The sequence below is a fragment of the Sinohyriopsis cumingii genome, chromosome 6 (assembly GCF_028554795.1).
Source record: "Sinohyriopsis cumingii isolate HCF-2022 chromosome 6, ASM2855479v2, whole genome shotgun sequence".
NCBI lineage: Eukaryota > Metazoa > Mollusca > Bivalvia > Unionida > Unionidae > Sinohyriopsis > Sinohyriopsis cumingii.
Genome location: NC_142966.1, coordinates 104055822 through 104196242, shown reverse-complemented (window position 1 = coordinate 104196242; position 140421 = coordinate 104055822). Strand labels below are relative to the sequence as shown.

General features: G+C 35.8%; 3 protein-coding genes across 5 annotated transcripts; all 3 read left to right on the top strand.

Annotated features, from left to right (window-relative positions):
- Positions 1 to 36898: 36898 nt before the first annotated feature.
- Positions 36899 to 51594, top strand: LOC149797614 (uncharacterized). 2 transcript variants are annotated; one of them, XM_089962494.1, is made up of 6 exons: positions 36899 to 37350; positions 41311 to 41523; positions 42681 to 42905; positions 46810 to 47031; positions 49956 to 50001; positions 50769 to 51594. In XM_089962494.1, exons 2-6 carry the CDS (start codon positions 41428 to 41430, stop codon positions 50906 to 50908), a joined length of 729 nt encoding a protein of 242 aa, XP_089818620.1. In that variant the 5' UTR covers positions 36899 to 37350; positions 41311 to 41427; the 3' UTR covers positions 50909 to 51594. The 2 variants fall into 2 exon arrangements, with proteins under 2 accessions (XP_089818620.1, XP_089818619.1); XM_089962493.1 differs by having other exon boundaries at positions 36899 to 37511.
- LOC149797613 (uncharacterized) lies at positions 51593 to 106921 on the top strand. 2 transcript variants are annotated; one of them, XM_089962491.1, is made up of 13 exons: positions 51593 to 52305; positions 53825 to 53870; positions 54622 to 54698; positions 56168 to 56209; positions 57723 to 57768; positions 62555 to 62667; positions 65976 to 66203; positions 71520 to 71750; positions 75682 to 75733; positions 81639 to 81725; positions 87658 to 87821; positions 90932 to 91409; positions 96242 to 106921. In XM_089962491.1, exons 1-13 carry the CDS (start codon positions 52294 to 52296, stop codon positions 96499 to 96501), a joined length of 1836 nt encoding a protein of 611 aa, XP_089818617.1. In that variant the 5' UTR covers positions 51593 to 52293; the 3' UTR covers positions 96502 to 106921. The 2 variants fall into 2 exon arrangements, with proteins under 2 accessions (XP_089818617.1, XP_089818618.1); XM_089962492.1 differs by lacking the exon at positions 81639 to 81725 and having other exon boundaries at positions 51596 to 52305.
- A 24654-nt stretch (positions 106922 to 131575) lies between these two features.
- LOC149797612 (uncharacterized) lies at positions 131576 to 133686 on the top strand. Its single transcript, XM_089960445.1, has 3 exons — positions 131576 to 131675; positions 132501 to 132731; positions 133267 to 133686. Exons 2-3 carry the CDS (start codon positions 132510 to 132512, stop codon positions 133387 to 133389), a joined length of 345 nt encoding a protein of 114 aa, XP_089816571.1. The 5' UTR covers positions 131576 to 131675; positions 132501 to 132509; the 3' UTR covers positions 133390 to 133686.
- Positions 133687 to 140421: the final 6735 nt, after the last annotated feature.

Genomic DNA, 140421 nt, shown 5'->3' with positions numbered 1-140421 from the left:
ATATATTTAAAATGAATTAGGTACTTTAAGCTGCATTTAATGATACTAACCTGAAAATTTACAGAATTACAGATAGGATAAAATTCATGATTCTTTGTAGAACAAACTATAGTGTAATCCTATTCCAGTATCATCACGATCAGTCACCAACTCAATCATTACACAATTAACAACTTTGGTGAAAGTAAATATATAAAATTATTGTTAATATAAAATGTATTATTAAAACTATTAAAACTTCTTCAGGAATCATCCTAATACTTGAACCATTCACAAATCTGATACCTTTCTGTCTTGTAATATGCATGTGTGTTTCTAAAAAGTGTTTAGCTGTGCCCTTTTTGAAGGAAACACCATGGCTCAGTGGTTAGCATGCTAGACTCAGAATCAAGAGCATGCAGGTTCAAATCCTACCTTTGGACCAGCTTGTGTCAGCTACTGTGGCATGTCCTTGGTCCAGACACTTTACTCCAATTGCCTTGTACCATGGCAAGGCCTTGGTCCAGACACTTTACTCCAATTGCCTTGTACTGTGGCATGTCCTTGGTCCAGACACTTTACTCAAATTGCCTTGTACTGTGGCATGTCCTTGGTCCAGACACTTTACTCCATTTGCCTTGTACTGTGGCATGTCCTTGGTCCAGACACTTTACTCCAATTGCCTTGTACCATAGCATGTCCTTGGTCCAGACACTTTACTCCAATTGCCTTGTACTGTGGCATGTCCTTGGTCCAGACACTTTACTCCAATTGCCTTGTACCATGGCATGCCCTTGGTCCAGACACTTTACTCCAATTGCCATGTACCATGGCATGTCCTTGGTCCAGACACTTTACTCCAGTTGCCTTGTACTGTGGCATGTCCTTGGTCCAGACACTTTACTCCAATTGCCTTGTACCATGGCATGTCATTGGTCCAGACACTTTACTCCAGTTGCCTTGTACCATGGCATGTCCTTGGTCCAGACACTTTACTCCAATTGCATTGTACCATGGCATGTCCTTGATCCAGACACTTTACTCCAATTGCCTTGTACTGTGGCATGTCCTTGGTCCAGACACTTTACTCCAGTTGCCTTGTACCATGGCATGTCCTTGGTCCAGACACTTTATTCCAATTGCCTTGTACTGTGGCATGTCCTTGGTCCAGACACTTTACTCCAATTGCCTCGTACTGTGGCATGTCCTTGGTCCAGACACTTTACTCCAATTGCCTTGGCACTAAATAACCTACTTGTGTTGCTGTGCCACAAAGCATCAAACCAAACCATAATTGGAATGATCTAGTTTGTTCTGAATGTGCTTTAAAGAACCTGTATCCAGAAATAAATTAGATCCTTTTGATATGCTGAGAAATTCTCCTCTGAAATCAAAAGATATTATCAGTATTTGATAATGAAAAATGTATTTGATTTCCATTTAGGCAACATTCCTGTAAGCCATATGTTTCAAAACATCTACAAAATTTAATATATTAATAAAATGTAATCCTTCCTTATGGTAATCATTCTCAGCAATATTTATTTGGATTTTGTCCTTTGATCCATACCATGCCATACAAACTGGTAAAAGCATGTATTTAGTTCATGAAAAACCTGCTTAGATAGATTTGGTGATGACAGTAGAAGATAATTAACTAGGGATAGCTAAACTTGTTATCACTGTTATCTTTCGAAATGGCACAAAAAATGCCTTGTATACTGAATTAACACATTCTTTAATTTACCCATTGTTTAGAATGGCAATCAAGAGGTGTAGCATTTTTAGGTTATTGGAAAACTTTACACCTAAGACAACAAACTCAGTACCACCCCAATTAATTTTTAAAAAAAAATACATTCTTGTTACAACCTGTTTTTACTTCCAATCCAAACTACCTTTCTTTTTTATACTAATCCTAAGATCGGAAAATGTAGAATATTGACATAAAATATGTGATGCAAGCATCAGATATTTCTTAGAACCATCAAGAGCAAGCAATGTAATGCAGACATCAGATATTTCTCAGAACCATTGAGAGCAAGCGATGTATCATCAACATGCTGAGAAACAACAAAGGTCATATTACCAATGTTTATTCCCCAAATTCTTTTATTTCTTAATATCGTATGGCATATTAAATCTGCTAAAATATTTAGGGAGAATGCTTTCCAGTGTGTACAACCTCTTTCAATGCCATCCATATTAGAGAGTTGACCATTTAAAATTACACAAGATTTGACTTTTTTACCCAATTTATTATTGGATCTTCAGAATAATAATGTCTTAATTAGGGACCATGCAACTAAGTCAAGAGTTATTTTGGAAATCAGCAAAAAAAAAGGAGTTGAAGACTATTGTGCTCTTTGGTCTAAAATAATAAATCATATATTGAGTTTCTTATGTTACCCCCCCCCCCCCTTGTATTATCCTTTCAAAAACTTATATTTGATCCTACTGTATAATGTTATTGGGAGTATGGTTTTAGTCTGATCTGGAATACATGCAGAAGCAATTTTGCATGATACATTAAGGAAAGAAATGGATCTCCTATTTTAAATATATACTGATATGGTTTATCACCTTTTGTTGTACATATAATAACTCAGAATCTGAGTGTAAGATAATTAACCATGTTCATCTCCCAAATTAACAAAACCTTCACTAGAAATTGTTCAGAGGTATCTTTCCTTGAAAATGGGTACCCATTGGATACTCATCTCTTTTCCATTTTGTAGGACATTGGAGCTTCCATATCATTTTCAGTAAAACATTTGATCTAGGAATGTCTCAATAATTAAGTAGCATTTCAAGATTGACTGGACCAACTTCATGCTTTTTATATAAATTCATATAAAATAATTTCACTTCATCCAAATTTCTAACTGGTTCTTTTTGGCATCATTTTACTTATTTAATTTCAATTTTCTAATTTCCCTCCTTGTTCAGTCAATACAGCTCTAGTGCAAACCCTCACTCCATCCATTGTTTTCTTCTTTGTATCTTCTGTTTCTTTTTTCCCCCCAGTTTTGGTAATTGTGTCACAAGTTCTCTCTTCTAAATTGCTTATATCTGAAATTGTTGAGTTTTAAAAGATGCATATGAAATTGTGGATTCTTTATTTTCTAAAAGAATTATGACAGAGAAATTTTACCATTTATTATAATTTAAAATCAGATGAAATTATATTCTCAAAAGTTTCCACTTCTTTAGGATATACATATTGATGTTTAACTTTTATGATAGATTTGTTTTCTCTTCTCAAATAGTCCACTTCCTTAAATAATGAATTACAAAATTTCCAGAAGTTTTCTTTTTAAATTTTCTTTTAGAAAACTGTCTTCATTTTAAGAAGAGATAGATAAGTCCTATAATCTGGATTAATCTTTACATTATCAAAAATTGTTAATAAATATTTCAAACTGAGAAAAAAGTCCATTCTTGTTTGTTTTGCTGGATTACTTTTCTCCATGTATACAAATAGACACCTATATTATGTTCCCTCTATCGATCATTTTCTCCTTGTATATCAATGGGCACCTATAGTATGTTCCCTCTGTTGATCATATTCTCCATGTATACCAATGGACACCTATATTAGGTTCCATCTATTGATCATTGTCTCCATGTATACCAATGTATGTTCCCTCTATCGATCATTTTCTCCATGCATACTAATGGACACCTATGTTATGTTCCCTCTATCGATCATTTTCTCCATGTATACCAAGGACACCTATATTATGTTCCCTCTATCGATCAGCTAAATTATGTTCATACATATATGTAAGAGCATTCTTGCTTATCAGGATTATTGACAGCATTATGCAAGTACCTTTATCTGGATGAATCACAAGATTGACATCTGTCCGGATTATAGCCCAGTTATTTCAGAATGCAATATGCATATAATTTTTTATCTCATGGTACAATGTTGGTTTGGTCCTTAAATATTAATCATGGTGAATGTTAGTTTAATTTTATTCACTACCTGCTACTGTTGCATTCATACCCTTTTCCAAGACACAAACGTCTAGTCCAAGGGGATGTCCATTAATTATGTCAACAATTTTTAGGCAATTTTTTACCCCCCCCCCCTTGTCAACAACTGTCAAACTTTCAGTGACCCCCCCCCCCCCAATAAAATTTTACCCCCCTACAAACTAACATTATTTTATATGGCTGGCTTTTATGCTAAAAATAGAATTATGGAAATTAAAAAGTCTACAAATAAATTTTAATACAATTTTTTTACTTGTTTAACAAATTTCAAATTAACTATAACACTTTGAATTCATGAAAAAATCGAGAGTTTATATTCTAGCTTCTATCATCTTCCCTATGGGGAAGCCAAATGTATCTCAATTGTTATAATGGGCATAGTGGCTGATTCATTAATTTCTTGTGGAACCGATACATGCGACAAGTCAACATCATCTTCAGCTAACCATTCTGTGCTTAACATCTCTCCATGAGCAATAATTGCCATCAGCTCTCTCTGTCTTTTGGCAGCTACTCATATTGGCTGAATTCTTTGTGGTTGAGGAACATGTGTTGCCTAGGCCCAAGAAAGCATTGTCGGTGCTGTTGAACATGCTTCTTCAACATGACTTGTGAAGCAACATAGAGGTGACAGATTTTGCAGATCTGTTCAAGCAATGACAACTGACTGGAAGGAAAATATAGATCATATGGAAGAATTTTGAATGCCTTTGCTGATCGACGTCAATTTATCTTGAACTCCCCTCTCCCCCATGTCAACAATTGTCAAACTTCTTCAAACCCCCGTCCCCCATTTTGTTGACATAATTAATGGACGACCCCCAAGCTAGATATTTTCTACTCCAATTAGAAATGGAAGGAACAGAAGAAAATAACTGGATCCCAGTCTGATTCATTTGTCATATCCAGCATAAGGAATATGTTCCTCTTTTTCAGTGGACTCTTGTGCTCATACATATTTGTCAGGCAATGAGCTACATGCACCAGTCACTGTGCATCAGAAAATGCCCCTTCAAGCTGCCTGATTTTGATTGATGACCTGGTGACTGGGATTGGGTCAATATCACCCTCTGTGTTACCATTCAGTCCCAAGAGGATAGATAGTCAGAATTTGCACCCACTTCTTAGATTATGAAATAGGCATCTCCCTCCTCACTGCCCTTTGTTTCCTTTTAATCTCTATGGGGTTAGGGGACTATCACTACCCGGTAATGTGTCTTCCTTTTTCCAATTACCGGTATATCATTAGATTTCTCTTCTATCGTTTCAAGTTATGATGGATGGGGCAGGCTGCGGACCTTCTCTGTGCTCTCTGACTGTTTACCGAGTAAAAGCAGACACCTCTCTATATAACGACTTGTTTGAAGTATTCAGGGATCCTCATCCTCCAGTATTTCAACAACTGGTTGATTCTCAACGTTTGCTTAGATATTCTTATGAACGACCTGTCCTTCTGCTGATGAACATTGACTCATCTGGGTTTAATCCACAACCTAGATAAATAGGATCTTACCCATCCATACTGCAGATATTATGGTTTGGACTTCGTTGTAGGCTCACATTTTTCACCCCCTGTCTGTTTGTCTGTCTGTCTCTGTCTCTGTCTCTCTGTCTCTGTCTCTCTTTCTTTTTCTCTCTCCCTGAATGCAGAATTAGTTTCCCGTGGCAGACTTTACTTGAATTCTTCCAAGCTACTGTCTCTAGCATACTGGAGATCGGATTCCCCTGGATAGATCGGGATCGGTTTCTGGAATGAAATGAACTTGTTCTTTAGTGACTGTGATCCCAGAACAAAGCAACTGTTTACATCAACAACCTAGAAGTGCATGCACAATGTCTAGGCTTGCAGGATGTATTAACCTCATAAGGTATCGTTATGATGTGATCATCTTGGACAACATGTTGGTTGAAGCGTACTATCGGCATTAACAAGGTACACATGCTTCTTCTACTCCTCAGAAGAAGGGCTGGGTACATGGGAAAGCCTGCCAGTAGCTTCTCGTGGGTCGGTTGTTCTTCCCTGGGTTTTCCAGGGTTCTTCCTCCACCAGTTATACTGGCCACCATGTATCTTGTTCTGAAAAATAGCGTTAAACCCTAGAACAACAACAACAAAGAAGAAGGGCAGCTTCACGTGAGATCACTGTCACCATATTGTGAACAAAATGAATATCATGGCAGACAGTCAGTCAGGATGGGCCATGTCGTCTGCACGGAATGGTCTCTTAAGCAGTCGGCAGCAGACAAACCTTTTTACATGGGGAGGGAGAAAGGGGTAGACTAATGATCGGTTCTGCTGGTGGTGTGGTATTATGAGGTTGTATCTTCTCGGTATTGTTGCCCGGATCAAGTAAATTTTAAAATAAAGTGTGAAATTATGGATGGAATAAATAGATCTGAGCAGATATATAGAACAGGGTGATGCTAGCGCCCGCACATGGATTTGTTTAAAAACTCGTTTACATCAAAAACTGGGATAACACATTACATTAGGAAGAGACGCTTATTTTTAGATAGGCAGTCTGTTTTAAATGATAGAATTAGTTCATCATATAACTGAGTGAACAATCAAAGTCATTGCCTTGTACAACTTCATAACCTGCTTATTCCGGTCCACTTGACTTCACTATGGTGGTTCTTTCAGGTCCTTTCGCTTTTCCTTTGCCGACCTCCCTACTGTTACGCCTTTTTTCAGCCCTCAAACTCTGTATGGGTATGTAGATATGTAAGTAGATACTTCAGTGGATACATCTGTAGAGCTATTTCCCCTTACATACATGCAATCATTTAAGATCGGTGAATTCAAACGGATTCTCATAACTTATATCAATTAAAGTAATGCATGAAATTCTTAGAATACCCAATTCCTATACAAACAAGATGAAACATTCTAACAATTCGTCAAACTTATGTAAAGAAGATCATTGTACAGATTCAGATAGATTAACTCAAACACAGTTACACTCATTTCAAGAGAATTGATCTACAGATTTAACCAAATGAATTAATGCAAATATAAACAATTAAATTCAAGCAAATCATTATATTGGTATCAAAGAATTACATGAAATTGATGCAAATACCTTGTGATTTCAAGCTTTGTTCACTTGAACCGCCAATAATTGTGTCCGTTGACTTTCCAGACATCCGGTCCCTTTGGCCAATGTTTTACTAGAGAATTTCTTCCAAATTCAGTCTTGGAGTCCCTTATATTTTCACTCTTGCAGGAAAATTGCAGACTGATTAGATTTTTCGATGTGGGGCAATTTAAAACCCAGAAATTCGTGTGGGAAACACGCCCTTTATTTAACGTAACCGATCAGGATTAAATATATTACCGCTTTTTATAACTAGGCGCCAAAATTGAGGTCAGCATGACTTATATAATTCCAAACAACAGATCTGGAAAAACTCAGCTTCTGACAGTTCCGATATAAAATCGAAATTAATCGTCCATTTCCTACTCGTCTAACGGCTAAGTAAACAAAGGCTTAATTAACAATCACTTCCTCTCCCGACACAGACATCATAAATCACTGCAGTATAGCGATTTAACAAACACCTGTCCTCATAAATCTAATTAATTGTTCTCGGGCCAAATTAATGTGCTCGTTATAGATCGACAGAAATTTGCATCCTTACACCAGTAGTGGACTTGTTTGCTCTCCCCAGTTCCTGGTCAGATGACCTTGCATGGTGGACGCTTTAAATCTGAAATTTGATAGCGAAATGATTTCGTTGGAGGTATTAAAACGGTGTAAGAGGTTTCGAATAGAATATATTGATTATTAACTCATTAACCCCTGGCGCAGCGTTTACGGGTCAGGCGGTAGTAGCCTACTGTTGAACTCTGTAGCATCAGGTTCATGTATGATACACTAAAGTGGATGGTATTATAGAAAGATAGACAGATGTAGCTCTACAGTGATACCAAATAATCTGGACGTTCTAGTTGCACTACAAAATACAAAGGGAAAAACCTAATTTTTTGGACCCGATGGTCGGAATCTATTTTTGTGTCCGGATATTAGACTTTTTGTGTCGGATCTAAGGCAGACCTGTAAGTAGTAATGTGGGACGATATAGCGACAATGGGACTTATCATCAAAAACACCCCTGGGACGATATAGCGACAATGGGAAATTTAACATTACGAAAACCCCTGGGACGATATAGCGACAAGGGAAATTAGCATGGGGAATATATTTTGGGACTGTATAGTGACAAGGGGAAATTAGCATGGGGAATATATTTTGGGACAGTATAGTGACAAGGGGAATTTAACATGGGAATAGAGTGTGGGTCTGTCTAGGGACAAGGGGAATTGAACATAGGAATAGAGTGTGGGTCTGTCTAGGGACAAGGGGAAATGAACAAGGGAAATATAAAACACACACACACACACACACACACACACACACAAATAAAATTTATAATGATGGGTAGGCAATTGAAACTAGATCTCTTTTCGAGAAATGGGAGTGGCCCTGAAAAGGGCCTTTGGTTTTCTTCTTCTTCTTCTAATTTCTTCTATTTCTCCACCAACTTCTTATTTTCTGTCCTACACTTTTTCTATTCTTCGCTTTCCTGTCTTCATCCTTTTTCTTCTTTATCTCCTCTTTCTGCTTCTCCTCCTCTTCTTTCTTCCTCTTCTCATTCTCTTCTTCCTTTTCAATTTTTTCGTTCCATACTCTCATCCTTATCCTTTCCTCTTCATCCTCCTTCTCCTCCTTTATTTCTTTCAGCAGAGCACTGATGATTTCCTTTAGTTTGCGTAAGTTGTTAATCTCCATCTTCACTCGATGGGGACTATAAGAATAGTGATCTTCGTTTAGCCTAACTAGCATTTGCTCCATCATGCCCAAATTGTCCAGGACGTCTTGCAACTTTTTCATTTTATCGAGGTGGTTCGAAGCCATCTTCTTTTTATATTCTTTGCAGAATGGTGTGAATGACGAACTTTGTGGGCTCTTATAGTTAAAGTGCGGACGTGAAGGAAAACATCCCCCTAAGACACAAAATTGATATAACCTAGATCATCACTTAAAATGCGCGGACGTGAAGGAAAACATCCCCCACTTTTCTCATTTCATATAATATACTATCCACATAAGTTGAATCAGCAATAAACAAACCCCAAATCTACTATTCACACATACGCAAAGCATTAAAATTAAACCCAAATCTACTATCCACACAAACGTACGCTAGCGCTTACAAACACACACACACACACACACACACATACACACACACACACACACACACACACACACCAACAAAAAAGAGTCAGTGTTTATATTCACACTACTCTACATACACACACTGGCAAATCGATTGCTATTTCTTTTCTAGAGTATTGGGTAGCCCTGAAAAGGGCTGTTGTTTTTTTTTTTAACTCCATGGCACCTGGTTAATGATGGCACCTTCCAGGCCTGGCACCACACACACATCTTCTTCCCCAGTTTCTTTTCACTCTTTTTGGAGAGAGAGCAGAGGCGGGATAAGTGGCTTCAGAACCCCAGTCTTCTGTCTCTGGGATTCTGAAATTTTCTCTCTCCTTTTCTTCCTCTTCTTTGTTTCTTCTCTCCTCCTCTTCTTTGTTTCTTCTCTCCTCCTCTTCTTTGTTTCTTCTCTCCTCCTCTTTCATTCTTCCCTCTTCGACAATGGCTTCCGCGGCCAGTTCATTTAGTATGTGCCTGGCATATTCCAGTTGCACATGAAGTTCCAACAGTCTCGCTAGTCTGGTGTTCATTCTGGTGTTGATCAATCAACAAGGGTAGCTAGACTGATGAGTGACTTTTAATTTATACTAAAAGCGCGGACGTGATAGAAAACATCCCCCTAAAACAAAATTGATATTACCTAGATCATGGCCCAACAACGTGCGGACCTAAAAGAAACACTCACTCACTTTTTTATACTACCCAACACTATTCTAAAAGAAACTTCATGAAACCAATAATATACTATCCACATACGTAAGCAGTCAATCAAACCCCAAATCTACTATTTACGCACTTCAAACAGCAAAAAAAACCAAAAAAACAAACATCATCATAATCTACTATCCACACTAACGTACTTGAGCACTAATAATCACTCACACATATTAACCTATACAATCACACCACAAAAGAGTGAGTGTTTATATTCACACTACTCTACATACACACATTGGCAAATCGATTGTTATTTCTTTTCTAGAAATTGGGGTAGTCCTGAAAAGGGCTGTTTTTTTTTTTTGCTTGCGTCAAGTTGAAGCTAGGGGCTATCTTTTAGTTTCTAAGAATGCGACGTCCTCTGAGGATAGACTTTCTGACGATAGGTCTGCTTCTTCGGAAAGAGAAGAAGAACTCTTTGGTGTCGATACGACAATCGACAAAGCCTCTGTCAGGTTCAGGTTGCTGCTGTTGCTGCTGCTACTGTTGCTGTTGTTGTTGCTGTTGCTGCTGTCTCTGAAGTCTGTACTTCTCTGTCCATTCTTCTTTCTCCCTGTTCACTTCTTCTCTGAAGAGCTCTTCTATCAGGTCTTCAGTAACTTTTAACATTCTCACATTCTCTATCTCTTCAGCTTTAGGTATCAGACTGTGTCTGACCCTATGCAAATTCACGTAGGCTTCGTTTAGCTTAGCTAGTTTGGAGCACATCTTCGTAGGAGGATGAGTCGACAATGGATGGTTAGACTGTAGGCTACCCCGGTTCTTAAAGTCAAAGCGCGGACGTGAAGGAAAACATCCCTCCACGGTTTTCGAGCCGGAACGTTTAATGAGTGTCATGAGAGAGATAGGGAGAAGTCAAAGCGCATGAATCAAAATTCTTATAGCCAAACAAAAGACAAAGGCATTTTTTTTCAAAACACAACATTTTTTATTCAAAGTCACTTAACACTAACAAATAACTCTAACATTTTTAACAATGATTCAACAATATAACATCAAACATTTTTTTCTTCAAATACCTAACATTATTTCTCAACTCACATATTATTTTGGACAAGGCTGACAACGTTGTGAATGAAATTGTGATTTCCACTGTTGGAAGTCATTAGGCCATTGATGGACACTACGTTTCCTAGCTTGAGACAAAAGATAAGCATACTGGTCACAAAACCATTGATCTACTTTCACATCGTTTCTAGAAGAAGAACGAGGATCAAAATGAGTCACTAAATGTTCTAAGGAATAGCCCAGGCTGCGATGATGCAGAAAATACACACAATATTGTCCACACACCAAGGAATCTGTGCCTTGTAATTTCACATTATTGAATCGGGTGGTCTGAGCATTTCTTCTCATAAAGTCAATGATATCGTCTTCCAAAGGGGGCAATCCGTACGAATCGAAATATTCCACACATCCTTCTTGAGGAAAGTAGACGGCTACCCAGTGAGTTCCTGGGAGATGACTGTCGTCCGTGTTGATCACATAAGCTTGATGATCTTGAGGTTTGCGATGAGGGAGTTCATCTTTAGCACAGACGACAGTATTCCAAGAAGCAGAGTACGAACTGTGGTTCAAAAGGTAATAAAGTTCCCAGGTATCCATGTTTTGTATGGTTTTTTCTTCTTCTTTTCTTCACAGGTAATAATAAGTCATCAATTCGATCCTGACTTTTTACTTGAAAATGTCTGACAAATAACCGTTTCTTCGCTTCGTCTCCCCACTCTGATTCAGGAGAGCTTCGATACGATGGATCTCTTGATTGGTTAATGGTGGACAAGAATGTTCACGCAAGTCTTTATACCACTGGTGCAACACGACTTCGTCCGAGATGAGACTCCAAGCTTCGTCCAGATACTCATCCAATTTTTCTTCTTGACTCAGCATCAGACATTTGTCGTGTTGAATTTGACTGGGATGATCGTTTTGACATTCATAGCAATTTTTCTTGATCAATTCCGTAATTTTTTCGACCAAGTGTTTGGCAAAACAGGAGACTAAATGAGCTTCTTGTTCTGGCCATCTCGACTTCATCATGACAACGTCTTCTTCTTTGTCTTGGGATTCTTCTTCCAGGGTCTCCTCACATTTCATCTCCAAAGTTTCTTCACTAGGTAAAAAGGGATAACAGTCTTCCATGGCTTCTAATAATCTAGAATGACTTCTCTCAAACTGTTGATTTCTATGGTATTATCAAATTCTGCATACAGGAGGACGTTCACTGTGTCAGGTAGAGGATTAGTAAACTGAAGTTCCACACGAATCTGGCCGGATTTTATAGGGTGGAAATGTCCCTCGTCGCTACCTTGGTCTGGAGTGAAATCAAACGCCCACAAACCGTAGCCTCCTGTATAATCCTCGTACTATATGCCGTGACTGGTGTTGGTTCCTAACTGTCCGGTGGCTTCGTACAGGGACAAGTACGACCTCAAGTAATTCCTGTCACCAAATTAGGCTCAAAAAGGGTCGGGTACACAGTGTCTTGCCATCGCGACTGACTTCGATCTCGGCTACATTGTAATGATGAAACAGGAAAGGATTTTCGTAGTGAACTCCGTTGAAGGCTGAATTCTTGACGATACCAAGGATCAAACGCTTGGGTAACTGGCCTTGGAACAGATGATCTTCGATCATGGTTCGCTGTCCAGCAGGAATGGTGAACGTTTTCACTTCCACGCGTCGTATGGGATACTTGGCGGTTGTTCTGCTCAACGTTTGACTGATATCGTTTCCCACTTTGGGTAACACTTCCACGCGTCGCACGTAGAGTCTGGCTTCTTGGATGATGGTTTTGTACTCGTTAGCATGAGCCAACAAATGGAACGCGGTACTGCTACGATTCAGTCTCAGGCGAATATCCACTCCGTTCAGTAAATACTTTTCTTGTAACCACATATCCAAATACAAACGATCCATCAGTTCTAAACTACGTCCTTGCAGAATTTTATTTCTACGTGTGTTAAACCCCACATTGTGAGGATCATCATCTGCTGTGAGGGCTGTATCGTTAAACGTGTTATCACCCGCGGTGTCAGGTTTCCATACCACGCAAGCATCCAGATGAGTATTCTTGGCTTCTTTTCCGTACGTCAAGAGATTTTCCAGGTAGGCACGATACGGATAAGTATCCATGCTGCTGCTGACCAGTTTGTTATTCAAGTACAAGTCCACTTCGCTGAACAAGGAATGCATGAAATTGTTGACGGGCGCTACCCTATCATTGGCTCCAGGATTGGTGTTGTCCGTTTTGATCACTTTGGCTTTCAAATACAGGCAACTGCTATTCAGATCGATGTAATCTTCGGGCTGACCTTTGATGTCAAACTCGATGGGAGCGGAATCCGTCAAAGAGGAGACGGGATGAAATTCCACCCACTGGGATTCTTGCATCGTCATCATGGTGGGTGGCATGGCAAACAGATCCAGTTCCGACTTGGAACAAGCGCAAGACTCTCGGTGCATCATTTTTGCTCTGTGTCTCAATATTTTAATAATCGAAAACGTCTAAGTCTCGAACGGTTCTTCTTTTCTTTGTCTTTCTAGCTTTAGACGTGTGAAGTCTGGTGAAAGGGTATTTTCTTCGTCGTCTCTTTCTGCCTTGTCCTTGCTGAATGCCTGACTCGGTAGCGTGCAGGGCATTTATAGGTGTTTCTCGTCGACCCAAAAGGTCTTTACCCGTTTGCAGCAAGACATTTTTGCCTGCCCTCAAGAAAGCTTCTTTGGGGTTTTGTTTGTCGATGATGACATTTTGGAGAAATTCTTTGCCTTGTGTCAGTGCCGCATCTTTCAAGGCGTGCAATCCGCGTGTCACCATCGGTTTCAACACCGGAGCCACCGAACGAAAAGCCGATTTTAACATATCTCCTAAACCGTGTCCTCGCTGTCGAGCAACGCCTCGGTACACTGGATACATGACTTACGAGTCGTGAGAGAACCGTTTTCGAAAATGGAGTTTCACCGTGACTTTCCCTTTGGTGAATGGAATATTTTGTCCCAGATCTCCTTTTATAGCAATGTTGACCGTGTCCAAATAAGACTTGCTGACAGGCAAATAGTGAGGATGTACAAATTCGCGGTGAACGTGATAAGTGTTTCCACCTTTCTCGTCAGTGGCCGTGGCAGAATCCACTTTGAAAGGAATGACACGCAGTAACGGTACGGAGGTGTGTCCCACCACGTTATACTCCACCACATCGGAGTACACAAACATCAAATTCAGTCCTTGGTTCAGTTCTACCGGGGAACGAAATAGCTTGGTAAAAGAATCGTTGTCGGAAATGACTGGTAATTCGTTTTTCTTGATCATGGCCATTCTCATGTCCATGTCCCCGCCCAACATGTCAAACAATTCAGGACAAAATAAAATGGACACGATTTTACCTCCGTCAAATTTCATCAGGAAGCGACGAGCTGCTTTGTGGTACTCCAGGGTGACACTTTTTTTGACACTTTCCAAAGCTTTCAGAAACACGACATTAAATCTGGAGGTAATGGTGCTGACCAAATGTTGACCACTAAAATAATAGCCTGGGGGAATGAACAAGTGGTAGGACCACTTTTGAGTTTTTGTCTTCATAGGTTTTGTGATCATATTTGACATGGGTATTCAAGTACTTTTGCATTGGCTCGTCATGAACTTCCACCGTAAAAAAATTTTGATTAGGAAGGACATTGAGGACTTGGGTCGGGTGAATGATTTCCACTAAAGCCACTTCCCAATGGGCTTCGTGATCTAATGGGATGGCCTGAGGTAATTTAGCCGTGTAACAGCACAACGTGTTCTTGGGAAACACCTCCATGGAACAGTCACTGGGTAAGGTTAAGTAAAATTGGTTGTTATTGCTCATAATTCCAGAGTTCTGTGGCTGTCCGAAGGGTTACTGGACGTCAGAGGCGTGTCTCCGCCCAAAATGGGGTTATTGTTGTTGTTAGAGTGGTGACTGGCACTGGCACTGGACACAACGTTCCCGTTCGAGGAGAATTTCAGGGAGGGATTAGGAAGCAGGTAACCGATGCAACTGCTCAATAAAATGGTCCACAATTGTTTGTCTCCTTGTTGCAAACTCAAATTGGCAATGGCTGCCCCGATGACACAATACACCACGAAGATTTGACAGAAAAAGACGATTTGTGTTTTAGGCACACGTTCTCCACACCACACCCACAAGGGTTGTTTTTGTAAATCTTGCAGAGAAGAACTGGGTGAAAGAGTGGTCGACGTAGCTGCGTCTGTGTGAAAGGGCATGATGGTCACTTCTTTTTATAGTCGATGACTTGCGAAGCGTCGATCGAAGAATCGAAACTGGGTGGATATCCTTTCCAACGTACTTTGACTTCTTTGACACGTCGTTTGCCCACTTTACGGGTTCTGCGTTCGAGAATGCTTTCGATGTCGTACACGTCGTCTTCTTTTTTAGTGACACGTTGTAACTCGGACAAATAAAACGTTCCTTTGAGTACTTCTCCGTTCATGTCTTCCAATTTATAGACGACAGGATGACGGCCATGCACTCGTCCAGTGACACGAAACAATTCGGTGGTCCAGTTAGGTAAGTAACCTTTGTCGAAAGTGCGTTTGGTTTTGCCAATGCGCACCCAATCTCCAATGGCCAACACTCCACTTTTCCTGGGGACAGCCCTCGTCGGGGACGTACCAAACAGGTGCTCGAACACCAGCCCTTCGTTCTCGGGAGTCACTTCTTGCGGGGCACGTCCGATGCTTCGATGGTAAGATTGGTTGTACGTTTATACCAGGTGCGGTAAGATGTCGATGTACTTCAGAGTGTGGTGATGCGTAAAATAATTCCACATGCGTTCTTTCAAAGTGCGTTGAAAACGTTCCACGATGCTAGCTTTGGTTTCGGGATTCTCGGTGGTAAAAAAATGAATGTCACGTTTCTTTAATTCTTTTTGGAAAGCTTGGTTCAGAAATTCGGTGCCTTTGTCCGTTTGCCATCGAAGAGGGTGACGACCGCTTTGTTTCAACACCCGTTGCAGGGCTCGCACTAACTCGCTGCTGGATTTGGAAGTCAAGGGCACGACCCAGGCAAACTTGGAAAAGACGTCGATGACACAAAACAAATATTTGTAGCCGCGATTGTAGCTGGCCAAATGAGAGACATCGGCTAAGTCGGCTTGCCATTGATGATCGATGCCTTCCACTCGGGTGCGACTTCTGGAAAACTTGCGTCGATGGGCTTGTGTAAAGTGTAAGTAGCTTGTTCTTGTAACCATCGTTGCACTTGAGGTAAACGGAGACTTTTTAGTCGAGTTTTGGCAGCACGATGCAATTTTTGAACTCCTGCGTAACCTGCAGGATGGGAGGGATCATAGTAAATGCTGGCTAAGACTTTTTCCATGTTTTTTTGGTTGTTAATAAGGCACCCACTCTTCGAGGATGCTACTTTGGGTGGGACGAAAGGTTGGTTTGGAAACGGATTTACGTGTCCGATGCGCTACGGGAGTAGAAGTCGAAGGTAGTGGTGTTGGTGGAGGTGGCAATGGAATGGCTTTGGTCTTCTTTTCTTTTTTCACTTCTGGTTTCCCTTCTTTCTTTTTCACTTCTTTTGAAGGAGGAGTGGACATCATCTTTTTAACCCAAGCTTTCATTTCTTCTAGTTGGGGTGTGGAGGACGGGGTCAACAAGGATGCTGCAATCTTACTTGAAAGGGGAGCTGCTGACGGTGTTTGAAACACTTCTCGTATCTCTTCTTCCTCAGGTCTTCGTGGGGTAGCATCTCTGGCGACCCCTGGGGATGATAGTAGTGGTGGTGGTGGCGGTAGTGATGATGGTGCTGGACTTTTCATCAAGGTCTTAAAATCTTTCAGAGTAGGTAGAGATGTTTCGTCTAAAGCTTTCTGGTGAAAGAGTTGCAGTCGTTGCAAGAGTTGACCATACTTTTGCGATTTTTCTGTTTCGGACAAATCTTGGCGATCCATCAAGGACTGCAATTCGTGTTCTAACTGGGACATTTCGCTCAAATTAGGATTGGGAGGTAAATGTGGAGTGCGTTGTTCTTGCCAACGATGGTATTCCATCCATCGTTTATAAGGCACTAAAGCTAGTTTTCGTCCTTCCATGGGATGTCAAGGGTCGATTCTGAGATCTTGGGACTCCAGAGGGCCTTTTTATCTTGCTCCCATCAGTCCTCCCAACATAGTTCCCAAGACTCCTTTCAGTAAGGGACCTAGCAAGAGGGGTAAAATTCCTCCACGTTGGATCAACATCTTCTTCTTTTGACGAAGGGGGATTTTCTTTTGAACCATTTGACGCAGAACGTGACGATGTTTTCCTAAGCATTGTTTCTGGTGTTTTGACAAAGGGATCGTGCCTTTCAACACGTTCAAACAACATTCGCACACGGTATCGATGACGTCTTTGGAGGCCGTTTGAATGAGTTTTTTTTGCAGGGGTGGAGAAGCTTTGGACAGGACAGATAGCATGTCCCCATGTTTGACTAAACGAGGAGGCAGTCCTTTCGTTTTCTTTCCTTGGGTTTTAGAAGAGGGATGTTTTCTGGAGGGTGACATCTTTGAGTCTTCAGCACCAAAAACGCTGATACCCCTACTTAGTCACAGGCCTTTTTTATACTGGAACGCGTCGCCACTGATTGTCTTGACGTCGTATCAACTTGAGGACAGGCATGACACGTCGTGTAGGGGTACGCAACGGACTAAATCGAGCCAGTTCTTGCTTGGACAAATCCAGTAAACTTTGTAACATGCCCGATCTTTCTTGGACTTTGATTTTGGGAGCAGGTACTTTGTGAGTCGCAGCCACTGCCGCTAAACTAGAGGGTCCTGCCACTGGGGAAGTTCTTGGGGTCATCAACGGAGAAGTTCTTGGTGTGATCAACGTCTCCAAGTACTGTTCGGTTCTTGGTGACATCAACGGAGAAGTGATGGAACCTGAGGCTACCGGAGACGCAGTCACCGCCGTGGCAGGTCGTGGTTTGCGAGTGTAAGGTTGCGTCTTGGCCAAAGTGCCTCTCTTGCGACTAGTTTTCTTCTGGGGGCTTTTCTTTTTCGGGGGACGGAGGGCCTGTCCTGTACACGTCCTCGACTCTGTTTCTTTTTCTGAGGACTTTTCTTTTTCCGGGGTGGTGTCTGGTAAGAGGAGGGTCCCGCCACTGGAGAAGTTCTGGGAGACACGGGACTCTTTGGGGACCTGGTCTTTTTCTTTTTCTTCTTGGAGCTTCGTTTGACTGCTTTTTTTGTCTTGGGGAGAACTTTGGGCGCATTAGGATCCCATCTTAAGAGAGAGAGCTAATGATGACCCCTCCTAGAGTACCGCTCCCTCCAGGTTTCAAAGTGATTTGTTTTTTGGTTTGAGTGTCGATGCGGGGATCGGCCAGTTGGGTCAAAGCGACTTTGTTTCGATCGAAAAAGCGTTTGGTTTGATGAGGAATCTGAATGATCCCTTGGAGTAACTGACGTGCCGTCACCGTGAACCATCGTAAGACTTCTTTGAGACTAGCTTCTAAGACACGAGCTCGTATTTGTGGATTTTTTTCTCGACTGATGCCATACAAGGCACGAATCAATTTGACGGGAAGATGGGATTGAAGGGACGTCATGTTCACACTGTGTGAGACCGACGAAAAGTGACTGACGTTTTAATAGATTTTTTTGGAGTGAAATTAAGTCGAGGACGTGTACAGGACAGGCCCTCCGTCTTAGCACCAGTGGTGAAACAAGTGGGTACGAAATCGCAAATCATCGGGGGTCGTAGGTTTCAAATCGACGAGTAAATAGGCGTGTGGAGTGTGAGTGGCATCGTCGTACGCCTGAGTCAGCCAAGGTGTTCCTAACTGTTTGGCTAAGACTTGCACTTGCGATTTATCTCGAGGGCTTTTAAACAAGACCACGTAATGCGCATTGAGACTGATGGTGCGATGAGCTTTACTTTGTTGAAACAAATTTTGAGTGATGTAAACGACACTGGCATTACGGTGATGCCCTTTGCGCGTGAACCACAGTTTAATTTCTTCTTCGTCTTCTCCTAACATGTCGTCAAAAATGACCAAATGGGTTTGAGGGGAGTCAGAGACGATGCCATCGTCTTCTTTAGGAATGCCTTCCACAAACACGATGGAATCGCCTTGACTTTCTCGCAAGAGACTGTACGCCGATTGCCACTCTTTGTAACACCACACGATCCGTTGAGGTGGTCGATCGATCAAATGATGTTTATGTTCGATCAAACGTTTGACAAATTCGGTTTTGCCTGAACCGCTAGGTCCAGCAATGAGCATGTTAAAGGGATGGCGAAGATACAAAGCCTCCCAACTGGCACGATCTAAGTGTTCGTCGATGACTTTGACAGTAGAGGAAGAGGGAGCAGAGACAGTAGAGGTAGTCATGGTGTGAGAAATGTCACTTGTGACACGAAAACAAACAAGACAAGAGTTTATATACTTTTTTCAGGACACGTTTATTGAATGTTTTAAACAGAAATACGAAAGACAAAAATACATAAAAGCCAAAGACTTAAGTACAACGATAAAAGGCACATCAAAATGATCAACGTGGAATAGAAACAAGTGTCTGTACAACATGTTGTGGGTAAGGTTCTGACCAGTTCTATAGGGGGTAAGGTCACACAAGTGTCCTCCCGAAATTGTCTTTCAGGCACGTTCCTGTCCTGGTTGACGGATTCTTCTTCTGGTACCGTCACTAACACAGGTTGAAAAGTGACTTTTTTCCTGGAACAACTCTCGTGCATACTGGGCCACTTCTTGGGTCCAAGCCTCAAAATCCCATTCTTTCCAGGCACGGACATCTGTCCAATGGGGGTGTAAGTCACAAGCTACACACACATCGTCATACACGTCTTGGGTAGCTAAAAGTTGACGAATCTTTTTTTTTCCCGTAGAGGTCGAGAAGTATCCAGATGAAACCGCAAGGCTTTGAGCAAAAGGAGTCTTTCGTGACCATTTAAGGCCATTGGGTGGTAAATACTGATCGTAAAGAGTCCACAAGGAATCGGATGGTAAACGAAATCCTAGAAAACAAGTCACTAAGACACACACCACTTGTCGACCCAAATTGAATGGATACAATTCTTGTAATAATCGATGGTAATGATCCATGGTTTGAATATGGTCATCGAGTTCCTTCCACGGAATCTGTTGGATTACATGTGATAAAAACATCGGCATGACAGCCTGTTTTTATAGTCTCTTTTTTTTGTATGCAATACTGGTACTTTCTACCTAGACATCTTCGTTCTCCCGTGGGTAATATAAATCTTCCATACTGTAACCTAAACTTCAAACTTCGTTTAGGAGTTTCCTCTTCCTCTAAGTAGATTCCACGTAAAATATGTTGGTAATCCTTTAACTTGTCTTCCTTAATGCATTGCTGTAGGTGAATCTCGAAGTAACCAAAATTATGAACATGTCGATCATTGGCAACCTCAAAGTGTTGAACAAGGTCTGACCACTGAAACAATTTGTGACGAATCAGTTCTTTTATACCATTCAGGTACCAGTGATTAAAGATCTGGTGACGTAACAGATGCAATTGTTCTTTACGTTTCACTTGTATTTTGACCAGCTCTCGGTAAATCCTTTCTCTCAACTCCACAGGCAGACCCAAAATGTTCTCTTGTAAAGTATCCATAAGTATATACGCTGTTTTTGGAATCGCTGGGTGGTGGCCAATAGCCTCGTTTACCTATGTGACTGATGTAATATCCACTCATAATCAGTCTTCTTATACTTTGGAACAGAGCATAATTTAAAAACGGAGAAATGACTTTGCGTTTGCGTTTCACTTGTATTTTGATCAGTTCTCGGTAAATGCGTTCTCTCAACTCCACAGGTAAAGCACGAATGTTCTCTAGCAAAGTATCCATGAATAGGTTAGTCCGTACAATTCACAATCTTCTCCTAGAGCAAAAGTAATCCACATAGTGAGTAATTTCTGACCACTGCCATTCGGGGTAACGTCCAAGAATGTCACCGAACTCTTTTGATGTAAACGGTCTAGAGTGATATAATAGGACGAATGCACACTTGACCCAGAGAAATCTAACACATTGATTAATTTTTTTCACTTTCCTCTTGTGAATTTCTCGACACAAAAGTTCTACAGTGACCCATTGAGATTTCACTCTGGCAAGTCCCTGCCACACTTCCTTGTAAATCTTCTCTTGCAGTTCTTTAGGTAATGATTCAATATCGTTTTTGAAATGAAGTTTAAATACTGGTCTCGGTGATGTCCAACATTTGACTCCTAGCCAATCTGGTGTCTTCTTCAACGCCATGGTAAGTTTACTTCAATGTCTCGGTCCCACTAAGGGTAAGTAATGACAATTCGGTGACCATCGAGCATGTTCTACATAGGCCGAATCTTGTGGTTCCCAGTGGTGAAGTGACACACCGCAACTGAAGCACTTGACTTTATCTCCTTCGCCCAAGTAGAACAATCCGGCTCTGGCTAATTCTTCGGGGGTCGGTCCTCCCAGATACTTAGGCCATTTTCCTTTGAACGATTGAAGACGATTTTCGAAGTCGCAGTATTCCGACAAAGGCACAGGAAACGAATATTCGTCTTTCACAGGTTCGTTTCGATGAGGGTTGGGTGCCATGGACAGGAGTTTGCTCAGGGCTGGATGACATCCGTAGGGAGGTAAACGTGAAGGTGAACATCCACCTTTAAAACGAAACCCAGTAAAGTGTCCAAGAGGACGAGTGGCATCGCTTTCGCATCCCTCATGTTTGGCACGCACAGCATCACTTTCCATGACAGGGGTAGTGAAAACAAAGTTCCCATGATGCTTGACGGCATCGCTCAGGTCAAAGCGTACAGCATCGTTCCCATCGCAAGGCTCACAATCGCACTCGTCTGCAAACTCCGTTACGCAATTACAATGGTAACCGCATGGACAATCGCAGTTTCCTTCCGGACATTTTCCGTCGCAATGCCTGGGTCTTATCCATCCAATATTAGTCACACTAGGGGAAGGTAAAACTTTTGTACAATCCCCAAACTGAAATGTTGTCTCTTTCAAAAGATTCATCTTGTTCGCTTGGTCTTGTTAGTCACAATGAACTATCGATCTTGCGTAGGGTTCCTTTTTATATACAGACCAATACCGACGTGTCCATACGGTAAGGTGAAATGATTGGGAAGTCTCACTCGCTTCTGATACACGATTTGATAGATTTTTTCCAGGGGTCGACTGACGATGTGGTGAGTGGGTAAACGTACAATCTTGTTCGTTTGGTGAGTGGTCACTTTAAAGTTTCCATCCTCTCCCGATTGCAAGGCTTCTTTCAATACCCCAAAGTTCACCAATCGACTGGTACGATAATTCAGAGTCAATCCTTTCACTTTGCACGTCGTGTGCACTTCTCCTTGTTTGTCCCGGTATTCGTAGCTGTAATTTTTAGGACCACCACTGGCGAAACTTAGAATCTTGTCGTCGGGGTGCTCGTCTGTCCAGGCTCCTAAACGGTCTCCTTCGATGTCAGGGTGGTGTTGACTCGGGTGATGAATGTAAATGCAACTGTCCGTGTCAAAGTACAGGACGCGTTCCCCTAACAGTTCTAAAGCTTCGTACAATTTTAAGCGAGCATGAGCTGTCACGTAAGCCGCAATGATGACATTTCCAAAGGGGTCGTCTTGTACAAAGTCCAGATCTTCTTCGTAATTGACTAAGATCAAATCTTCGCGAACGACGTCCACGTGTTTCATGTATTTGGTTCTGTCGTGAATCATCTGGAAGTAGCGAGAAGGTTCGGTCAAATACTCCGTCTTGGGTAAACACGGGCGTTGTGCCATTTTACACCACAAGCAATTTAACATCACTTTGGCAAACGATCGCCTGCCTTCGTTTTTCTCGATGTGATCTAAAGAAATGTCTTCTTGTTCATTGTATTTCTCGTTGAATGTCTTTTCGTTTTCGGGAGTGTGACACCAGGAAGGATAGCCGCTGGCTTCTTGCTTTAGTTTCAAAAATGCATCCACGTAGTCCGCGAAAATGCCTTTCTGCGTGGGGTCACCCTTGTGGTATTGTTGTGTCTTGGGAAAGTGACAAATTTCGTACACTTCTAACAGTTGGTATCCCATGTCCAGAGCTTTGAACAATTCTACGCTGACCCAGGTTCCCGTCAAGGCCCGTTCTTCCTGGGTGTGCTGACAAGGTTGGTCTTGGTTGCACGTTTCGGCACAAGTACGGCACAAAGGAAACATCAGCTAGGAAACGTAGTGTCCATCAATGGCCTAAAGACTTCCAACAGTGGAAATCACAATTTCATTCACAACGTTGTCAGCCCTGTCCAAAATAATATGTGAGTTGAGAAATAATGTTAGGTATTTGAAGAAAAAAATGTTTGATGTTATATTGTTGAATTATTGTTAAAAATGTTAGAGTTATTTGTTAGTGTTAAGTGATTTTGAATAAAAAATGTTGTGTTTTGAAAAAAAATGCCTTTGTCTTTTGTTTGGCTATAAGAATTTTGATTCATGCGCTTTGACTTCTCCCTATCTCTCTCATGACACTCATTAAACGTTCCGGCTCGAAAACCGTGGAGGGATGTTTTCCTTCACGTCCGCGCTTTGACTTTAAGAACCGGGGTAGCCTACAGTCTAACCATCCATTGTCGACTCATCCTCCTACGGAGATGTGCTCCAAACTAGCTAAGCTAAACGAAGCCTACGTGAATTTGCATAGGGTCAGACACAGTCTGATACCTAAAGCTGAAGAGATAGAGAATGTGAGAATGTTAAAAGTTACTGAAGACCTGATAGAAGAGCTCTTCAGAGAAGAAGTGAACAGGGAGAAAGAAGAATGGACAGAGAAGTACAGACTTCAGAGACAGCAGCAACAGCAACAACAACAGCAACAGTAGCAGCAGCAACAGCAGCAACCTGAACCTGACAGAGGCTTTGTCGATTGTCGTATCGACACCAAAGAGTTCTTCTTCTCTTTCCGAAGAAGCAGACCTATCGTCAGAAAGTCTATCCTCAGAGGACGTCGCATTCTTAGAAACTAAAAGATAGCCCCTAGCTTCAACTTGACGCAAGCAAAAAAAAAAAAACAGCCCTTTTCAGGGCTACCCCAATTTCTAGAAAAGAAATAACAATCGATTTGCCAATGTGTGTATGTAGAGTAGTGTGAATATAAACACTCACTCTTTTGTGGTGTGATTGTATAGGTTAATATGTGTGAGTGATTATTAGTGCTCAAGTACGTTAGTGTGGATAGTAGATTATGATGATGTTTTTTTTGGGTTTTTTTTGCTGTTTGAAGTGCGTAAATAGTAGATTTGGGGTTTGATTGACTGCTTACGTATGTGGATAGTATATTATTGGTTTCATGAAGTTTCTTTTAGAATAGTGGTGGGTAGTATAAAAAGTGAGTGAGTGTTTCTTTTAGGTCCGCACGTTGTTGGGCCATGATCTAGGTAATATCAATTTTGTTTTAGGGGGATGTTTTCCATCACGTCCGCGCTTTTAGTATAAATTAAAAGTCACTCATCAGTCTAGCTACCCTTGTTGATTGATCAACACCAGAATGAACACCAGACTAGCGAGACTGTTGGAACTTCATGTGCACCTGGAATATGCCAGGCACATACTAAATGAACTGGCCGCGGGAGCCATTGTCGAAGAGGGAAGGATGAAAGAGGAGGAGAGAAGAAACAAAGAAGAGGAGGAGAGAAGAAACAAAGAAGAGGAGGAGAGAAGAAACAAAAAAGAGGAAGAAAAGGAGAGAGAAAATTTCAGAATCCCAGAGACAGAAGACTGGGGTTCTGAAGCCACTTATCCCGCCTCTGCTCTCTCTCCAAAAAGAGTGAAAAGAAACTGGGGAAGAAGATGTGTGTGTGATGCCAGGCCTGGAAGGTGCCATCATTAACCAGGTGCCATGGAGTTAAAAAAAAAAACAACAGCCCTTTTCAGGGCTACCCAATACTCTAGAAAAGAAATAGCAATCGATTTGCCAGTGTGTGTATGTAGAGTAGTGTGAATATAAACACTGACTCTTTTTTATTGGTGTGTGTGTGTGTGTGTGTGTGTGTGTATGTGTGTGTGTGTGTGTGTGTGTGTTTGTAAGCGCTAGCGTACGTTTGTGTGGATAGTAGATTTGGGTTTAATTTTAATGCTTTGCGTATGTGTGAATAGTAGATTTGGGGTTTGTTTATTGCTGATTCAACTTATGTGGATAGTATATTATATGAAATGAGAAAAGTGGGGGATGTTTTCCTTCACGTCCGCGCATTTTAAGTGATGATCTAGGTTATATCAATTTTGTGTCTTAGGGGGATGTTTTCCTTCACGTCCGCACTTTAACTATAAGAGCCCACAAAGTTCGTCATTCACACCATTCTGCAAAGAATATAAAAAGATGTCTTCGAACCACCTCGATAAAATGAAAAAGTTGCAAGACGTCCTGGACAATTTGGGCATGATGGAGCAAATGCTAGTTAGGCTAAACGAAGATCACTATTCTTATAGTCCCCATCGAGTGAAGATGGAGATTAACAACTTACGCAAACTAAAGGAAATCATCAGTGCTCTGCTGAAAGAAATAAAGGAGGAGAAGGAGGATGAAGAGGAAAGGATAAGGATGAGAGCATGGAACGAAAAAATTGAAAAGGAAGAAGAGAATGAGAAGAGGAAGAAAGAAGAGGAGGAGAAGCAGAAAGAGGAGATAAAGAAGAAAAAGGAGGAAGAAAGGAAAGCGAAGAATAGAAAAAGTGTAGGACAGAAAATAAGAAGTTGGTGGAGAAATAGAAGAAATTAGAAGAAGAAGAAAACCAAAGGCCCTTTTCAGGGCCACTCCCATTTCTCGAAAAGAGATCTAGTTTCAATTGCCTACCCATCATTATAAATTTTATTTGTGTGTGTGTGTGTGTGTATGTGTGTGTTTTATATTTCCCTTGTTCATTTCCCCTTGTCCCTAGACAGACCCACACTCTATTCCATGTTCAATTCCCCTTGTCCCTAGACAGACCCACACTCTATTCCCATGTTAAATTCCCCTTGTCACTATACAGTCCCAAAATATATTCCCCATGCTAATTTCCCCTTGTCACTATACAGTCCCAAAATATATTCCCCATGCTAATTTCCCTTGTCGCTATATCGTCCCAGGGGTTTTCGTAATGTTAAATTTCCCATTGTCGCTATATCGTCCCAGGGGTGTTTTTAATGATAAGTCCCATTGTCGCTATATCGTCCCACATTACTATTCCTGTATGAACTGCACACGAACAGGTGAACCTTTGCAAAAAGTAGAATAAGGTGGGTATTTGGAATAAATAGTGGTCTCGATACGAAAATAATGTGTCCGTTAAGCAAACCTTTTACACTTCTGTAGTCTGGTTCCCTGCTTAGTATGCTCACTGCGTTGCACTCCGCTATACTAATATAGTTTTGTTTTTGCTATAATAAATAATATAATTACAAGTAAATATAAGTTCTTCAAACAATTAAACTTCCCAATACATTATATTAAAGAATAGTAAAGAAATATAACAATAATCCAGTGTTGAAACGTACTGATGTTAGATTATCATCTTAACACTAAAAATCCGTATACTATATACAGACTTGTACATAGATGATACTCTTACCTGTAACCACACAAGACTCTTTGAATTTCTGACGAATGAACTGGCTTGTCCGCAGAATGACGCTTTTTATACTTGCTTCTTAGGACATGGCCAAATAGTTCTTGAGTTGCGCCAGAATCTGAAAGTGAGGCTTCACAGTTTCTTATAGACTATCGTCTGGGTCTATGTACGTCATTAGACAGACAATTTTACCACGTTAGCGCGTGCAGCTTATAGCTTATTCAGGAATTTTAGGTATCCGCTAATTCAACAACTTACACAGCTTAGCGAGTGTAGGGTTTGCTGCCTTATGATACAAGGGAAATGTATAGAGTTTTGCCTTTTGCTCACAAGGGCGTAATCTTTATTAAATAGTATATAATTGTAATACCGAAATAAATGGATTTAAACTTAATATCTTTTGACAGAAAATTATTTTCTATAAAATTTAGTCAAAAATTACTTTTAATATAATTTAGAGAAAATTTTAATCTGATTACTTTTACTAAAATCTTCTGTCCTAATAACTGGAAAACAACATGCACTGGCTTGTGATTACTGTAAAACATAGCAACTAAGAGTTTGTAATGCATGTCTTTTACCATCATTTTCTGTACCTAAATTTAGTTCAATGTCATAGACTTTTACAGGTACCTAATTAGATCAAGTAACGAGGACGTCGAATATTTACTGCTGATAATTAGTTGATATGAACAAACTATTTAAGTTCGGTTAGTAATCAAAGAAAGAAAACAGGGCAAAGACGGGCAAATATACATTTTAAAGTATAAGAGAAATACATAAGAATATTAGAAATGCTTGTTTTGTCTTCGTGCTTATCTTTTCTTTTTAAAAATAATATATAATTAGCTCATTTACCACAGTGGCCGTACTTGACAGACGTTTCAAACTTATAATACTTCGAAAATATTTACTGTTGATTAAAAAAAAAAAATTGCGGTATGCAGAAGGGCTTTGCGACTGTAATCAGATTTCATGTGTCAACGCGTGTTTAAAATCAAAAGTAATAGCGGCAGGACAATGATAGTTTAAAAAAATATTGATTACACAGTATGCATTTTAATTATTCTGGGATTATGTTTTTCCCCACTATATTTATCTTGCAAATAAATAAGCTTTAAAAGAAACGTAAATCGAATTTTTTTAATGAAAGGATCATTGAACATAAAACATCACGTTCACAAATTATTATACAAATCGTGGACCGAAATTGGCGAGAACTAAATGGACTGAAAGGTTATGTAGACCGAGTACGTTATGGTCCAGTTTGGGTAGATTGATATCGTTATGGGCCGAGAATGTTAAATGGGCCTACTCCGTTTTGGGCCGTGTAGTACCAGAACCCACACAAAATGTTTTTAATAGAAATGTGTGCTTGTAATAATCTATACTAGATTAGAATAATTGACAACCTAGACGTGCATGAGTTGAAGTGGGACCAAATTATAGTCAAACACTTTTGTAGGATCATATTTGATTCAGGTGGTCACCAACATTACTAAAACAGTCTTTCGGATGTGATATTGTTTAATAGCTAATCTATCAATCAATATATATATATATATAGATATATATATATGTCACAGAATTGTAACAGAGTGGGTTTTAGGACTAAATGAACAAGACAAACACAATGTGGGAAAGATGGAAATTTATGAATTAATAATGATAAATATATGATGTAAAAGTACAATCGAAAATAAACAAAACAAATATTAAATAAAATGAAGTGCAGATCCAAGAACCCTCATGGACTGCACATACCCCTCTAACAGTATTTTGTTCAACAAGATATTCACAAAATTATATTAAGATTCAAAAATAATCTTAACACAAGATTCAAAATACTCTTTGACACCACTAAGGTTCAAAATAATCTTGACACACCTAAAGATTCACAATAATCTTTGAAACAACTTAAGATTCACAATAATCTTTGAAACAACTTAAGATTCACAATAATCTTTGAAACAACTTAAGATTCACAATAATCTTTGAAACAACTTAAGATTCACAATAATCTTTGAAACAACTTAAGATTCACAATAATCTTTGAAACAACTTAAGATTCACAATAATCTTTGAAACAACTTAAGATTCACAATAATCTTTGAAACAACTTAAGATTCACAATAATCTTTGAAACAACTTAAGATTCACAATAATCTTTGAAACAACTTAAGATTCACAATAATCTTTGAAACAACTTAAGATTCACAATAATCTCATCACGACTAAGATTCACAATAATCTCATCACGACTAAGATTCACAATAATCTCATCACGACTAAGATTCACAATAATCTTATCACGACTAAGATTCACAATAATCTTAACACGACTAAGATTCACAATAATCTTAACACGACTAAGATTCACAATAATCTTAACACGACTAAGATTCACAATAATCTTAACACGACTAAGATTCACAATAATCTTAACACGACTAAGATTCACAATAATCTTAACACGACTAAGATTCACAATAATCTTAACACGACTAAGATTCACAATAATCTTAACACGACTAAGATTCACAATAATCTTAACACGACTAAGATTCACAATAATCTTAACACGACTAAGATTCACAATAATCTTAACACGACTAAGATTCACAATAATCTTAACACGACTAAGATTCACAATAATCTTAACACGACTAAGATTCACAATAATCTTAACACGACTAAGATTCACAATAATCTTAACACGACTAAGATTCACAATAATCTTAACACGACTAAGATTCACAATAATCTTAACACGACTAAGATTCACAATAATCTTAACACGACTAAGATTCACAATAATCTTAACACGACTAAGATTCACAATAATCTTAACACGACTAAGATTCACAATAATCTTAACACGACTAAGATTCACAATAATCTTAACACGACTAAGATTCACAATAATCTTAACACGACTAAGATTCACAATAATCTTAACACGACTAAGATTCACAATAATCTTAACACGACTAAGATTCACAATAATCTTAACACGACTAAGATTCACAATAATCTTAACACGACTAAGATTCACAATAATCTTAACGACTAAGATTCACAATAATCTTAACGACTAAGATTCACAATAATCTTAACGACTAAGATTCACAATAATCTTAACGACTAAGATTCACAATAATCTTAACGACTAAGATTCACAATAATCTTAACGACTAAGATTCACAATAATCTTAACGACTAAGATTCACAATAATCTTAACACGACTAAGATTCACAATAATCTTAACACGACTAAGATTCACAATAATCTTATCACGACTAAGATTCACAATAATCTTAACACGACTAAGATTCACAATAATCTTATCACGACTAAGATTCACAATAATCTTATCACGACTAAGATTCACAATAATCTTATCACGACTAAGATTCACAATAATCTTAACACGACTAAGATTCACAATAATCTTAACACGACTAAGATTCACAATAATCTTAACACGACTAAGATTCACAATAATCTTATCACGACTAAGATTCACAATAATCTTATCACGACTAAGATTCACAATAATCTTATCACGACTAAGATTCACAATAATCTTATCACGACTAAGATTCACAATAATCTTATCAAGACTAAGATTCACAATAATCTTATCAAGACTAAGATTAGTAATAATCTTATCACGACTAAGATTCACAATAATCTTAACACGACTAAGATTCACAATAATCTTATCACGACTAAGATTCACAATAATCTTAACACGACTAAGATTCACAATAATCTTAACACGACTAAGATTCACAATAATCTTATCACGACTAAGATTCACAATAATCTTATCACGACTAAGATTCACAATAATCTTATCACGACTAAGATTCACAATAATCTTATCACGACTAAGATTCACAATAATCTTATCACGACTAAGATTCACAATAATCTTATCACGACTAAGATTCACAATAATCTTAACACGACTAAGATTCACAATAATCTTAACACGACTAAGATTCACAATAATCTTATCACGACTAAGATTCACAATAATCTTAACACGACTAAGATTCACAATAATCTTAACACGACTAAGATTCACAATAATCTTAACACGACTAAGATTCACAATAATCTTATCACGACTAAGATTCACAATAATCTTATCACGACTAAGATTCACAATAATGTTATCACGACTAAGATTCACAATAATCTTATCACGACTAAGATTCACAATAATCTTATCACGACTAAGATTCACAATAATCTTATCAAGACTAAGATTAGTAATAATCTTATCACGACTAAGATTCACAATAATCTTATCACAACAGACAGCGTTGTTCTGGAAGCTCCAGATGACTCCAAGAAACTTTAGACGGCTTCGTACAGCTTCGGACCGCTCTAGTCATATTCACAATATCATTTCACAGACATTCACGGCTACAAACACGGTCAGCAGCCATAACAGTCAGCTACTATAACAGTCAGCTACAAACAGTCAGCTACGAACACAGTCAGAATCATCTTCAAACACAGTCAGAAACAGCTACAATAAAACCAAATTGGACATAATAGTTTCTGTATAATCTCTAGATATATAATAATACCTTAAATCTGTGCTGTAATAAACACATTATTACGCGATAACACAGTACAAACCGAATAAGCTTCGCCTATCAAATAAAAAGAATATAAATTTAACACTTACCCCTATGGCTGGAGAATAAAGGAGAGTGTATACTCCTTGACGTGATCCAAAAACGACCAGTGTGGTTTTTCGAGATTCCTCTTACTTAAATCCATAGGAGAGTGAGTACAAGTCGGGGTAGAATACCCGTGCATATCATGTTAGTCATGATACCTGACACAAGTAATCTGTGGCTAGGTACATGTTAATACAGTCGCTTACCTGGAAAAACACATTCACCCTATATAACGTTGTACGCATGTACAACGAGAAATAGTCTAATTGTTTTTAAGACAAAAACCAAGTTATTTCTTTGCCTAATTCTGTGACAATCCTCTCCCCTCAGAAGAAAAAAAAATGCACACATTTTTTTATATAAAAAAAACTTCACAGATAAAAGAAATATAACTTCTATCGATATGTTACACTATTTACACCGGTAATACCGCAATCTGGATTTTCTATATAAAAAAAAATTTTATCCAAATTTTCAATCATGCCCTACTCAAGTAGTCTGCCCCTATATTTTCAACCCCTCTTATTGCCTCTACACGGAAGCGATATGGTTGTAGTGTCAGCGCCCAACGCATCAATCGAGCGTTAGCGACCTTGGCCTTGTTTAAATACAATAGGGGTTGGTGATCAGTTTCGAGAACGAAATCTCTCCCAGAAAGATATGCATGATACTTCCCAATTCCCCACACTACGGCCAAACACTCTTTCTCAATAACTGAATAATTTTTCTCCCTGGGTAGCAATTTTCTACTCGAGTAAGCTACGGGTAACTATATATACATTGATTTGAAATAAAGTACTGAAATCATATTGAAACATGTTTAAGACGAAGAACGACAATATGATTATTTTAATGTGGTGAAGAATAAACAATACAAACATAGTTTTTTATATAAATAATTTGATTAAATTAGGTGTAACAGAATACATCAAAAGTTGAGATTATAAATGCATACTTGGGTTTGATAAAAGTTTATGTAAACTTTATGAACTCAACATTCCATTCCAGATTTGCGGCCTGACTAGAAAAAACAAAACAAAATCTTTGTACTTCAAATTTATATGACCGGAGCACCAATAATCATCTGGTTAGACTGGAAACATTTATTCGAGACGCATTTATCAAGAAAGAACATTTAGTTGAAGTTTTCTTTGATTTAGAAAAGGCCTATGACACGACATGGAAGTACGGGATACTAAATGACCTGCACGCTCTAGGTCTAAAAGGCCGTCTGCCCTCTTTCATATCAAACTTTCAGACAGACAGAGAATTCAAAGTACGAGTGGGTTCTACCCCCTCAGATCTGCACGAGCAAGAGATGGATGTGCCCAAGGGCAGTATTTTATCTGTGACACTTTTCAACATCAAAATTAATAGCATCACCAAGTGTTTGGCTCCTGGTGTGGATTGCTCTCTATACGTTGATGATTATCTAATATGTTATCGATCAAATCACATGCATACAAATGAAAGACAACTACAGCAAAATATAAACAAGATTCGAAATTGGGCCAGTACCAACGGTTTCAAATTATCGAAATCCAAAACGGTATGTATGCATTTCTGTCAGTTACGAAGACATCACGATGAACCTAAACTCACGCTGGACGGAACACCTATTTCAGTTGTTGAGGAAACAAAGTCTTTAGGTATTATCTTCGACAGAAAACTGAAACTTGAAAGCTAAATGCTTAAACTCTCTAGATCTACTTAAAGTAGTAGTGCACACTGACTGGGGTGCTGATAGAAACGTCATAATCAATTTATATATAACGTTTATTCACTCCAAACTGGACTATGATTGCGTTGTGTATGGTTCAGCCAGAAAGTCATATTTGAAAATGCTTGATCCAATTCATCATCAGGAAATAAGACTCGCTCTAGGAGCATTTAAGACATCTCAGTGTGAAAGCCTTCTAGCTGAAGCGAACGAACCACCTTTATTACATTGTAGAGAAATGCTTTCCGCACAGTATGCTCTCAAATTAAATCAAACCCTCTGAACCCTGCTTTTTCGGCTGTTTTTCAACCCAAATATAAAACCTTGTACGAAAATAAATCTAAACGCCATACCTTCCTATGGTATTAGAATATCATCCAGTCTTGACTACAAAATATGATTTTTCTAAAATTCAGAAAACGTCCATCTCCGAAACACCACCCTGGCTACTTAAACAACCAAAAGTACTTTTTACACCACACGATGGGGAAAAATCCTAGACAAACCCTTCCATCTTCCACAACTCTTATCATGAACTCCTCACCGAATTTAAAAACTACACAAGAATTTATACCGACGGATCAAAGGATGAGGAAAAGGCCGCTGCAGCCTTCGTTAGTGGAAATCACAAAACGCAAGTTCGCTTACCAAATGGCACATCTAAAAAATTTTCCAGCCGAAATCAGAGCAATAGATCTTGCTCTGCAATATACCGAAAACAAACGTCAAGTTGACATGTATAGCAGACGATAAAACTTCGTGTGGGACAACTTCTTTCAAAACTGGAAACTTGGATTAAAACGCTGTATTGTTTTAAGGTATTAATTTCAATCTTTTATATAATGTATATATTTTTTGATTCTAAAAGATACATAGTAAATAATCTGGGTTACAAGTTCAAGACGGTCATGGAGTGGGCCTTCATGTTGACATTTAAAAATCACATTTTCATATGCAGTTAGGGTAGAAATGTGGGATATTTTTGTACACTTCATGAATATCACTTCCTTAATAAAAGGATGATCGTTCTTTCTTGATACAAATTGGATATTTGATCAGAAACAGCACGTGATCCAATGTTTACAGGAATATCGTATCGTTGTGCAGAATTACCCGACGTACAGAATTGGCCGACATGGTGGGTATGTGTCAAAAAACGATAGCAGCACAAGCAATAAAGGCACTTTATAGTTTGAAGACTAGATCTACTCGTTTTGGTAAAATGTCTTCAAAACGCTATTCCAAATTTGATACTAAAATAGCACAAAATTTTGAATCAGACGTTTTGGCGTTTTACAAAGATAATGACGTTGAAACTGTACATACCTAATTTTGTAAATACAGTATTGACATTCCAAATCTCGCTCCAAATACTCTTATCTTGAATGAGTTATGTAAAATACCAGTGTAAGAAGTAAGATCTATTAGAATTTGTGATTACTTTTTCATAATATTAAAGACTGATCCCAATACAAGGCTATAACTTACAATTCATATGGGGGGGGGGTAGACCACGTGATTATTGGGTAAATAAAAATAAGAATCGAAAACGTTTGTGAGAGGTTTGTGTCAGTCAAAGGGTCGGTGATGAGGACCTCTTTCTGACCATACTAAAACAAGGCTGTAACACTGTTTATCTACAAAAACTAAATGAAGAATATACTTAGTGGAGAAATTACAAGTCTGAATAAAATCAGACACGATCTGAGTTGCCAATAGTATATGAGGTTCCCAAACCACGGCCTGCGGTCAACTTGTGGCCCGTCAGCTCTTAGAAAGTGGCCCACGAGGCCTCTATATTTACTATAAGGTATTTTAATAATTTAAAAAATAAATACTGACGTTCAAAAATAAATAAATAATAACTAGACGAAAGTTGCAATAATGCGCGATCTACATTATTCTAGAGTCTAGAATGTTATTTCTAAGTCTAAAAAGTCTGTCATTTTGGTCGAGCACTAGGAGCTCCGTCGGCGTTTGGTTGTGGTGCTCGGATATAATTATTGAATGCGCCCGTTGAGTTAGAGAAACTTTGGGCACGACAGCTTTGTGCCCAGACATTGATAAATTGGCATCTGAACTTCAGTAACTGGTTGTGAATAACAGTTACAATTATAAAGTAATTATATATTAATATCGGTTTTAAGAAACTTATTTAAAATTGTTAAATGAACATTTGATTTAAAACCGAAAATGACTGTAGTGTAGGACTGACACTGACTGCTTTTAAAGTTTTAGAATTTGTTTGCTGAAAGTTAATAAATTTAAGAATGATATTACACGACTTTTATAATTTAATAAACATTGATAAACATTTATAATTTTATAACGTTGCGGCCCGCTTAATTACCGAAAATAGTAGATATGGCCCTCTACTTGAAAAACTTGGGAACCACTGGTTTAAACTATTCACACAGTGTTGGCTTACTACGTATATTCAGAAATGGAACCTTTCCTATAATGGTAAATATATTTACATTTAAAAATAACCCATATGTTGAAGGAATGTACACTTTGTGCATTATACAAGATGAATTTCACTTTGCTCTTAAATACCCGATGTATTGTAACTGAGAAATGTATATTTTTATCTTTGTATATTCGTTGTAATGAAAAAACGCATACTATTGTATAATTTCATACAAAGAATCAATACTAATATTAACGTTCTACATTACTCTTTATCTAGCAAAATCTATACAAATTAGAGAGTCAGGATGTCAATGCCAGAATATTATGCTTCGCGTTTGGACCATATTTTTTCATACACTTATGTTATCTGGGCTGGTGGCCAAAGTAACAAGACGGATGATGATGATGATGATGATGCTGATTTCATTTTTAATGAAATAAATAAAATTTATTAGATTAATCTGCTCCGCATTCTCTCCGGGCCATATTTGTCAATTATATAGCTAGTTCATCCTGTTCATTATTCATTTGGGTACTTTTTTTTAAAATTTTCGTTATTATTATTTTGGTTATTGTTTGTAAGGAGACAATCAATTATAAGATATATAATATACTGCTACATCACTTTATATTAAGAAATAGATGGCGCTCTTGGTCTTTCTTTTGTAGGTCAGAACCAATTGTTGTTGCTCAGGCTAATTTTGTTTTGGGGTCGGTCCTGGGGAATAAAAGAAGTTAGTTTTCCACAGTTTGTTGTCAGTATGCCCCACTAAATCCACTGACAACTAACGTATTAAAGGATATTATATGATCGCGATATAAATACAAGTAATTAAAATGCACGTAACACGATATTTTAAAAGATTAACAACAAATAATAAACAAGTAAAAGTAAAACAACATTTGTTATCTGTAAGTGTTATTCGTCATGGCTAGGGCCAAGTTACAGGCATTAAAGCATACTTATTATACTTCATGAAAGTACTAGGTCCAACGGGAAATATGATTCGCGGATACTTTTGAAAGTAGTATTACACCGCTCCGGGACCGCTCCGGTGGCCTAAGTGGTTAGAGCGACCGCCTCGGATGAGGGAGGACGCGGGTTCCATCCCAGCCGAGTCATACCAAAGACTTGAAATACATTTTTAAAAAATGGTAATACAGCAGCTGTTTCGCATGGCGCTCAGCATCAAGAAGTTAGTGCTAGGACTGGTCGGTCTGGTGTCGGGATTATGCGACTGGGTGAGACATGGTGTTACATGTCTGTGGCATGATGCCTCATAGGCCGATAAATCAGCCCTTCACCCGTTATAAAGTTGATTTTCTGGTGAGGACAGATCTGAGGGGTTGATTTATCGGACTTAAGATGCGTCATTGCTAGATAGCGCCATAAACTGCCACTGCAGACATTGTAGCGCTGTGACATAACAATTTTTAAAGCTGCGTTAAAGGTTAAAATCACACACACACACACACATATATATATATATATATATATATATATATATATATATATATATATATATATATACACACACACACACACATCCGGGGCCCCGAGTGGCCGAGTGGTCTAAAGCGCTCTTCGTTACGGATCACTGCCATCTCACCTATGTCTGCGGCGGTTCGAGTCTAAGATTCAGCCAATGTGGGCATGTGAGAAAGCTTGCCAGTAGCTTCTCGTGGGTCGGTGGTTCTTTCCGGGGTTTTCCGGGTTCTTCCTCCACCATTAATACTGGCCGCCATATATAGCCCTATCGTGCTGAAAAATGGCGTTAAACCCCACAACAACAACAACACACACACATCCGGAACGGGCATAGTCCTGGTTTTCAGTTTTAGCTGTTTTATGAAATCGAAAGTAAACCGAAAGTGGGAAACACTGTACTAACATAATTACCCATTGTGACAATTCCAAACAAAAGTTAAGTTGGTCACGAATATCGCTAAGACTCTACAATCAAATCGACGTTAAGTCTGTTGTCTGCTCACTGCGTGACTTAGAGAGGGTGTGTTGTCAGTAATTGGTCTTCTTGATAGGGAAGAGACTTAAAATCTCTATTTCTTTGAACTACTGCGTTACTTTAACATAGTCGGAGGCTTTCATTGAAACAGTATCACTAGACGAGTAATTTCAATCATTTGATAGTTGGGCGTCTTATTTGTACAGGTAAGTAACATTCATTAACTATTGACCTAAATATTGTTTTGCTGAAAAAAGGCACCCAGTAAGTTAGACAGTAATATTAAAAGTTTTGCTTTAACTGGAGGAGGGCAGAAGTTTTATGAAGAAATATGTCAGCGGTAAATGAAGAACAAAACATTTTGTAATTTTTGCTTTTAACCCTAACAGTAACATAAAGGTGGTACAGGTCCAATGATGGTCCACCTCACAGTGTTGTAATGCTACTGTGTGCATTTTTATTCTTGTTTTGTTGATTTCTGTCCTAAAATTGTGAATTTATCTTTGACGTTGTCTCGTTGTTATTGTGGCCCTTACTGAATAGAAAATCCAGTGGTGTCACGCATATGACCAGAGGCTTGTTTTTATTTTATATCACTTCGGAAACCGAGGTTCTACAGGACTAAGTTGCCAATAAATTTGAAATAACTCAACAGTTTTCCATTATAAAACATAACACAAGTCATATTGAAAGAGAATATAATGAGCCAGATTAAAACTTGAAAATTGCAATTATATGGTGACAGTAGCTGCTTTACATAAGATGAATTCCATTTTGCGTTAAATTGAGAAGAAAAAAAAATCATTAAAGAAAAAGTCGAATTGATGCTTCCTACCTTGCACTGTCATCTGTAATTTTACTTATTAAAAAGTGTGAGCAAGTTTTTCCTTATATCATAAAAGTTTATCCTGGCCCTGATCCTCACCCACCACCCTGAGACCTCACCACTGGTACCTATCTCTACCATTTGATTTTTGTTTTGTTTTTAAAATCTAACGTTGGCATATTTGGGAATGCAAGCTGTACTGAATGATAATTTATACACCTTCTGCATGTTTGAGATGCATTACACTATGGTCAGCTCAGCACTGTATTTAGCATGCTCTCCCAATGTACTTTCATTTTTTTTTTTCCAGGAAAATAAGACCATAATAAAGGACTTGAAAAGGATTTGGCTGACTTAGAATATGTATACTTGCTGAAAACAAATGGAAATGAATGAAAATGAACAAGGATTCACAAGAAATAAATTAAAATGAAATACAAATTAAATGAATTTCAACCAGAAATGTATGTGAACCAAAAATAAAATTAGAAGGACATAAATCAAAATATTATTACTTAAAATAAAACTCTAGGTGTAACCAAGCAGTATTATGACAATGCTTATTATTATTATATCCTATTAAGATGTGACCTTTTGAAAAACTGGCAGTAGTTTCCTGAACTAACTAAATAAAATAGGTCATTGCAATTATGTGCAAACAGTCATATTTGGACAGAATAATATTTAGGGCCAAAGGTGTATTGATTATTGACTAAATCTGATGACTGCAAACTTATTAGAAGGAGAAAGAAAGATCATGCAAAGAGCTGTAGAAAGGACTCAATTCCACCACTTATTAGTGTGTAGAAATTAATTCTTAGTAATTTCATCAATGAACGTATTTCTTTTAGTAGTGATACAATTTATTTTCCATATCTAATGAAGCTTATAATCATTTCATTTTGCTCCAATTTGCAGACATTTGTTCAATTTGGGAACTTAGGTACGGCATCAAAAGTATTAAGACTGTAACAAAGCAAACTAGTTTTTATTACAAGAAAATAATGCTTTGTCATTCTTTTGAAATACGGCATATGCGCTCTAGAATATAGGGTTCATTTGCAGATCTCCACACCAAAAAAACAGATTTTTCGTGATAAAACAGCTTGGGACTGATCACAAAATATTACTTGATTCCACTGATCATCAACATTTCACTTCCAGTTTTCTGTGCATTAATTAGCAAGCATCATTTGCCAGCTGATGCTTTCATTCACAAAACAGTTTCTTTGATATAACTGGTAGAAAGATTTTATGCCATGCAAAACTGACTGTACAGTCGCAGGATGAACTTTACTAAATCTAGTTTATCGTAATTCAGAAGTAACCTTTCCATGATCTTTCCTGATATTTCTAAGTATAGTTGGACTTCATTGCTACTGTTTTGCTTGGTCAACCTAGGAGTGAATAATTGCACGAATACTGCATGCAAAATATACCCTGACATGCTTTCATATATTGTGCCATTATGATCAGGCTGTATGTTTTTTTTTTTTGTTTGTTCTTCTGATTATTCCTAAAAAACTGTTGGGTGATGGCATGTCTGTCTGTGTTCAGTTTGCAGCTAGATCTGTTATTATACTTGGGTATATATGGTACTGTACCTTTCAGCTAAATTGTTTTCAAAATGCTTTGAATGAAACACTCTACAATACATTGCACATGTTCCACTGACATTTAATTCCATAGGAATACCCATCAGCACCTTTGTATGCTCTTATTGGTACTCATAAGTAATTAGGTGTTATTATTATTAATTTTTGCTGGGCATTATTTATTGTCATTCTCGATAGAATAATCATCAAAGACTCTGAACTGTATCTTCAGCAATTTCACAGTTTTTATAACCCTCATCATTTCAAATATACATTTTGTAAGCCATGGTCTTTCCATCATGCTAAAATGGGCACTGATGCTACTCAACACAATTACTGTATTTGTCTCAATGTGGGATTGAAAACTTCGTTCAACTTCTTGGATTTGAGACTATAATATAATTACAAAATATTCCCATTAATTGTTTTAAATTTTACAAAATGAAATGCTAACAAGTCATTTAAGAGAGAAAACAAAATGCTTGAGCTGATCTCTCCAGTAACAGATGTTTCCAACTCAACACTTCAACTGCATTTTTCTTTCCATTAACAGTTCCAACCAAAAGTCTCATAGTGTGACTTGTTTGTGTTCAAAAAACCGTGCTTTATTTTAATATTTCACTGGCCTTGCAGTAACTTATGTAATTCAAACATCACCTTAGTAATATTATTTTTGTCCTTTAGTGCACCTTTTTATAATTCATATTACCTGTTTTCTACATGCATTACAAAAGCTCAAAACAATTTAGTAAACTCTGATTGTTTGCACCAAAATATTTAAAATCCTTCAATATAATTATAGAGTCACTTATGGTAATAAACACTGCTTGAAAAGATTTCATTAATTACAAGTAATTTTATAACTAAAAAATTATGACCTATGAGTACATATTAATCCGTGACTGACAATAAACCTCTGAATGTCATTGTTCACCTACCCACTGATAAACCTAAACGTTTTCTTCCAGGAATCACTTACACTCATCTTCCCAATGATACTTGATTGTGAGGCTACGATCAGATGAAAATGTCACATGTTCTACTAAAAACTGTAAATAATGTAGCATGAGAACATGCTCCTTGCTCTGCGTTGACACATCTTAAGCTTGTGTTGCATCCGTCAATAGATACGATATAATGAACACTCTTTAGTCTGGAAACAATTACTAAAATATCAAGAGACCAATAAATCAGGCCAAGACATTTGTTTTTGGACAAAACACTGTTCTGAGAAGTGCTGATGAGGTCAGCCTAACAATTCAGTCTAGACGTAATTCTCCTTGTCGATTCTGTCTGTCATCTGTAAAGTGTAATGTCAAAATTGCTGGGCTTTTTTTTGTTGAGATGGCAACTTAGTGCCATACTAAAACTATTATAAGTGAAAAAAGATGGATGATCCATAGGGTATAAAACCTATATGAGTGTTCCATTTTTTTAAAACTCAGAATAACTTTAATTGGTTAGAGCTTTTTCCTAATCTGTGTTATAAATAGGTCTACATAGAGTGTATTTTGACATGGGCTAATGATGATGTACCTTTAAGTTTCACTTTATAAATCACAGTATGTAATTGATTATTTGTAGAATCCAGAGATAATCCACACTGCCAAGAACAAACTTATTTAGAATCCAGGGAATCCACCCTGCCAAAAGCAGCATCAGTGCCAGCATGAACATAATTTCTTTGGATTCAGCTTCAGAATGTCGCTGCGTACGTTTGGATTACCTGGAAGGAAATTTGTGAAGTTTGGGAACATGCAAATTTATGTTGTGAAAAATAACCTTGAAAATGAGCAGGTTTGGACTAAAATATTAATTAGACAAAAGAATTGAAGTACTTTCTTGTTTAAATGAAATAGTAATGCTTTGTTTCACTTAATATCTCAAATTTGATTCAAACTATTTTGATTTTAAATTGATATCATTATTAATTTTAAATCTAAAGTGATAAAACCTGAATGGTACATTATAAAGCAAGCTGGATTGTTACAAAACTATATACACTGAATATTTGTCAAAAAGTTTATGTCTGCATAAGAAAAGATTTATACACTCTCTCCTGGAGGATGACTTAAATGATTTCATTGTAGATAAAAATAGATGGTTACTTGTTATTTTTACTCATTCTTTTTATCATGGCTTGAAACAGCCAGTATTGTCAGGTGTATGTTTTGCATTGTAACATTCACTCATACACTTTTGAAGAAGTTAAAACCCATATCCATCATGACATAATGTGCTTGAAGATTATGGTCTGTCCTGTTTGCATCATCTTCGCTAGTCAAGATTTTGATATAATAACCCTATCTACACCTTGGTGTATCGAGGATGTGCAAGACCAAATGTCATATATAGTCACGTTTTTACATTTAAGGATCAGGTTGAAAATATGATATGATAACCTCTGTTTTCAGTACTGGACATGAATATGCTCCAATATGACACAAATTATTACATTATAACTCAAAGAAAACTTGTGCTGTGTAATTGGCTGAGGACTTGACATCGACCAATCAGATTTGAGTATAAAAGTGAGGATTATTGTAATATGGGATATTGTCTAATTCGGAAATATTTTGACCTGGTCAAATATATTGGGGATAATCTTATTTTTAAATTCGTAGCTGCAATACATGACAAAAAGGAACAATAGTGAAAAGATCAATTTATTTGAATGCATAATTGTGTGAATGAAATACTACAGTGATTTATGTAACTGAGTGCTATCAGTTACGGCATGTGATGAATTAGCACCGAAGTATTGTAAGTATTGCAAATGAAAAGGTTACAGTTTTAAAGATCCAGTTGTTGCATTAAAAGTCAATTTTACGATAGATATTATGGTATTCAGTCTTGGTAGGATTTCTGATATAAATCTGTAAATATTCAAAATGTTAAATGTTGCAATTTTCAGTATTTAATATACTAGCGGTTTGTTTTTATATTCTTTACAGGCTGATGTAATTGTGTGCAGTGTGCACAGATCCCTAAATCTAAGAAATGGTCGTGTTTCAAGATCTCTTGATGAAGCATCAGACAACATGCTTCAGACAGAATGTATGATGAACTATCCTAATGGAATTAAAAATGGGGAAATTGCGGTCATCAGTGCAGGCAATCTCAGCTGCCAAAATGTGTTTTTTATCTCGCTTCCCAAATGGACCTCAGGAAATGATCAGGTAATGGTCTCACTGAATGTTCAAATTGTTTGAAGTGTTTGCTATAAATGAGATAAATGTAATTATTTAATTCATTTATTGATCAGTAAATACACCAAGTGTCAATATTATTTTGGTTTTACATCCTGTCTCAATCAGGAAATGTGCAAAGTGTCTATTTTATTTGGTTTTACATCCTGTCTCAATCAGGAAATGTGCAAAGTGTCTATTTTCTTTTGGTTTACATCCTGTCTCAATCAGGAAATGTGCAAAGTGTCCATTTTCTTTTGGTTTTACATCCTGTCTCAGTCAGGAAATGTGCAAAGTGTTTATTTTCTTTTGGTTTTACATCCAGTCTCAATCAGGAAATGTGCAAAGTGTCTATTTTTGTTTGGTTTTGCATCCTGTCTCAATCAGGAAATGTGCAAAGTGTCTATTTTTGTTTGGTTTTGCATCCTGTCTCAATCAGGAAATGTGCAAAGTGTCTATTTTCTTTTCTTTTTCTTTTAAAGCAAATCTTGATCAGTAAATATGCAAGATATTTGTATATTTTTATTTTACGTCACGTCTAAGGATGTCTGCAAAATGTTAAATTATTTTTGTTTGACATTGTGCCTTGATCAGTAGGTGTGCAACATTTTTGTGTATGTTCATTTATGTCACATCTTAGGTGGAAGACTTAAAACATAAGAACATGGTTTTGCACTTTTGACTCAAATGTTTTCTTTTAATTATCACATTCATCATGGATATAGACCACTCCCAGCTAAAGATCCAGAGTAGGAGTCCTATGTACTATGGCAACAAGTCAGTAACCATGGCAGTTTGGCAAACAAGCAATAAAATAACACACACACGCAGTATCATTCGTTATAATGTAAATATAATCAGACAGTCATGGTACCACCATTGACACCAACATGAAAAATAATAGAACAACAATGAAACAATAAATATAGCATTTTAGTAGCTTACATAATGACTATCAAACCGATTTTCATCATATAATTTATCTAGTTTATATGTTTATGTTTTGTCTCAGATCATTGGTAAAATATGTTCTTATCTGTGATGGTACCATGTATGCAGTAGCTAATAATGACATTGGTATCATTTATATTCAATTAATCTTTAACGGAATGTTTCTGAAATTTTGCCATCAGTTCATAAAGATGAACATGTATTAATATCTCATTTCCATAATTGTCACATGGATGTGATGACTTTGATGATGATGATCATTGTTATTGGTGTTATTATTATAAATATTATTATTATAAATGTTATTATTATAAATTTTAATACCATACATGTTATTATTGTAAATTGTATTTATTATAAATGTTATTATTATAAATTGTATTATTATAAATTTTATTATTATAATATTTATTATTATAAGTTTTATTATTATAAATATTATTTTAAATTTTATTATTATAAATGTTGTATTATAAATGTTATTATTATAAATGTTATTATAAATTTTATTATTATAAATTTTATTATTACAAATTTTATTATTTTAAATTTTATTATAAATTTTATTATTAGGTAACTCGTTATGGTAACACCATCAATAAACAACCATTATCAAATGATTCATGATTGACAATATTAATTCACTACTCACCATTCTGTTGGTAATCAAGATGCTATTTTCAAGGTGTGTGTGTGGTGCATGAATTATTTGCTTCACCATGATAAGAATCAAAAATAAGTAGTGTGTTAGAAAATCAGACTAGTTGTTCTTGGAGTTACTGCTCAATGATAAATGCCTTATTGAACTCATATTTTTTGACTACAAAAACCTACTTAAATTCTATAATGTTTGCTTCCTTTCGTTAGCCGAATACAGTTCTGTTCCTTATCTTGATGTGCTGTACCTCATCATCAAATATAGCAACAATTCATTGAATTCATAGCTCCTCCTTCTTTGACGATAAAATGTGCTGAATATTTTAAGTCTTTATGGACATAACAATACACATCATGGTTTCGTTCTTGGAAGAGCTCAAGTTGCAACCACTAAGATCCAGTTGTTACTTTATGTGCCTTGCTTAGCCTCACTATCGATCTAAAGATCTGGGGTCATATAAATATATGAATGCATTCTAAGAAGGGTCTATTGGGATATTTTTCGCCTGTGTGTCCATCCATTTGTGGGGGCCCTGAGTGGCCGAGTGGTCTAACATGCTCTCCATTATGAATCACTGCCATCTCACCTCTGTCTGCATGGGTTCAAGTCTTGGATTCAGCCACTGTGGGTATGTGAGAAAGCTTGCCATTAGCTTCTTGTGAGTCGGTGATTCTTTCCAGGGTTTTCCCGGGTTCTTCCTCCACCATTAATACTGGCCACCATGTATGGCCTATCATGTGCTGAAAAATGGTGTTAAACCCTACTACAACCATCCATTTGTGAACTCCATCTCCTGTTAAATCACTTCCTGGAAATTCACCTCACTAATAATAGGTTGCCCATGTAACAAACATTTGCGGGTGGGCTGTTGTTAGGGACCCTTTCCTCCAATGGACCCAATGATGATGTGCACAGCAGTTGTTGTTACCATGGCATTTGTCACTAAATGTAAAACAGGAAATCATAACATGAAAACAAGTAACATATTTATATTTAGTACTCTGTCTCCACCATATATATATACAGGACAATACTTGATAATATTAACATAACTTTTTAATATATTATCATACAGGTTAGCAAATTGTAATTTGGACTCCACAGAGGTTTAAACCTGTGCAAGTTGGTTTTGTCATCCATTGCCTTGCCAATAAGCACCAACCTTTGTGCCATTTTATCTATAATAACCTCTTTATACTGTGATTTCTGTAGCAGGAATCCAGACTGACTTCTGTTTTTTAGATGAGAATGAATTATTAGGTTGCCATGTGACTGCTTCACACAAATGCCTAAAATAATGCCTTTCTAGCATAATTTTTGGTGATCTGTGCATGGTTAAAATGGTATACATGTTGGAGCTTACAAGAAAGGTGATTTGGTGCCTTAACACACAGATTTCAGTTTGAATCTCTATAGAATACAAGTTAAAATCTCTGGAAAGCCCAACTTTAGACATAGAAATGTGAGGAAACAGATTTTTTTGCAACTGTCCCTCAAACATCATACAAGAAAGAAATGATCATAAGGCATTATTGAAACCATCGTTACTATCATAGTTTTGCAGTACTCATGTACAGCTCATGTAGTCATTTTGTCTTTTGGTTACTATGCATAATGACAATGTTCAACACTATTTATTGCAGGAAAATTTAAATCTTTGATATCCTTTTAGATTCCAGATTTATTTCTTTTTGGATGTGATGCCATATCTATTGAAAATTTAGCTAAGTGCTTGAGATGATTATTATGAACTATAAACAAAACATTTAGCAGATCTGAAATGTGCTTTCTTGTCTAATCCATGTTATGTTGTTTTCCACTGTAAGGCTTAATGTGTATTACAATTACAGTAATGCCTATTAAAAAATAGGCCAATTTTTACAAGTAAAAATACATTTGAAATTCATAGTTCATTATTACTGCATATAAAATCTAAACCATCTTGTCATAGGATATATTTTTCCATTGTATTCAAAAGTCCATAGAGGTATTTTATAACAATCCTGCATGTCATTTCTTCATAACACTAAAATGTATTAGATGTGAGGTTGGCACTGATTTCTGTTGAGCTATAAAATGCAAATGGTTGTATATTACATCCACCTTTTACATTTTTGTTAATTTGACCTACACTACATCCTTGAATAATCTAATAGGTTTTATGTGGATCAATCCTCATATGCAGATGCATTGTAAGTGTATAGATAAATAAATTTCATGTCTGTTATATATCAAGCAAAAATGTTTAGTGAATGCTCAACAATGAGATTCAAGATTTGTTTATAGGAAATTAGAATGGTAATGCATCAATGCCTAGAACTGGCTAATGGGCATATGCACCAGTCCATGGCAATACCAGCACTTGGGACGGGTTACCTTGGATACCCAGCAGAGACTGTTGCCAAGACAATGTTTGACTGTGCTGAAGATTTCAGCACTAACACAGCACCTTTACACCTACAAACAGTCATCATCGTAGTTCATCCATCAGACAAAGAAACTTGGAAGGTAATTTTTGCTTTTTACTTGTAAGAAAGGAATTTGAAAGATATTAAGAGAAACTGTCTTGAACAATGAAAGGCTGTATTCAGGGTGGAAAAGTAATCTAGATGAGATTATTGGTCAAATCTTAAAATTGAATTCACTATGTTGGGACACACATACACTGTGACAGGATATGTCAGTGATCACACTGGAATTGTTTTATAACCTACATTACATAAATAAGAAAGGGGTAGAATATGTTAGAACATAAATATTTCCTATATAAAAGACAACAAATTTATTAGCCTTTTGATTTTTTTTAAAGAAAACAAAACTTTTAAAACAAATCATTGCTACTAGTAGACATGAATTATGAAAATGATTTAGACCACATTTTAAGACCAAAAGTTGGATATTCATGATTTAATATTTTGTGTGCATGTGTTATTTGGATTTTTAACATAGCATTAACAATTTTTCAGACATATCACTGTGATGCTTGCATTGTGGCAGTAGCCTGCCGCAGACATGTAGCATCATGTTGCACCCAGTTACATTATCCTGACATCAAAAGCTGACCAGTCCTAACACTAACCTCTTAATGCTGAGCTGCCTAGCAAGGCAGCTGCTATTATTTTTTATAAAGTCTTTGATAAAACTTGTCTGGGGTTAGAACCTTCGACCTCCCACATCTGAGGTGGATGCTCTAACCACTTAGGCCAATGGATTGGTAATGTTATTTTTAGAAATGTAGCTTCTCATAATGGGAGCAAATTCTCTTTAGTATAGAACACATGAGACAAGAGTATCAAATACTCTTTAGTATGGAGTATGAGACAAGAATATCAAATACTCTTTAGTATGGAGTACATGAGACAAGAGTATTTAAATACTCTTTACTATGGAGCACATGAGATAAGAGTATTGAATACTCTTTACTTTGGAGCATGAGACAAAAATATCAAATACTCTTTAGTATGGAGCACATGAGACAAGAGTACCAAATAGTCTTTAATATGGAGCACATGAGACAAGAGTATTGAATACTCTTTAGTATGGAGCATGAGACAAAAATATCAAATACTCTTTAGTATGGAGCACATGAGACAAGAGTATCAAATACTCTTTATTATGGAGCACATGAGACATGAGTATTGAATACTCTTTAATATGGAGCATGAGACAAGAATATCAAATACTCTTTAGTATGGAGCACATGAGACAAGAGTATTAAATACTCTTTACTATGGAGCACACAAGAATATCAAATACTCTTTAATATGGAGCCCATGATACAAGATTATCAGTTACTCTTTTGGATGGAGCACATGAAAAATTTAGAATATCAAATACTCTTTTTTATGGAGCACAGAAGACAAGACTATATCAGATCAACAAGAAGATAGATTTTAAAGAGGAAAATAACTGATAACTAAATTAAGTTAATAAAATTATAAGTAATATTAATGGCAACAAAATAAGGCAGATGGAAATACAAAAGGCAGAGTTACATAATGGACACGATAGTAGCACTTGCGAGATTGCTGTCTGCAATTACTGCCGTTTAAAAAGACAATCTATTCATGAGTTCTTCTTAAGCAGCTCATCTCCAATCCACCTATAACTACAATATACTATATTTTCCATGTGATTTTCATCATTATTGTCTGTCTGCCTTTAGGGCTGTTATCAATTAAATTTTGACAAAAGCATCTTGTCTAGCAACTGTGTAAAAGGCCTGTGACAAATATGATTATTGTCTGATGGTCTAATGTTGCAATGCTAATAAACCCTGAATTTTTATTTCGTTATGTTGACATGTACCAAGTATAGAAAATGGCTTTAGTTTCTAAATTATTATGCAGAAACACATGCATGAATTAAATACAACTTTACTGAAAAGTGTGTTATACCCATGCTGTAACTATAAACAGAGCATATAGTGTTACAATTGTGTCTGATGGTCTAATGTTGCAATGCTAATAAACCCTGAATTTATTTTCTTCGTTATGTTGACATGTACCAAGTATAGAAAATGGCTTTAGTTTTTAAATTATTGTGCAGAAACACATGCACGAATTACATACAACTTTATAAAAAAGTGTTATACCCATGCTGTAACTGGAAACGGAGCATATAGTGTTACCATTGTATGTACATCCTGTCCGATCCTGTCGTATCACACACTTTCCATCCTGATTGTCTTTTCTACTCAATAATAGTTGAAAAACTTGGGTTTTATTTTCCTTGAAGACCTAAGTGAATATCTACTTCATCATTTTTTCCAAAAGAAAAGAAATGACAGCCACAGTTTGGCTTACAATGGTACCCTTTGATGTTTCAGTCCTTAATTGTTCATATTAGCAGAGGTATCAATGTCGAATCAACATACTCTTGTGCTTTCTTTCTTTGATTTAGCTTAGAATCTTTGGCTTATAAATAATATATTCTTTTCTGTTCTATTTTTCTTTCTATCCTTGGCTTGCAAAAAATAATTGTTTGTAATTGCTCGTCTTAATGATGAGTGCTTGAGATAATTTTCCAGTATTTAATGTTTAACATGTAGATCAATTAAACTGCATATCAATAAAACTATGGGGAAAAACATAATATAGAAAAGACTATTTGGCTTACAGTTAATTTTTGGTCTGTTAGAGGTGCGTAGTTGTATGAAGCTATATATCAACACAAGCCTATATGGTTTTACTGCCATAAGAAACAGAATGTAAAGGATTATGAAATGATTTCTTTTGCATAAAGCAAGTTAGTGTTTCAAGGGAACCGTTCTGTAATCTATGTATTTGCTTCTTAGTAAAAAATGTTGGGAAAAATATTTGTCTAACCGGGTTGATATAAACACATATTACTATATCTGCTGAATATGCCACACATTATTTCCTGAAGAAATTTTGGGCTTCATTTGCCTGCCTTTTTTCTCCCCATTTAAGAAGTTCGAGTCAGAAGCCAGCAGGAGAAGCAGTGCTTTGGGTTCAGGTAAACGTGACAAATTATTACAGGAATTATTAAAATTTGAACATTAAGATGTAATTTTGTTTTGAATTTAAACCTGAAAAGAAAATGAATGAAAACTGTTAGAAATAAAAGCATCTGACTGAAGGTTATGATGCACAGTTTACCATCAATTGATGTCACCATATATTTTGGCAAAACGTACATTAGATTTTGTAGAAGCTAAGACATAATGAATTTAAAATAAGTTAAATAATTTTTATAACTTTTATTAGCAAGCAAAGAGCTTAACGGTTTTACAAGTTTTATAAATTGCTTATAAATAAAATATATTCAAATAAAAAATTAGATTTGTTTTTTTCAGTATATGACATTGTTGTGTAGTGATCTAAATTTTCTGCTTAATCTGATTTTGATGCTTTATACAGCAGCCTTTAGCATCAGTCATAATAGATGATGCTTGGTTTGATAGAACACAATATAAAACTTACATGTTTTAAATATTTGTTTGTGATGTCTTATGTTATAATATGTTAGAATATGCTGTTAGTATAAATGAATTTAAATTATTTCTTCCATCATAAGTCCAGGGGCCAGCCTAATAAATTGTCAGAAGGAGTAAGCTGGCTTTATGATAATTATATAAAGTATTTATTTCTTAATATTTGCACACATTTGTAGAAATGGAGTGATTTAGGATAATCATTTTCATAAATAAAAAGAAATATGTAAAATATAATAAACTTGTATTCATGAATTCACATTTCATTGTATGTTTAACAAATTTTCAGGGACTCGTTTAGAGGTCCAACAGTTAATAGCATGCAATTCAAATTCAGCTGTCTCAAGTTACTATTATGATGAAAGCAGTGACTCAGAGGTAAAACACAGTCATTTGAAGGTCTGGGAGGCATGTTTTCATTTCTATTAGACAGTAATTACACAGTGTCATGTGATTTGATAACTTGTATTAGCCTGTACTTCATGCTCCAGACAAATGTTCAAAATATTGCTTATCATCTCAGAATATTAGTTCTCAATTCATACTCTAAATAAACAGTTGTTGAGAAGATGGACAAAAGAAAAATGTGATATAATTCATGTAATTGATAATCTGAGGTGAGAAAATATTTCACTTAGTTTTGTAATCAAGTTCTGTCATTGAAGGCATATAATGAATTAGCATTTCGTCCTGAAGTACTATCAAACAAATAACTGCAAGCACTGAATTTGCCAACAAAATTATTAGTACTTTAAATAAACATTTTATGTATGCTGTTTTTATTCAGACTTTGACCAAAAAATATCAGCATCATATCATAATTGGATATGAAAGGGATAGATTTTCTAATCCGTTGTTTGCATCAATTGGCGAAAATCGTTCATGATCCATGGTATGAAATAAGTGAGAATTTCATATTTCCTCTTGACAATAATATGGCTAACAGATCACATTGAGTCTTAAACTTACAAGGCATTGATTAAATATTTAGAGGACAAAGTATTATGTCTTCCTGCATCTCTGACATGCGCCTCAGAAAAGTTGCAATGCGTACCTGTGTTCATTCATGTGTGTTTCCTTCCATGTGCATGTGTACATGTGGCTGCTGTTAGTGAAATGCATTGAGTAAACTAACATGCCTCACTGAAATAGAAAGTTTTTCAAGCAAACAATTTGATTTTTGTCGAGGCACTTGGAGCTGGAAAGTGCAAACATATAGATCAGATAAAGAGCAGTTACCGACTTAAGGAAAATCATCATTTCCTGTTGAAACATGCACACGCACACACACAGATACCATTGGTATAAACAACAGAATTGCTTTTTAGAGAATAAAAAATGTATCATATGTACAACAAGACACAACATAATACTGATTTGTAGCAAGAAGTTTGAGTGCATAAGATAGCTAAAATTTAAGTCAGGTTTAATACATTTGACCTCTGAGACGTCTTTAATACATTTGACCTTGAGACAGCTTAAATACATTTAACCTTTGAGACATTTATAACATTTTACCTATGAGACGTCTTTAATACATTTGACCTTTGAGACATCTTTAATACATTTGACCTTTGAGACATATTTAATACATTTGACCTTTGAGACATATTTAATACATTTGACCTTTGAGACATCTATAATACATTTGACCTTTAAGACAGGTTTGTGTGTACATTTTTAGGTGGACAACCAGTAGGATTCCTGACAAAAAAGTCATGATTCCATATGCCAAATATTGTAATTTGTAGTACTCATTATAGTTTTTTTCCTGCTCTTTGTAGGCAGACAAAGTTCTGGTCAAATGGAATCCAATGAATCCTCAGGTAATGCTGTTCTTAAAGTAGCTCAGTTTTGTTTGTTCTCGCTTTACTCCTCAGGTTGCAGTGATTTTTCAAAATGGTGATGTTTTAGTTTTACACCAGGTCTGTGTAACTGTACGAATATGTTTATACTGTTTACATCATGTGGTGATCAGTAAATGTGCAAAATGGTGATGGTATATTTGTTTTACCTCAGGTTTTAGGAAATGCAACAAAAAACATTTGTGGTTTTTTATTTGTATGTCAACATTGCATCTCATTATGTATGCACCAAGTTTCTATTCTTGATGTTTTATATAAGTTTCATGACCTCCATAGGCTTATAACTTCAGACCTCTGGTACAGTGTAAAACAATTGAGCCTGAGTTTGTACAGACACATTTCCTGTACTATGGTACTTAGGTTGTCCATGTAACAATCTTTTGTGGAAAGGCTATGGATTTTGAGCCCTGGGGGTGGGTGGAGTCAATTTTAAAGAACCTTACATATATAAAAGGCATGTGAAAAATTTGACTAAATGTCGATGAGGGATCTTCATAATAAATCCTGTAATTTCTGTTCAGTACACTGACATGTACCAATTATACAAAAAATGGAATTTCAGAATTAATATGCAGAATCACTTGCAATCATTATGTTAAAGAAATGTTAATTGTTATGTCCATGCTGTAACTTTAATGGGTGCATATAGTGTTACCAATGTATGTGCATTCTGTCCCATCTCTATTATCACATACTGTCCATTGTGACTGTTGTTTCCATTCAAGAAGAGTTAAAGAACTTCAAGAATTCATCCCAAATTTTGGGTTTTATTTCCATTTTAGACATAAGTGAATATCTATATGCATCTTTTTTCCAAAAGAATTCAAGGAATGTTAGCTACTGTTTGGCTTACAATAATACCCATCGATACTTCAGTCTTTAATTGTTCATCTTGGCTGAGGTAACCATGTTCAGTCAACACATTCTGTTTCTTTCATCAAGCTAACTTAGAATGTTTGGCTTATAAATAATGTATATTTTTCTCTTCTAATTTCTTTTTATCTTTCATTGGACAGTGACGAAAAATAATACTTGTCCCAATGACAAGTGACTGAAATACTGTGTCAGTGTTTAATGTTTCACATGTGTAGATCATATTCTCGTTGTCAATAAACCTTTGGGAAAACAACAATATAAAGAATGCTGTTTGGCTGATTGAAATAATGTTGCTCTGTGGAATGTGGGTGGTTGTATGAGGCTATAGATAACTAATCTAATCACAGACCTATGATTGTATTACATTTAGGAATGAAATGAAAATGAAATATGGTGATTTCTGTTGCATAAATCAAGGTGGTCTTTCAAGTGAAAATGATTATGAAATCTATGGATGTTTTTTTAAGTACACAAAGCTGGGAGAATTATTTGTCTTGTTGAATTTGATATAAATACATATCACTATATGTTTTGAATATTCCATGCTTTATTTCCTGAAGCATTATGTGTTTCATTTGCCTGCGATTTTTTCTCCCCATTTCAGAAGTTCGAGCCAGAAGCCAGAAGGAGAAGCAGTGCTTTGGGTTCAGGTAAATGTGACAAATTATTACAGGTATTATTAAAATCTGAACATTAAGTTGTAATTTTGTTTTGAATTTAAACCTGAAAAGAAAATTAAAAAAAAAACTGTTACAAATAAAAGTATCTGACTGAAGGTTATGATGCACATTTTACCATCAATTGATACCATATATTTTGGCAAAACGTACATTAGATTTTAATGAAGCTAAGACATAATGAATTTAAAATAAATAATTTTTATAACTTTCCTTAGCAAGCAAAGAGCTTAATGATTTTACAAGTTTTATAAATTGCATATAAATAAAATATATTAAAAAAAAAATAGATTTGTTTTTTAGTACATGGTGGTGTAGTGATTTAAATTGTCTGCTTAATCTGATTTTGATGCTTTATACAGCAGCCTTTAGCATCAGTCATAATAGATGATGCTTGATTTGATAGAACACAATATAAAATGTACATGTTTTAAATATTTGTTTTGTGATGTTTTATGATAAAATGTGTTAGAATATACTGTTAGTTTAAATGAACTTAAATTATTTCTTCCATCCTAAGTCCAGGGGCCAGCCTAATAAATTGTCAGAAGGAGTAAGTTGGCTTTATGATAATTATATAAAGTATTTATTTCTTAATATTTGCACACATTTATAGAAATGGAGTGATTTAGAATAATCATTTTCATAAATACAAAGAAATATATAAAATATAATAAACTTGTGTTCATGAATTCACATTTCATTATGTTTCACAAATTTTCAGGGAATCTACCCTTAATAGAATGCAATTCAGATTCAGCTGTCTCAGGTTACTATTATGATGAAAGCAGTGACTCAGAGGTAAAACACAGTCATTTGACAGTCTGGGAGGCATGTTTTAATTTTTATTAGACAATAATTACACAGTGTCATGTGATTTGATAACTTGTATTAGTCTGTACTTCATGCTGCAGACAAATGTTCAAAATATTTCTTATCATCTCAGAATATTAGTTCTCAATTCATACTCTAAATAAACAGTTGTTGAGAAGATGGACAAAAGAAAAATGTGATATAATTCATGTAATTGATAATCTGAGGTGAGAAAATATTTCACTTAGTTCTGTAATCAAGTTCTATCGTTGAAGGCATATAATGAATTAGCACTTAGTCCTGAAGTACTATCAAACAAATAACTGCAAGCACTGAATTTGCCAACAAAATTATTAGTACTTTAAATAAACATTTTATGTATGCTGTTTTTATTTAGATTTTGACCAAAAAATATCAGCATCATATCATAATTGGAAATGAAAGGGATAGATTTTCTAATCCATTGTTTGCATCAATTGGCAAAAATTGTTCATGATCCATGGTATGAAATAAGTGAGAATTTCATATTTCCTCTTGACAATAATATGGCTAACAGATCACATTGAGTCTTAAACTTACAAGGCATTGATTAAATATTTAGAGGACACAGTATTATGTCTTCCTGCATCTCTGACATGCGCCTCAGAAAAGTTGCAATGCGTACCTGTGTTCATTCATGTGTGTTTCCTGCCATGTGCATGTGTACATGTGGCTGCTGTTAGTGAAATGCATTGAGCAAGCTAACATGCCTCACTGAAATAGAAAGTTTTTCAAGCGAACAATTTGATTTTTGTCGAGGCACTTGGAGCTGGAAAGTGCAAACATATAGATCAGATAAAGAGCAGTTACCGACTTAAGGAAAATCATCATTTCCTGTTGAAACACATGCATGCACATGCACACACACAAATACCATTGGTATAAACAACAGAATTGCTTTTAAGAGAATAAAAAATTTATCATATATACAACAAGACATAACATAATACTAATTTGTAGCAAGAAGTTTGAGTGCATAAGATAGCTAAAATTTAAGTCAGGTTTAATACATTTGACCTTTGAGACGTCTTTAATACATTTGACCTTTGAGACATCTTTAATACATTTAACCTTTGAGACATATTTAATACATTTTACCTTCGAGACATATTTATAACATTTTACCTATGAGACATCTTTAATACATTTGACCTTTGAGACATCTTTAATACATTTGACCTTTGAGACATATTTAATACATTTAACCTTTGAGATGTCTTTAATACATTTAACCTTTGAGACATATTTAATACATTTGACCTTTGAGACATATTTAATACATTTGACCTTTGAGACAGGTTTGTGTGTACATTTTTAGGTGGACAACCAGTAGGATTCCTGACAAAAAAGTCATGATTCCATATGCCAAATATTGTAATTTGTAGTACTCATTATAGTTTTTTTCCTGCTCTTTGTAGGCAGACAAAGTTCTGGTCAAATGGAATCCAATGAATCCTCAGGTAATGCTGTTCTTAAAGTAGCACAGTTTTGTTTGTTCTCGCTTTACTCCTCAGGTTGCAGTGATTTTTCAAAATGGTGATTTTTTAGTTTTACACCAGGTCTATGTAACTGTATGAATATGTTTATATTGTTTACATCATGTGGTGATCAGTAAATGTGCAAAATGGTGATGGTATATTTGTTTTACCTCAGGTTTTAGGAAATGCAACAAAAAACATTTGTGGTTTTTTATTTGTATATCAACATTGCATCTCATTATGTATGCACCAAGTTTCAGTTCTTGATGTTTTATATAAGTTTCATGACCTCCATTAGGCTTATAACTTCAGACCTCTGGTGTAAAACAATTGAGCCTGAGTTTGTACAGACACATTTCCTGTACTATGGTACTTAGGTTGTCCATGTAACAATCTTTTGTGGAAAGGCTATGGATTTTGAGCCCTGGGGGTGGGTGGAGTCAATTTTAAAGAACCTTACATATATTAAAGGCTTGTGAAAAATTTGACTAAATGTCGATGAGGGATCTTCATAATAAATCCTGTAATTTCTGTTCAATACGCTGACATGTACCAATTATACAAAAAAATGGTAAATTTCAAAATTAATATGCAGAATCACTTACAATGATTACATTAAAGAAATGTTAATTGTTATATCCATGCTGTAACTTTAATGGGTGCATATAGTGTTACCAATGTATGTGCATTCTGTCCCATCTCTGTTATGATATACTGTCCATTGTGACTGTTGTTTCCATTCAAGAAGAGTTAAAGAACTTCAAGAATTCATCCCAAATTTTGGGTTTTATTTCCATTTTAGACATAAGTGAATATCTATATGCATCTTTTTTCCAAAAGAATTCAAGGAATGTTAGCTACTGTTTGGCTTACAATAATACCCATCGATACTTCAGTCTTTAATGGTTCATTTTGGCTGAGGTAACCATGTTCTATCAACACATTCTGTTTCTTTCATCAAGCTAACTTAGAATGTTTGACTTATAAATAATGTATTTGTTTCTCCTAATTTCTTTTCATCTTTCATTGGACAGTGACGAAAAATAATACCTGTCCCAATGACAAGTGACTGAAATACTGTCAGTATTTAATGTTTCACATGTATAGATCATATTCTTCTTGTTGATAAACCTTTGGGAAAACAACAATATAAAGAATGCTGTTTGGCTGATTGAAATAATGTTGCTCTGTGGAATGTGGGTGGTTGTATGAGGCTATAGATAACTAATCTAATCACAGGCCTATGATTGTATTACATTTAGCAATGAAATGAAAATGAAATGTGGTGATTTCTGTTGCATAAATCAAGGTGGTCTTTCAAGTGAAAATGATTATGAAATCTATGGATGTTTTTCTAAGTACACAAAGCTGGGAGAATTATTTCTCTCGTCGAATTTGATATAAATACATATCACTATATCTTTTGAATATTCCATGTTTTATTTCCTGAAGCATTATGTGTTTCATTTGCCTGCCTTTCTTCTCCCCATTTCAGAAGTTCAAGTCAAAAGCCAGAAGGAGAAGCGGTGCTTTGGATGCAGGTAAATGTGACAAATTATTACAGGAATTATTAAAATCTGAACATTAAGTGTAATTTTGTTTTGAATTCCAACTTGAAAGGAAAATGAATGAAAACTGTTAGAAATAAAAGCATCTGACTGAATGGTCATGATGCAGTTTACCATCAATTGATGTCACCATATATTATGGCAAAACTTACATTAGATTTTAATGAAGCTAAGACATAATGAATTTTAAGTAAGTTAAATTATTTAAATAACATTCCTTTGCAAGCAAAGAACTTAATGGTTTTACAAGATTTATAAGTTGCAAATGTGGGTATGTGAGAAAGCTTGCCAGTAGTTTCTTGTGGGTTGGTGGTTCTTTCCGGGGTTTTCCCAGGTTCTTCATCCACCATTAATACTGGCTGCCATGTATAGCCTATCATGTGCTGAAAAATGGTGTTAAATCCTACAACAACAACAACTCCATGTTCAGCAGGGGCACCGTGTGGCCGAGTGGTCTAAAGTGCTCTCCGTTACAGATCACTGCCATCTCACCTCTGTCTGCATGGGTTCGAGTTTAGGATTCGGCTAATGTGGGTATGTGAGAAAGCTTGCCAGTAGTTTCTTGTGGGTCGGTGGTTCTTTCTGGGGTTTTCCTGGGTTCTTCCTCCACCATTAATACTGGCCACCATGTATAGCCTTTCGTGTGCTGAAAAATGGCATTAAACCCTACAACAACACCATGTTCAGCATGAAACAGCATGGTTATGTATTCTACCCATCTCTCGAATATTTGAACTTTCTCTATTATAATGTGCCATCTTGTGGCTTACATGTCCACTTGTACTGCAGGTTTGAGGTCCTCCAATGCTTTGAATCCTTTTGTGTATTGGCCTAGTGTCTGAATATTTAGTTCTTTCAATTTATGTGCATTCTTCATTTGACAGCATATTTTTGGAGTGTATTTTGTCCAGACATGACAAAATACTGGATACCAGAGGCATTTGTAACAAAAGACATGCATGATCTGATCTCTCCAGAGAATGTAGTTATCTTTTTAGCATATGTGATACACCAACATCATCAAATGTTAAACCCATTCTTAATAAGGTATTGAAATATATTTACAATGTGTTAATTTCTATGCTGCAAATTAAATTTACAGCATAAAGAGAGAGAGAGTGGCACAAGTCCTTAGCGTGGGCTTCTTAAAGACTGACAGCTACATATCACGTGTTATTTTCACAAAATGTTCTGGATAAAACTATATCCTAAGTATTCGATGGCATAACTGTTCTGGCAGGGTCAGGAAAAGTAATTTTGGTTTACAAACATGAGCACATTAAAAATTTTCATCTTTGGGAATGAACCATCATTTATCTTGGATAATAGTGCATGTCTCTTTCAAGCAAATAAACTAAATCAACCTCAGATTCAGCATCACTGCAGATAGAGCTTGGATGGTTGCTTTTTAAATGTACTTTTAACAGATTATTCAAAATGAGTGCCAAGTGTCTTTTCCAAAGACAACCAAGTCATAGAACCAGGGCTTTGCTATTTGGATTGGTGGGTACAGGCTGATTTAGACCAGGTTTAATGGGACGAAATTCTTGACTGATTTGGACCAAAAGACAGGCTTATTCAAACCAGACTGTTACTCTGTTTTGTCTTTGATCTATATATAACATTTACAACTGTTTAAAATATGTTGAGCAGTTGAAAACAGCACTAAAGGAAACAAAATTCTTAGTTCTACATACCAATCAAATTAAATAATGCAAAACAGTTTATCTTGCATTGTCAGTTTAACAGTAAAATATTTTCAAACTAGTTCACACTATTTCACTGAAAACGTAGTTGCCAGTACTTTAAAAAATTGTGATTTATATAGAATGTATCTTTATCCCGTGTATTGTACTTTATACTAATAGTGCTAAATAAAATTTCTATACAAATAAATGAATCTAGTTTACTATCAAAGGTATAGTTTAATTCAATACAACATCACATATCAATTCATGCATCCAATCTTTTGAACTTCATATTAATTAATATTAAGAAAATGATAACTAAAATGGTATTGTTATCTCTTTAGAAAGATGAATTATATTTTACTTATCTTTGTTTAAAGTACAATGTATTAATTGCTTTTCAGAATTCATTAGTCACACTTACAAATCATGATACAATCACATGCTGTAAATGTTTATTCATCTATCTCTCTCTCTCTTTCTCTCTCTCTCCATATATATATATATATATATATATATATATATATATATATATAATAATAATAATAATGAGGACTTTGTATAGTACCTAATCTTTAGAAGCTCTAAGTGCTTTACAACATTAGACAACACCTATAACATAAAAACATATATAATGATATTATTACAGAAAACAAAACACCATTAAATTTGAAAACATAAAAACATGCTGTAAATATTTAAGGTAGGGAACATTATTAGGTCTTTAAGTAAGTTGTTCTTGCAGTCGAAATAAGTGAGTTTTGGAGCACTCTTGAATGGGATCACTGTGTCTTTGTGTCTAAGTTCAGTGGGCAATTCATTCCACGTTGCTGGGCCCAGGTATGCAAAAGAACATTGTCCATATGACTTCATTTTTGTAGTGGGAATAATGAGTATATGATTGTCAGAAGAGGAGCGTAAGTATCTTGCTGGTGTGTACACACGGGTGAGGTCAGAGAGGTATGTTGGACTGGAGTCCATCAGTGAAACATAGCACAGAGAACAAATTTTGTGTTTGATTCTGGATCGAAAGGATAGCCAGTATAGGTTACAGAGCAGCGGGGAAGTGTGCTCTGATCGTGGTACTCTAAGTATGATCCGAGCAGCTGTGTTTTGAACTTTTTGAAGTTTCTGAAGTAGATATTGAGATGAACCAGACATAATTGAGTTACAATAGTCTAGTCTTGAAAGTACTAATGAACATACAAGTGTTTTAGTGGCATCAACTGAAAGATATTTGCGATTGGAGCTGATGTGTCTCAGCTCAAGATATGCAACCTTGCATATGTTCATGACATGTTGGTGCAGCGTGAGAGTACTGTACAGAGTGACCTAGGTTTTGTACTGACTGTGTAAATTTAATGTTGGTGTTACTGATATTTAGTGTTTGAGGTAAAGGATGCAACTGAAAAAGTCTTTGTATTGTGATCAGAATGGCCTCAGTTTTATCATCATTCATCTGTAGCTTGTTACATGTCATCCATGATCTCACATTTCTATAATTGTTATTAGCAATTCTAATGTCACCTGTACAATATGTGTGTATGTATCACTGGAGTAATGTTTCCTTCATAGAGAACCTGAGAGCTGTGGCTTATGTGAACTCGTTACTTAAGTTAGTCCAGATTTCTCAAAAATAAAGTAAAAATTAAAAAATTCATAGAAGTAAAATCCCATGAAAACGTAAAAGTGGTAGATTACATTGCTTAAATTGCATTGACAATGCACATATCTTTTACTTCAGTAATAATACAAATCATTTTTTTAAAGACATGCATATTTAATACAGTGGTTATTGTTTGCTAAATATATTAGGAACATTGAACATATAATTAGCATAAAGATAATATTTATTTTGGATTTCCATTCTGAGTCACTTGAATGGATAAATATTTCCTTGCATAGACTCTCTGCATTGACTTTAACTGTCAATTACTGTGACATTTCTCAACTCTGTTGCCATGGAGGTGCACAGTGCATGGTCTGTTGCCATGGAGGTGCACAGTGCATTGTTGCAGAGTCTCAGTAATGAGATATTAGGTAATGATTATGCCTTGGCATTTTTTTTAAAAAAAACAACAAATTAATTTGGTTTTAGTCAATAAGGCATTTTCCAAACAGCATGCTTATTCAAAATATATAGAGTCTGTCTGTTTACATACAAGATAGGTTATCCAGATACAATAACATTTCAAACACTTGAAATGTTTTGGGCCAAAGTTGCTGGTTCAAGTTTATGGTTGTGTTGAGATTTTGATGGTTGTAGACAAGAATATATGGGAATGGAGTATATTATGTAAGTGATCCCGGTGCTCAAGTCATCATTTTACTCTACTTCACAAAATACTTTATAATTTTGAGGTAAAAGTGTCTGCATTTTCTGGAACAGTTGGGAACGTTTGCCACTGATATTATGCCCATAATCTTCAAGCAGATATTTTAACTTTGCATAACCAAATACAGTCAAATAATATGAAAGGAAAATGCTCCTAGACTAAGTTACTTGCAAATAATTGAAGTAGATCAGTCAAGTATAATGCATATTCTACTTAATCCAGTTGTAAAGTATTATATAGCATTGCTCAGATGAAAAAAGACATGGTCAAAGTTTCTCAAATATTTTCTTATGTTCTTGGGTTTTAGTGACATGAACTTTTCACTGAAAAGTCATCAGGAATCAAAAATCAGTATGGAGTTACAATATCTTGAATCTTTCAGGGAAGTTTAATTTTTTTTCTAAGAACACTTTCTTATGAAGAATCATTTCTAAGCCTCAAGCCTTATGCCATCCTTCTAAATTACCATCATTTTTATTTATGTTCCATTGATGGTATTCAGCTACTTCAAGCAGGAGTGATCAGATTTATTTAGCTTTGATAATCATGCTCTTTAGTGAGTAGGACTGTGATTCTGTTTCAAAGGTATTTTTTTTGATGAGGTTTTGATATACAAGAGTTTCACTGTATAAAATGAGTGCTAAGTCCTAATTGATATGTGTCAGGTGATAAAATGTATCAGAGTATTGTTGTATATCATTTTAGAAAGCATTATCTATTTTCATTGATTTTCAGAGAATCCATTTAGAATCTCCTCCTCACAAAGCTCAAAGTCAAGGTTCACAAAAGTATACAGTGAGGGAACCATTTCCATTAGGATATATCCGGGCAACTTGGCAACTTGGAGGGTACATTTTTATTTATTGCATGCATTCATTTCTCAGTGCCATTGATTTCTGTAGATTAGAGGCAAAAGTTGTAAATGTTGTTACAAAAGGTCCTTTACTCTTGAATCACACAGAAGTGTATAAATATGCAAGTGCATGTGAACTCTTAATGAGTCGCCCCCTCCCAACAAGCAAAGTTATTGCACAGGTTCCACAGCCAGGCCAATTCACTGCAATAGACACCTACCCAAGTAATTATTCAAAGGACTGAACATTTTTAGGACAACCAAACCTTCAATAACCAGACAAATAACCACCAACCAAAGAACACAGTTGTAACCCTCTCATTATTCTTCCCTTGACACCGTTCAGTATGGCTTGCATCCCCAGCACAAGTTTTCACCATGGCGAATTGAATTTTGTTGATGTACTCATTGACCTGAAACACACAACCTCATGATCATAAACAGTGAAAATGCAAGAAACAATTGAACCAAAAGACACTGTTTGTTCTGTGCATAAAACAACATCTAGTCTATCAAAAGAAATTCCAACAACAAGCACGGAAGTAAACATTTTTGGTGAACAACAATAACGCAGATAGTTTAGCCATATTTGCCGGTATGGGTATTCGGGCAGAAAAAAAATTAAAAAAAGCATTTTAGCATTAATGATGCAATTTCCTTATTGCTGGTAATATGAAATAGGATAAAGAGATACTTTTAATATTTATGAAACTGGAAGTTATTATAGCTTAATTCCTCACAGCATCATGAATTTGATGCTATCTGTAATTCACCAAATGTTATGGTCAGCATCATTATATGTAGCTAAAAGTAAATAATTCATTTTAAATACTTTGTGTGAAATAAATCAGGTACTTTTAGTTACATTTAATGATACTGACCAGAAAGGTTACTGCATTACAGAGATGATAAAATTCGCGATGCTGTGTGCAACGAAGTGAAAAAGACAGTCCAAGGTATTGATGTGGCCTCATCTTATACTCAGCATCAACTTATATATGGATGAAGGATGGAAAGTTTGCCAAATTTGCTGACTTGACTTATATTCTGCATCAGCATATGGGCTGGCAAATATGGTAGTTGGTTGTCTGGTTGTTGAAGTTTTGGTTTTTCTAATGATTTTTCTGCTCCTATCATAATTACAGGGGCAGGTACCTGCATAAGTGTATTGGCCTGGCTGTGGCACCTAGTGTAGTAACTTTGCACGTGGGCACCTGTGTGTGGACTCACCATGGGATTGCGTGCACTTGAGTAAATTATGCACTTACATTTAATTCAAGGGAAAAGTCATGGATGATAGAAGACTTTGACCTATAGAACCGGAACAAAAATAGAAAATCCCCATAATGATACTACTTACAGTCATCCTGACATGTTTCAAGTATGTTTATTTTTCTTCTCCTTGCATGACAATTTCAATCTCAGAGATGCAGTCATTTAAATCATGTAGGTCTGGGAAACTTTCCTTGAATCTGAGCCTTGTGCTTTAAACGTATTGCTAAACCAATTGATGTGATGAGCTTTTCTTGTATCCTATTGTATCAAGAAGATCAATAATATTTTTTAATCTGATGTTTCTAAAAAGTTAGATATGCAGTTAAGAACATTACTTGCATAATGCAGTTTTGATTGGAGTAATTTTCTTTCACTTGTGAATGAAAATTACTCCAGTCATACCTGTTTTAAAGGTCATACAATCAGCCATTTTAGAAAAGCCCATTTCCTAATTTGCTAAAACAAAATCTGTTAAAAAAACTATTAGATTCCCTTTTCCAAAACTATTTTCCAACAAAGCCCTATTAAACAACTGTCTATATTTATAGACCTTTTTTCTCACTTCCCAATAGCAGATAGTTGGTTAATACAGCTTTTACAGTATCAATAATTTACTACATTGTCAACAGAGACAGTTGACCAATTAGAAACTGCTATTTGGCCCTTTTATAAATAATTTTGCTATGATATCAATAGAGGCAGTTGACCAATCAAAAACTGCTTTTTGGCCCTTTCATAAATAATTTTGCTATGATGTCGAGAAAAGAAGTTGATCAATCAGAAACTGCTATTTGGCCCTTTCATAAATATGAGTGACTTGGCTTTTGCTGAGTGTGCAAATTTTGCAAACATATTCCTCTGACATTAATATTAAATAAAATGGTTCCATATGGTGATATTTTTAGAACTCTACTAAATTTTTGTAAGTCATAGGTTATCATTTATCACAAAATGTGCCAAGATGAATTTTAAGAAGATATATGATAACAAAATTTGGGAATATTTAGGAAAGTTAAAGCAGAAGAATATGTTTGCCTATCTCAGAAACATGCATTAATAATACCAGGATCTAGCCTTACTTTTAAAAGCATGAATATTCTTTAAAATAACAATACTATTATTTTATAAATTCTGATGATGGATTGAATATATATTTACTTGTTATTCCAGGAAAGGGTTGATCCAATATAGTTGTTACATTCACAGGGTGGTAGCATTTAAGATCATTGTATTAAAGGGAAACTTTATTTTGACCATTATTGTTGCATATATGTATTTCATTATATTAAACCTAAATTTGTGACATTGAAGTTTACTTCCATTTGAGTCAACTACTTGCCATGTTGGATGATACAAAAATTGTGTATTGTGGTTCATAGAATTTCATATGTAATGCAAGTTGCTTACCTAGTTTGCAGCTTTGAGGGTCTAGCCACATGCAATGATAATATAAACCGTGCATATGAAATATGTTGGACACTGAGTGTATATGATGCTGGGGAGTCATGTAAAGTTTTGTCTCAAGTTATATGATAATGAAACAAACTGATGTTAATGGCTCCTGCATAATTAATTAGTACAGTGTAGGGGTCAATAGGACAGTGATGCAAAGAATTAAACTTTGATGCAAAGTACATTCATGCAATAGATAGCTTTTACCATTTCCCTTTTTACTGGTAAATATCCACATTTGATCATTTTCATGATCTGTTGAGAAAGAAATGATAGATCATTTAGCTTCATGATAGCTTTTTCTAAAGGCCTTGCATTGTTAAAATGTCTTTTAATTTATACACTAAATAGCTAAATAGGTCAGCTCTTATGAAATGACAATATGGTACTCTTTATTTTTGTTGAATGTTTAACTGTAAAGCAGAGCAATATGCAAATTGCTGCAACAAAGTTTAAGTCCTACATTTTTATGCCTGTGCAAAGTAAAATTGTCTTTCAAAATTGAAGAGTATCAGTTTGTAAAGAACTGCATTCATATGGATTTTCAGACTCTTCTTGTTTTCCATTGATTTTTAGGCAGATGTGTTGGTAAGCATTGGACCATTAGATCTGAAGCTGAAGAAAGGCAGTCTGTCCAGTTCTCTCCTGACAAATGCAGGGTTCATGCTTCAAAAACAATGTGATAAGAAGTACCCTAATGGCATCCAGCATGGAGAGGTGGCTGTAACTAATGGATACAAACTGCAATGTAAGAAAGTCTACCATGGAGCTCTGCCACAATGGGATGAAACGTCAGATAAAAAGGTTTTTGACTGTCTTGATATATCTTCCACATCTAATGTTAGATACTATAGTCTGATAATACAAACCGGTTTTTTTGTACCCCCCTACCGATTTAAATAATGGAAACCTTTAATGTGATAAAAAGTGCAAGGAACTTAGTCAGTTTCATTCATTGATTTATAGTTTCTAACCTGACTCTGAGTAGAGTGGCCCTCACACCGTCATCTTATGTGTGTTTCATGTTTTTTAACAGAAGTTTTCAGTGTAATAGACAGATATTCTTGGATCCATTTCCAGTTTCTGGATAAGTCTATTTTTAGCAAAGGGGTGTATCATGACTACAGATGTACATACATAAGTCATCTGCTTCCGATATCTACAATGTCGAATCAAGCAAAGGAAAATAATGACAACTGCAAATTTGCTTTTCATGTGGATTTAACAAGCGGTTTAATTTCTATGTTCATATATGCAGAGGGATATAATTCCAAATTCTCAACGTTATGTAATTTATGCAATTATTCAGCAGTTACCAACAGGATGAACTACGTCATTATGTTGTCTGATGGAAATAAACTAGCCTATAGTGTACGCAATATGGCGTCGTGTTAGTATGGAAAGTCTGTTAAGCATGAAATGGTGCAGGGGATACCATCATTACTGCCATTCTGGTCACAGTCAGATTAGAAATTAAAAATCAATGATTTAATTGACTTAGTTCTGTGCACTTTTTATCACATTAAACGTTCTCGTTTTTGAAATCGGTAGGGGGGTACAAACAAACGGGGATGTAGAGTCAGACCATAGTATATTTTTATTACTAAATAAAGGTGACCCAATTAACAAGTAGCAATGAAACTGTATAACACCTTTCCACATGTGAAGTTATGGTGGTGTCACTGGCACTGATTCATTCTTAGAAAGTTTTTTTGTTCAGCCATTACTACAAATCATACAGGCAAGACGTTATTTGTTTCTTTCTGTAACATGATAATCCTGCTATAACATACCTTTGTTAAGGAACAAATTTGGATATAATAGGGATATGAGGGCTGATAAAAACATCTTGAACAAACACTGTAAAGATAAAGTTACTTAACTATTTTCATCAGTTTTAGTAATCCTTCTAAAAGTAATTTGTTTCTGACTTCGTGTATTTTTTCTATCTTGTGACTGTTACAAATCTGTGGTCATAAACTATGTAACAGAAAGAAGCAAAACAAACAAGTGTTGTAAAACTTAACAAATAATTTAATTATATTGTTATAAATGAAAATGTGAGAGGAACTTAAAGAATTATGAAATGAATCCAAAATAATCCTGATAAAGTTCTAGGAAAGACACAAAGAATGAAAAGTTTTGAATAAATTTCAAAGCCAGAATTGTACTGGTCTAAGAACTTTGACATCAAGATTGCATTTTTCAGAACTCAGAATAGTCTAAATCAAGGGTCGGCAACCTTTTTTACATAGTGTGCCACTTTTTTTCTGGATTAATTACAAAATGAACGAGCACGTGCCACCAGTAAAAGAGTAACACTGTTAAAATTGAGATTTTTGGCTGCCCTTTGCATGCCACAAAAAACCTCTTGACGTGCCACCTATGGCACGCATGCCTTAGGTTGCCGACCCCTGGTCTAAACAAATGTTTCTACCTTCATATAATATCTAATTACAACATAAAACATAGCTGCAGACTTTGCAGTAGGAGCTCAGAAATAAGAATGACTCCAAAATAGGAATGAATCTGATTGCTCAGTTCTCTTCTTATATACACCTTCTATTACAACTGTATTTCAACAACATACCCCACATGACAGATCTGACTACTCAATTTATATCAAACTTGCCTATTCATAATGACCAAGCCCAACCAATGGGAAGTTATTGAATTCTTCTAGAACCATCCAAACCCCATTAGCCAATGAGAAATTTCCCTAAAGTTGTCATTAAGTCTTATTATTAAGATTATTATTAATAATTGTCAACACATACATAAGCACCTATTTATAGATCCTATGTAATTTTACACTCATAACAGACCCAAGTCACATGGGCAAAATCAAACTAAAGATATTCTGTACAGTCTACAGCCATGAATAAAATTTACAAAAATTAGGTAAAGATTTTGTACCAGAAGTTACAAGAAATATAGATATACATAACAGTGACCCAGTGATTGAATCCTTTATTTCATATCAGCTTTTGTATTGGTTCCTTATAACCCTGTAAAATGCTAGAAGTTGTAAGAAGCTAAATCTTGGCTGTAAGGTGGGTGATTTAGGGTTTCAATGCCAATTGTTGGGGTAGGCTTTTTATTACAAACTTGCATGTGTGTGTGCATGGTGGGGGAGGTATTATTCTGGTGCAAACAAAGTTACCCCTCAGTAGATCTTGACACTTTATTCAGATACTTCATGTAAATTATACATGATTACTGTGGCAAAATGATGTCCATTTACTGGTTTTCCTGGGTATTATGTGCTTCAAACTTATTCCGTGTGTCAATGAACATATTTCAGATAACCTTTCCACCAAATTTGGAAAGACTTGCTTTTGTATGCAACTGTTAGCTTCAGTCCATTGCATTGTTTATTACTCTCAGGTTCAGAGTGTTTTATCTATGTTTAATCACATGATATTTAAGAAATTGCAGCCTTCTACTTTGCATCTGTGTAATAATTCCTTGCAGATCCTTAACCTTAACCCATTTTTTCTTTACCCATAAATCTGGCTTGCCATTGGGAAGTTAAACCTTATGCATTACTGGTTCCTGGTCAGAGTTTCCTTTACACTTCAGCACGAAGTAACATAATTATCTGCTATCTCTTGGACAGTAATATATATATGCCTTTCTTCGCATATACATGTACTTTCATGGAATCAAGTATGATTTCATTCTAAACAGATGACCTACAGTTTCATTGATCATCTTTAACAGTCTCCCAAAAATCACTAAAAATGTTCATCCATATACTGATTACAGATTTAGCAAGTGCTGTATGTTCACAAACAGCATAAAATTCAGCTTCCTCTATATAAAGGATTTTCCTACTTTGCTTATAATTTTATATTCCCTTACTGTTTGAGTGTGGGTGTGATTTGGATTTATACTTTTATGTTAACAATTTTTCAGTCATATCGCTACGATGTCTGCAGTGTGGCAGTTTATAGTAATATCTAGCACTGGGGCATCATGCCGCAGACAAGTAGCATAATGACCCACCCAGTCACTTTATCCTGATACCTGGCTGACCAGTCCTAACACTAACCTCTTAATGCTGAGTGCCAAGTGATGCAGCTGCAAGTATCATTTTTATAAGTCATTAGTATGACTTGGCTGGACTTGTGAACCTGTGACCTCCTGCATCCCAGGTGGATTCTCTAACCAATTAGGCTACCAGAACAGTCACAGTTCAAGAATGGATTCATCTGCCATTTGCCACCGCATCTACATAGATGACTTAGAAGACAACAATGTCGCTAAGACAGTAATGTCATCAACTTAATAATGATAACACATTTGTTATGTATATCTGTATTATGTGTTTAACTTTTGTCCATGATTGTAGATTGTAAGGGTCATTTGTAAATAACATATTACATGGGCAACTTTTGTCCATGATTGTACAGTAGAATGTACTTTAAGATATGTAAACATGTTGAAATGGTCTTTTCACCATAAAAGTTTCTAGAAGGTGTATATACGTTTGGTAAGCTATCAGGAGGTTTATTGATGATTGGTTCAAGGTCTTGATTTTTAAGAAATTTAGACTGTTTTAGAAGTGAACATTTTTTAGAATTTGACTTTTACTTATGTTTGCATTAGGAATATTTTTTGTCATCATTATTATCCCCATATTGTTTTGGGTAGTATTGGAATACCTTGGATCAGTCCATCCATCAGTCTGCTCATTACCACCTCGTAAACTGCAAATGGAAGTTAACCAAGCCTGGTACATTGGTTCCCCATCTTGTGGTCATCTGCACAGATGGTATGACTTTTGAACCTTTCCCTTCTGATTCCTGGAGGAGGTGCAATCACAGATATATAAATATAGCAATTACATCACACTTTGAAATACACTTTGACAATGTTTCGTGGTAAAGAAGGACTGCTATATCTACAATAATAGGTTTGAAACAATGTTGTTGTTTTTGTGCTAAGAATTCTAACTACCATGTGTCAGAAACAATTAGGTACATTTGCCAACATTTTTTTAATGCCAGACCAGTGCTCAAAGAAATTTGTTCTAGGCACAGGCCCAGGGCTGGTGACTTAAATAAACTCACAAGCACAGCCTCCAATTTCTGCATGCCCCAAATTTCCCCTATTTTAATATTGTCACACAATGTTACAATAGCTACAGTTCAAATATAAATTCAATAGGGTTCAAAAGGGGTTTGAAGGTTATGGAAGTGTCATTAGTGTTCATCACTACACTCACTAGGGACTTAATTCTGGTGTTCAAACTTCTCTGCTGGATTCTTTGAATCCGAGTTGGCATATGTCAGTCTGTTATTTGCCGTATGTGCAAAGAATTAATAACCACACATTTCCCCAATGTTTTATTTTTTTTGGTGGTGGGGGGGAGTTGCTGGCATGCTTCACAAAGTAAATCTCTGTCAACCAGCAGTTCTGAAATTTTGTTGATGGTTAATTGCTTCCCGAATTGGCTTAAAATATGAATTACACTTTTCCCACAAATGAAATGATCATGCTTTGCATTCTATATATACAGTAAAATCCGACTTCAAAGAAACTTTGAAGAATTTTTAATTTGTACACTACAGAGATTTTCTAACCTGTATGATAGTATTATTTATATTAAATGTTGATTCTGCCTTCTTATTGTTGTTGTGGGGTTTAACGCCGTTTTTCAGCACACAATAGTCTATGTATGGCGGCCAGTATTAATGGTGGAGGAAGAACCTGGGAAAACCCCTGGAAGAACCACCAACCCACGAGAAGCTACTGGCAAGCTTTCTCACATACCCACATTGGTCAAATCCTAGACTCGAACCCATGCAGACAGAGGTGAGATGGCAGTGATCCGTAACGGAGAGCGCTTTAGACCACTCGGCCACTCGGGCCCCGATTCTGCCTTGTATTATCAAGCATTCTCCTGTCAAAGCCAGGGATAGCACTCTCCATTCTGTTTCTGTTTGGTGTACATTTGTAACTCAAGCTCTTTCTCTCTCTCTCTCTGTCTCTCTCTCTCTCTGTCTCTCTCTCTCTCTCTGTCTCTCTCTGTCTCTCTCTCTCTCTCTCTCTATATATATATATATATAATAAGTTATCTATTATAAATAATCTTTTGTTTAATGAATATTTCAGGAGTTGGGTACATTTATTGATTCATGTCTGAGACTCGCTCACAAGTATGGGATGCAATCCATTGCCTTCCCAGCCCTGGGGACAGGAGACCATAAATACCCATCCAAGCACTCAGCAAATGCAATTCACATGTGTGTTAAAAACTTTGTTAAAGATAACCCTACCTCCAGTCTTAGAAAGCTTGACATTGTCATCTTTAATGAAGGAAGCCACTGGAGAAGAATAATTCATGTAAGTTTACACCTAAGAGAAAATAATATTAAATATAAAAGGTATGTATGTTAATAAAATGGGTTTATTTTGTATATCTGAAAAACTGTACGTCAATATTTATGAATGATGTAGATTATTTTTATTTTCCATTGATGACAGGATGAATGGACATATTAGTTTCTTACAATCCAACTGTACACATATTAGTTTGTTACAATCCAACTGTACATCTGCATGTTCGTACTAGCTTTAATCTGTACTGAATACATTGTGGCATGGTTACACATAAACAACTTAAAGTAGACAAAATAAATTTGGTTGACATCATCAAACTTGTATTTATATGATCTCCTTGATTGTCTACACTTTTGCATATATATTGGAATAGGACATATTTATTCATCCATGTGCCCATACACTGGACCCGTCATCCAGATATTTGTCTGTTACTAGTGACATGCAGTCAATCTACACACAAATAGGGAAGGTAATTATGTTTCAAATTATGTCATGATGAATGCATGCAAAAGAAGGTATCTGATCCTAGATGCAGACCGAGTGGAGGTGACACAAGGATCAAAGGTAACATTTTCATGGGTAATACCCTCCTAGTAACCTCATGCTTCATCTGTACCAAATAAGAGAGTGTAATCAAAACTCACTTGATGTGAGTGAGTGTGATCACAACTGGCATGATGTGCAGGAGTGTGATCATCACAACTGGCATGATGTGAGGGAGTGTGATCACAACTGGCATGATGTGAGGGAGTATGATCTCAACTGAAATGATGTGAAGGAGTGTGATCACAGCTGGCATGATGTGAGGGAGTGTGATCACAACAAGCATGATGTGAGGGAGTGTGATCACAACAAGCATGATGTGAGGGAGTGTGATCACAACAAGCATGATGTGAGGGAGTGTGATAACAACAAGCATGATGTGAAGGAGTGTGATCACAACTGGCATGATGTGAGGGAGTGTGATCACAACAAGCATGATGTGAGGGAGTGTGATCACAACAAGCATGATGCGAGGGAGTGTGATCACAACAAGCATGATGTGAGGGAGTGTGATAACAACAAGCATGATGTGAAGGAGTGTGATCACAACTGGCATGATGTGAGGGAGTGTGATCACAGCAAACATGATGTGAGGGAGTGTGATCACAACTGGCATGATGTGAGGGAGTGTGATCACAACAAGCATGATGTGAGGGAGTGTGATCACAACAAGCATGATGTGAGGGAGTGTGATCACAACTGGCATGATGCTTTAGTAACATGATTAGATGTCAGACGAAGCTTGGAATCCTGAATGGAACCTGAAGGGAGGGGGGAGTGGGATGGGTCATAAAATGTGACAATATTTGTTATGTCATCTCATGACTAGTTTTGATTTTTATTTATTATTTTTTGCATTATTTAAACACAGACTGTTTGAGTGAAAACCTTGTTAATACAGTTATGCAAAAACTGCTTGACTTAGAGATATACAGTTTTAGTTATCCTGTTTTTATACATTCTGCAGATGAATGGGACAGAATTTTGGGACATGCAGGCAATTGTTTCATGTTTTCCGGCCTTTTACATTGTGAACATGAACTTTAATTGTAAATCTTCTCAGGATAATTGCACCAGAAGTGCTCAATATATTGGTTTGGTTTAGTGGACCGAATGAATTGTAGATGATATTATTAAATTTTAGATGCATAATGATAGCTGTCTCCAGCTGACCAAAATCTAGGCTATGTAGCACATGAACAACTATAACCATGTGCTGCTGGCATCAACTATAGTGACAATCAGATATGGATCAAACAAGGACTTCCAAATTTTTTATGTGTTATTTGTGTTTTCTGACGGGATGTGAGTCATACATGAAGTTTATACCATGTGATCTATACTCAAATTCATGAATTAATTATATACATGTACAGTACTTATCAGATTATGGATTGTACTACACAAATGTAAGTTGTCAATATACAACTTTTTTTCAGACTAGCGTGTCCTCATTTAAACAAAAGCACATATTTGTATGCCTGCTTTTATTACCCCACCACCATATTTTAGGTAAATGCATCATGATCATTTTCTTCAGCTAACTGATCTGGTTATAACATAGCTTGGTCTATAACATGGTTCAGTCTATAACATGGTTAGGTTCTATGGGCCCCGACCATCATGTTATAGTGAGGTCATGCTGTATCGGAATAGTTAAAAGGGAAAATTGCAAAGCAGCATTTGTGTGACAGTCATTTAGCCAGTGGAAATAAGACTTGTTCAATGTCTCGTCTTATTAACTCTGATGCTTTTAGTGTCCTACCTAAACTATCAGTTCTTTTTTTTCTTTTCAAATTTAATGTTTTGACTGACAAAATGGTACATCCCTGATAGATATGTGATCACCCTTTGCCTCAATATGCCTTTCTTTTTCTATTTTTATAGACCATAGAGAGCACTGGTCATAGTCTGAACCATTCTATTTGCACTGGTCATCATCTTAACCATTCTGTTGGTCATAGTCTGAAACATTCTATTAGCAGTGGTCATAGTCTGAACCATTATATTGGTCATAGTCTTTACCATTCTATTTGCACTGGTCATTGTCTGAACCATTCTATTGGTCATAGTCTGAACCATTCTATTAGCACTGGTCATAGTCTGAACCATTATATTAGCACTGGTCATAGTCTGAACCATTATATTGGTCATAGTCTTTACCTTTTTATTTGCACTGGTCATTGTCTGAACCATTCTATTGGTCATAGTCTGAACCATTCTATTAGCACTGGTCATAGTCTGAACCATTATATTGGTCATAGTCTTTACCATTCTATTTGCACTGGTCATTGTCTGAACCATTCTATTGGTCATAGTCTGAACCATTCTATTAGCACTGGTCATAGTCTGAACCATTATATTAGCACTGGTCATAGTCTGAACCATTATATTGGTCATAGTCTTTACCGTTCTATTTGCACTGGTCATTGTCTGAACCATTCTATTGGTCATTGTCTGAACCATTCTGTTAGTCATAGTCTGAACCATTCTATTTGCAAAAAGTTGTGAATATTTCTCCAAAATAACTGTTTAAATGATCAGAATGGTATTTTCAATTACTGCATCTCTCACATTTGTTGTTGACATTGCAAATATCAAGTTCATTCCTTTGCTTGTTGGGAAGTTTAATTTGTGACTCAATGAACTTGTCCACATCGTTAACTTTATTATCTCTACTTTGAAATGGACAAAACAGCTTGTTTAATTCATCCACAAACAAAATAAACCAAAAGCTAAAGCATGTAAATACTGCATGATTCTGAGAATGTAAAATTAACGGAGAAAAAATTTAGCTTATAATAAAATTCAGTTCGTCATGACTTGTTAAGACGTTCACTGTTTATAGGATTGCCTTGGAGTTTTATGTGTTCCATGATTCATAATAATATTGCTGTATATAATGTGTACACATTGGAAAATGAAAGACACTTCAAAACAATTTTGAAATGTTAGAAATAAATTTTTCTTGTAGGATGAAAATAATCAGTTAGATGATGGCTGGAGTGTCTTTTATAATGTGCTACAAAATTATGCCATTGATGACAGTTAAACATTAAAAAATATTTGCTTCATGTTGGTGAAATAATAATGAACTAATGGGTTATAAAGAATTCTTAGGTTTGGGATCAAGTTGATTTTTTTGGTGAAAAAAAATCATGTAATTATTGGATCATGTTTGGGTGATCATACATAAAACCATATAAAATCCAAGATTGTAGAGATGCCAAATAAAGATATCATTGTATTGTCTTTATCCATTGAACTGGTATGGTCAAATCGTCTGTGTTTGTGAAATGCAGGTTTAGTTAAAGCTCAGTGAGGGTTTTATTGTCATTTCTGCATGTCTGAAGAACATTTGATGTCACACGTTTTTTTTCTCTTTCAGGATTTTGAAGATGAGTTTGCTACAAGTGATTCTTCATATCAAACAGTGAGAGGTAAGGAGATGGAACATTTGTGACTGAATGGATTCATGTATGATTCAGACTTTCCATTGCATTATGTTTCAGCATAAATTACCTCATCACATGTGTCTATTGTGTTATCTAGGTTAAGAAAGCCATATTATAGTTTTCCATATTAAATTATGTAATTTTGTCATTGCAAAAGTTCATCAGGATCTGGCTGGGGAATTGACAAATGCAAAGAAAATCGCCCCCCCCGCCCCCGCAAAAATTTTTTTAGGTCAGTTATCTGAAGTTTGTACCTGTAAATCCCACTGATAATCTGTTTTGCTCAAGTTATCTCTGAACTCATGTATAGGCACTGTGTGATTTAAAAGCTTACAATATCTGTGTAACCTGTACGAAAACTTCTGCCCTGACTTTAACCAGATTCCAGGTGGAATTTTAAAGCGGATTTCACTTAAAGCCTAGATTCCACTTATTATAAATTTTAGGTGGGTTCAGGGTGGAATACAGCCCGAAATATGTAAATTAGTCCGTCTATTACTAGGCGGAATTTGTTTATTTCGCCTACTAGGCGGAATTTGTTTATTCTGCCTACTAGGTGGAATTTGTTTATTCCTTCTACTAGGTGGATCTGTTTATTCTGCTTATTTAGCATAGATTCCCCTTATTAACACTTTTAGGCAGATTCAGGGTGGAATATAGCTCAAAATATGCAAATTACTGTTACTAGGCGGAATCTTTACTTCTGCCTAATTACATGGAAATACCTGCAGAAACCCTATCCAATAATGAAAATGTCAAGGTGGATTTCAGACAGGTTTTTTTAAAAGCAATTTCTGCCTAAACCATAAAAAATATACTTCAGATTTCTATTAAACTGCCTGATGATTTTTAGACATTATTGGGAATCAATGATAAATATTCACAGTAATATTTAAAATGGATCATACATTTTATTTTGACAGACATTATCAAATAAGATTTAGGTTTTTCTTGTCCTAAGGGGCAATGCCATTTTCTTTCTTGCATACAAAATCTAATCCAACATGGCATCACTTAAGTATTTTTCATTTCACATTAAAGCTTGGGGAGATTTCACACATATTTTGACCAAACTTTCACTGAAATTATGTTGAGGTCTCACTCAAATTTCTTTGAAATATTTGTGAAGTTTCACAAAAAAAATTACTAAAACTTTTGTAAGATTATCACTACAATTTTGATCATTATACAGTATATTACTTAAGTTTTTTTTAAAGTGTTTCAAACATTTCAGCAGGTTTCAAAGAAATAATGGATATGAATTAAACAGGACTTTATTAACCAAGGTGATATTTAAGTGTGCATGAAAACAGTTATACTGATGATGTAATTATATGACATCCAAGGCAAGAGAAATGGGAGTTAATAATAATAAAAATAATAATAGTAATAATGACTTTATTTAGAGAAGGTAATTAAATTAGTTACAGAAGTAATCTACCTTGAGGCCTTCTATCTGTGCTGTACAACATATACAGCATATACAACATGATATGAAGTATCTGACACTAAATAATTAAGTGGTTTTAAAAATCAAAGTATCAAGCCTGGAGCATATGCACAGGCATCTGTGAACACCTAAACATATATAAAATATAAAATATTAATCTGCATTGAAAAATTCAGCCGTGAAAATAATGCAAAATTACAGAAAAGCATCCATTTGAGACAATTTGATTAAGAGAAGAAGAAAAGCTAGGAGCCTGCCTTATGTCACTTGTACTGTAGACTGGATTTTTGATTGCACAAACTATGATGCTGTTGTGGTCTCTCGAATTAGTCCTTGTTCCATAAGCAGCCATGACAAATGTTTATCATGATATAATTACTCTTATTTTACACTGAATTCAAACACACCAAGAATATTTTGATAATATACACAATAATGTCTCACGAGATTGAAAGTAGATTCTACTTTTCAGCCAAGAATATTCCGCAAAGATATGACTATCTTTGATAGACATGGATATCTGGCAACAATTCCCACCAGTGATATACACGTTGTCCCTCCTTAAATCCTGAAGTTAATCAGTTTGGAGTTGTATAACTTCAAAATTGTCCTGATTCCTGATTCAATTCCTTGTCCTATTTAGCACGTTAGCCGTTACTGTAAAGCTCTTTATGGCACAAAAGCAAAATGCTTGTCCTGGCATTCAGTTTTCATACAGATTGACCAATTATGTTCCCATCAAATTTGCGTTCAGGGTATTCTCATTGCTTCACGTTTTTCAAATAGTTATTCAGTCTCTCGCCCCACTCGAAAATTCGAATCGCCACGTTTTGCAAACATGCTCTTCCATCAGTTTCTGTTACGCGACGATTCATTGGGCAGTTAAAAAAATTTGACCAATCAGAAAGCTTTATACATCGATCCTCTGTTAAACAATAAATGGAACAAGTACTTATTTGAAAGCTCGTTGTGGAATGGGACCAGATAGAGCCATATTTAAAAAAAAGTTTCGGAGACGATTTTAAAAAATGGGTCCATATCGAGGAAATTCAGGTCAGGAGAAAAGCAAAATTATGCTTTAAAACGGAAAACAAGATGAAAACTTGTTTGAGGGCAGTTAAATCCAACTGAAGTTAAACAAAAATACAACAACAACAACAACAAATTTGAAAAAGAAATTTAACAAGGAAAGCTGTGGAAAGAAGTTATAAATTGTGCCAAAAATAAACAATAAAATTACAGCTATCAGAAACAGGAAATATAAATGCTGCTGAAAATCATTCAAATTGTACAAGAAACAATAAATGTTATTATATCTTATTGATACTTTTTATTGAACTGTCAGTGATATTACAATCACAAAATATAATATTTTCAGTCATTTAACTTTACAGACACACAAAAGCCAAGTTCTAATTATGCCTTATTTAACTGATGTAAATGACTAAGTTCTTCATTCCACCTAGATGTTGGTTAGAAAATAAACTAAGTCCAAAATCCTCCTTTCATATAACAAATGCCAGTTCCTAATTCCACCTAGATGGTGGGTGGAAAATAAACCAAGTCCAAAATTATGCTTAAAGATGTATTTATAGCAGGAATTTGACAAAAGTCCATCTTAGAGTTAGACGGACTCTAGATGGATTTATCTTTGATTTCTCAAATTTTCCATGTCCGCCTTTGTATTAACCAGATTTTTAACATTTTAGGCAGATTCCGCCTGGAGTCTGCTTAAGTTCCAGGTGGAATCCGCCTAATTATTTCGTACGGGAAATCTCTGATCACAGGCACTGTATGATTTTAAAGCTTACAATATCTCTGCTTGAAAATCCCTCATGAACATGGCTTACAGGGTGTAGAAACCTTCCATAAATTCTGTCTCTACCCAAAACAGACATTACCTGGTCAAAAGGCATGAGCAAGTTTACTGTCTTGATACCTTCAAAATTTGTGCCAGCAGTTACACAGTCTGAGAAGAAAGCAGAAAATCACTGTAAGAATGTGAAAAATATGAATTCCAACACAGCTTAAACAATAAATTGGTTAGGTCTGATCCACAGAATGCACAGCAAACTGCTGGATTCAGTGGCTACTGTAACAGTGTGACAAACAAGTAACCCAACAAGTGTAGATGAAGAGCAGCAAACAGCTGGATTCAGTGGCCTGTGTAACAGTGTGACAAACAAGTAACCCAACAAGTGTAGATGAAGAGCAGCAAACAGCTGGCCCAGTATCAATGGATACAAAAACTGAACAGAAAGTGAATTGAAGAATCTACTAGACTTCTAAAATCACCTGATGATCCTATCAAACTCTTCAATAAGATTGGAAGTCTTGAAAATATGGGAGCTAGAGAGACTCTTATACCTTGCAAGGGAAACCTGTCATGCACATTTACCACTGCCGTCATTGCCTGACACCACAAAATAATGAAATTACTGCAGATTGAAAAACAATACTGCTTTTACTTAAAGATCATGACCTACTCTCTGTCTGCCTTCAAGAAACCTTTCTGAAAAACAAATGATAGAGTCAATCTTAAAAATCATAACCGATAACAACATTACTGATAAAACCACTGGAGGTACGCCCATAACATCATAAACATGTCATATCCAGATTAATCAGTATACTGCACTGGAGGCTATAGCCAGTACTGAGTCCATACACAACTCTTACACTTCACTCTACTTATATTCCTCCAACCATTCTAGTTAATTGATGTGATTTTATTTAACAGTTATCTGCACCTTTTGTTCTATGTGACAACTTTAATAGTCACCAGAAACTTTTGACTGCAAATATATCAATTAGGGATATGATAATTGGTTTCCAAAGTATCTTTTATTGATAATTCCTCTACTGCCAGCATTCTGTTGGTGAGGACCTTTGATATTTACTTAAGCAATCCTATTAGAGCCCATGAGCCAGGCCAGTGATGGATATTGATTAATTGGATGCTTTTCAGTTTTGTGAGTCTGATTTGATTGGTAATCATTAGAATAAATCTCATTTTCATTTATATTAAAATGTATTCCAGCATACTGCTTAGGATACATAGCGAAGTACTTTGGGGCTTCCTAAATATGTCATCAAGCTAGGGTTTGGAAAGAACACCATCAGGGAATGGAAAAGATACCTTAGAGATTTCAATGCCAATCCAACAGCTGAAAATGTGAATGTATACCGCATACAGAGAGCTGACACTTGATGTACCATTAGAGAGCAAGAGGAAAACATGAAAATCATATATTTCTAGGGTTAACTCCCACTTCTCTCTTAAATTGGTATGTACAGAAAATCATTGGCTAAATCGAAGAGAGATGTATTTCCAAACCTTAAAAGTGTGTTTATTGGTCACTAGTCTCCAAATATCCATCACCAGAGAACTACTCAGGAACCTTCATCCATGTCAAAAAAATAGAGTCTCGTTTCAGATTTTAAGTCTACTAACTAAAGACTGAATGAATATGTCACTCTCCAAAATATAAGATGTATCCCATAATGGTTCACAGTAACCAAATGATATCAACTGTCCAATTCGGAAGTAGTTACCTGATCAAGCTCTCAATATACCCCTAAACATTTTCAATAAAATGTATAACTCCTCACTATTATCAAGGGAAGCAACTCAGCATTGATAAAGACCATTCTGACCCTCTCAACTATCATCCCATATTACTGACAAGCTGTGTTTACAAAATCTGTGAATGAATGATAAAAAAGACTCATCCAGCTTGCAACAAACGTCAATCATACTTTCAAAGTGAATTTAGACTTTTAACTATAGAAAAGCTTTCATAGAAAAAGAAAAAAATATTACCCACCTTCTAACCTTGGAGGAAGCTTATGATAATGCACAGAAGTATGGCATTACAGAGTGACGTATTGAATCAAGGCATTAGCAGTCACCAACCTAACTTTATGAGACTGTTTAGAAGAATGGATATTTTAGAATCAATGTACATACTACCTTCTCTGAAAGCTATCCTGAGGACATCAGTGTCTACATTGTCAGACACTCTTTTAAAAATTTAACACACATCATGTCCAGTGTTTGGATCCAGGAAACGATTGTTGAGTATACATCAATATTTTGGTCTGCTATTGATCAAAAAGTTAGCTTACTAATAAACACCAACTACAGATATAGGAATTATTTTTAACAGTAAATTAACTTTTCTTTTGCATGTTAGATTCCTCAACAACAAATATCAAAAGGCCCTAGATTTAAAATAAGTCACAAAAAACACAGATTTGGTAGCTGATAAGGGGGTCTTACTCTGGCAAGATTTTTGATGTTAGTAACTAATAATCTTGACTTTGGCTTGATTAGTTACAAATCAGATCACGGATCATGTGGGCAGATGATTGATACTATACACATAGATAAATTTTGACCTTCACTGACAGCATTTTCTATCATAATTTTCTATTCAGAAAACCTCCATGTTCTGATGGATGAACTGCTACCCTATCTCAAATACAACAGGCTCTTCAGCATGACCTATCTGTCCCCACCTACCGGTATAATGTCTTTAGGGCCAGTACAAAACCTTGTATGATTGGAAACCAAATTAATTTCACCTTTTGGTATACAAATGTATTCATTCTCATCTCGAAAATGAAAAAATCTAATTATACTTTAGAATTAATCCATCCACAGATTAACACCCTGGTAATAGGGGTGGGTATTGAATTCAAAATCATATTGTGATATATTGAAATATTAAGTGAAATATTGCAATATTATTGCAATATATTGATTTAAGAAAGAATTACAGATTACAGTTAATTTATTGAAATAAAATGAATGCAAACTGCAAAAAATTACTTAAAATGATTTAATTACATAATTTAAATACAGTAGAGAAAATGAATAAAGTGCAGTACAGTAGTTGCAATCTAACACAGAAATAAAGAGTTACAAATTAAGTCTTTTTCTGAACAGTTCACAGTTTGTGGTTTACTTTTTGATAAACATAAAATGCATGAAGCTGCAGATTGGTCTCTTCGTTGTCACTTTACCCTGTGTTGTTCAAACTGAACTGCCTTGAAAATCACATGATCGAACTTCATATTTTTTTCAAGAAGATAAGAGCATCAACATGATTTGGTTTTAGGGCTGAATGTTGTGCATTTACTAGATCTCCAGCAATGGAGAACACCCTCTCAGAAGGGACACTTGTTGCTGGGATGCATAATAAGGATTTAGCAATCTATGCTAATCTAGGAAATCTCTGCTTGTGATTTTTCCACCATTGAAGAGGATTTGAATCCGAGGGAATAGACTGAAACACTCTATATAGTTCTTAAGCTCTTCTTCTAGTTCTTCCATTTGTGTTTTTGAAGTCTCAACACCAGTTATGTAGACATCACCAACTAGTTCTTGCATTCCAGAACAACAGGTACCATGATCTATCATATCACTCTGACCAATGTCTGACTTGAGCTTCTTGCAAACTGGTTGAACATCCTTACAGCAGAATTGGCAGATATACATAACTATTTGGTTAGCTGTGGTAAAGGTGGCAGTTCTGACTGCCCAATATCACCCACAAGTGAGTGATCAGTGTCATGTTCAGCCTTAACTCTAACAATGATTCTGATGCATTCTGCAAAATTTTGGTAAAGATTTCATCCCTTTTTGCATCACTGAGGAAAGGTAAGGCTTTAAAACATGGATCCAAGGCAGCAGCAGTGGTGAGAATTTCTTCTTGATGAGTGTATCTATCCTGAAGATCATCAACCATGGCCCTTTTCATCTGAGCTATTACTAGAGAGTCATCATCGCTATGTTGGAAAATGCTGTCAATAAGTTTGTGATGAAGAGGCATGATAACAGAAATGGTTGAAAGTGACTCAGCACAAAGAGTGGTTGTCACCACTTTAAGAGGTTTTAGGCAAACCATTACATCATCTGCCAGGCAGATGTCATCATCTGACAATGTGTTCAAATCTTTCTCTTTTATTTTAGCAAGATCTCTGGATCTCAGAACAGCAATTATTGCACACTGCATTTCAAGAAACCTTGAAATCATGTCATAAGTATTGTTCCATCTAGTGGGCACATCAGCTATAAGCTTTTGATCCGGTCGACCCAGCAATTCAGTCTGGCTTCTCAGTTTAGCTGCTGCAGTTGTACTTCGGTGGAAGAACCCAACTATTTGACGAATCCTGCTGAGGAGAATTTCAATACGTCTGATCTTCAGACACTTTTGTGCAGCTAAATTAATTGTATGTACATAACACTTGATGTGAAAGTTGCATTCTAAAAGAGTCCCTGTCTCGTCCATGTTTGATGCATTATCTGATACAACAGGTAGTATGGGGATAGAGTGTATTTCCATTCTTTGAGGGTTTAATGAATCACAACAGGTATATTTTCACCTGTGTGCTCTTCATACATGGGTCAAGTTTGAAGAACATAGTTTATCTGCTTCCAATTTTTATCAATGTGAGTTGACGTGATTGTCAGATATGATTCAGTTGACCCAACTATCTGTTGTCAATGCAACTTTCTCAGCATTTTGTAGGTCTTCTGTTACCAGTGCCTTGACTTGGGCATATTTTTGAGGAATGATCACCTCTGCAAACTGCTTTCTACCTGGAACATTATATCAGGGGTCAAGTGAATGTAAAAGGTCACTAAACTCTGGCGAATTCACTATTTGGTATGGACGTATGTCCTTTATTATAAATCTGCACACCTTGTCAGTTATATGTAAAGCACGAGAAGAATGCGAGGATATTTTGCACCAATGAGCCCTGGTAAGGTTCTCTTGATTGGTTTTGACATTTTAGCTTTAGAAAGATTGGAAGTATCTTCACATGACAAACTCACATTAGCAGGGATCAATGATCTGTTGTCTGCCATCTTGTAATTACCACATTTCCCGGGAATGTAATTGTTCATGTGCTATGCTAGATTAGTGGTTGCGCCAGAAAACTTAACATGAGCGTCACATCGTTGGCACACAGCAATTGCCTCATCAATTTTCCCATGTCTTTTACTCTTTCTTAATGCAAAATGAACCCATATGGCAGACCGTGCTTTTGAATTTTGCACCAGTTCGTACTCAGCCATGCTTGAAATGTAGCTCAAGGTCAGTGTCAGTTAGTCATCAACGTAAGCAAGGAATGGAATTCAATAGGTCATTGTCAATCAGAAACTATTATAATTAGTGAAATATGGCTAATACTAATTTATAATAATAATAGAGTTCGTTTGCTACTTGTTATCAAAATTTACATCAATATCACACTATATCGCGATTACTGTATCGTCCGTTTAATACCACAGTGTACCAGTATTCGATATTATTGCACACCCCTACTTGGTAACCATGCCAACATCAGAATAGAAAACACAATTTGGTCACAAAATATGGAAATAAAGTATCTTAATTTGTTGCCTAGTTACATTGTTATTAGGTGAAATGAAATGGTAGATAAAGCAGCCATAGCTACCCACAGTCATCATTTTCTGAAAGAAAGATAGCACATAGTGACTTAAATATATTTTGGCTTATGTTCTCCGTACTTGTCAAAATGTGCAAAATGAACACTTAACAAGTTTTGGAACATCAAGCTCATCATTGGAAAGTGGCATCCCTCATTACAGAACATATTAAAGTATTAAGGCAACATTATGCCACTCTCATATTGAATACAAATGCTTGATCCTGATGGATGAACATCATCCAAATTGCATACCTTGACAGTGTCCACCGACAATGGCTAACACACTTGTCAGGTGTCAACTTTACATAGACTTAGGTAAAGGCATGGCCATGCAAGAGTGTAAAGGTCTCGTAGACTACCTTAGGATGAGGTGGGGTGCTCCCAGTATTATCTTTAATTATTACAGAAGACCCACCCTGGCTCGTTTTTGTTAGAAATTGAAGTAGTGATAGAGATGCAAAGCTCCGAGCCCCCAGTCAGTGATGCCGACAGTCAAATTACTGAATACACAAAAGGTGAAATTCAAATAAACAGCACATTTAATGCCATTCAATTACACATAGTCCTTCCTCAAATTAAATTTAATATTCAGAAGTGGCTGAGTGGTTTAAAGCACTCTCCGTTACGGATCACTGCCATCTCACCTCTGTCTGCGTAGGTTCGAGTCTCGGATTCGGCCAATGTAGGTATGTGAGAAAGCTTGCCAGTAGCTTCTCGAGGGTCGGTGGTTCTTTCCGTGGATTTCTCGGGTTCTTCCTCCACCATTAATACTGGCTGCCATGTATAGCCTATCATGTGCTGAAAAATGGCGTTAAACCCTACAACAACAACAATAATATTCAGAACCCTATCACTCGTCTTTCACTCGACCAAGTGATGGCCTATTTCATCATCTGACTTAGTGTGATAGATTTTCCTCCTGTCCTGTATTTCTACTCATCTGTATTATTTCTTGACTGGTACCCAGTACCCCTTCAGTCCAACAACCACATCCTTCACCCTTCCACTTCCTCCACTTCCTTTCTCTCCTTTTCTTGTCTCCCAGAGACTCGGGTCCAACTGTACCAGGATATTTCCCTTCTCTGTCTCCTACAGCTCCTACGGTCCCTAAAAGCTTCCTGTCTGAACACACACAAGGACATTAGTATATTCCTCTAGCTATCTAGTGGGGGCCCTGAGTGGCCGAGTGGTCTAAAGCACTCACCGTTACGGATCATTGCCATCTCACCTCTGTCTGCGTGTTTTCGAGTCTCAGCCTCGGCTAACATTGGTACGTGAGAAAGCCGGCCAGTAGCTTCTCGTGGGTCGGTGGTTCTTCCCGGGGTTTTCCAGGGTTCTTCCTCCACCAATTATACTGGCCGCCATGTATAGCCTATCTTGTGCTGAAAAATGGTGTTAAACCCTACAACAACAACAACAACAACTAGCTATCTAGTCTCACACTAAACAACAATCTATCATCAGATAAGCCATTACCTTCTTTGGTCACGCATTCGTGCACATTGAAATATCCATATTTTCTGGTATGGTATACACGTTATCAACTGCTTATCATGCATATATCAATAGATTTCATCACATCGGTATATATATATATATAGATTCTCAATCTTATTATACAGAACAATATCGCATAATCATACGCATTTCTGTACATTACACTTCTGCAAAGTGTACACACATATCCACACATCCATGTGCTGATATATCCTTACACGTTATACTCCTACAAAATATACACAAATAGTCAAATACCCCTATTAACTAATGTTGCACATTGCAACCATTATACAAAGTTATAAATCAATTCAACATTTGCAAATCTAGAATATCACATGAATAAATGCACGAGTTTACTACGAATTAACCAAATAGTGAATTACAATATTAATTCTTTACATAAACATTGCTCATATCTCAAAATATGCATGTAGATCAAACACTACAAATGAATCGAACCCTACAAATGGTATTTCTGCATACTAACGATTCTATTATGAAGTATATCTACTGCACATAATTAAAGTACAATTATCTTGCTATAATAGATTGCGACAATCGAGCAAATAAGTCACTGACCTGTCTGAAGCTCCTTTGTAATTCCCAGAATAACAATGTTTCCTGCCAATTTCGAATGACGTCAGAGTAGCTTATAACTTCCTTATGTAATTCCCACAAGATGGTTTAGCGATTACTGACGTTTAGTTTCAAGACACTAGATTTAAACTTGCGATTCCAATGGTGGCCACACCTTGCTCAATTCTGAGTGGATGTCGATTCACCCATGGTCTACATAATTAGCAGAGATTGCCCCCTCCCTGGCAGTCTGTCAAGGATGGATTTACGACCCTCACTTGATGTTCTGTTGAGCCCAACACTGGCAATTCATGCCACTTACCTGTGAATCGCACGCAGCCAAATAAGGCGCCAATAACAAGTTCCTATGGCCATGTTATATACAACTGGCTCCCCCACCCGTCTTTTTGATGTCGGCTTACACTCGCAACATTTATGAAGCGAATAATTAGCCTCAGGGTCTAGCATATACATGTTGCAATCTGGCTATTGTTCCTTACTTATAACGTGACAGTAAGCTTGTATACATAGAGGCAAATTCAAGTTTCACATTTTACAACTGTTTGTAGTATACAAGACATGACACAAAACAGACGGAGAAAAAAAAGACTGTTTGTGGTACAAAATGACATAAAACAAGCCATCTGGAACATATAAATTTTGATTTGTTTTATACAAACTTCACAATCACAACTGAAGAGAATAAATTAATGAAGTGTCATTAATTAGTCAGATAGTAATTACCATTAGGATAATCAAGCTATAGTCTTTTCTGTTTTCATTAAAATACTATAAGTCATCATTACTAAATATTTGAACTGAAGCATATATTTGTAATTTGCTTTATTTCCCAATAGTGATCGTATATGCATTATATTTAAATGCCAAAATTTAGTCATGAAATATTTGCTGAACATAGTGCCCCAGGAACCACAAGATTACCCCAATCCCAGCAGACACAACGACTATTTTGAGAAAATGTACACATCTGATACCTACCCACCTTGTTATTGGACACACTACAAGAACAGCAAATCCACCAAGCAATGGAATACTGAGACTAAAGATCCCTCAGAGCCTATGGTAATGTATATATTTACATTTTCTTTAAAATATACTTTGCTTTATCAGTACTGAAGACAAATGCAATTTAAAGAAGTATATTATAATATTATAAACTTTTTCCAAAAACATTGTGTTCATATTTATATACTTTTCTGATTAATAGATTCTTCTTTGATTAAACCCATAATTTATTTTCAACATGTGCTAAGTATTTATAAGACTGAAGTAATTTTTATAAGCTGACTGTATTTTCCGATAACCTGCACAAAGAACAAAGGAGTTAATGCTATGACCCCAGTATCGGAAGCAAATTTGTATTTTATGTCTTGATTATAGGATTATTGAATATATAAGTAAATGAATATGTCTATTTGTTGATCAAGGTGTGTCAAAATCATGTACTCCCGCAGTTAGATTGTGCTTTATTTAAATCATGTACTCCCCCAACTAGAAGGTGCTTTATTTAAATCATGTACTCCCTCAATTAGAATGTGCTTTATTTAAATCATGTACTCCCCCAATTAGAATGTGCTTTATTTAAATCTTGTACTCCACCAGTTAGAATGTGCTTTATTTAAATCATTTACTCCCCCAATTAGAATGTGCTTTATTTAAATCATGTACTCCCTCAATTAGAATGTGTTTTATTTAAATCATGTACTGCCCCAGTTAGAATGTGCTTTATTTAAACCATGTACTCCCCCAATTAGAATGTGCTTTATTTAAATCATGTACTCCCCCAATTAGAATGTGCTTTATTTAAATAATGTACTCCCTCAATTAGAATGTGCTTTATTTAAATCATGTATTCCCCCAGTTAGAATGTGCTTTATTTAAATCATGTACTCCCCCAATTAGAATGTGCTTTATTTAAATGATGTACTCCCCCAGTTAGAATGTGCTTTATTTAAATCATGTACTCCCCCAAATAGAATGTACTTTATTTAAATCATGTACTCCCCAGTTAGAATGTGCTTTATTTAAATCATGTACTCCCCAAATTAGAATGTGCTTTATTTAAATCATGTACTCCCCCAGTTAGAATGTGCTTTATTTAAATCATGTACTCCCCCAGTTAGAATGTGCTTTGCTTAAATCATGTACTCCCTCAGTTAGAATGTGCTTTATTTAAATCATGTACTCTCCCAATTAGAATGTGCTTTATTTAAATCATTTACTCCCCCAGTTAGAATGTGCTTTATTTAAATCATGTACTCCCCCAGTTAGAATGTGCTTTATTTAAATCATGTACTCCCCCAGTTAGAATGTGCTTTATTTAAATCATGTACTCCCCCAGTTAGAATGTGCTTTATTTAAATCATGTACTCCCCCAATTAGAATGTGCTTTATTTAAATCTTGTACTCCCCCAATTAGAATGTGCTTTATTTAAATCATTTACTCCCCCAATTAGAATGTGCTTTATTTAAATCATGTACTCCCTCAATTAGAATGTGCTTTATTTAAATCATGTACTGCCCCAGTTAGAATGTGCTTTATTTAAATCATGTACTCCCCCAATTAGAATGTGCTTTATTTAAATAATGTTCTCCCTCAATTAGAATGTGCTTTATTTAAATCATGTACTCCCCCAATTAGAATGTGCTTTATTTAAAATGTGCTTTATTTAAATCATGTACTCCCCCAATTAGAATGTGCTTTATTTAAAATGTGCTTTATTTAAATCATGTACTCCCCCAATTAGAATGTGCTTTATTTAAATCATGTACTCCCTCAATTAGAATGTGCTTTATTTAAATCATGTACTGCCCCAGTTAGAATGTGCTTTATTTAAATCATGTACTCCCCCAATTAGAATGTGTTTTATTTAAATCATGTACTCCCCCAGTTAGAATGTGCTTTATTTAAATCATGTACTCCCTCAATTAGAATGTGCTTTATTTAAATCATGTACTGCCCCAGTTAGAATGTGCTTTATTTAAATCATGTACTCCCCCAATTAGAATGTGCTTTATTTAAATAATGTACTCCCTCAATTAGAATGTGCTTTATTTAAATCATGTACTCCCCCAATTAGAATGTGCTTTATTTAAATCATGTACTCCTCCAATTAGAATGTGCTTTATTTAAATCATGTACTCCCTCAATTAGAATGTGCTTTATTTAAATCATGTACTCCCCCAATTAGAATGTGCTTTATTTAAATCATGTACTCCCTCAATTAGAATGTGCTTTATTTAAATCATGTACTGCCCCAGTTAGAATGTGCTTTATTTAAATCATGTACTCCCCCAATTAGAATGTGCTTTATTTAAATCATGTACTCCCCCAGTTAGAATGTGCTTTATTTAAATCATGTACTCCCCCAACTAGAAGGTGCTTTATTTAAATCATGTACTCTCCCAATTAGAATGTGCTTTATTTAAATCATGTACTCTCCCAATTAGAATGTGCTTTATTTAAATCATGTACTCCCCCAGTTAGAATGTGCTTTATTTGAATCATGTATTCCCCCAGTTAGAATGTGCTTTATTTAAATCATGTACTCCCCCAGTTAGAATGTGCTTTATTTAAATCATTTACTCCCCCAGTTAGAATGTGCCTTATTTAAATCATGTACTTCCCCAGTTAGAATGTGCTTTATTTAAATCTTGTACTCCCCCAGTTAGAATGTGCTTTATTTAAATCATGTACTCCCTCAATTAGAATGTGCTTTATTTAAATCATGTACTCCCCCAATTAGAATGTGCATTATTTAAATCATGTACTCCCCCCAATTAGAATGTGCTCTATTTAAGGTCCAGTATTCTCTGTTTTGTATTTGTTAAAATTCCACTACAAACTGCATAGTTATTTGTGCCCCAAGGGACAACCTGTACTGTTATTAGTGTTTTTTTTGTATCAAACCTTTCATACAAAGAAAAGTTAAAAAGTAACCCTTGTGTAACAATAAAGAATATTCTTAGAAGAAGAAAAAAAGAAAGAAGTTGGTGCTTTTTGTACAGATGAGCTATTTGTGTCTTCAGATAAATTGTGCTAGAAAGTTTACATCTGATTATTCAACATGTTTGAATATATTAAGAAGCTTGTAATTAAAACATTAAAACATATTGGGGTTTAAAATACTCTCATATATTTCATTGTTTATTCCATGCCTTTTCTGTTTCAGTTTATTCCTGTAGACAAAAACGCATTCAATGACATTAAGAAAGTTGTGGAATTGACTTGGCAGAAGGAATTTATTGGACATGGGAAGGATGCTAAAGGATTGCAGAATTTGAATTACACAAGAATAGATGTCACCAGTGTTGAACGTGTTGAAAATATAGAGGTGTTTGAGAAATATGCGTTAAATAGGCAGATATTCTTCAAAAAAGCTGCCAAGCAAGGGAAAGTAACTCCATTTAATGATATCAAGTGTCTGAAGAAGGGTCCACTAATGACCACTGCCAACATCTCAGGTACCAGTGTGTTGGCAAAAGACATTCATCCTGCAATCAATGAATACTACCTCTTCCATGGCACAAAAGAAGATGTGGTACAATCCATAGCAAAGCAGGGATTAGATGACCGCTTAGCACAAAATACGATGTTTGGAAAAGGTGTTTATTGTGCGGAGAGCTCAACCAAGGCTGATCAGTATGCAGGTAAAATCTATTCTCTGTGAAAGGATTTAATGCTCAGTGTACCAGCATATATCCAGTCTCGCCATCATATGTCACAGGCATTTGTGGCTCACTTTGGGTCTTTGTGCATTAGCTTTAAATCTCAGCTTCCTGAAACAAACACTCGAAGTTTTTTTAAAACAATTAAAGTGGCTAGCAGCAGAATACCAGATGTGAAAAGAAATTGACATTTTAATGCATTTTGGCAAGATAAATTTCTCTACAAAGAAATTACTTTTATCAATTGAAAGCAAAAACAAACAAACTTGTAGCTGGCAGCATTTGATTCAAGGCATTTTTTGACCATAATTTTACCTGAGACAATGTATACTGAAAACATTATAGCTCACCAATGGCACTTATGCAGTAGTTAATGATAATGGTCAGATATTTTCATTATGCGGTTCTGATTTCTTGGAACAATTTGACCAGGTGTTAGGATTGGCTGACAAAAAAAGCCACCACTGAATGCCCAAGAGTATTTAATATCTTTGAAACTTAGGATGATGAGATTGGATATCCAGCTGAATAGAACAACGACCTTTATTTGTCATCACACAATTCTTTAGCCAGTAAGGCTCTAGACTAAAAATGAGTATTTTCCTTGCCCTTGATTTGATGTAAATGATTTTTTTTGTTGGATTCAGAGCAACACAAATATGGTAATATACATGATATATTTTGTCCCAGTCATTTGTCATAACTTTACTCCATTTGAAAATATTCTGACAGACAAAAATTCAGCATTTTTTAATTCCTATTAAGATATTCTAGTCTGGAGTAACACGTTTAGATTTTAAAATATTTTGTAAAGTTTTACGACAGAGTGTCCAGAACACTTAGACTTCTTCAGCTAAACTGTGTAATACAATACAGAAGTATAAAATATGGATCATTTTGTGTTTTTTGAAGGGGAGTGTGGGAATTGACTTATTACAAATCACTGATGCTCTCGCATTGAGGTAGAAATCTTCCAGAACTTAGATAGGGCTGCCATAGTCTGCATTAAGACCTATATTGTAACCTCCTTTGCGCGTTGCTTTAACCCACCAGAAATTGTGACACTTTACAATAGAATCATCTTGCACCAGTTAGACTGATCAATATATCCAAATTAGATTACTTGCTTCTTTTTCTGAGTCATCTCCCCTGGCCTTTGAGTTTTCAACAAATTGTCTACAGTTGTTTTATAGCTATGTACATTGAGTTTTTACAGAAGTATTTCTGTAGAATTCTAGTTTGAGTTTTACAAAATGTTCCTTTGGACTACTAGTTTTTTAAATTTTTGTAAAATATGTTTTTTTTGCTTTGAATGAAAAAAAAATCATGGTTGGGTCTCCTTTGAATGCTTTGAATTGTATGTATAATAAAAGGCATATACTCTAATGTAATGGTGCTTTATGTAACAGTATATGAGTCTTCGTTATTTGAAATTGGCCACTACTGATGTATGAACATATTTATCCTATAGTAAAATGTCAACTCTGCATTTTTTCTGGAGGCAAGGACCATTATCTGAATGTTTGTTTCTTAAAACAAATCATGCTGGTGTAGCCTACAAATAGCATTTCCAGTGTGTGTGTGTGTGTGTTGCTAAGCACCTTTTGTTGATATAGCCTTCAGATTTTCTAAATTATTTCCTTTTCTACATAATTTAATTTTACAGGAAAAAATAATTACTGTCTCTTGAGGTTTTCTCAGTACTTAATTGTGTCAACATAGGGTGTAACCTTTACTGGAACAAGGCTGAAGAAAATTCTGCTGCTGATGAAACTTTAAATATTACCTGTATTCATTATCCAACCATTTGTATTAGGATTCCCTACCATGACATTAGTGGAGCATATATAATTGCCAGTGACTTCTCAATCTGTTTGTCCTTCCATCATATCTTTGTTAAGCGTTGTGTTTAGCACAGTTTCAGTTGCTATGGTAAAGCATTCATGTTTAAGGAACACAGTTCTAGCTTTTAAGAAAACATGTAAATGATCATAATATAGAATTCAGACAAATTTGATTTATGGAAACAAGAATATATCAAATTGTTAATTAGTATGCTTCTTGATAATCAATAGTGTCCTCAAGGATATTTACAAAAAGGTTAAAGTGGACGTAATTGGAGTTTTCAGAAGTGTTATATTTCTTCAGTTCACTCATCACTAATAGATAATATGACTAAAGTAATTAAGAGTACTGAATGGAACAAAACAGAAGAAGACTTAATTGGTAACAAACATACTCAGGCAAAACATGTAAGGTATGGGTCAAGTACAGTCATAGATCTTTTATACAAGCAGTAATCATGTTATAATATAAATAAGATGGAGTACTGAGAAAACCCTACGAGACAGAAAATGAGAGAGAGAGCATGGTCTATCTAAGTATTACAAGTACAAGGAGAATCTAACGAAAAGTGATCAATGATTTAAAATGAAAATATTTTTGACATGTTTCAATATTTAAAAGAGTTGCAAATGGTTGGCATGTGAAATCAGTACAGGTAGCTTTTAATTCATCTGTTCGGTGTCTAATTAGTTCATAATTTTGCTGACAAAAAATGCCTAACTTTTTCACCAGTATTGCTTTTTATCATGTAGTATACATTGTCATCAAGTATTATACATTGTCATCATGGACCACTCAGGTGGCCTAGTGGTTAGAGTGTCCGCCTTGGATGCGGGAGGTTGTGAGTTCGATCCCTGGTCGAGTCATACCAAAGACTTACAAAAATGGTACTAACAGCTGCCTTGCTAATTGGCACTCATCATTAAGAGGTTAGTGTTAGGACGTCTGCGGCATGATGCCCCAGTGCTAGACATCACTATAAACTGTCACTGCAGACATCGTAGTGATATGACTGAAAAATTGTTAAAGCTATGTAAAAAATCCAAATCACACACACACACATTGTCATCATATAGTATACATTGTCATCAAGTAGTTATATTGTCATCGAGTATTATATATTGTCATCATGTAGTATACACTGTCATCATGTAGTATGCATTGCCATCATGTAGTATGCATTGTCATCAAGTAGTTATATTGTCATCGGGTATTATATATTGTCATCATGTAGTATACACTGTCATCATGTAGTATGCATTGTCATCAAGTAGTTATATTGTCATCGAGTATTATATATTGTCATCATGTAGTATACACTGTCATCATGTAGTATGCATTGTCATCAAGTAGTTATATTGTCATCGAGTATTATATATTGTCATCATGTAGTATACACTGTCATCATGTAGTATGCATTGTTATCATGTAGTATGCATTGTCATCAAGTAGTTATATTGTCATCGAGTATTATATATTGTCATCATGTAGTATGCATTGTCATCAAGTAGTTATATTGTCATCGAGTATTATATATTGTCATCATGTAATATACACTGTCATCATGTAGTATGCATTGTCATCAAGTAGTTATATTGTCATCGAGTATTATATATTGTCATCATGTAGTATACACTGTCATCATGTAGTATGCATTGTTATCATGTAGTATGCATTGTCATCAAGTAGTTATATTGTCATCGAGTATTATATATTGTCATCATGTAGTATACACTGTCATCATGTAGTATGCATTGTCATCATGTAGTATGCATTGTCATCATGTAGTATGCATTGTTAATACAAATGATGTACTCTGTCTTTCTACATTATTATCTCATCCATCTTACCTCATATGATCCAGTTCATCATGAATAACAGTTTCAATAAAGCTAAGGAACAACTGAAAAGAGCATATTTTTTTAAATATTTGTTTACTTACAGTAATGGTAAGATATTTGATGACTGATGCCAGTTTTAAATTAGGGTATATAATAACCATGTTATTGCATGCAAACTGTCTGGAATATCAGGTGGACTCATTGCTTAGGCATGTCAATCCACAAGCTCATTGGCCACATACCAAAACAAATGATTCACCTCAGACATCAGACAGTACATATTATAATGACCTATAAATATGAACTCTATCATCTTACCTGTAAATTATCCAGATAGTGCTGAGTTATAAATGTGGACTCAGTCATTCAACCATGTATTTATCCTGATATTTATGGCATGTGACTGTAGACTTAATCATTCAAGCTAACAATTATCCTAATATTTATGACTTATAAATGTAGACTCATTCATCCAACCGTGCAGTTAGTTATGAGTTATAAATGGAGACTCAATCATCCAACCATGCAATTATCTTGATAGTTATGAGTTATAAATGTAGACTCAATCATCCAACCATGCAATTATCCAGATAGTTATGAGTTATATTAATGTAGACTAAGTAATCCAACCATGCAATTATCCTGATGGCTATGAGTTATAAATGTAGACTAAGTCATCCAACCATGCAATTATCCTGATGGCTATGAGTTATAAATGTAGACTCAATCATCCAACCATGCAATTATCCAGATAGTTATGAGTTATATTAATGTAGACTAAGTAATCCAACCATGCAATTATCCTGATGGCTATGAGTTATAAATGTAGACTAAGTCATCCAACCATGCAATTATCCCGATGGTTCTGAGTTATATTAATGTAGACTAAGTAATCCAACCATGCAATTATCCTGATGGCTATGAGTTATAAATGTAGACTAAGTCATCCAACCATGCAATTATCCTGATGGTTCTGAGTTATAAATGTAGACTAAGTGATCCAAACATGTTATGAGTTATAAATGTAGACTCAGTCATCAAGATAACAATTATCCTGATAGATATTTCTAGTCCTACAAGTCTGAATAATGGAGTTATTATCCTGTACCATTTTCTGAAATATTTCAGATGACAAGCAAAACAGATCAGATGGGATGAAGAAAATGTTCCTGGTGCGTGCTTGTTTGGGACATGTTCTCATCGAGACCAAAAGCAAAGCTTACAACAGGCCCCCGTGTAGAACATGCAGGCAGGATAAATGCACAGATCATGGTAATATTTTTTATGACTGCGTGGTGGGAGAGGGAAGCTGGAACTTTCGGGAGTTTGTATTCTATGAAGGAGCCCAAGTTTACCCAGAATATCTCATCACATATAGGAGAGCATGAGAACGCAATAACATGAATCTGTCTTTTGCAGTCATCTCTTTCTTGTGAGACCATTTTCAAGATAGGCTAACCCCTTTTATTTTTCAGTAAATAGTTTGGTAATTTCTTTGTTTTATTTATCACATACAAAAGTATACTGTAACTTTATAAATGAATCAGTTGCAAAATTGTTATGTTGATTCTCATACAGTTTGGAAATATTTTTCGAGACCATACAACATTTTTTAGTTCATGGTCACTAGGAAGATCTCAACTTTCTAAGACATGAACATTTCCTAGTGTTAATTTACTTCCGATTTCACTGTTACAGTTTATGATGTGAAGCAGTCAGATGGTGCATTACGTATTTGAAGAATTCCAGTTTTCTTCTGTTTTAAAGAATAATTTTTTTATTTTAATAATGACATCATCTATAGAGCATCATGCATCATAATATTTACCAAAGTTTATTGAGAATATTTGTGATGAGCATTAGTGTACATTATATGTAATCAAACTGTATCGAGAGGTCACCAGTACTGAACCTGTGGTTCTTGTGTTAAACTTTGACAGTGAGTGCCACATTGAGACACCATTTTGGTGGATTTCTTCCAATCAAATAAACAAGCAATGAACTATTATCATTGACCTGCCAGACTAATCAAGAATACTTCTTCACATTCACAGATGTTAATTTAGTATGATGCCACCCATTTTGAAAATGAAATGACAGCTTAGTATGTGATATGGCCACTGATGGTGATAGGTGTGTTGGGTTGGAAATGATGATACAAAAATACACAACCGTGATGTCTTCTCATTAGAGGTTGGCCCCAGTTGAGAGTGACCACATTAAAGAGGCCATTCAAAAATTAAATTTTAAGATAATGATAGTAAATAAAAAATTGCATTTTTAATTAAGTCGCTTGAGGTAGTTGATAGATCATAATGTAGGACTTTTGGTCATCATATGCAGCTAAATTTAGCCTGTTGAACTCAACATTTGACAGGATTTTAAATTACATGAGAGCACAGAAATTTTCCGTCATGAATTAAAAATTCGTATCATTATTTGCATTATTTTTTGAAAAAAGTTTTGTCACATACATATTGAGAAATTCATAGTCAGATCTGTATTATTGATCACTCCAAATAAAGGGCACCTGTTCATAATGGTCAGATTAACTATATCACATCACAATGTATAAACATCCTCTGTATAGTGGTCACCCGCCTAATGTGGTCACTGTAAAAGAGCCCAAATACAGATGATTTTTATGTGTAATGGTCAACAGAGCCCAAATTATCATTGTCATAAATCCAGGCATCATTTTGCCGTTAACGCTAAGGATTAATAATTTTTTAGATTGGCTTGGGAAAATTAATAAATAAATCATCAACATAATATTGTCAAAATTCTTTACCCAGGATTCTCATATTGACTCAGATTTGTCTTGCTAATCACCAGTCTGGCATGCAGTCTACAGTTGTTGGGTTGGTTGATCAATATAGAATTCACTTTTCTATGAAGAAAATAGCTAAGTCCCAAAGGTAACATTATGCACAGGTTTCACTATATCATGTCAGATGCTAAATATAGATCCTTCAAATTATAATCTGACTGTTGCTTGAATGTGAAGAATGGTGGTCCATCAGCATTAAGAATCTGAAACTAGTTAAGCATTTGTGATTGGAACATCTCAGTTAATGAATTAGCACAACCATGCCTGTCCATTTGTCAAACATTATGGGTAAAATCAACCTTTATCTTTGAAAAATGCCATCACTTTATTACACATTTTCCTTTGGTTGTGAGAATGGCAATGCAGTTTGCATGGAAACTGATCAAGTTACTACATATGTATATCAATTATTTTTTGAAAATTATATTCATGATTGTAAATTGTAGTTGTCTATAGACAAATTTTATACATGGGTATAGGTTGTATTTTAAGATATTAAGTGTGTAGATTGTGTAGAATCTATAAATAGATGCTTAGGTGTTTACAGGTGTTAATAATAATATTTATAATAAAACCTGTTTACAACTGCTGGCAGACCAGTGCATTTGAGGATCTAAAATTCATTTGAACATTTGATTATTTTGAACATGAATAGAGCTTTGTTATGATTATTTTTGGATTAAGTTGATATTACTGTAAGTTCTTCTTACATTTTTATTTTATAACTTTGATAATTTAATTATTTCTTAAGGTTTAAATTGTTTTGTTAGTTTTTCTTCTTTCTGTTACTTCTAAGTCACAACAAAATATATACACATTATAGGGTACAAACATTATTGGTGTATGAATGTGAAGGCAAAACAAGTCCACTTAGATAAGCTTAGTACAAGTCCCATTTTAAAACAGATTGCCTGTGTCAAGACTGACCTATAGGATTATGATTTGAATTTGACCCAGTCATCATAAGTACTCAGCTAATCAACATGAAACTAAACTGATTACAATCAGTACTTTGCCAATCAGTATGAAGCAACACTGATCAGAATAAGTACTCAACCAATCAACATGAAACCAAACTGATCAGTGTCAGTACAGAGCCAATCAGCATGAAACCAAACTGAGTACAATATGTACTCAGCCAATCAATATGAAAACCAAACTGATTACAATAATTACTCAGCCAATCAGCATGAAATCAAACTGATCAGAATAAGTACTCAGCCAATCAGCATGAAAACAAACTGAGTACAATATGTACTCAGCCAATCAATATGACACCAAACTAATCGCAGTCAGCCTGAGACTCCTGGACCTGAATGGACTTTGTCTTCCTACAGATGTACAGATTGACTGTTTCAAATGCTGCAAATAATACTCATATTTACTAAAATGATTCAACAGTCAACATACTTAGAAATGATTATATGGTTATACACTTCATACATACTTTATATTTCCCTTTGCATATTTCTTATATGTGGCTATATTAATTTGAATGACAAATGTTGCAGTTTTAATGTATAAATATGCCTTAATTGGTAGGTGCTAAACTCCTGTTACTGTAACAAGTTTGTGTGCAGTTAGATTTTATGGTATTCAGCAAAATCCAAATCTAGTAAATCTCATTACTTTAAGGCTTGTGTTTTCTTTTGCTTTTTGAAACAATATTATACAATCTGATTTTGATAACATCCCAAAATTCCTTGTTTATGTGTGATCTACATCATTATTTTCCTCTTAGTACTGATGAAAGACATATAATAATTTTACATTTATAAAAGTAACTCACTGTATATATAGGTTTACATATCTATAAACACCAGACAGAAAATGCTATAGATCTTGATATAGATAGCAATTTAGAGATGATCAGATTTATCAAATGTGCCCTGACAGTCCTTATGCATAGAATTGTACTTTCTCTAACAACAATATTAATTTAATCCAACTACCATCTAACAATTTTGTTACACAGTCAAAATGTATTATGGGCTAATTGGTATGCTGACACTTAATAGAGTTGTTTCCCTTTGTCCATATATAGCTACATAAAGGCTGCACGGTACTAATTGTACAGAAAAATGGGAACCAGCCTGGAAATGGGTGAACATAAAATAGAGTATATATGGGTTTGGTTGGGCAGAATGGGTTGATAATGAAAGTTATTTTGCAGGAAAAAGAATCTTTTGAGAGCTTATCCTAGTTGTAACTACAAAAACAGAGACATTGTTTTCATGATTGAATTTCAGTTCTTTAACAGTCTTGAGTTTTCAACACTCATTACTAAAATTAGCACCTGACTCTTTGGAAGCAGAATTGAAAGCACATGTTTCAAACATGCTGTCATCCAAGTTTCGGCTATACTGATAAATACAGGTTTGATCATGAACACTCAGAATTTGAAAGTTATTGAATTGTTAATATCATGGTGTTTGCATAGGTTTACTAAGGGAACTGAATTAGTACCGTGAGTCCTGTATGGGGGTATATAAGTAGAAGAATATTAGGAAGATAAATCAAAGATATTGACATGGTTTATGGGCTGATAAAAACCTGCAAAACTCTGCAGCCAATTTTGTCTGAACATAGTGTAAAGTACATTTTATACACTTAGCACTATTTCTTGCTGCTGTTGAATTTTGTGCTAGATATGGCTGTTATCAAATACTGGTAAGTGTCTAAACTGTTGGCATGTTGTCTGAGACAGATTGCATGCAGCAAAATTGCACATTTTAATAAACAGGTGACATCAGACCCACATATTGTCCATCAGTATCAACTCAGATTTGGGAGCCTGATTTATTGGGCAAGAGAAATGTGTAAGGGTTGTGTCACTGGCAACTGTAAGATATTTCTTGCTAGATATTGATATTTTGCTAGAGATTTATATTTATATTTATATTTTTTTAATATATTTTTAGTGTGAGAATTTTGTTGTGAATTGCCACATTTTCTTTTACTTTTACTAGTACTGATGGAATATTTTATTCAATAGTTTGTTGTTATATTCAAGAAATCACTTTACATATATTCATCAATAAATGTCAGTAAGTTTATGCTTCAGATTCTAACATACATGATAATGTTGAGATGCTATTATTTTTCTGATGTGCCTGTCTTGTGTAGTTGGTCCTAAATGAAGATGGTGCTGATCTGATGCCAAATATGGCTGCCAAAGTTGCCATCTTGAAAATCTTTTTATCTCTACTTGTCCTGAATGGAAAGTCATATTGCCATGGAGTTTTTACTAGATCATTTCTTACAATGTCTGGTTAATCCTAAAGGAGAACTGTTCTGATCTAACATCATCAGTGAAAATATTGTTATCATGCTTCTTCATGAAATCATATCAACATGGAGTTTACCCTAAAAGACTTCTTGTGATGTCTAGTTGATCCTAAATGAAAATGGTGGTAATCAGATCTTATTATGGCCACTAAGGCCACCATCTTGAAAATTTTGTTATCACTATTCCTGCTGAAGGAAATGTCACATTAACATGGAGTTTTCATCAGAAAACATTTATGATGTCTACCTGGTTGTAATGAAAATGGTGTTAATTGCACATTCAGTTATTATTTCTACTTCTGAGTGGATAGTCATATCAATACTAATTTTACTAAAAGACTTCTAATGATGCTTGGTTAGCTCTAAAGAAAATGATGCTGCACAGACATTGAATATGGCTGCCATTGATGACATCTTAAAAGTCTTGTTATCATAACTTCATCTAAATGAATTATCATCAACATAGGGTTTTCACCGAATGATTTTGTATGATGTCTAGTTTGTCTTTAATGAAAACAGTGCTGATCAGACCACTAAACTTGAAACATTTTTTATCATTTCTCCTAGATGACTAGTCATATCAATATTGTGCTTTCAACAAAGACAATACCTTGTGATTTTTAGTAGGTCCCAAATGGAACTTATACCAGTCTGATATTGCATTTGGCCATAATGGCATCCATCATAAAAATCATTTTATGAACTTACCTTCACCCTTTCAAACCAAAAGTCATATCATCACGAGGTTTTCACCAGAAAATTTCAAGATGTCTCTTCTGTTCTAAATTCAAATGGTGCCACAATGGTAGCCTTGTTCAAATCTTATTATTGCTACTCCCCTTAAATGCAAAGTCATTTTCACTTGCACTTTTAATCATAAGAGTTCTTTTAGTGTCTGGTTAGTTGGTCCTAAATAAAAATGGTGCCAATCTTATATTCAATGTGACCACCATGATGGCCATCTTGAAAATATTATCTATTCTCATCCCAAATGGATGGCCATATCAACATGGGAATTTTAAAAATCAATTTCTTATGATACCTTGTTTGTTCTAAATGAAAATGGTGTTAATGATACATTCAGTTAGGCTTCTATGATGACCATCTTGAACATCTTATTTTCAGTACTCCTCCTGAATGGATCATAATATTGATATTGTATTTTTGCCAAAAGACTGTCTAGTTAGTCCTAAATGAAAAGGTGCCAATCCAACATCCATTGTTTTCACTACAACCACATTTACAGCGTAAATCTACGTATTGCTGAAGATCATCAAAGATGCTTTCAACACTCAGCAGTTAAAAGAGAGAAAGGTCTTACCTTTAATTCCTATAAATTCTTTTTGCCAGTAGAGCATTAATCTCTTCTAGGGACTCTTGTTTAGTTTTGGACATTTTAACTTTTTTGTGATTGGATCGTACTAGCAACAAATTCAGTGTTTTGTATTGCTGCTATAATTCCCAACTATATTACAGAAAGAAAAGCAACATCAGTAGTATTATATTATTAGTAAACTTTGGTGCATGAATCAGTAAAGTACATGTATTGAAATGTATAGCTAAATTTAGCCTGTTTTAATAAACACACAGAAAAACTATGCCCTCAAGTTTTGTTTCCTGTCACAATTGTATCATTTTAAGCAGAATGTAGAGATTATTTACAACCACTGAGTTTTGGTTCAGATATTCATATGTATATAAAAATGCTTGCATGGTGTAGAACAAACTAAATGAAAATACTGTATACAGTCTGACATGAAAACATACATTAATAAACTTTGCTTCAACTTGTAAAAAACTTTGTTATTGCTTATCAACTCAGCATGGCAACTGCCAGATAAAGATAACTGTACATAAAATTAAAAAGGGTAACATGTACAATAGTTTCTTCTTCCATAATTTTGATCATTTTACACAAAATTTAGAGATTACTTACAAACATTGATGTTTTGTTTCATATACTCTTATGTATCTATGGCCATTGTTATACTCTCCTTAAGAGTGTGTCAAGGGAGAATAGTCCTTGACTAATGAGTCACTCTCCATAAATAAAGTATTATTATTATTATTATTATTATTATTATTATATAGATCTTTGCATTTTATAGATCAAACTAAATGAAGATATGCAATGTAATATGAAATTTGTGTACAATAATAAATTTGCTTAAACTTGCAGAAGATTTTGTTACTGCTACCAGATCAAGAGAGTTACACATATAAGTTAAATGATAACAAAGTTGTAGCTGTTAAAATTGTTGGTATTTTTGGTATCTTTATTGATAATTTTATCCTGGTCCAACCACTTTGAATGCTATGTGCCATCAAAGTATCTGAGACAATTATGAAATTGGTTCAAGGTTTTATATCAGATAGCTGATCTTAAATGAGTACAATACAATTGGATTGTTTCTCTACCGTCTGTCTACTGCTGTACTTCGTAAGAAAAACCCCATTGTTCTTATTAATATATACTGCCACGATAAAGCTTATGATGTTAAATGTTAAAGATATTTAAAAATCAACATCATCTCATCACAATGCTCTTAAAATTACATCATTTTAGGATTACATTATTTTTAGACAAGCTGTTTTTATTTTCAAGGTCTCCGATACTGTACTCCAGCACATGTAGTAAATGTGAAGGGAAAACATCAAAATTCATAGTGTAGTTTAAGTAATATTTTACTTAGAGGTTTTATAGAACAGTTTGACAAATGATATTAAACAAGCACTTTTTGTGGTTTGGTTGTTAAGAAACCATAATGCTGTACAACTTTTAATGTGCAATTCTGATTTTATGAATGGAAAAGATTTTAACATGGTACCTGCGATATATTGATGTAATATCAATTTGTTAACCTTGTAGAGTTTGTATTAATTTCTGTTAAATTTGCAGTGATGAATTCAGAAGATGTTAACATTTTGAAAATTTACTGATTATATCTATATACATTTTTAAATTGCAGGTCTATAATTTAAACTAGTTCCTATCTAAAAGTGTCGACTTGGATAAAAAAGTTTATTATTATCATTATTATTATTAATATTATTATTGCTGTTGTTTTAAATTTTTTTATACTGCTTAATGCTGAATATTAACTGATATTATGATCATTACTAATTTCCCATACTCAGAACACGAATATCTTAACACATTAACCCCTGGAGCTTTTTGTCATTTTTGCCTGAAAATCGAGTAGGAAACACATTTTGAAAGCTATTTCTAAATAGACTCAAAAACACCAAATACCCAGTCATCTTTCAATAACATACTGCCTAGTTGTGTTAGAAACATCGTTTTTCATTGGCTATTTGACTCGCGCATAAGCAGAAGGGTAAAAGTTTGATTATTTTCTCTCTCTTTTTTTTTTTTTCTTTTGCTAAACAGAGCCATTATTTGTGTATGGAGACCACTCTTTATTCCAAATGCCCATCTTATCCTACTTTTTGCAAAGGATCATCTGTCTGTTTGCAGTTCATACTGGTTTGCCTTAGATCTGAGACCAAAAAGTCTGAAATCTGGACACAAAATCGGATCCCAACCAGGGGCGAATTTTGGGTTTAAAAAAGTCGGGTCCAAAAAATGAGGTTTTTCTATCTGTATTTTGTAGTGCAACTAGATATTCCAGATTATTTGGTATCATTGTAGAGCTACAATTGTCTACCTTTATATAATACCACCCACTTTATTGTATCTTGCATGACCATGATGCTACAGAGCTCAGCAGTAGGCTACTACCTCCTGCCCCGTAAATTTTCAGCAATATCACACTGCTTTCATCAGTGACTAATGTTGATCACATGATGTAACCTCCTTGCTGAACATATCTATGCTGTATTTAAACTGTTTTTAGACAGCACCTATTTTATCTATAATGGGCAGTTTTACCAACAGAAACAAGGAGCGACAATGGGGTCTCCAATATTGCTAATAGGTGCCAATTTATACATGGAATTTTTGAGAAAAGGTCTTGGAACTGGTTAAGAACCTACCATCTATGTTATTCAGATGTTTGGATAATACATTTACTGAAATATACAAGTAGTGGCCAAGTGGTCTAAAGTGCTCTCCTTTACGGATCACTGCCATCTCACCTCTGTCTGCACGAGTTCGAATATGTAAGAAAGCTTGCCAGTAGTTTCTCATGGGTCGGTGGTTCTTCCTATGGTTTTCCCGGGTTCTTCCTCCACCATTAATACTGGCCGCCATGCATAGCCTATCATGTGCTGATAAATGGCGTTAAATCCCACAACAACAACAACAACAACAACTATACAAGTACCATATTTAGGAGTTCTCTGATGACCTCAGCTCAATTTGACCCATATATTCATTTCATCAGAAGAAGAAAATAGCAAACTGACATTCTTGTACATGTGTATAAATGTAAATGATGATGGATCAACCAAAGCCACCATGTATTCTAAATAAGACAGTAGAAGCCAAAACTAAACAGGGATGAAGGGCTTTAATTACTGCCAATCTAAACCAGTCTTCTTCTATCACATGACCATTAGTGAATACATTTACATTATATTAGCCTGTAATGAAAAATGAACAAATAAAAATTAAAAAAACTGACAAACAAACAATATAATTGAAATAAATCTATATTAGATCAGATATAATTAAATCAAATATATATAACAATAATGAATTATCCAGAGCAAGGAAGCAATCTTTTCAGTTGATTTACTGATATTTGTAGATGTTTTTATTCTTTTCTTGGGTCCCTGGGTTTGCCGAGTGGTCTAATGTGCTGTCCATTTCCGATCATTGCAGCCTCCCCTCTGCCAGTATTGGTTTGAGTTTCAGGTTTGACCAAAATGGGTATGTGAGAAAGCTTGCAGTAGCTTCCAATAGGTCAGTGATTCTTCCTGTGGGTTCTCCTGGGTTCATCCTCCTCTAAATTTACTGGCATCCTCTACCAAATATACTGGCATTCTTGAATAGCCTATCATGTGCTGAAAAATGTCAATAAACCACAACAACTGCAACAGTTACTCTTTTCATATGTTTTGCTTTCAAGGTTTATTTGTTAAATTTTTTTTTTACTCTGCATAAAGCTACTGTTATATAAAAAAAAATTAAGAGAGATGAATGAGTTAAAAGAAAAGGCATTACATACCTGGTCCTTTTATATTCTCTCATTATGAACATATGACATTGGCTAGATTCACAACTGCGGTTATGGACATGGAGTTGCATTAAGGTCCCACTCATTAAAACACTGATGGCTCCTTAAACATTATACTTTTAAAGGTAAGTACAAACTAAGTAATACACAAGCCTTATCAGCGCCCAGCTTGACTTTAATGACATACCCTACCTTAGATGTAAGACTGAACTTTACAAATGTTGCTCTTCTGTTAATGACATTTGAATTCGGAATAAAAATATTAAAGTGTGTCAGGATCTAGCACTCTAGTGAACAAAAGGGCGTCATATCATGAACTTCCAGTGCACTCCTGTTTACCTCTATGAGCAAACTATCAGTGATTTGTACATGAATACAAGTTCATTAGAAAATCTTGAAATATTTGTATATCATGGGTGATCTAATAATGGGAACATTTTAGTTATCTGTTCAATAAGTTTTTTTGTAGTTAGTTTTGTTTGTGGTATACTCAACTATATGTTCATCATTTACAACTTGATTCATCCATTAAAATTGTATTTCAGTAAACCTGTTTGTTCTTTGTTTTTATATTACTTATTTCTTTGTTGTTCATTAATCATTAATTCTTCCGTTCATTTCTTCTTCCTTCCTTCATCTCTGGGAATAGGTAGGGATAGGAATCTTACTGCAGACATAAGAAATTAATTAAGAATATAGATATTTTATCCTTGAAATTTCTTGTAAAGAAGTATAATTTATAGGTTATTCTCTAAAACAGTTGTGAAATAAAATACATTGGGATTATTGTGTATTCATCCTAAGAAGTTCTATACAATGTCATTTTGACACATCAAGACTGCTGGCACTTCAGCACATTCAAGATCTGGAATTCATTTGGAACACTTTATTCTTTTGGACTTGTGATAGAACTTTTTGGATTATTTTGGATTTAATTCACAATACTGTAAGTTCCTCTTAAATTATCATTGTATTACTTAGAGAATTAAATTGTTTAAGTGTTCAGTAACTTGTTGGCTTTGCTTCTTTCTGTTCATTAGTTTAAGACCATAGAGTCATAACAAGAAATGGAGGACTAGTCTGGGATACGATTTTTTTTAAACAAAATTCACAGAAATTCATTGTTTTTGAAATTTAAAATAATATTTTTTGGAATTTTCATTATCGCTGGTAAAATGTGTTCTATTCACAGATTTAAAAAATCTTTAGTGTCACCAACAAATTTTTACAATGTCACATAAAGTGGAAAACTGGTCAAATTCTAGCCATGGAGGGTCTGAGTCCTTGAAAAAGGACGTTTCTTGAGCTTTCCAGACGTTATTCTATTTCAGAAGCAAAAACAGCTTTGGTAAAACAAGAAATAAAAATATTTTGATCCAATACTCAGTGTAAAGAAATTTTGGGATAACAGTGCTTTGGGTTTGATTAGTAAGTCCATCTGGCTCTGAAATGAAATTTAAAACACTGCAGTTAAAAAACCCAGATGGAAATTGCTAAGAAAACTTTAGGAAAAATGGAAATTCAAAGTCAAAAACATGGTGGTGGGGTGGGGGAGAGGCAGGTGCAAATTCAAAAAGAGAAAGAAGAAAGAATTACGAATACATAGAAAGGAAAGGAAGAAGCAGAGAGAAAAAGAGGGGAAAATACAGTTGCAGAGAGAAAGAGAAACAGAAGAAACAGAAATGCAATTAAAAGTAAAAGTATTAGAACTAGCAAGCGAAAAGCACTCTTCCTTTTACAAAAGAGTTGAAATTTTGATGTCACCGCAAATATTCAGCTAGTACTCTCTTTTAAAGAAAAATAGGTAGATCAATATTTTCCTCATTTTGAGAAAATTACTGCAAATTTGCAAAGGCCAAGGCAGCATTGGACTTAATTATCGTAAAGTGTACTTATTGGCAAAGCTCATGAAGTCTATACTGACACAACCTTTAAGAATCACATTTCTGATAAGACCGATCAGAAATCCTTATATCTTCCTATGTGCACTTATTGTTATTCCAGTAAATAGGTTAAATTAAACGATTCATCTGATATTCAATCTAAATACAAGGCTAAATACTTCTGCAGACTGAAAATAAAATAAAAGTAATAAAACTAAAAATGATTAATTGTTCACTTCTTCCTCCTTATATAAATCCACATTACTATATTACGACTCTGTCACAACACCTCCCATGTGATGTATGTCGCAGCACATCCTACCTGACTTGTATCGCAACACAACCCAACTAACTTAACTATCCAAAGAAAAATTGCAAACACGTTCATACATGGAACACGAACCCAAATAAACAATCTATCTATAGCTCTCAATCTTAAAATAGAATCTACACTCATGGACAAAAATTAGAATTATAATATCGTGTTTATAAATGATCATTGCAATCTACAGCCATGGACAAAATTTAAACACACAATACTTGGCAAATCAATAACAATTCCAATGGGTATCGTTCAATGTATTTTTCTTAAAATGACCTATATACCTAATATGTATTTTATTGTAGACTCTGTATCTTATTGTCTAAAACGATTTTTTTTCTTCCGCCATACAACGTTCATAATTAAGAAAATTTAATCACTTTGATCTTTTTAGTGTATTGGTTGACAAGAACGTCAAAATAGTTTAATGTATGTCCATTACATTCAAATTAGAAAGGATAAGCTTGCTCTAAAACATGAAGATAGCCAGGCGAAGCGATAAGTTGAATAACATTTGTTTACTTAATATATATGCACGTTTCTATAAGGATCTTTTAGTTATTTTAGAAACTCATTTAAAATAAGTAGATAGGAAAATGACGCATTGTCTGAAACGAACTTGTGTGAATTGTATTTTTTCTTAAGAAATGGTTTTCCTGACATTACATCTGGCAAATAAATTTTAAAAAAACACTCTTTGTACTGCAACATAGTTCATGTGAATAGGTTTTGTGAAATATTAGATTGAGTAGACTGCCAAGTTTTATGAATTGAACACTGGATATTATCCATACTAGATTACGACATAATGTAGGTTCGTTAAAACCTGAATTTACCGTCTCCAGCTTGTTGATCCCCCTTTTCGTTAATGCGGTGGGGTTGAAACCGCTGCGCATTCTTCATGTTCTGTCCCAAGTATAGCAGACAACGAGAACTGAGTTATTGAGAAAATTACTCTTAGTGTCATATGCAACTATTAGTCTAGATTTGCTACTATAAGGAAAGGGCGATGCAGATGAAAATATAGAACTGTGCAACATGTATAACCGATACGGGACGATTTTAATAACTTATTCAAATTTTGAGTACTGTCATTGAGCCCCCCTCCCCATCTCCAATCATGTTTCCTTATTAGTCACTGTGGTAATGTTGAATATGTTGTAATACTTGTATTATGTACAAATAGGGCTAACTTAAGTTGTTAGAACTTGTGCCCAATTCCATTGCATCGTAGTGCGACTAAACAATATGTTTAAACCATTTGTTTGGATTACTCGTTAGAACTACAAAGTGCTCATTTGACTAAAAACTAGTACATTAGGGTTCTGGAATTTATTCGGTTCACTCGATTCTTTAGGACTTCTGATATAACTTTTGGAATTAGTTTTGATTTAATTCATAATGCTGTAAATTCCTCTTAAATTTTCATTTATACAATTCATAATTAAATTATTTATTAAGTTTTGTAAACCTTGTTTGTTTTGCTTCTTTCTGTGGCTTAGTTTATTGCCATAGAATAGTAACAAATTTTACATCCCTTATTTATCTTTATAAAAATAAATGATGCAATTGACATATTTATATTGTTGACTGTTATCTTATTAATGTCTAAAACGATCGACTTGCTTTTACTTTGAGTCGTCATAATTAACAAAATGTTGCATATTTATTAAATCACTTATATTATATTCAAGAATACAATTATAAGCATATGTTTATGTCTGTTCTAAATCCATCTTTATAAATGAATAAATGGGTATAAAAATCATCCGTTAATTAATTTTTCTTTACGAGAGAGAGATAGCGTGTATGCGTGTGTGTGTGTGTGTGTGTGTGTGTGTGTGTGTGTGTGTGTGTGTGTGCGTGCGTGCGAGCGCAACGTTAAAAACTAAACTTTCAAATTAAACCTTGAGATGACCAGCAGCAGAGGAGGGGAACAGACCACTTAAGGGAAGGGTCACCCTTGTTATACAAAAAAAATAGTGACCCTTCATAGAGGTCAAATACCACGTCTACGATTATTGTTTGTCCCCAACATAATTGTAGACGAGCCTCCTCTGCTGCTATGTTATTCTGAATAATCCTGGGAATCTTCATCTGAATCCTGGGATTTTGTTTTATGTTTCAAGTAATATTCAAGTTCTGATGGTGGTTTTTCTATTTTTGGATTTATGTTTTTTCTTTTTCTGTAATATATCATCAAACTTCTGTATCGATCTCCACCGCAATTTTTGCAAATCTGATATAATCCTCTAACGCCGTTGTTACATCCAACACATCTTCGTGGACCAGCATGAGGGTTTTTCTTTATAAGATAATTATGTTTTTTGCAATATTCTCCACGACATTTTTTATCACATTTGTTAGTGGTTCCTTGACGCAGCCACGCACAATTGTTCATTATATTAATGATATCAGCTTAATTTTATCATCACCCCCGTTATCCAAATATTTTATCAAGTCCAATACGATATCTTGTTCTAGGATCGTGCAAATTTATTGTTATAAACCCATGCGGAGTAGTTTGCGCTCGTGAAAAGAAGTTTCTGAACTTAATTATAACCATGTCACCGCTGCACCAGGTTTGATGAATATTTCGCAACGTGTGTGTGTCTACGCCATTAAACACAACTAAAATATTACAGTTATCTCTGATCACTTTTGGTATTTGTGTGTATCGTTGAGTAACATAAATAACATCGGTATTTTTATGTCTACCACGGGAAAAAATCCTAGCTGGATTTGACTGTTTATCTAGCATCACATCATCATACACAACTAAATTATTAATAAATCCGTTTAAAACATCAACGGACGGTGCTTCATCAATATCTGTTATAAACTCTATAACATCATTATTTTCGTCCAGTAATCGCGCGTTTTCGTTAAAATCTTTAAGTACTTCATAACATCGTTGATCATCAGCGGATGGTGTTACCAAATACAACTTATCCCATTTCAACCATCTCATTATCAGATTAAGTAATAATTGCGTCTTACCCGATCCAGATGGTCCCATGATAATCATTCGGATGGAATTCGGTAGTGCAGGATGGTGTTTAACTGGCTCTCGCTGCCGAGTTGCTGAGAAATCAATTATATCCATATATATTATAACATGAATTTATATTGTTTACGCTGTAAAGTTAAAACTTCAACCACTGATTTAGCTACGGTTATAACAAAAAATAAAAAAATAGCGTATGGTGGAAAATGTTCTGTATGCGGTAGAAAGAAATTTTCGTTTTTACCTAATAGGCGCGGTGGTGATATTGCTAATTTGATGTCAAAGTTTCCAGGTGCTCCATGGGCTAAATACAGCGGAGAAAAACATCTACCAGGATATAATTATTGCGGTCCTGGTACTCGACTCGATATCAGGCCTGATAATCAGGATCAACCAAAACCAGGCGAGGAACCAGTAAACGCCATTGATCGAGCTTGTCATGTTCATGATGTAGCTTATAAGAGTAAAAATCTACAAGATAGGCATATTGCAGATGTGAAATTAGTTCATGCATTAAATTCCAAAAAAATAAAAATATCAGAGAATCATTAGCTAATTGGTTAGTAAGATCCGCGATGAAAAGTAAATTAGCGCTAGGGGCTGGTAATATATAATGGAATCGATTTATTATTCACCAATTGGATACTGGAAGGGTAAATCAGCAATTAGTAAACTCGCTGATGCAGCAGCGGTTAAACATTCTGCCGCTAGCGCGTGGTTGTCCAGGCAGGCAATATGGCAAATTTATCTACCACGTCCTAAACAAATTCAGTACGCGTATTTCAGTGTCAGTGTTCCTAATGAAGTTCATCAAGCTGATATTTTATTTTTACCATATGATACTGTACGTAGAAAAACGTACAAATACGCGTTAACTGTCATTGACGTTGCAAGTAGATACAAAGAAGCAGAACCGTTAACGACTAAAACATCTGCTGAAGTAGCCGACGCATTTAAACGAATTTATCAACGAGGTGGTCTGCGATGGCCACAGCTGCTACAGGTTGATCCTGGCAAGGAATTTCTTGGTCCAGCATCATCGTTGATGAAACAACATAATACCAAAATACGACGAGGGCATACTGCAATTCATCGTGATCAGGCAATTGTTGAGCGATTTAATCGAACACTCGCTGAGCGGTTATTTGGATATCAATACGCGAAGGAATTGATTCAGGATAAAAGATCTCGTGAATGGGTGGCAAGACTACCAAGCGTGATAGCTGCATTAAATAATGAGATTACACGAACAACCAACATGAAACCCATTAATGCAATTACCAAAACAAATATACCAACACAACGAAAAGATATTGAAAAACAAAAAATATTGGGTGATGTTACAGTTAGATATTTATATGAGCCCGGCGAACTTGAAGGCGGTAAAAAAAGAGCGACCGATCCTATTTGGAGTGTTACCACGCATAAGATATCTACCGTGACAAGATCGCCAGGTAGACCCGCAATCTACAGACTAGATTCGGCTGCTCCTCAACGCGGATTTGTGCGTGAACAATTACAAGTGATCCCTACGGATACACAATTACCACCAAAATCACTTAACTAGCACCCAAGGCGCTGGCGCCTCTGCGTCGATTACATTCAAGACAGGTCAACATGATATTTTCTCGTGTATGACCAAGATTGTTATTTTTTCTATCTACGGTAAATTGTCTTGGATCATTTTTCAGATACCGCCATAACATTATACAATTACAACTTGCACAATGATTATTCTGTTGTTGTTTTAGCGCATTAATAAAATCAACATCAAGATCAAAATTGCGTTTATTTTTTTTATCACACCGTTCATAACCAGATAATTTTTTTCTTATTATATCATCGTCAACATCATCACTAATCACTGACGAGTCCATGACGATTCGTCTCAACTGAGATATTTTTCTAACTCGAGACACTGCGAGATAAACCAAGTTCGACCATTCGATGTGATCATCAACGATCCAAACAACTGTATCAGTAATAGTTAATCCCTGAGATGAATGAATCGTCATCGCGTATCCGAGCGTCCACGGGGATTTATCAGCACGTACAGCATCTTCAACAACATCAACGTCGACGGCAACAATATCATTCAATACAAGATTCTGTTTCCTCTTTGACTCTCCTGGTATATCAACGTCGATATTTTGCCGTCGCGTATCTGCTGGTCGATAACATAGTGGAACTGACAACGTTGGAAACTTTTCTCGTTGTAACTGAAACAACTCCCGCTGAAGTGTATCACGAACTATCTTTCTACTTGCAACTATCAAATCGTTTGGTCGCCATGTTTGCATAAAGTCTTTCATGGGTGTTTCTGAAATTATCTCGCGCATTATTTCACACTGTATTTTATTCGGTTGTAGTCTGATTAATTTTTTAAATTCCTTCAATGCTGCATCAAGTGCTCTATGATCATCAGTTATTTCTTCAGCGTGATCAACGAAACTTTTCAGCCAATCATGTGGAGATGGTCCAGCTACAGGTGGTGGTTGACCGTGATCGCCGCACATTATCACAGCAGTATTTCTTGTTAACAACCAATCAAGAAATGTTTTTAATGTTTCTTGCGGTACAGTGCATATTTCATCCCATATTATAATCCTTGGAATGTATTTCTCACCCATCCTTAAAGATGTCCATGTATCACCCTTCCATCGAAAAAAGCTGTGATAAGTACAGGAATTAACACCGCGTTGTTTCATCTCTCGCGCGAGTCTATGTGTGGGTGTTAGCACGATCATATCCGAGTTCTGAAATAGTTCGATAGCTCGAGTGGTTTTACCACTGCCGCCAGGTCCATTTAGATAAACCGTTTTGTGTCTAGTTATTGGATCGTATACCGATGGTAACAACGAAGTTGTCAACGTTTGATATTTTTTACAGTAAATATCTTTAACCGCAACATCAGCGGATTCGGAATAATCGAGCATATATTCATTTTTTATTCTCCACGAACCCCACGATGCATAAGTGCCTATGTTTAATCCTTCTAACAGCATTGAATGTTTTTTGCTTATATAAAACGAATCGGTAGCAACTCTGACGGCATGCGTAGAAACCTTATTTATCATCGATAATAGATTTATTGAAACATACGCGAGCATCGATGATCTTAAATGAGTATACTGAGGTGACTCACCGTCCATGTAGTTCACAATTGTACCTAGTTTATTTCCATTTGACAAGAAAGCTGTTTCTCGACTTACAAACGTGTTCTTGTTCGTTGTATCAGCGATTATAAAATCTAACTCAGCGTCGTCCATGATCAATCTTGTACAATGTTGTCTGTGATCATATGCTGCTCCTTGGGTAAATTTGCCAATTATTTTTCTACCAAGATCCTTCGAATCGGTTTCATCCGAATGTGGTAACCAAACTTCGGTTTGTTTTCGATATGATATAATTGCTTCGCTGATCGTCAGCGATATTAACATCGTGCAATCAAGCATATACCGTAATAGTACTATTGGTGTCCACATTTTTTCCGAAAAATGTTTTCCAAACCAAACATAACAAATTGCATGGAGTCCTTTAGACATTTCGAATGACTCGATACGAGCAAATCCAGTCAGATCAAAATCCGGTAATGGTCCATTTATCGATACTCGCGTCATTTCGTGCGTGGGATGACCGAATCGCTCAAAATACACAGAACAATCTCCGTATCCAAAAAAACTTCCCGGATAACACGCAACCATATCAACTGAAATAACATCTCTATGATCGTATTTAGTATTCCATAGTCCGCCGTGTCCATATTCGACACAACTGGATACTATGTCATTGAGAAAATCAAACCGAGTTGGTTTCCACGAATTTTTCTTTCTAGCTAAATGAGCCGCAACGGACAGAACAGTAAAGCAGTTGGTCAATAATTCGTCAGTGTCATCAGTGTATTGCAGTTCAAGATTTTTCATTTTCTCGTGAAGATGATTTGTTCGATAAATAACACCATTTGGCCTCACAAACTGATCAAATTGATTATTTTCCTCCACGCAAGAATGAAATAACCATACTGACACAGGATCGTTTTTACTTATTTCGTTAATAAAATCAAACATGTCTCCGGGATAACATTTAACAGTTCGATCTCGTGGAAATATTGTTACTGCGTTAGTCCACGCGTGTGAGTTATGATCAATAATTTCGATCGAAGCTCCTTTTGATCTATATTTTGATTCATACAAAATTTCTCCAGTTATCGTCGCTACGGTTATTGGAAATTTTAATCTTTTTCCTAACTCAGCGACATCTTTCATAGACGCACCAGTATCTTTAACCATTTCTCCCCACGTGTTTATTATTTTACGTCTCTTATCCGTTAGACCGTTTCCACGAGTCAAAACGGTAAAATGTTCTGTTACTCGTTCAGCTACACAATTTATTTTTGAAAATTTCATCGGCGCTAGTTTATCAACGCTAGGTTTTTCATTTATCACATAGATTCCATAAATAACCGCGGTCACAGGATATGCTCGTTCATAATACGGTTTGTCAATACCTGTCAATAGACCTGGTTTGGAATCTTTACTTAGTACGACAGTTTTTTTATTACCATGGACAGGATCATATTTGTCACGGATAATCCAATCATTTGTTTCTGTCAACACGACGAATTTTATTTTGAAAAGATACTTGCGATTACCTTGATGAATATCAAAGAGGTAGTTAATGATAGTTGCTGCTCGTTTGCCGTTCATCATAGCGTTAATGGCGCCGTTGCGTATAATCTTGAACGTTGACCAGACATGAGATGCACCATCTGTGTGAAATTCTTTCTTGGCGTCGTGAATTTTATTAATCAAACTTTTATTTTTCGGATCAACCAGATCTCGTACTGGTAAGTCAGAAGATATTCTGTCGAGGTTGAATTTATCCACGCTCCAGGGCTTTATTCGGGATAATCTATCGAATTCGTTCATACTATATTTCAGACAAGTATTTAAATTAAAATATTATGTATACAATGTCTCAATGCAGATGGCTCATGGTGGGTTCATTGACTCGTTGTAATAAATCCTGTAAAAGGAAGTTCTGCGGACAACACATGCAGTGCGTTAACCGTGGAAGCTTAGGACCAATGCCATGTCTGCGATGTGGTACTGGAGTGCGAGGAAAAACAAAATTATGTGGAAAGTGCGGGGGGAAACGGTTCAGAGAACTTAAAAGATATTATGACAAAAAAAATAATAATAGTGAAAATGCTATAAAATCCGTGGAGGATTATCTAACTAAGTTTTCAGACAAACAATAATTTAAACAAATAATATTATCATATATGGAGCAAAATATATTTATCCCACATCCTGTCGTGACAAACTACGAATCAAATATTAATGGTATCATCAGACACTGCAGGTTAAAAAAACCAGTTGGTCATGTCATTAATTCTGGTTATCTAGCGTTCACATACGAGGGAGGAAAGAAACATTATCTGTGTCATAGATTTACCTATGAGTGTCATAACGGATTGATCAATGACGGTCTTGTTATTGATCATCTTGACGGGGATCCTCAAAACAATAATTTATCCAACCTTTGTGTTGTCACGCAAAGCGTGAACTCTGCGCGTGGTAATACTGGAAGATGTAAGACAGTTTCTAGAAGGGTGATCAAGGCTACAAACAGAGAAACTGGCGAAGAAATTATATTTCGTTCGATGCATTCAGCTGCGAAATATTTTGATATTACCCCGCATTCAGTACAAAAGTAGCAGAAAATATATATAAAACCGCTTTCTCGAAAAAATATAAGCAAAAAATTATCTTCCGATATCAATAATTATCATTACCACCTCGAATTAATTTTTTTAATTTATGTCACAGATTTTCCCCCATACACTACTTATTTTTGACTCATGAAAGGGAGGTAATTTTATGGTCATAATTATTTCGGTTTCTAACTTACAAAAATATGCAGTTCGTGTATTTTTCTGTACTATTCGTGAAACATTCAGAACAACACAGCATATACATTACATCCAAACTACAGAAAACCGACATTTATATGCCAGCTTACTGAATGTAGAATCCAGCGTCTAGTATGTATCGATCGTGGCGGGTTAACAGGACAGGGATCCTGCATGTATTTACTCAATTACAGAAATACATGTATATAGTGTTTGGAATTAAAAATCAATTGCATTTTCCTTGTTCAGAGCAAAATATATTTGTATACGTATGTGTGTGCGTATGTGTGATTATGTATTTGTGTGCGTATGTGTGGTTACTTTTTTTTTATCGAGTAATATTAACAACTAAATACTCCCTTGACCACGATACAGATTTACGAGTGGGAAATCTCGTAATATATATTTCTCCATAGAACAGACATAGAGAGGATTGAAAATCTCGTATAGTCATAGGAAGAATGAAAACATCTAACAGTTATATTATAGGAAGAATGAAAACATCTAACAGTTATATTATAGGAAGAATGAAAACATCTAACAGTTAGATGGCGTGGTATAGTAAATAATCCAGCTTTTATAAATCTAACTTGTTTGGTGAAAACGTATTTCTTGAATTCAGAATTGCTGTAGCTATATATTAACTTCCGAAACATATGTTTGTAATAAGATTTGATAGCTCAATCCGTATCGAATTGGACTGTGACGCTCGCGGTCCAGGATCGAATTCCATGACTGACAATTGGTCGGTGGTTACGCATATTAGCGATTTTTATAATTAATTGGGGCACCGCCAGCCTCTCTCCGCTCTCAAAACCATCCAAACCACGTATCACCGGTGGTTGATACATGTTTTGTACCACCCACGGGTTGATTATTGGGGTAGGTGGTTCTGTTGAGCGGAGAAAATGGCCTCGTTCATTTCATTCATTTCATTATATATATTTCATTCATTACATCTCATTACATTCATTCATTCATTACATCTCATTACATATTTACTGAACCTGCTAAAAGACTCGAATAGAGGTTCATTCATAATATATGTTTGTGCCGTTCCCCTTCTTGGGCCTCTAGACCGTTGTTTGACGGGTTAGAAGCTCTCGTAGAAGGAATATTTCATGTGCCTGGTGAACTTGATAGAATGCGATGGCAATCTATGAGTTCTTGGCTGTACTGTCTTTCATTATATGTTTGTACTGTCCTTGAAACATCCCGACGAACTCGCTAAAGACTCGATAGGGGTTCTAGGGATATTTTTTTTTATTTTAAAGATTTATATATTATATAATGAACCATGAAAATATCAAAGACATTATTTCTGCCATCAAAAAACTAGAAGAAAACAGAATTAATATATCTGATGAACTAAATCCTGAAAAAATAATATCTGATTTTGAAACGTTAGAGGAGCTTAAGAACGAAAATAAGTACGTTCTATCATCTCAATATAAGTTCATAAAGCGGATTCAGGCAGCTATGTTTCAGTCGCTAGCTACCGTAGAAGATAATCAGGTGAAGGAATTCGTTCCTCTCTCCGCCGCAGTTGAAAAAATTAGATCGCTGTTATCCCACGAGTACGAGGAAAAGAAAACAATTAGTACTCGCATAAGACTATTAAGAAAAATTATGTTAGCGAGTAACCCCGTCCAAAGTAGTAATTTTGAAGATGACTGAGATCTTTGATGGGTTAGTTGGTACTTAGATTTATTATTTTATTTCTGAAATATTATTTTATTTATTCTGAATTATTATTTATTTCTGAAATTGATGGGTTGGTTGGTACTCTGAATCATGCAAACCAATCAATTTTGTAATTTTGATGGGTTAGTTGGTAGTCAGATTTATTATTTATTTTTTTCTGAATTATTTTATTTTTTCTGAATTATTTTATTTATTTCTGAATTATTTTATTTTTTCTGAATTATTATTTATTCTGAAATTGATGGGTTAGTTGGTGCTCAGATTTATGTAAAATGATCAAATTTTCAGAAAAAAAATAAAATATTTCAACATTTGTCAGTGAAAATTGATGAATTTTCCATTATCATTCGGGTCAAACCTCAAGCGGTTCTCTAATTGATTTATCGATAAATCGTCAAAAATCAGTAAAATTAGCTCAAAAAATGAGATTTTTCATGCGATTTTTGTTAATTTTTCTGGTAGTTTTCGAAAAAAATGAGTGTTTTTGACGATTTATCGATAAATCAATTAGAGAACCGCTTGAGGTTTGACCTGACGAAAAACTGTAATTTGACAAATTTTCCCTGACAAATCGACTAAAATACCCATCAAAAACACGAAATTTGTTGATTTTTCACTGAAATTCAGAAAATAAAATATTTCTGATGAAATAAAATAAAATATTTCTTAATCCACTCCTTATTTTATTCATTCTGGAATAGTTGATCGACTTTAATGCAGGAATGTGCCTGATCTATCTCTCTCGACGGAGTTCATTGTGTTAATAAGAAATCCTCGTTTCCGTGGCTAAATTGTTCTATGTTTTGTGAAAACGCGCGTTTTCAAGTGTATAAAAACCCTCACGTGCTGGATCTTTCTTACGACTTTACATACAGATTTATTACAAGCTCTTCTCCACGTAGGTCAATTAAGCGATTAAGGTGGTCTGTGAGTTTGAAATTTATTCGTGACAAATACTGATTATGTGTGCGTAGATAGACAGGATTGGTTGGTACTTGCACGATCAAATCGCCAGGGGGGACTTGTGGTGTGAACGTGTATAGGATGTATCCTTGTTGAGCCTGATTTGATTTTCCAAGATCTATTTGATAACTGCTTTCGATTACGTCACAAACTAGGTTAACCGCGATCGTCGATGTTATATTAACGATTCCCGGAGATACGTGTCTACCGCCGCCGAGTGGATCATTATTATGTCTGAGAACAGTTGCTGGTGGGGTTATTTTTGTCCATGCATCAAGTATTTTAGGAAAGAACTCATCAATGACATCATTGGCAGATTTTCTTAATCCATTTGGATTATAATTAGGGAACTTAAACGTTACAATGTCAGCTTCGGATATTTTGTATTTGGTTACGAAAAACCTTCTATAATCGCCTGATGATTCAAAAACCAGGTTTATGATTCTGTTATGAAAATATTCAATGGTATCAGCTATATGATTTAAAATTTCTATTCGTTTAATAATTTCTTCACGCGTAGATGTCAAATCAGACAAATATTCATGAAAAAGAACACGTAAATTAGCTAGTTGTTCTTTATGGTCTGAATTTATGATATCAATGACGTTATTGATATTTATATCGCAAAATGAATTATACAGGTTATTACCGTCATCAGCGTTGTGTAAAAGCCAATAGTATTCACCAGTTCGCTCGACACGAAATTGATCACGTTTATCCCATACCCGTTTTTCTATGTTCCACCAAAAACTTGTGTAATTCATTTTAATATTATGATGAAAACTCTTCGTCGATGTAAAATCAGCCCGAGTTGGTTCGGGTATCTGTGCAGGTATTTGTGGTGTTATTTCAGGCCAGCCTAGCACGGATCTGATTGAAGATTGATAAATATCAACGACGTAATCAGGCGAGTTTATTTCAATCGTCGAGGACAGGGTCGGCTCATGAACATTAATTGATATTTTTGCTTCTTTTCCTGTTATTGATTTTATTCTACGCGCAAATTCATCATTTATTTGTTCGACCTCATAACTACCAGTTGGTATTCCAACAACAACCCAGTCAGGTGTTCCATCGGGTTTGTTTTTATCAGCAAATACAAGCGAATTATTTGCTGGTGTACCATTAAATGATCTCGATCTGATGTTTGGCCAGCTGTAATATACTCGTAATTGTGCTAGTGCAATTTCATTCGCGCGAATTGCTGTTGGAAAATTGATGTTAAATTCAGGATTAATCGAACTTAGCGAGATCATCGTGGTCTTGTGCGGGGTTGTGTTTGTCACGATCTGCTGCAGTAATTCCGTCATTATTGATACTCGTACCTTTAATACCAGCGCAATTGTATACGCTGATCATCATTGAAAACTCAAAATCGGATATAATTCCATCATTGAGACTCGCTGATAACAACGAGGATAACCTCGTGTATGCGACAGTTGCTATGTGTAATTTTATCTTGTAATCGGATAATTTTTCGTTCGTGCAAGTACATACTTTTTTTGCAACGATATTAAGCACACCTGCAATTGTCGTAGTTGCACAAACACAAATAGTCACAGCTACTGGTGCCATCATTGTTACCGCGGATAATATTATTCCGCTTCCGGCAACAACAGCGGATACCGAATAAACAACAACGTCGATGATAACTAATCGTCGTTGATACTTTTTTATTTTTACTGTATATTGTTCGACTCGATCTTTCAATGCTGCCTGCCATTCACGCGCTTGATTGTACCTAAATCCTTGAACGTCGATAGCACTCATTATATTTTATGCCGTAACCAATTGAGGTTTTCCAGCTACAAATTCCAAACACCACCAGAAGGATGTTGCGGTTAATTTCTTATCAGCTGCTTCCAGAATAAATATTTCTTCGGTTCCGCTATTTAATATAACAGATACAACCCCGGAAAACCTGTCGGTGGAATGACGCCATGGAAACGTTGTAAATATTTCAAATTTTGCAGCACTAAACACAGACAGCCTGTACACGCCAGTGACTGTTGCAGTATATTTGATAGTATTATTTTGCTGCGACCATGTTGCAAATCCCGATGATACCGTGCATACGATGTTGGTAATATGCCCGGAAGTTATTCCGGCTGGGATTTTAATCAGACTGGTTTTATTAACGATTTCAGGAATTCCCGCTACGATGTCTTGCTGTGTTCGTTTGATCGTGTCTAGGTTAGTTTTGATATCAACGAGATTTATGTCAACGGCGCGCGGAGTACCGAAGAATTTATCTATGGATTCGTCGGTTTTTTGAAAATGTCTTCGAAATCTCCCAAAAGCGCCTACGTGAACATCATACTCAGCCCGTAACGTGGATAATTTACCATCTACGGTGTCAACATACCTTTTCGTTGCAGCATCTTCGTCGGATGTTGGATCTCTTAAAACTACTATTTTGTTTCCGTTCATGCTAAGTTCACCTGTCATTGTGTCACCGGTATTTTTTACGCGATTAGCAACGCTTCTTCCAATTTCATCTCTAATGGTTGTAAACGATATACTTGAATCCCTGATTTTGCCGCTGTCAGTAAACACGGGTATATTATCCGTAACTGCACCAAATACTCGTCGAATTATATCATTCCATTTGATATTGCTGCTTTTTAGTTTACCATGTCGATCCTGAAAAATAACAACCTCATCTGGGTCAACTCCAGCCAGGTTCATAATATCAGCGAGGTCATCCTTAGTCGCGTACTTCGATAGATCAACGTCACCGGGCTTTTTCTTAACACGTGAGGAAGATCTTCCGTAAATATCAACCATTATAATAAGACCTGTTGTTTAAAACGAATCGGTTGCTTGTATAATCATGCACGATTTTATGTGGCGGCCTGGATGATTTTGATATAGCATCGAGTACATTAATTACTTCACGGCCGCATATTGGCGGATCTGTCATTGTTTGTGTGGGTAGTGTTGAATACCAAACTTTGGTTGTTGCGTGAAGTGGTGCAACATACTTGATAAATTCAACAGGCGGAGCTAACCCGTATGAATCAAAATAAACGATTCCACGTGGATCAACCGCGTATGATACCCAATGAGTACCAGGTCCGGAACGTTCGTCGAGATTAATAATACCTGTTTCGAGTTTGTTTGGTTGTTTTGGTAATTGATCTCGCATGAAAACACCTCTAAAGGCAGATATTTTTAATCGTTTAGCGGCATCAAGTAAATCAAAATTTGATGCTGGAACGTCTAACGTGGAAGCCTTAGACCTCTTACCCAACGAGATCCTGGCAATCTTAAGCCGCGTCCCTTTTTTTTGTATCCTTGCCCTGTTGCTTTCTTTAGAGCCATTCCAGCAGCTGTTCCAACAGCACCTAACGCGGCTGCCTTTGCTACGGCTGGCGCGGCAGCAGCTATTAACGCTGGAATAGCCGCGAGAAGTGGAAAAATACCGCCTGTTTTAATTGAGTCTTTAACCGCACCCGCAGAGAGATTGAGTTTGACGCCTGTTTTTGATTGTTTAGCGTCGTTGAAATGTTTAAGCTGGCGTTCTGATAATGATAGCTTATTTTGACCACCCGTGATCTGATCTCGCTTTAGTGATATTTTCATTCCACAGTTTTTTGCTGAATTTGATTGAAGGTTTTTAATCTGACCGTGAGTCAGACTGACACTAACGTGTTGATATGGCATTTTATGATAATACTCGTGTTTTTAAATAACACGATTAAAGATTTTCCACTGGTGCATCAACGACTCTCATTCGACCACTACCACCTTCAAGTAACATGGCTTTATCGCTGAGAATAACCGCGATTGCTTTGTAGGCGCCGCGAACAAGTGGTGGACCAGCTATATCAGGAGGAGGGTTAGTAACACGAGCTCGAAAGTGTATATCAACGACAGATTGTTTGGATAAATCAAGATGTTCCAACGAAAAGTAATAAATCTGATATAGTTTTGTAAAATCTAACTGTGATATTTGCAGCCCAGTATCTACGTTTTGATCACGTCCCATGAATGACATCAAACGATGATATGCACGCGCTACGTGATTTTGATCAAAATTTAACAATATATCCTCAGCCGGTTCTTGATGTCCATTTATCCCCAAGGAAACTTCATTAACTCCAAGGTTGTCAAATATCATATGTGAACGTTCTTGATTACTCGTCCGAGCATTATCTTGCAGCGCAATAAAAATATGTCTCGGTGCAGAAACACCCTGTTGTGATGCTATATTCCATGTAAATAAACCATTAACAGAACTTTGAATAGCATCTGTGGTTGCTGTTAACCATGATATCAATGATTTACCGCCTTGATCCATAAAAGATAGTAATTTTTGTTCTTCAATAATAGATGGAATCATTACTGGCATCCACAATGAAAGCTTTGATATATTTACTTTACCCTCAGCGACATCAGCACCTCGCCAGATTGCATCATTATCATTACTTTTTCTTACGAGCACAATTGTGTGTTTAGCTCCAAAGATGACCTTTCTAACATTTCTGCAAAATCCAAAGATGTGAGATAATGGAATTGCACATGAAAAATTTCTATCATTTCCTGACAACGCTGCTCGGCGTGTTGCAAATCCCAGGTTGTAAGTCGCATTAACGCTTCCTACAATATCAAAAGCAGCACCTGGTCTGTCTGCGTGTTCAAAATCAACTGGTTGTGGATCAGATGCAGTATCTCGAGGTGTCCGTATTTTGGTATATTGAACATGATCAGCGCTGTCAGTAATATCCTTAGCAAACATCATTGTTGGACCGGCTGATCTTGTGTAATCATCAGAATATCTGGCTAGACCAATTATTGTTGTAGCAACATCGACATCCTTCTGAATTGATTCAATATTTTTTCCATCAATCATGTATGTGGCGCTATCAAACAGTGCCATAATCCCGTTGTTGACAAAACCAACACGCAAATTAGCATCATATGGCGTATTAGCTACAACATTTGTTACAAGTCTACCTTCTATTTCAATGAACGCCTCAGCGGGCAAGAAATATCTACTTGTATCATGAACCTGTAATTCGATTCTCCCCCACTGATTTGGTTGTCTTGCGTCATAGGAATAAAATTGATAATCACGCACTGATTCATCTTTGAGGACCGGTGCATCCATGTCAAATGCTGGGTCGGACATGCGTTTAAACATTTTATTGTAATTACCATTTTTCCAAATGATAATCATCGTCGACGAAGACCGCTTCCCGCTATTAAATTCGCTTTATATTTTTTTCTGCTTCTTCAGATAATTCCGCTAGTTTTTGATTTGCAGCCTGATTTATTATTTTACTGACATTTGCTGGCATAACCTCAGTACTTGCCAGTTTCACTGGTGGTTGTTTTCGTCTTATTAATCGTGCTAGTCTATCTTTGATCGCCAAGAACGCCTTACCAGCAACATTGACAATTGCACCAGGAGCTTTTTCACGAATAGCCTCAATAGCCTTCATACCTAATTGTTTTGCAATCGGTATTGCTTTTGGAGCCATCCTTCTAAATAAACCCTGAATAACATCACCAAGTCCATCTCCGTAAATTACTTTGTAATTTGGCAGTCGTGAGTTTACTACCCTGACCATGATCGGTCCACTTTGAGCAGTATGTATAATCATTTTTATATACTGATTGATTAATTGTTTAGTCGCTGTGATAATCATCAGCAATTTCATCAATAAGTGAACGATAAATGCTGCGATCCATAATACCACCTTGAAATAATCTTCGACAAATATCAGATATTTCATTGGTTATTTCTGCTGAGTTATTTCCTGCACGTTTTCCCCCTATGAGAACTTCTAACCGTGACACGTCATTGATGATATTATCAAGACAAACAAAATTATTTTCTCCTGATGCAGTCAAAAAACCACTTCCTACAGCGCCTGGAGGATCATCGTCAGGATCTCTTTCTTCTGTTGTCTCTGTGTCTTTAGATAAGAACCTTTTTGCTTTTTTAAGATACTTCTTTTTAAGTTTCGGCAAAGAAGACTGTTGTTGTTCTATCTGTTGCGGAGGTGGAGAAGACTGTTGTTGTTCTATCTGTTGCAGAGGTGGAGGAAGTTGATACTGAGAGAGTTGTTCTTGTTTTAGTTGTTTCATTCTCTCTTTATAAAGTCTTTTTACTTCTTCATGAAGACTTTCGTATTCTGGGCCTCTAGCTTGTTTTTTGTTGTAATATACGCGATATATCCATTTAATAAAATTATCATCATTTACTTTTTCATGACTGGTTTTTAAAATACCAGATTTATTAAATATACCAAATAATATCATTTCAGGTAATTTTTCTTTTTCAGTATTTCTAATATCTTCAACAACCCCTTCGTTAAATCTTGCAATCAATTCTAAGTTTTCTCCTACTGGTTTGGATTCAGATGCATGTTTTTTTCTCACGTCGGCGAATTCAGTACGAAGTTTTCCAATACCTTCAAGTATTTCTTCACCGACAGGTGGAGGTTGAGCTGCAGCTATATCAGTTGGAAGATCTCGTAAAATCTTTTTTGTCTGTTTAGTTCTTCTTGCTATTTTTCAGTCTGCGCCGCAGTTTGTTTTGATACCGGAAGAAGATCTTCTTTGATGACTGTTGCAACTTGTTCAGTAGCTGCAGTGACGGGCTTAAACAGTTTTTTAGTTTCTTCTTCGTACTCAACTTGTGCTTCTTGCTGCGCTTGTAGATTTTTTCTAAATGAATCTCTAACAGGAAGAAATTTTTTAATTGCTTCTAATCGTTCTCGAGCTATCCTTGCAGTATGAGATTCCGGATGTACCATTTTATTATAACATAATGATTTAATTATTATAACAGCAGAAGGGGTGATGATAAAATTAAACTGATATCATTAATATAATGAACAATTGTGCGTGGCTGCGTCAAGGAACCACTAACAAATGTGATAAAAAATGTCATGGAGAATATTGCAAAAAACATAATTATCTTATAAAGAAAAACCCTCATGCCGGTCCACGAAGATGTGTTGGATGTAACAACGGTGTTAGAGGATTATATCAGATTTGCAAAAATTGCGGTGGAGATCGATACAGAAGTTTGATGATATATTACAGAAAAAGAAAAAACATAAATCCAAAAATAGAAAAACCACCATCAGAACTTGAATATTACTTGAAACATAAAACAAAATCCCAGGATTCAGATGAAGATTCCCAGGATTCAGATGAAGATTCCCAGGATTATTCAGAATAACATAGCAGCAGAGGAGGCTCGTCTACAATTATGTTGGGGACAAACAATAATCGTAGACGTGGTATTTGACCTCTATGAAGGGTCACTATTTTTTGTGTATAACAAGGGTGACCCTTCCCTTAAGTGGTCTGTTCCCCTCCTCTGCTGCTTGACCCTTCCATCCCATTACACAACCAATAACTTAATAGCGATTGGTTTAAATAAGTGGATCGAAACAGCTTTACTCATAGGAGAATACATTACTTTTCATGGAAACTATTCAGTCAAATCGGCGACAGCAGTAAATATTCTTTTGCTCCCATACATTTATCTGAAATATCGACATACACTCATTAGAGGTCTATCTGGCATTAGCGCATTTCACGAGAAAGATGATACGTCACGTGACCATATTACGCGCGTTGTATTTTTAGAATAGGAATTTCCTTTGTAAATCTAACCCGACATTCTTTAAAAGCAATATTCAGCATTGAGATTTCGTCGTAAAAGCTGATTAACAGGATCTTTTTTTAAAACTTTTTTAATCAAACAGAAGAAGAAAAATCCAAAAGTAATACTTGTGAAAATTTATACAGCATTACTCCCTTAAGATAAGTCTTGTAAGTAACTTCAGACCACATGGCATATGATTAATCCTGGTCTCTTTGGACACATGCTTCAACATGCTCCTTTTAAAGCTGAACAAAGTGATCCTATGGAATTACCAAGTGGTTGCGTTTCAGAGTAATAATGAAACGTACATACTACTTGGAGCACTCTACTAAGGTAATGTCTTCTATGTCATTATTTGCCAAGTTACATTTACACTTTAATAATCTAGTTCTTTTTCTAACTAGGTTTAAATTGTATATATGTCGTATTTGACCAGGAACTAAATGCTAACTTATCAACAAAATGGAACATTACATAATGAAAATACAATATAAACACAAATACAATATAAACACATATGATTTCTGTCATTCCCAAATCTAGTAAAATGGCCACTAACGTGAATTTGTAGATAGATGGATAAATCGATGAATACATATATGATTGAATATGTGGAGAGGAAACAGTTAGTATTGGTAACGAAGATAGAGTTGATGAAGATAGAATGAGATCGTAGCCCCTCGCCCTCTCAAATTTTGTTTTAGCGAATAATGACATGACTGTTTGCAACCCTCCCTCCACCTACCTATAGCTACCTATGTACTTTGGTACAAGATAGGATAACATTTATCATGGTACTATAGCACTTGTCACAAATCTACAAAAAATAAATTTCCATCCAACGTTTTACATATTACAGTAAGTTTATATGTGGCAATCTTCAGGTGCTGGGAACATCTTCATCTCTACATTTTCCAGACTGTAACTTGCTATGTATGTATGTATGTATGTATGTATGTATGTATGCACGTATGTATGTATGTATGTATGTATGTATGTTTGTGACCATATGAAAGATATTCATGCTGTTATACGTCTCAGTACAATTCATTACCAACATTTCTTTCTTTTGTGTCCAAGGTTGGATAAATAATGCAGCGTATATCTTACACAGTTTCTGGACCCTTACTGATTAGGAAGATCGAACAATGGGTTTATCTGTATCAAAAGGTAGGTGATATTTGATTATTTAGGCTTCAACCTCCAAACAGTGCTGACAAAGATACACTTTTCAATAACATTTTCCCTCCTGAAAGTGGCCTCATTTTCACATCCAAAGATGTGTCACTATTTCGATTTAATAAACGTGAAGCAAATATTTTAATTCGCTTATATTTTAATTAACCTCATGGACTTATAAGTATGAAGTGAAAATGCACAAGAAATACATGATGTGATAAATTAGTCAACAAGGAAGCACGACAACAACATAGCAAGCAAACAAGCAATCGGGTACACGATGTGAAAATATTAAATAAGCGAGACCTCCATGTAGGTCTCACCACATTTACATGCAAGGTGAAGTTGGATTTTAAGGAAATATCAATAAGCCCATCGATAGATTGATCAATGAATCAATCATTCTGGTTATAAAGGATAACTTATGGGTATATATGAATGTCATGACAAGATCTCGCAAAAACAACATACTTTCTAGCATTACCGGACCATTCCAGTGGCCTAGTGGTTAGAGCGTCGGATGCGGGAGGTCGCGAGTTCGAACACCGACCGAGTCATACCAAAGACATAAAAATGGTACTAACAGCTGCCTCGCTAGGCTCTGAGCATTAAGAGTTAGTGTTAGGATTGGTCGGCCTGGTGTCAGGATAATGTGACTGTGTGGGACATCAAGATACATGTCTGTGGCATGATGCCCCAGTGGTAGAAATCAATATAAACTGCCACATTGTAGACATCGTAGCCATATGACTGAAAAATGTTAAAGCTACGTTAAAAGTCCAAATTACACACAGACAGACACACACGCACTTTATTTACCATTTCTCACCCTCCAGAAAGGAAAAGCAATAATCCACCCTATTCATTTCTCTATCTCACTACATTCTCTATGGACCATTTTCGTCTCTCTACCTCACTACATTCTATATGGACCATTTTCGTCTCTCTACCTCACTACATTCTCTATGGACCATTTTCGTCTCTACCTCACTACATTCTCTATTGACCATTTTCGTCTCTCTACCTCTCAGCCTTCTCCTATCCGTTTTTCCTTCTTTCGACAAGACAGTGTTCTCTCGTCACAGTTGATATCTCTTATTCTTACATATGTTTCACTACCTACAAATATCCGCACAACTGAGCCTCTCTCTCTCTCTCTCTCTCTCTCTCTCTGACCGCTTCGGTAGCCTAGTGGTGAGAGCGTCCAACTCGGAAGCGGGAGGTCGTGGGTTCGAACCCCGGCCGTGTCATACCAAAGACGTACAAAAATGGAACTAACAGCTGTCTCGCTTGGCGCTCGCATTAAGAGGTTAGTCATAGGACTGGTCGGCCTGGTGTCAGGATAATGTGACTGGGTGAGACATCATGCTACATGTCTGCAGCATGATGCCCCAATGCTAGGCATCACTATAAACTGCCACCGTGCAGGCATCGTAGCGATATGACTGAAAAATTGTTAAAAGCTACGTTAAAAATCCTAATCACACACAAACACACACACACACACACACTCTCTCTCTCTCTCTCTCTCTCTCTGTAAATACCCGCCTATCTTATCCCCTTACCCATGATCTTGATTCACCCCCACTACTACTCCAACAACGTCCTATTAGCCATACGGTATCGTATACAATGTCATCATCCATATTTCCTCTTGTGACATTATCAATTTCCTCGTATTCCAGTGAACGTTTGCCTCCAAAAATCCACTGATCCCACTAATCCCTAATGTGTGCCCCATTGTTTTAATACATTTCTCCATCCCAAGTTACGTCTGTCTGCCTCGCAATATTTCTTTTTCACAGATTGGGTCCGTCTACTGCCACACAAATTCCATCAAGCCAGTTTCCGATACTGCCAACGGTTGTCATTTCAGTTTCCGTATTTCGCCTCTCTACATCTTATCGCATCAGTTTTCGTATCTCCATCTTATATACAAATACGCTCATTTGTCTTTCTTTTATTCTGTGTCCAGGCTGCCAAACAAGAGGTCGAGAGTTCGAAATCCCAAATTTTTTAAATACTTTTGTTAGTGCACTTTTTATGTTCAAACTTTTTTTTTAACTCGCTCATCCCAATGTTGTTGTTTTTTGTGCCCGTCCTAGGACGGGCAATTCACCTAATCATTCAGTAGTATGCTACCCCTGCTTTCCCACTGTATATTGCCAAATATCTTTTACTCCGGTACTTCTGTCTCTCTCTCTCTCTCTCTCTCTCTCTCTCTCTTCAAATATTTCGTCCTTCTGACTCTCACCCCACCCACCCGTAATTGTCGTCTCTCAATTTCCTTGCAAACCCTGTACAATACAATCAAAAAATGTCTTACACACACACACACACACACACACACACACACACACACACACATATATATATATATATATATATATATATATATATATATATATATATATATATATATATATATATATATATATATATATAATGATGAAGTATTCTTTAAACGTTTGAAATGGTAATATCGCCAAAGTATCTAAATAGGTTCAATTTCATATGATTAAATATTTCTGTTTTAATCATTACTATATTCATCGCCGTTATTGATAATAGTGATGATGGTCCATTTCTTCCCGCAGGTGGAAGTTTTCCAGATACAAAGCCGGAGACGACGAACAGAGTCTATACGGATGTAGGCGGTATCAGGGTGTATGTCATTCGTGGAAATATATTTCAAGAACATGTATGTAACATCCAAAAGCTGTAACTATTTAAGGGTTGAATGGTGATATACCTATCCTATCTGTGTAACACTGCCTTAAAATGACAGGTATTGATTTTAATATGACTCCGTGCTTCATATCTGCGATATGATACCCCAGTACTAGATATACATAATTATAAACTGCCACACTGCAGACATCGTAGCGATATGACTAACAAATTGTTTAGGCTACGTTAAAAATCCAAATCACACACAAAAGAGTTCACCTGACATATTTTATAACAGACTGTGCATACAGTCCATGCATATTCTGTACAGTACACTTAAATTTGTATACATAATAATGTGTCAAATGATAACTGTTTTTATCAAGCACAAATGACAAATACGTATTCAATGACTCTGCTAATATATATATATATATATATATATATATATATATATATATATATATATATATATATATATATATATATATATATATATATATATATATATATATATATATATATATATATATATATATATATATATATATATTCCAGTAGATCTACCTATAAGTTAATTGTTATGTCTTTACGGGTTTTTTTCCCCTTTATTTGCATTGCTTAGTCTGTCTCTGTATTTCATGTATATATTTTTATGTGAATTATTTCAACTCTTTGGTAAAGTAATCTCAAATCAAATCAAGGAAAAAAGAAACTTATGGTATCTACTTTGCTGATCTGCTCAAAAGCACCGAGCCTGTTAATCTAATTAGTATTGATTGATTTGCAGAGAAAGAGTAATTCCGTTCACGAAATTAAAATGGCATGGTTTTAAATAAATAAGTAAATTACGCAGGCTGACGTGATGATTTGGGGGATAGACAGATCATTGGACTTAAGAAAGGGTCGTGCAGCTGAAGCTTTACTGAATGCAGCTGGTGATAACTTACAGACTGATATTAAAAAGAAGTACCCTGAAGGCCTGGCTTCTGAAAATATTGCTGTCGTCAAAGCGGGAAAATTGAACTGCAAAGAGATTTATTTTATTTCCCTGGAGAAATGGAGAGAACAGGCTACACAGCAGAAGGTAACTTTCTTTTTTGAGAAGTTTCATTAATCAATGAATTGATTCGCGAGTTTTCTTGTTAAAAGATCTGTAAATATTATATCCGCAGTAAATACAGTTACTTTATCTGCCTTAATCTAATATTTAGGAGTATTCAAATATATTTGTTATGTGTGTGTGTGTGTGTGTGTGTGTGTGTGTGTGTGTGTGAGAAAGAGAGAGAGGGAGAGAGAAGGGAGTAATGGTCCAAAATAATTTAGGATTAAATTGTAAGATACAATAGATATATGCGAACACAAAAATTCCCCAAAAGACCTTAAAATAAGAAAAGATAAAAGAACTTTATTCAGGGCTCTCTTCTTTCCAATTACTATGATTGCAACAATAATTGATAACATATATTACATTGAAAAAAAAATTTCACTTAATGCATACAGACGCACTTGTTTGTCAGATCCTAATAACACGAATGAAAGAACTAAAAGATGAATAGAATTTTACTAATGCTATGTATTGTACTAGTCTTAGTTCAGATAATCACATGGCTTTGAAACAGGTCCTACGGAATATTATATTGGAGTGCCTCAGTACAGCCAACGAGTCGAAGTTTGCTTCACCAGTTAAGTCCCGCCATCGGATCTGGTTTCCTAGGCTACCCAGCAGAGGTTGTTGCAAATAATATGTTTGAATGCATCAGGGAGTTCAGTCACAAGCACCCGGACACCACTCTGAAGATTGTCACTATTGCAGTTTACAATGGGGACAACGAAACTTACAAAGTATGAATTTGTAAATTAATTAAGGATTTAAGTGCTGCAAAACCTTTTATACATATAATGTTTAGCTTCTTGTGTCAATGTTAAACGACAAAACGTCTTGAAACTAATCAATATGATAATTTATGATACCAATACAAAGACAAATAATTATATGCTTTTATGTACATCTTAGGATGAATCTGGGAATACATGATATGAAAAACAGCCTTATTTCAAACAGACAAGCGACGAAATGAAAACATAAAAGACATTAGCTCAAACATATATGTTATAACTTGCTTTACCATTATTTAGACATGTTTCATTAAATATCAGCTCAAGGCAGAAATGAACTTAAATCTGTAAGATATATATTAAAATAATGTACAGTGAAGAAATATTACGGCTCCATATATATGTAATACTGTAGTTTTATCAGGACATAAATGTTGACATTTACAGTGTTTGACTAACTGAATTGCTATTTCAGGAACAAATTTGCCGTTCCATACTCATTATGGAATTTTCCATTTTAATTATTTAAATTCCAGACATTTACCGCACAGGCGAGAAGTATTGCTTGGCCCGGCAGTGGTACGTTTTTTGTAGTCAAATCGTACTCCCCCCCCCCCTCTCTTTCTCTCTCATTTTGCCTGCACTCATCACTCTAGTCTATACGCACACTAACAAAAGGATGGAACTTAGTCCTTAATAAAGGCATTCGTACGTTGCAGGAATACTTGCTCGGAGTATCAGTAACTCACGAGAACAGTTTCCTTCAAACTAAATGTTTAATCACAAAGGAGCATCATCTGTTGAGCTGTATATGCAAATATAGAAATATAAATGTACGCTTTCTGAATATACACTAATCATGGTATAATAAAACATGCATCAAATATCTAACTTTCTATTTCGGTATGCTTTTAACTATCAGCAAAATCATCTACTCTAGAGTAGAGGAATGGCAGTTTAGACGACTATCTTCATTCTGTAATGACGGAAAAATACGACTTATGATATATTGCTTCTAAAATGCTTTTAAAGATTTCTTGTTCACTTTTACCTCGAGGCACTGTAATGTGTGTGCGTGTGATTTTGATTTTTAACGTAGCTTTTATAATTTTTCAGTCATGTCGCTACGATGTCTGCAGTTTAGCATTTTATAGAGTAGTCAAGCACTAGGGCGTCATGTCCTACCCAGTCACATCATGCGGACAAGAGGTCGACCTGTCCTAACACTAACCTCTTAATGCTGAGCGCCTAGCGAGGTAGCTGAGAGTACCATTTTTATCAGTCTTTGATACGACTCGACCGAGGTTCGAAACCACGACCTCCCGCATCCGAGGCGAACGCTCTACCCACTTAAGCTCCCAGAGAGGTCAGAGCAACTGTAAAACAGCATTAATTAAAATGATTCTGCACAGTGAAATATGCAAACGATTATCAGAAGACCTATCCACTACTAGCATTAATTTTGAAATGAAAATGCATACCCATAAAGAGGGATAATCTGGTCACAACTCGAGGAGATCCAGTGGCGTGCTACAGAAGATCCCATGATAGAACCGAGAAGTCTGTGTTCTTTTGGTACCTTCTATGACCAGTCCACCGTTGCCCTACAGGTCAGACAGAACCAGATATTTGTTTCTGCAATTAATCACCCATGCACACTTAGCCATCTGCCTCCTCGCATACCCACGTAGGTAGGAACGCCTATGTCCTGTTCAGGTGCCAAACCTCTAGTGACAAGACGGGACTGAATATGATCATATTGTTGTAATGGTACGCTGAGTTATCTCCCTTTATATAATTCATTCATTCATTCATTCATTCATTCATTCATTCATTCATTCATTCAAAGCAACGTGTTTCATATATAAGTTATTATATTTTATCCACGGTATGTATCGTGTTTATTAATGCAACATTAATTGAAAATATCATTTCTCTGATAAATAATCAGATACTTGGTATTAAAATCATATCTAAAACTCTACGTGGACCTCTGTCTCTTTCCCTCTCTCTCTCTCTCTCTCTCTCTCTCTCTCTCTCTCTCTCTCTGTGATTAGGATTTTTAACGTTGCTTTAACAATTTTTCAGTCATATCACTACGATGTCTGCAGTATGGCAGTTTATAGTGATGTCTAGCACTGGGGCATCAGGCCGCAGACATGTAGCATGATGTCCCACCCAGTCACATTATCCTGACACACTGGACAACAAATTTTTACAAAAGTCATGTTACTGAAATAAAATTAGTCAATTCTTATCAATTTTTATGTGCTGAACACGAATATGACAGTCAAATTGCAAAATTGGCTCTAGTTTTTTTGTAATCTGCAAGAAATTAATGTTTACATAGCGAAATGCATTCCAATAGTAAAAGGTCAACTGTAATAGCCTACCTATAAAAAATCAAGTCATTGACTACATCTTAGATTTCTTCGCCTGTCTCTTGTACAGCTGTTCGGGAGCATCTCTGAGGAGTGTCCAGCAGTAGTCAGCCAGCATTGTAGTGGACCATTTTCCCTGGTATCTTTGTTCCATTGTTGCGATATCTTGATGAAAACGTTCGCCGTGTTCATCACTAACAATACCACAGTTGCTAGGAAAGAAATCCAAATGGGAATGAAGGAAGTGAATCTTTAGAGACATATTGCAGCCAAGTTTCTTATACTTCATCAACATGTCTTCTACTAGTTCCTTATAGTTTTCTGCCCTAACATTTCCGAGGAAGTTTGTAGAAACTAGGCGAAAAGCATTCCATGCTTGTTTCGCGTCACCTTCCAGCAAGTTGTTGAACCGGTCATCTTTGAAAAGCTCTCGAATCTGAGGACCCACAAAAACTCCCTCTTTAATCTTTGCTTCGCTGAGTCGAGGGAATTTTTCATGCAGGTATCGGAATGCTGGCAAAGTCCGGTCAATGGCTTTCACGAAGTTCTTCATCAAACCTAGTTTGATGTGAAGGGGTGGTAGCAAGATTTTCTGAGCCTCAACCAGAGCTGGGTGTTGGATATTCTTCTCTCCAATGGCTACATTCTGCCTGTGAGTCCATTCCTTCCTCATGTAGTGCATTTCCCTTGCTCGGCTATCCCACTCGCATAAGAAACACATGTATTTTGTATATCCTTGCTGCAGTCCCATTAAAAGGGCAACTACCTTCAAATCACCACAGAGGTGCCAGCTGTACTTGTTATACTCAATGGAATTCAGTAGCTGCCTTAAGTTATCGTATGTCTCTTTCATGTGGACAGCATACGCTACTGGAATAGATGGAAGAATGTTTCCATTGTGCAAAAGCACAGCCTTGAGACTCAGTTTCGAAGAGTCCACAAATAGTCTCCATTCTTGTGGGTCATGAGTGATTTTTAAAGCATTCATGAGGCCCTCAATATCGGAACAGAATATCAGATTACTTTCCTTTCTGAAGAAAGGCTCCAATTGCTGGTGGCGCTTTCGATATGCAGTAATTGTGACATCTTCTTCTAGAAGATTCCATTGTTGGAGTCTTGATCCTAGCAATTCTGCCTTGTTCTTTGATAAGTCCAAATCACGAATCAGGTCATTTAGTTCTTCCTGTGTTATTCTGTGTGGGGTTGATGATGCACCACAGTGAAAATCTGGATCACTGCATGCTGATGGACCAGGAGAAGAACAGGTCGACTCACCTTTGTCTTCGTCAGATGAATCAAGAGAATATTCTGCTGGAGGTTCTGGAATAGGAAGTCCCTCACCATGTGGAACTGGTCTCAATGCAGACGGAATGTTTGGGTAGACTATTCTCGACTTCTTTCGCTTCGTTATTCCGCCGGAAAGAGGAGGAACCAAGCAGAAGTAACAGTCATTTAGGTGGTTGCTTGGCTCTCTCCACACCACTGGGACTGCAAACGGCATTGATGACCTTTTGCAATTCAACCACTGTGAAAGCTGTGTTGTACATGTAGCACAGCATATATGCGGAGCCCAAGGCTTGTCTTGGTCACCAACCTTGCATCCGAAGTAAAGATGATATGCCTTCTTCACTTGAGAATTGATACTTTTCTTCTGGTTGGCAAATGTCACTTCCCCACAAATATAGCAAAAATTGTCCGCGGTATTAACACACTTTCGAGGCATTACTGTTCTTTATTGTACGTAAATGGATAAAATAATAAGTTTTATGTAACAGTAGCTTGAACTGTCTCGCACAACGTCTAAAATATTTTAAATGCTGAACCTATCTGATTGGGCTTTATATAGTACACTGCTTACGTCAGCTTCAGCAGCCGCCTGACATTAGTATAATAGGCCTACACATGTATAGTACACTGCTGACGTCAACTTACTTCAGCAGCCGCATGGCATTAGTATTGCACTGCATCAGAAAATGATGCAATCAACTGTGGATGATGTGAGCATGATGGTATTATGCAATGTTACATCATTATTCCGGATGTTGCTGCAGTCCTACTGGAGAAATTTACACAGTGAAACATAGAAAATGAGGTATATGAATATCTTCAAAACGAGAGCCAATACAAATTTTTCACGGTTATATTCGTGTTCGGCACACCAAAATACTACAGATTAGGGCCTTTTCAAGTCAGTAATGATTTCACTGTTGACCAGTGACACCAGACCGACCAGTCCTAACACTAACCTCTTAATGCTGAGCGCCTAGCTGTTAGTACCATTTTTTGCAAGTCTTTGGTATAACTCGACCGGGGTTCAAACCCACGACCTCCTGCTTCCGAAGCGGACGCTCTAACCACTAGGCTACCGGAGCGGTCCTAAAACTGTACAATAGTGGGATAATCTGAGAATATGTCGAGAAAAGCCCATAAGCAGATCTCGGAAGGCGAACTGACAACCTACGCTTACGTATCCAGATATGACAGTGCCCCTTTGAATACCAAAGGTGAGCAGTTTGATTAAGCTCCACTGGTCGGAAAGAATCAGATATTAGGTTTTGCAATTCAGTAGCCATGACCTCAGTTTACCCCAAAACAGACCAGATTTGGCCCCTCTGGTATCAAGTGTAAACTCATATTTTCACATCACACCGGCTCACGTAATGTACACCAGGTGGATACTGTATGTAGCCACACACCAGTTGAGTTCTATGATCCACGATCGACTTTCCTTCCTGGGTCGCATCGATCCAACGGGTTTATACCCTACATCATCCTCCGCCATTTTAGCTAGCCATGGGTTATTGCTCTGCGTTGTTCCAACTCGAACTTGTTTTAAAGTCCCATCTTCCGGATATGGAGATACTGACCATATCAGTCAAATGATCCTTGAGTTCTTCACTTGACCTTCAAGCGTGTCAGTATGACCTATCCATGATATCCACATGTCTTGACTAAAGAAATGTACGTGCATGAAAATTTGTATCGGAGAAATCTGCATGCTATTTGTGTTGTTTTCTCAGGAGTCTGCAGAGATTAATTCACATTATCTTTATATATAAAAATAATGAACAATTCAATTGCATTAATTTCTTCAGCTGCATCCAGTCAGCTACCAGAGCGGCATATCTTGTATTGACCAGTTGTATAGTCTCGGGTAGATGTGTAACGAAATTGATAGATGACACTTGGCTAGCGAAGATGCATTTGTCACATGAATGGGTCTACAAAATACCTATTGCAAAATAATCAGTGATGATATTGTACTTCAACTGTTATATTTCAATTAGCAACGCACTGATCAAACCAATTTTGAATTTTACACAAGGGAGCTTTCTTTTGTTTTTAAATTACAACAGGTATGTTACAAAGCAACTGTAGTTGTATGTGTCACTTTGGGGTCAAACTAGTCCGAGGGTGGTCTAACATTTAGTCAACAGTCTTACATTGAAATGACACTTAGTGTAAATAAGAAATCTTATGTTAAAATGGTCCACTGACATACATACAAAAAGATACATGCAAACAATAAACAATATGTAGAAAGTGTCTAAATACACTTTACTTTACCCTTGTATGCAAACAAAGTATCAAAAAAAAGGAAAGAATGGGGTACGGGGGTATTAAGTTTTAGTTGTAAACACACAAACACATACAACACACAATTGGTAAACGTGATCAGTATTTCTCTTTTCCTGTGATCTGGATGACCCTGAAAGGTCCATTGGTGTTTTCTGCCACTAGTCTCGCTTAGTGACCACTGCATTTCCCAGATCGGGCAGTACAAACGGCACATCTTTTCAGCCATGATACTTTTGGGAGACGACACGCCTAAAGCTAGGTTCAGACTGACCGCTTAACTGATCTTGAAATTTAAGTCGTATTCACCCTTCCTGGCACGCAGGACAGGTTAATGCCCACACCTTGGGCTAAATGTTTATCGCACTGGACGAAATTAGATCCACACTTCTGTGCGCATTTATTGGCGCACCGAACACTATTTCATTCAACTGTCCGTCCGATTTAAGGTGGGGGATGGGGCGCGAGAGCCACCACGACGTATCTGAAGGCATCCGTTATGCTTAGATATCATTTGGATTGCCATCTGGTCCGAAATATACATATCTCATCGTGTTGGATTTATAATATTTTAATCTGTAGTAGAAGAACGAAGAAAGAGTAACACTCAAAAATGGGCAAGTGTAAAATGGTTACGATGCTTTCCTAAACATGGCTCTTGAGCTTAGATTTGGCTTTAAAGTTCCAAAATTTGCCACCTTATGGTTTTGGGCTTATAACCACCTTATAAGACCGATACTTTAGAGCCCAGTTTTAGTCGCAATAATCCAAGTGATCCATGTTTATTTGGTCCAAATAGATATTATATTATACTCCACCTTATGCGGGGAGGAAAGGAGGATGATGGTGCTGGGATTTAATACCTTAGATTTCTATAAAGTTTGATGGTTTAGGATCCTTTACTAGGCTCAGAATGAACTTGAATTAAAGTCGTTTGCGCCTGTAACGTCGCCCTCTTAGTAAGAGGGGTGATTTATTGAA

Bases quoted from the DNA above. Each gene is read 5' to 3' on its own strand.
- LOC149797614 (XM_089962494.1), top strand. From the start codon at position 41,428: ATGTCGCTGCGTACGTTTGGATTACCTGGAAGGAAATTTGTGAAGTTT. The intron at 41,524-42,680 runs GTTTGGACTAAA...TATTCTTTACAG, and splicing joins ATAACCTTGAAAATGAGCAG to GCTGATGTAATTGTGTGCAG. The intron at 47,032-49,955 runs GTAATTTTTGCT...TCCCCATTTAAG, and splicing joins CAGACAAAGAAACTTGGAAG to AAGTTCGAGTCAGAAGCCAG.
- LOC149797613 (XM_089962491.1), top strand. The intron at 62,668-65,975 runs GTACATTTTTAT...ATTGATTTTTAG, and splicing joins GCAACTTGGCAACTTGGAGG to GCAGATGTGTTGGTAAGCAT. The intron at 66,204-71,519 runs GTTTTTGACTGT...TGAATATTTCAG, and splicing joins ATGAAACGTCAGATAAAAAG to GAGTTGGGTACATTTATTGA.
- LOC149797612 (XM_089960445.1), top strand. From the start codon at position 132,510: ATGATTTGGGGGATAGACAGATCATTGGACTTAAGAAAGGGTCGTGCA. The intron at 132,732-133,266 runs GTAACTTTCTTT...GCTTTGAAACAG, and splicing joins AACAGGCTACACAGCAGAAG to GTCCTACGGAATATTATATT.